The 133,611-nt window shown below is 42.6% G+C and overlaps 6 protein-coding genes across 13 annotated transcripts; 3 read left to right on the top strand and 3 right to left on the bottom strand.

Annotated features, from left to right (window-relative positions):
- The first annotated feature begins 2,366 nt into the window (after positions 1 to 2,366).
- sema4ga (sema domain, immunoglobulin domain (Ig), transmembrane domain (TM) and short cytoplasmic domain, (semaphorin) 4Ga) lies at positions 2,367 to 25,122 on the top strand. 2 transcript variants are annotated; one of them, XM_056435620.1, is made up of 16 exons: positions 2,367 to 2,475; positions 7,693 to 7,971; positions 11,521 to 11,669; positions 12,966 to 13,028; positions 13,149 to 13,247; positions 13,792 to 13,885; positions 13,974 to 14,087; positions 15,138 to 15,292; positions 16,195 to 16,370; positions 17,400 to 17,544; positions 18,298 to 18,520; positions 19,529 to 19,644; positions 19,738 to 19,892; positions 20,269 to 20,327; positions 20,788 to 23,272; positions 24,244 to 25,122. In XM_056435620.1, the coding sequence occupies exons 2-15, from the start codon at positions 7,830 to 7,832 to the stop codon at positions 21,792 to 21,794; spliced, it is 2,697 nt and encodes an 898-aa protein (XP_056291595.1). In that variant the 5' UTR covers positions 2,367 to 2,475; positions 7,693 to 7,829; the 3' UTR covers positions 21,795 to 23,272; positions 24,244 to 25,122. The 2 variants fall into 2 exon arrangements, with proteins under 2 accessions (XP_056291595.1, XP_056291594.1); XM_056435619.1 differs by lacking the exon at positions 2,367 to 2,475 and adding an exon at positions 2,485 to 2,713.
- Positions 25,123 to 44,510: 19,388 nt separating this feature from the next.
- On the top strand, positions 44,511 to 85,380 carry LOC130207005 (leucine zipper putative tumor suppressor 2 homolog). Of its 2 annotated transcripts, none has more exons than XM_056435356.1 (8): positions 44,511 to 44,764; positions 77,672 to 78,304; positions 79,347 to 80,003; positions 80,471 to 80,593; positions 80,786 to 80,932; positions 81,145 to 81,660; positions 82,058 to 82,162; positions 82,318 to 85,380. In XM_056435356.1, exons 2-8 carry the CDS (start codon positions 77,705 to 77,707, stop codon positions 82,498 to 82,500), a joined length of 2,331 nt encoding a protein of 776 aa, XP_056291331.1. In that variant the 5' UTR covers positions 44,511 to 44,764; positions 77,672 to 77,704; the 3' UTR covers positions 82,501 to 85,380. The 2 variants fall into 2 exon arrangements, with proteins under 2 accessions (XP_056291331.1, XP_056291330.1); XM_056435355.1 differs by lacking the exon at positions 44,511 to 44,764 and adding an exon at positions 63,927 to 64,139.
- Positions 85,381 to 85,882: 502 nt separating this feature from the next.
- Positions 85,883 to 106,424, bottom strand: pdzd7a (PDZ domain containing 7a). The gene is made up of 16 exons (XM_056436228.1): positions 106,232 to 106,424; positions 106,120 to 106,131; positions 105,641 to 105,769; positions 105,327 to 105,501; positions 104,692 to 104,868; positions 103,986 to 104,133; positions 98,852 to 98,912; positions 97,640 to 98,167; positions 95,413 to 95,568; positions 94,810 to 94,982; positions 92,689 to 92,780; positions 92,502 to 92,593; positions 92,275 to 92,343; positions 90,308 to 91,024; positions 89,905 to 90,005; positions 85,883 to 87,099 (listed from the first exon to the last, which is right to left on the bottom strand). Exons 1-16 carry the CDS (start codon positions 106,422 to 106,424, stop codon positions 86,923 to 86,925), a joined length of 3,000 nt encoding a protein of 999 aa, XP_056292203.1. The 3' UTR covers positions 85,883 to 86,922.
- Positions 106,425 to 110,020: 3,596 nt separating this feature from the next.
- sfxn3 (sideroflexin 3) lies at positions 110,021 to 118,292 on the top strand. Of its 3 annotated transcripts, none has more exons than XM_056435091.1 (11): positions 110,021 to 110,059; positions 111,418 to 111,590; positions 111,882 to 112,052; positions 112,980 to 113,078; positions 113,635 to 113,710; positions 113,836 to 113,921; positions 114,027 to 114,154; positions 114,297 to 114,346; positions 114,491 to 114,540; positions 114,637 to 114,684; positions 114,809 to 118,292. In XM_056435091.1, exons 2-11 carry the CDS (start codon positions 111,427 to 111,429, stop codon positions 114,903 to 114,905), a joined length of 969 nt encoding a protein of 322 aa, XP_056291066.1. In that variant the 5' UTR covers positions 110,021 to 110,059; positions 111,418 to 111,426; the 3' UTR covers positions 114,906 to 118,292. The 3 variants fall into 3 exon arrangements, with proteins under 3 accessions (XP_056291066.1, XP_056291067.1, XP_056291064.1); XM_056435092.1 differs by lacking the exon at positions 110,021 to 110,059 and adding an exon at positions 110,148 to 110,165; XM_056435089.1 differs by lacking the exon at positions 110,021 to 110,059 and having other exon boundaries at positions 111,331 to 111,590.
- An 884-nt stretch (positions 118,293 to 119,176) lies between these two features.
- On the bottom strand, positions 119,177 to 125,083 carry LOC130206868 (peroxiredoxin-like 2A). Of its 4 annotated transcripts, XM_056435094.1 has the most exons (7): positions 122,719 to 124,592; positions 122,378 to 122,627; positions 121,366 to 121,551; positions 120,822 to 120,913; positions 120,554 to 120,694; positions 120,051 to 120,215; positions 119,177 to 119,969 (listed from the first exon to the last, which is right to left on the bottom strand). In XM_056435094.1, the coding sequence occupies exons 2-7, from the start codon at positions 122,571 to 122,573 to the stop codon at positions 119,874 to 119,876; spliced, it is 876 nt and encodes a 291-aa protein (XP_056291069.1). In that variant the 5' UTR covers positions 122,574 to 122,627; positions 122,719 to 124,592; the 3' UTR covers positions 119,177 to 119,873. The 4 variants fall into 4 exon arrangements, with proteins under 4 accessions (XP_056291069.1, XP_056291070.1, XP_056291071.1 ...); XM_056435095.1 differs by lacking the exons at positions 122,378 to 122,627; positions 122,719 to 124,592 and adding an exon at positions 125,009 to 125,083; XM_056435096.1 differs by lacking the exons at positions 122,378 to 122,627; positions 122,719 to 124,592 and adding an exon at positions 124,658 to 124,955.
- Positions 125,084 to 125,221: 138 nt separating this feature from the next.
- LOC130206869 (peroxiredoxin-like 2A) lies at positions 125,222 to 126,998 on the bottom strand. Its single transcript, XM_056435097.1, has 5 exons — positions 126,870 to 126,998; positions 126,346 to 126,437; positions 126,097 to 126,237; positions 125,839 to 126,003; positions 125,222 to 125,761 (listed from the first exon to the last, which is right to left on the bottom strand). Exons 1-5 carry the CDS (start codon positions 126,907 to 126,909, stop codon positions 125,660 to 125,662), a joined length of 540 nt encoding a protein of 179 aa, XP_056291072.1. The 5' UTR covers positions 126,910 to 126,998; the 3' UTR covers positions 125,222 to 125,659.
- Between the last annotated feature and the right edge of the window lie 6,613 nt (positions 126,999 to 133,611).

Below are 133,611 nucleotides of genomic sequence, written 5' to 3'. Positions count from 1 at the left end.
ATACGCCTGATCAGGACCCCTCTGCGTCAATTAGATTAAGGCAGAAAACTACTCTGGTTTGAATTAGTTTTCGTAATATATCGGGGTTTGGGTTCAAATAAGCACGTTTTTGTCAACCTGGCCAGTTCCCCAGCTCTATAGAGCACATAAAGGAAACCTGGACACATGATGTGTAGCAGGTTCACCATCCACACCTGCAGGTTAGCAGCATGCTTACATTAGTTTACTGGCACTAAACTAAAGTCTGCAGGATCGATACTCTGGGGATCTTGAATGCCTGTAGAAAATGATATGGCAATGAATCTAGTTATTGAGATATTTTAGTATTGCACCAACAGAAAAATGTTCACCATGTTCACCATCGTATTGTTAGATCAGCTTCCTCACACAATCAATGTTTGTGTATGTGTATATATAATTTAGATATGGCTAAAACGGACTGGTGGGCTGTGTTTTGTGTGCAGATAGTTCCGTCACAATGGGAGGCAAAGGGAAACCGTTAAATCCAGTTCTAAATTATTATTCCAGAACACACTGGGAGAAAAACAGAAGTGGCGCACTCTTTGATGTAACTTCTATATCCACTGCATGTCGTCATATGAACCAACCCCTCTTTCAGGTACCCCTGTTGCCATGGTAACCAGCAAAAGTGACAGTTCTTTGTCCATAAGCTCCATTAGAGATCCTCCGTCGGGTCCCTTTGGGAGTTTTATGGGGTTAATGCAGCTGAATCTTTAAGACGCAACCTCTGTGCTGCACAAGTCCCCTGCTGTATCGCAATAAGGACTTGAGATGAAAGGCTGAACATCAACACGGCTCACTGAACATGACTCACTGCATTTATAATGTATATATATGTTTATAATGGTTTAATAAAAGTACTGATAAATACTATCTCCAAAGAAAGCCATATGTGGAATGACTGATAGCTGCTCTTTTAACCTTCATAATCAGAGCATCTCATTGATCTCTGAGCACACATTTGTCTTGTATGACCAGTGTGACGGTCTGCAGGGTTTATACACAGATACATATCTGATCTATGGTGTTCCTGTTGTCTTATGGAATATGATAATTAAAGTTCCATGTATATCTCCTCTGGGCATGTTATTGTATTGGGTTTGTGTCTCTCTGAGTATAGGAATAAGGGAAAGTGATGGATCTGGCTTTCCTCACAGACACACTCATTAAATGTTGATCCCCTGTGTACTTCACATCCACATTTACTAGGATATGAGAGCTGCTTCGCCATAAATCTCACCCAATCTAGAGATGCAAAATGTAATAGTTTACCCCAGGGTCTGGAGGAGAGGAAGGCGAGGAAACGGATTAAGACCTTAAAGTGGAATTATGTCTGCATGCCTGAATGTGAGTGATGTGTCTATTGCATAAAAATGTTTTAATACAAAAAGAAACCTACACAAAGCTACAGTGACATCCTTAGTTCAGGATATGAACAGCCATTGTCATCTGTAAACCTTTTGGAAGCATTGATCATTTGATATTGATCTTTCAAACAGGAATAACTGATTTTTGGCCAGTTGGAGACAGCTGAAACAAGTTGTGAACTCAACTCTGACATATTTATGTTGGTGAACTTAATGGCAATATGTGTTTTATTTACATGTCCAGCAGTTGCAAAGCAACATAACCATTTATCTGGAGCTTTTTACCAATTTTAAAATACCAATACAACAATAAATCATCACACGTACTAAACAATATGGTAGTATGGGTACTGGAACACAGTTAGATGTCCCAAGATGCAGTTTGTCAAATGCAGTATGCCATGAATACCATGATGTCCTCTATCTGATTGCATTTTGAAGTATACAAGTCAACATGATTTTCTGGCTATTCTGACCCACAATCCTTTGCGCAACTGATATTCAGCTGATATATAAGCACGAGGTTCAAAGTAAGTTTGAGGCGCAGAGTTGTGACAAAGTATGTTCCAATGAATAAATATGGCATGCAACAGTGTGAAATGTGCAAGAGCAGCTGCAGTATGTCATTAAAGTGGGTTTTTTTTAAGAATATGCAAACTTTTAGGCGGTTACCGATTCAATTTTAAAAGCAAGACATGTTTACTAAAATGTTAACTTGCACTTTTACTTCTTGTCAAGATAGATCAAACCAGCAGTGAATACAAATAAAGTAGCGCCCACTATCCACCGTCGTGAATAAGGGGCAGTCTGCTCGGTTAAACGACTTCCTCCAATCAGCACACCTGCTTGTGTGCAATCCCCTCTGTGAACGCCAGGTGTCAGTGTGACGCCGCCCTGCGCCGCGTCGATTGGACAGGTTGCGTCCACTTTGCCCCAGAGCCGTGCGACTGCCCTCGCGCTGGCTGGATCTCGTGATGCGTCCAGCTCCAAAACAAAGTGCCACAGCGCAGCGAAGCAGGAACTGCCTCTTTATCAAATAACGACGGGCGGCTGAGAGAGAAAAACGACTGGCATACCTGATACAGAGGTAGGTGGACGGGGTAAGAAGAAGAAAAAACCCCGAAGAAGTGGTGAGCGTCGTGGGAGGGTGGGCCACCTGTGACGGCACATGAGTGGAGAAGAGCCTCGAGGCTGCCCCTCTGTTCACACTGCGTGTGGTTCAGTGTGTGTGTGAGGGTGTTACGGCGTCTAAAGTCCACTTGGATTATCTTGAGCTCAAGGAAACGTTCATATCTGTCTGTTCGAGGAATGTGTACGTGATTCAGGTAAGACACACTTGATATTTCACAACCGCTGCTGAGTTTACCTTCATATTGTCTGCTGTGGCCACACCGTGATAGTTGCGCGGTGTGATTCTCTGTCGACGAGGTGGAATATGTTTTGTATCTCCTAAAATCGTTATGACAGTTGTACAATGGTCGTATACGAACGTGTCATATGTATAGGTTTTAACAGGCTATCTTCTCATTAAAATATAGGATAATTTATGTGTCATTGTTAGATGTTTTCTGAGGGAGTTGAGCCGATTCCGACAGGTGTATCAATGTCACCAAGCGAAGCAGGAATTGGCTTCATAAAAGAGCACAAATGGCTCATTCTCGTATTCAATGCACCCAGAGACCCATTCGTCTCCACTTCACTGCATCCCCGCGTTACAACTCACCAGGGGCTTTATTTGATGGACTGACTTTCAATCTGTGAAATGAGCAACAGGGATGTGGGCTCAGTGCAAAGTAAAGCTGCAGCCTGTGATTAATCATGTAAAACATCCTCCGATTGGAGTAAACGAGCTGTAAACACACATCGATGATGTTGGAGGTGCGTGAAGAGCATGGTCGATCTGTGGAAGATGTCCAAGCAGATGCTCTTTGCAACTGTGATGTAATCATCAGTGTGGGGGACACGCACTGAACCCACTTAGGCGGTGGAAATGCCAAGACGTAGTGGTTTGGTAAGTGGAAGGAAACGTGCCAAGATGTGCTCCTTTTATTGTCATTGTTTGGTAGATTGTGTTCTTATATTTCCTCATTGTTCAACCGGTTTTACCTGTTCAAGTGTTTGTATTTTATATCTGTTCTGGTGCTTGTGAGGACTTCAATTATTTTACCGTAGTTTTGTAATGTGCTCTATTTATTTCTATGTTCATGCAGAGTAATACACGTTGGTTCTTGTAACAACTACGTGTTTGCACTAATACGCCTCATATATATGTGTTATTCCTGTCAACATCTATTTGATCTGTCTGTGCTGCAGAGGGATTCTTTCTCCGTTGCCCTTTTCCTCCCAAAAATCGAGGGTCTAAAGCCACAGAGCATGGTATAATGTCCAGATTGGAAAACCCTTTGAACATTTAGAATTTTATATACTCTAAAATTACTCCATTCATAGACTGATTTCACTGTATGCTTCACTGTTTCCTAAATGAGGTTGATAATTATGTCTTTGAGTGTCTGAACTTCTCCCTACACCCTCAGAAACCACGAGTTTAGACTTTAGACTCTAAACCGTTGCCACATCCAGGCGGCTGTTTACTCCAGAGAGAACCAGCCTCAGTCAAACAAATGTAAACATGTCACAAATAAGCTGTGAAACGATGGTACTGAACATTTCAGTGATACGCTGACCGGACACAGTTGTGTCCCCTTTGTGCTGTTGTCAGAATAACTTTGTTTAAAGAGCTCAGTGTTCACGGAGCGAATGTACAGAGTATGAAGCTACAGTACTGCAGGGAACACATGGGGTTCAGTTCAGTTGGCTTCCTCTTGTCTGTCTGTGGAACAAGAGTTTTTTATTGCAGTTTGTCTGTCAGTTGAAACACAGCTCAATGGCTTTGACTAATCTTTTCTATTTGACACACACACACACACACACACACACACACACACAACACAGAGAGTTTCAAGTCCTCTGAGACAATAGTCTGTGGATGGAGCTGTCACCACCACAGTGCCCAAATCTCATCCATTCAGACACACTTTATTATTGCCTGATAAAATCCATCTCTGTGAATGAATGTCGTGGGACTGAGATCAGGAGCGAGACCGATTTGATGAAAGCTGGGTTGTGAGGGGTAGAGTCACTGGATTTCCTCTGGGACAGCCCTCAACATCTCTCTTTCTACATTTTCTTAAAATGTTCACTGGTATGCTCAGTGGCCAATTAACTATTGAGCGCCTCTACATTTCGGGGGTCCGGGGTACTCGGAGCACGTCATCATGACTCATCTGGATTTTGGATGAAAGAGAATCGGCATTGTCACAATTCCTGTCTCTAGGGTCTGCGCTGCTGGACTTTCAGACAGCGTTTCACCTCCTTGCTTTCTCGTTTCTCCCATTTATTCTCTCTTTTCCGTTGTGTTCTTATGAAGTATTTCCATCTGAATAGACGTCTCTTCCCCTCAGCATTATGAGACCTCATCAGTTGACTGACCGACCGGTTGACTGAAAGCATTTAGAAATGACTGTTAAAAAGCCCCTTGGTGCACCTCTTCTGCTTCGCCGGGGCTGGAGGGGGCGATTGACACACCTTTAGTGTTTGACAGCACATCCTGAAAGAGACTGTGCGGCTGAAATAATTGGTGTCCCCAAGGTATATTTTCTATCATGGGAACAAGATGGAGCTGTAAAAATTTTTTTTTTAAAGACACTAGTTAAAAAGTGGTATGTCCCAAACGGCTACATTTGAAGAAGTTTGAAAAGCAGCCTTGTTTTCACTGTTCCCAGGTCGAGGAGTTGCTTTGCACTCCTGGAGGATCACATATATTTAAAATTTTTAAAGCATTTGGCTATATTTCTTACCTTCTAACTGTTTGTTTGATTTCAGTCCAGTACATTAGAGTTATCCCTTTGGAGAGAACTAAAATACATCCTTGAAGATTTACTTGACTTCTCGATTATCTCCTCAAACTTCCTTTCTGCTAAAAGTAGGATCAGGGACGGTTTTTCAAACTCTTCCTTGCAAGTATAAATGGGGAAAGTCCAACATCCAAGAATGTATGCTGCTGAAGTGCCATTTTCTAATGCAAGGACTTGACAAGTCATGATTATTTAACGTTTTGAGTAATCTGGTGTTTTATTTGGCCATTAATCGATCATCAGTCTATTTAAATGTCCAAAGATAGTGCAAGATATCCATCAAAAGTTGTCAAAACCTAAGGTTATGTCTTCCTTGTGCTTGTTTTGTTCAGCCAGAAGTCCACAACAACAAATGTGTTTTTAATTAACCATGTAGTTGCCACTTAAACGTTATGTGCAAACAGTTTTTTAATAAGCGAGCCTTCAGTCAGAGACCTTCTTTTAAACGATACTAACAACTGTTGAACCATTAAACAAAACATTTACTTTTCCAGGATGTTCGTGTTAACTTATTGTTCTTACTGCCTTGTGTCTTTATAATTAACAACATAACTTGAGACTTCAACACTTTGCTGGCAGCGGGTCCAACAAAGATTAATAGTCTTTACTTAAGTAAGTGTATCACTGTAGTTTATTTATAGAAATAAAGAGGAATACATCAAGAGCATTATCTCACTTAGAATTTACTACTTCAGGTTTCACGTTTCACTTTCTATATATTATTGTTACAACAGGGCATACTTTTGTCCGTTTATGGACATGCGCGACTAGTTTACGACTGAAATCCTGTTAACTTCCCGTCCTGCTGATGGGAATCCGTGAACGTCTTGCCCCTCGGTGTCCTGTGGGCGTGACCAACCGTTATAAAATACCGTGTTTACAGTACGTGCGGCGTGTCCATGTGTTCCCGCATCTTTCAGTCACTACCTGCTGTTAAAATGACAGTCGGCAGAGTGTCTCTGTTCTCCACACCTGCAGCTGCATGTCGGGCCGTCACGTTATGCAACGCTCAGCCAGCTGCTGTCCTGGTGTCCTGGCCTGAGGACGGCTGGGGCCTTCTGTGCAGCCACCACAGACACGCGTGTTCAAATGGCTTCCCTTTTCTGCTCTTTGATTCTTCTCGTGTGTGTGTGTGTGTGTTGCACTGGGAGCGAGCGGACTACTAGAGTTTGTTAATGCTTGGTTCTTTGCTCCCATCAACTCCTGTTGGGCCTCATACTGACGGAAGACGGGGCGAGTAGAGAGCGGTCTTCATGGTGTCGGTGCTTGCGATGGAAGGAACCAGCAAGCTCTCCGGACATTCGGCTCTTAAGTGTGCAAGAGGCATGCTTTGTTGAAGGAAAGCTTGTGTGACTGTTTACATTTGGAACTGAGAGCATTGTAAAGGCCCAGTTCACCTCAAAGTCCTCCTACCTGTCGTGCAATCTATCAACCTCGATTGTTTTGGTGGGAGTTGCCAGACTTTTGGAAACATTCTTTCAACAATCGTTCCTCCATGAAACGGCTCACATGGCCTGTGGATTATCTTGTGTAACCGGGTCATGATTTCTGGAAGGCGACATAGCTGTTATCTTTGTAAGTGATTATTTGTTGGTGCTTTGAGTGTCCATTATATTTGAGAGAAGGCCGATATCTTTAATGGGCGATATGTCCAAGATTAATAAACTCGCACTTAAGCGATCTAAATCAATAAATGGCACTACAGGTAAAATAGAAACATTTGTATTTTTCTATTTTGGGGTGAACGGTCCCTTTTTGGTTTTTCGAAGCGAGCGGGAGAGATGCAGACGAGGCCGGTGTGCTCCATTGTACGAGTGTGTGTTGTGTACATGCACTAATCCTTGTGATTACGACACACAAAGCTCTCCTCTCCCCAACACCTCTCCCTAAAAACATGTTGTCTTGCTGAAATAACATTCCTATCATATGCTCACATGCACACACACACACACACACACACACAGATGATCATATTTCACCATCTTCCCCCTCATGCATTTGACTCCTCTCATGCACGTCTCCTGTTTGAACTGGTTCCACATCTTATTGATCACATTGGCGCTTCATCCAAGTGTTTGCTTGTGATATCGGCACGTCGCTCTGTTTGACAGTCATTGGTTGGTTTAGGATATTTGCCGTCATGTGGTTGGACTTGGCGGCAGCTGCTTGCACACTGCAACACGGAGAGCTGGCCCGTCTCGCACAGCAGCATCGATCTACAAAAGCACCCAATATTGTATTGAGCGAATGCACGTTGTGTCTCTTTGATCTCTCTGTCGACGTCCACGTTAAACTTTTCCTCTGATTTGAGTTTGACACTTTTCAGTCATTGTCGAGTGTCCATATGACTATTAACCCGACTGGTTTTGTGTGTCCCCTCTTTGTTTCAGGTTCCTTTGGATCTCTCTGCAGCACTCGAGGAGGGGCTGCCTGCCGGTGCGTGTGTCTTTGAGAGTCCTAGGGCGACTATGTTTGTGTGAGTGCCTTTGCATGTGTGTACGCCCCGGTCGGAGAGCGTGTGTGTCCCATGAGGCGCTCGGCAGAGATGCAGGGATGTTGTGCGGTGCGGCTCCTGCTGCTGTGCTGCTGTGTGTGTGCGGCAGCCAGCTACCCGTTCAGAACGCCCCTGGACCTGGATGTGACTCCACGCGTCACCGTGTTGAACAGCGGTAAGCAAGACCTCGAGCACACGGGACGGGGGAGGGGCGTCTGAAATCAGCAGATTTTTGAACAGTTTATGGTGCAACACATTCCAAACGGTCAAATTTCAACAGTCCTTATCATTGGAGGGGTCAAAGTTTGACACCGTTTTTCTTTAGCTAAAGATGACTCGTAACTCAATTATTAATGCAGGCTCTACATTCAGACCAGCAGTAACATCTTTAAATAATTAATATCTCCATTTTGAGAGACACTCTCTATTGTTTCATCTCGTCAGTCTCTAGTGTTGCAGGTGCCGTCTTCTTTCTCTTGTTTTTAGTTTCTTTATTGTCTCTCTCTCTCCGCAGAACGTTTTCTCTCAATCACATTTCTGTGCACACCAACTTGCCTCTTTTTTACACCTACCATTCTGTAAATTGTGATGATTATTTATCTACCTTGTGTGAGTGATGTAGCCTGAGGTGCCACAGAGAGTGAGGCAGATGAGTGCGGAGCATCCAGGGAGACTGTAGGGAGTTTAGAAGCTGCGTAACCATGACAACTGTTGTAGTATGGAGTAAGACGGCCATATACAGTACTCTTCTTCTCTGTGTGTATGTGTCTCCCTAAACAGTACTGTTACCTGATCCTGGACCACATTTGTTAATACACCGACGTGTGAAAGACATTTTCTCAGGTCTCCACTTTGTCTTGAAGACAATTTATTTGAAATAATTGGAGTGATGTACGTTATGGATTATTAATTTGACCAATTCACAGTTTTGAGGAGCATGAAGCTAAACTCTGTCAAAACGGAGCCAGAAGGTTGTTAAAAGCAATGAAAACGCATCTAAATCCCTCACTAAGCACACTCATTTCAACCTGTCAGGTATTTGGGGATTTATGGTCGGTGGATTTAACTCTGTTTATTCAGCACTGCCTGTCGGCTCTTCTGGATACGCTGGACCGTAAACAGGCCGGACAATTGAGTGTGAATTTCAGGCTGTCGCAGTCCGTCGCCTAGAGGTTCAGCAATCGTGTGTGCTTTTGTGTGTGTGTGTGTGTGTTTGTGTGTGTCCCTGAAAACTGTGTACTGTGCTGATCAGCTGAGGTCCCTCCAAGTGTTTGCTCAGGAAATATCATCTGGGCTTCTCTCTCTGCTTCCCTATAGACTTAATCAAACGGGCCTTCCCTCTCACGATCTTGTAAGCCGATGCAAAAATGTGCCTGCAGATATAGTTCGTAAATCTTCCTCTGCAGCGTCCCACTCTCAGAAAGGTAGTTTTCAGTTCCACGGCTCCAGCTGTCAGGCCCTGTGTCCTCATGCTCGGAGTACAATGAGGAAACATCGGCATTGTCTCTGCTATGTCTTCACTCACAACGAGGCTCTTGTATCACATGGCGAGAGCTGTTCTGAAAATCCCATCCAGGTAGTACCCTTCTTCCTCGACGCCTGATCACCAAGGAGCATTCTGGGATGGGCACCGACTGCCGATGCTGAAGTGAGCAGAGTGGGTTGTGTTTTGCAGCAGCTGATGGGAATCTTAATGACGGCTTACTTGATACCCATGCAGTCTTCAGTGTGGAAGTGGAGTGTCTGAGGAAGCAGGGAGACACTTTTCTGCTTGGCTGGATTGAGCTACTGTCGACCAGTAGGCAGAAAAAGTGGCTTGCTCTCAAGTTTCTATTACTTTTATTTGCTGTAAATACTCCACGTCAGCTATAATATGAAAACTAAAAAAGGCTATTTTTCACTGTTGTATTGTGGAGATCTTTTTGAGGTTATAACATGCCCCTGTGTCTGTTGACAGTAGTGCCATGTTTAGAACTTACATAACTCTCTGGCATCTCGGGTCTGCAGCGGGTGACCTCATGGTGTGTGTGCCGTGTGTGTGTAGCATGTGTCTTTGCTGAGTTTTCGTATGGGTGAACCTCATTACTCTCTTGTCCTGTCAAAACGGATGCATCCCAATATAACCTGGTAAACCTGGACGGGTTACACGCCCACAAAGCAATAAAACATCAAACCACAGAAACCCACATTAAGCAGAAGTGGATTTCTAAAATCTGATGTTTTGTTGGGCCTCTTTTCATTATCTTCTTATTTCTCAGAAGAGCTGTGTGGGATAAGCATAATCCCTTGGCTTTTATTGTGTCCATGGTGGGGTTTTAAATTCATCTCTGGTCAAGGCTCTATATATATATATATATTAAAATGTTTGTGAAGTTGAAACCACCAAATCCAAGGCATTAAAAAAAGAAGCTTTGCCAACCACAGCGCTCTTATGTATGGCAATGGTCCAGTAAAGAAATCCTCCTCTAGCGCCTCCATGAGGTTGATATTTGTGGTTTTGAGTGAAAACTATTGGATGCATGTTATGAAATTTGTAAAGACATTAATGTTCACTGAAGCTGAATGTTCTTTGGTTTGTCCGTTAATGTATTTGTCCTTCTTTTTTGGTCTGGCTAGGTCTCTCTTTCAAAACAGATCATCGTATTTTATTTGGCTATGAGACCGAAACCTTCACATTTTGGGGATTTTCCACCCAATATGATTTAAGTAGTGGATTATCTAAATCTTTCCCGATTCATTTTTGTCAATCGATAATTGAAAGCATTCCTACTGTCAAAAAGCAGCTATGATAAATAGATCTTGCTTTTCCCATTTAGCTTTGAGTGTGTGTTTTTCTTATTCCTGACTAAACACAATGAACTTTCAGGTCATGGAAGAAATGTTTTGTGCAGCAGTACAATCGAGTTGAATAGAATTATTTTGTATTTTTCTTGTCTAAAAAAAGAATTTGAAGTGAGTCCCTCCGAATCAAAGAGCAAGGCCTTCTCAGTGCTTTGCGCTAACGTTCTGCAATCATAAAGGGAGCAATGCAGCACAGGAGATGACTAGATTTCTGTTTCTCTTTATTCTCATGCGTCATGTTTGATTGAAAAAACGCTCCTTCTCGTGCTTTTAAAATGCCCCCGCTCTGATGGCAAGAACTCTATGCTTATGTTTCTAAAGGCATTCATGGGTTTCCAGAACGGCAGTGTGGATTCTTTTGGGTTTTTGTCCATTTTATCACATATACATCCAGTGTGTAGGTGTGCTGCATAATCTAGTAATCACTCCAGTGTTGCTATAGATTATAAATAACTACATTTCTGGAGTATTTGAGAAAATATGAGAAGGATTCTTCCTCTCTGAAAATTGTTTTATTTGTAAACTCAGTTTGTCATGGAGACAAACCATTGCAGCTGTGGACAGTGTTTGTGCTGAGATATTCCCAGATGTCAATGTGTGTCGCCATATGAATATGAATTGGGCTTCTATTTCCAATAATCAAACCTGGGATGTGGTCCTGATGTTATCAGTGGAAGCACAACAACAAAAGGAAAACTGGGTTGTGTAATACATTTAGCTCCCTCTGACTTTCAGCATGCCATTTAAAAGTTTTCAGGTTATGTATTTTGTTATGTATTTTTAAAAAGGACAGGAGAGCTGTTTTAATCAATGGATGTAGCAGAACCAGTCAGAGTGTTACAAAAGTCATGTTTATTTACTCTCCTCTCTCCTCTCCTCTCAGGTCTCCAGGGCTGCAGACGTTTCCAGTCCTCTGCAGTCAGCTACAGCACCATGTTGCTGGAGGCTGACAGTGAGCGTCTCTTCGTGGGGGCCCGGGGGGCTGTGTTTGCTCTCAATGCCTCTGACATTTCAGCCAGCTCTGCTCTCACTGTGAGTTTGTGTCTGTGTTGCTTCGTGTCGTGCACCTCGGCTGCCATATCTTTAACTCTGCCACAACTTCATTTGCACAATGCAGGAAATTTTTGAGGCAAAACTTTGTATTCCCATGTCACCCCTTGTGTGTTTTGTATTTGTGGGTCGTTGTATTACTTTTAGCACAATAATTCAGTTTTACCACAGGAGCTCATTGCTGCATATGAATGAGGAAGAAAAAAAACAGAAAACCAAACTACTGTATCTCTCACTGTGACTCTAAATAGATACAGAATGTAAATATCGTCCACACATTAGAGTATGTTGACACGGAAATTGTTTCTAATTTATACAGTTATTAGCATACTATCTATCTACTTCAATCTAGTGTTGCCAGTTTTAACTTAAAACCCCACAGACTAAGAGTTAAAGAGGCTAATTCTGATTCTAATTAATATTCCATGTCGGTGATTATGATAAGAGATGTGGCCCTTTTCCCTTTACCGTTATTCACATTAAAGTAATAGTCCTTACAATTCTCTTCACGTAAAAGCCAATTTTTGACACTGGATTTCATAAAATATTCTGCCATCAAATAAATCTGCACTCATTACATTTACATATCTGGTCTCAAATGACATGAACAAGTTATTCACAATGAACAATGCATCCATGTGTATAGACTATAGAGTAATGACATAATCCAGAGCAACAGATGGTATTTGAAGATTAAACACATTTGCTTTGATATAAGTAAAGCGACAGTGACACAAAAACAAACATCAAATCACTTTTTAATTTGTCCTTCGCTGACTGTAAAGTGTATTGTCAGCAATGTTGCTGTGATTGAGTCTGGTTCTCAAACTATCACATGCTGCAGGATAATGTCTTCAAAGTTGACCGTCACCCAGGGAAGCTGAAAATCCTCTTTTTTCCCCCTTCATGCTGCTGTCTTTGTTACCTGGTGACAAGCTGACATTAAGCTGTCATGCTAATTAGGTGAATGCACCATTGGTGTCTGTCATGAAGTATAATTGATGGTGTGCGTGCTTAACACGCCATCACAGCCATTCCTGCGTCTCCTGTTGTAAATACACCTGTTACAACCGTCTTTGTCAGTTTGAAAAGTTACAATGCTGTTCAACAACACAAGGAATTCAGATGCTGTGAGGTCAAAATTACATATTTATTAAATGTTAAAGCAAAAAATAAACTACTTATTTATCTGTATTTAAGTAAAAAATCTATGCAAGTCAGTAATGTGAAACCATCTAGTTTTGTTTGTCTTACTGAATTAAATGTGGTGTGTGATAGATTGAATGGGAAGCCTCCCCCGAGCAAAAGCTCCAGTGTCTGCTCAAGGGAAAAGACAATAAGGTAAGCATTTAGTTCTTCCTGAGTCCTTTCTTTTCATCTTTTTTGGTATTGGGTTCTCCTATATATTGCAATTCATTTCTTTACCATAACATCTTTCCCGGCTCTCTCATCCTCTTCCAGACGGAGTGTTTTAATCACATCCGCTTCCTCCAGAGGTTCAACTCGACTCATCTCTACATGTGTGGGACTCATGCCTTCAGCCCCCTATGTGCTTACATAGTATGTCAATGAAAAATAATGTTTTACATTTTATTTCTTACTATAGTAGTGACAACTATTTTGAGTAAAGTTGTTCTATAGATGTGAACATCGCTGCTGAAAAGTGATTGATCTGTCATTTTTTTTACCTGTATGACCTCTCTGTGATTCCTTATTTATGGTTTTAACTTTTTGTTTTTTTTTTTTTTTTATTACAAAAAATCCCCCTTCCTCCGGATTTTTTTACCCCATTATTCAATGTTTAAATTTGTTGTTCTTGTAGTCAACAAACAAAACAAAAAAAAGTGCCTCTCACACCTAAAAAAAAAAAAAAAATAAATAAATTTAATTTTCTGTTTTTTTTATTTGCGTCACAAATTTGAACAAAAAGTAAAATATGTTAGTATAAATATAACAGGAGGAGGAGGTGAAACAATTGAAAAAAAAATGACCCATAGGAGGGGGGAGTAATATTGATGATTGGTCAAATGACCCTAAGGCAACACAAGGGTTAAGGTGGGACTAAATGTCCATCTTCTTTACCCAAATGTTTTGTCCCGTATAGAATGAGGATACATTTGTGATGTCGTCTCAGCCTGAAGAGGGCAGAGACAAATGTCCCTACAGCCCGACGACAGGCTACACTGCTCTCATCATTGGTGAGCCCTCAGACAGGCGTCAATCGCCTCCAGAGTTTTACTAAAAGATTACAATGCTGTAGAATCTGATTCATGGGTTTTCCTCCAGACCAGCAGATGTATTCGGCTTCCCAGTACGAGTTTAGGAGCTTTCCCGATATCCGCCGCAACTCTCCGCCCCCCACACTGAAGACAGAGGATGCCCCAACACGCTGGCTGAACGGTGGGTTAATCCCCTCGAATAATAAGAGCCCCTTTGATCTTTATCAACAATACATTATTGTACTTCTGTTGATTGCTCCAATTCTTAAAGCACTACTACTTAGTTTTACATTAATAAATATATTCGTATGCCTTTGCGCTGCTGTTGTTGTTGTTGACAGATCTAATGAGACATCTCAGAAAGGTCTGGAGGGAACTTCCAAAAATGTGTCACAAGGAAAAAACTGATTAGATTCACTCTAAAACACATGTTGGATCTTAACTCAAGAATAAACTTGTGCTGAAAAATTTGACACAAATATCTAATAGGCTCAGACTTGTAATTCTAATTTAGTCCCAGTTGGTTGTTCAACACGGGTCCAGGTCTCAACAACTACTGCACGGGTTGGCATGACATTTTTTACAGACGGGGAACCAGAAAAGGTATCTTCATGTGAAGGATTGTCATGAATCTGGAACGCATTTTTGTTTCCCAGAATTCGATGATGATGATGATGATGATTCAAAGAATGTGATCCCTACATTCTTCATTTTCCGCTATCATCCGATCAAAATGTAAAGCCTCACCTTTGTATTCGGTGCTAGCAAATGTTAACATGCTAATACGCTAAGCTAAGACAGTGGACATGGTAAACATTATACCTGTTGGCATAAAATATGCTGGCATAGGTGTTCAGTTTAAAGTACAACTGTGCCTAAGCACAGCCTCACAAAGACACTAGAATGACTTTAGATGCTTGTTTGTTAATATATTCCTCAAATTGTTATGTTTTGCTGATGACGTCTTCTCTTGATTGTTTTCACCATCTGTTCTAACTGTGTTAGTGCTTGGATTATCATTCATTTTCTCTTGTTTTTTAAGTTTTGTCCCCGTATTGGTGAGTCACGTCCAGTTGAACAAGTAGAATATTACATTAACTCTATTGTTTGGGGAAACTACAATAGCCTACCTAGTTTTAGGGTATCAAAGGCAGCTGCTTTGTAAATTCCTTAATCAAGAAGGGGAAAAAAACACAGCATTAGTCGGTCCATCTTTTACTCCCCTATACAGAGGCAGACTTTGTGGGCTCGGCACTCGTGAGGGAGAGTTTGGGCAGCAGCACCGGCGATGATGATAAGATCTACTACTTCTTCACCGAGAGGAGCGAAGAGCAGACGACAACCTACAGCCACAGCAGGGTGGCACGAGTGGCTCGCATTTGTAAGGTGAGTGGAGCTTTAAAAGGGATGCAGGGTATGATTCACAACTGGGAGGGAAGTCTTGCATCAGACTAGCTGGAGTGAAGTCTTTGTTGATATAAGGGGTTGCTATAATAGATGCCCTCATCTATTGGATGGGATTTGCATACGTAGCATGGCTTCATTGTGATTAGAGGAGCGGTTTGTAGCTGATGAATGGACTTCAACGTCACTGTGGCTCCGACTGCGAAGGATAAATGACTGCAAGTGAGAGACGGACTGTTTGGCATCCTCTACTGCCTGAAATGTGAATGATTTAGCTTCATCTGCTGCCTACAAGGTGAATGATGTACATGTCCTGCTGCCCTGGAAGGAGTTAAGAATAATGAGAGCTAGCTGCTACAACACAATAACCTTGTTGTTCTCTCCTGCCGCACCTTAAAATCCAGTCTGCTCACAAGTTCTCTCCTGGAAATTGTGGCAGCATATTTATTTATTCATCTTAATCGAAATGCCCTGCAGCGGCATCTGTGACATTTGCAATTTGCCACAGGCTGTATATATTTAAAATTGTGATCAAAGAGTGATGTCAATTGCTGTATTTCCAAAATAATCGTGACCTTGAGTCAGAATGTGTCCAGAATGGTTCACTCTCCAGGTGTGCTGCAGGCTGCTGGGGCACAGAGACACACACTTTAGCACAAACCTTTATATTACAGTGGGGAGTCTCACAGTACCTCTGGGAAACCATCATCTTGTTTTTGTATTTCTTTTCAATGCCATATGTTGCACTCTTTAGTGTGTTCAGTTCCCCTTGTGTGCCACCTTGAGTCGATTGTTCAGTCTGTTTTTCATCCTTTCAGGCCTTACCTTGTATGACTCGCTCCCTTCTCTGTTTCTCATTTCTCCCTCCCCTCTTCTTCCCTCAGGGGGACCGGGGAGGCCGTTTAACTCTCCAGAAACGGTGGACGTCCTTCCTCAAGGCCAGGCTGACATGTTCTCTGCCCGAGTACGACTTCCACTTCAACATGCTGCGCAGCATGTTTGTCATGCCTGGCCTTACGCCGCAGGACACGCTCTTCTACGGCATCTTCGGCCTGGAATGGTGAGTGGGAACGGGCGTCAAGATCTCCGGCTGACGGGGACTTTGAGGATGCAAATGTGAAAGAGTGCGATAAAGATGAAAGGCAGCAATCGATACATTGAGAAAGTCGAAAGAGACGGGAGGGCTTGAGATGAAAGAGGGGAACTCTTTCATTCGAATGAAAGTTGGGTGGAAGGATTTTACTGCAGTTTGAGGAGTGAATCTTAATTAGAAACACAGATTTAAATGGACTAGAAAGTAATCAAAGAAGTTATTCTGTTTAATCCACACTGTGGTTTATTTGCAATAATGTAAAATGAACCACTAATGAAAAAAACACTGAAAAGGACAGTTTAGCATTTCTTTCGGAATAATCACAGTTAGCTAACGTGAAAGGCAAACACATTTCCTGTGTCTACTTCACAATAAAAGCCAGTTTATAGTTTGCTAGTTAAACAATTTTAATGTGAAACTGGAAGTACAACAAAATCTGTTTTTCTTTTGCAGTCATTTTAATACAGCTCCAAAAAAAGATTTCAAAGAATTTGTATGTAAATACTTTAGAATATCAACCCTATCAAAACATAGTTTAATTATTTCAGGTCATAACTTCAATGGCCCTATAAAGATAAAAAATAGTTTCAACTTTGCTATGTGGTGCATTTATTGCAAGGGTGTATCAAGCAAAAAGGTTCTGTGGTACAGAAAGTCTAAACAAACAATGATTATCTTCAGCGTTTGGTTGTTCGGATACTGCTGTGTCCTTTTGAGTGTCTCCTACTCCTACTACACCTCTCTGAAATGATTTGGTATTTCTCTTCTCCCTCCCTCCTACCTTTCTCAGATGTATGACTTCTAGGAATCCTCCTCCTATCTCTGCAAGTGCTGAATCCCCCCTCCCCCCCAGCCCCTTCCCCTCCACTCCCCTGGGCACCACTGATCTACTGTACTCCAACTGCTGTCCCTATGGCAACACTAGGTTTACTGGGAGTATTGTTTGTAGCCTGTGCTCTGGTCTTTTTCTCACTCTGTCTGTGTTGCTCTCTGTAGGAAAAACGTGAAGGCATCTGCAGTGTGTCGATTCTCTCTGTCTGAAGTCCAAGAGGCCTTTCAAGGACCCTACATGGAGAACCAGGACTCTGGCTCCAAGTGGAAGGAATACACTGGAAAGATCCCTGACCCGCGACCTGGAACGGTAAACACGCATGCACAAAGACACCCTCTCGGCCTCTTAAACTCAAGATTACGACCAGGAGAAAAGTCTCTCTCCCCTTCGGCCTCAGAGGATCCAAACAAGGAAAACGCCAACAGAGAGCAGATGAAAGTGATTAAAAGTAAAGATTACGAAGAAAAGATGTGGGAAGATGATAGAATGGACGAGGCTCAAAACGCAACCAACCAGCTTATGTCACTGAAAACTATTTCTATGCCGATTAAGTGGCTTAGTGCGGCAGTCAGGGTCATGGCATCGTTGGCAGGAGCAGACACTGATTTGTCATCTCAACACTTCGTAGGACTAAATTCTAACATTGCAATTAAATGTAACGGTCAAGGGCTTTAACTTGTGAGCGTGAAAGCCTTTTAGAGGAGTTGGCTGAAGCTAAGATGTTCCCTTAGTCACGTGCTCAGAGAGCTGAGTCGCCCGCATGTCAGCTCAAGCCGGCTGCTGAACTCGTGCAGTCTCCTTGTCGTGCGTGTGAAAAGTATAACTTCCCCCAGACAGAATCTTCCAAAGGCTCGCATTTTCTTATTGATCTTTTAATTTTCCCCTCCAGACCATCTCGTTAAGCTTCATGACATCCTCTCTGCCCTCCACCAGCCGTCTCTGTTTACAAAGAACTTTATTAAAAGCCAAAAAATGTCTCTTCTCCCTGCAGCCCCCATCCTTCCTCATGACTTGCTTCTCCCCCTCCTCTCATCGCTCTCTCTTTGACTTATTTTCCTGCAGTGTATAACTGACACACTGAGGGCCAAGGGCATCAACGTCTCCACCTCGCTGCCCGATGATGTGCTGAACTTCGTCCGGAGGCATCCTCTGATGTCCCGGCAGGTCCAACCTTCAGACAGACGACCGCTTTTGTTCAGGCGGACGACCGACTACACACACATGGCCGTCAACATGATCGAAGGCTTAGATGGACACACATACCACGTGTTGTACATGGGCACAGGTGTGTGTGAATTCACGTTGCGTATAATTGTGAAACTGTAGTTTAATATTTGGGGAATGTTGAGTGTTAAGTGAGAATATTGATTCCATTCTCATGTCTGTGAACTAAATGTAAAGCTTCAATACAGCCAGGAGACGGTTAGTTTAGATGACTACTGGAAATAGGGGGTTCTGGCAAAGGGAGCAAAATCTGGCAAAATCCCTGATGTTTTTATGAAGGATTATGTCCTGGACTATTAATTGTAACATTATTTTATTGTTTTATATATATTTGTTACATATATTTATTATGTTTTTTCACTTAATTTCACTATGATTTAAGATTATGAAACCAGGAACCTAAACCTGGTTAGAAATGGTAACCCATCAGTTCTTAGGTTATTGAATCTTTAAAACAATTGCCAAAAAATAATTATATTGTCAACATGTTCCAAGATCCAGGGCCACTTAGGATTTTTACGAGAAAGATACCTTGCAGACTAATTATCCAGAAGTCTATGAGGAAGGGAGAAGTGCTGGAACGATGGTTCGTTTAAAGCTGTATATTCCAACAACACGTCAGACTGAATGATCCATTTCTACATGAACAATCTGAGGAACACGAATATGTGCTCAAGTGGCTCTTGCAGCAACGCATTATAATTTCCCAGAGAATCAAGCCCACAAGATAAATGTGTATTGGGCAATTACATTTGGTTTGTAAAACGATTGTGTTTTATGAGTGAAGACCATGTCATGTAATCTTGGATGTCTGAAGCTTCTTGAAAACACCAATCTACTGCATTTCCACTCAAAGTTGTTAGTTATAAATACAGGCAAATAAGTGGATTGCCTATCTTAAGTATTAGTTTCAAGTGTTTGCAAATGTTTCTATAAATAAATCCAAAACAGTGATTTGTTTTGAAACTGGTTGACAGAAATGCACGTTAACTGTGTTTGTCGTACTGGCCGCTGCTGGTTGGTATGGTATTTTTTATTCTGATGTTCCGCTTCTTCGTGTGTTGCTCAGATGAAGGCTGGTTACATAAAGCTGTAGAAATCCAGGGTCAGCTTCACATTATCGAGGAGCTTCAACTGTTTGAGGAACCACAGCCTGTAATCAACCTGCTGCTGTCGGCAAAACAGGTACTGTGTTTGACCATCACGTGCACACACACACACACACATTTGAGTATTCTCTCCGTCCTACAGTATTTAAATCATCTCTGTCGCCCCCAGATGAGTGTATATGTGGGCTCTCCATCGGGCGTGGTGCAGCTTCCCCTCGCTCGCTGTCACAGATACGCCTCCTGCTACGACTGCATCTTTGCCAGAGATCCTCACTGTGCCTGGAACGGAGCCCAGTGTGTGGACGTCATGGCTCAAGCAGACAGGTGTGTGTGTGTGTGTGTGTGTGTGTGTTTTACGTTTGACTTACCTCAAGTATCACGGTGCCCTGTCAGTGTCAGCTCCCAGAACTGTTGCGTAATCACAATGCTGGCAGAAAGTTGATGCCGGCTGTGATGGTGAACAGAGCATGCAGCTGTGTACTTAAAGTGTACTTATTAAACTTGGACAGATTTGCAGACTCGGTAGAAAGCCGTTATGGAGGCAATAAATGATATGAGACAGAATATAGCAAAAAATTGGAGGAAATGGACTTCTCAATATACTTATCTACAATATTCAATTGTTTTTTTATGTTGCAGAAAGTGCCTGTTTAATCTTAACATTAAAATACGTATTGTTGTGTTTTCTCCTTCATTACAGATCCTCTTTAGTCCAGGACATCCAGCAGGGCAGCAAAGGATGTGAAAACACACAAGATGGTACACAGAAATCTTATCTGCAGCTAGGTGCTGCTGCTGTTTTAAAAAGGTTGCTTTCAACACAGTTAATGATGAAAGGGAGATTAAAAATAGAAATGTTAGGAAGGACTTAAAAGATGCACAGTTGTTTTCAGATGGCATAAAGGCCTCTTTGAAAGTTGATTACGCGCACTGCGTTATGGAAATATCCTCTTTTCCCTTCTTTAATCACATTGTCTTTGGAGCTAGTTTGATATTCAAGGCAGGAAAATTGCTTCTCACTTCACAATTTCAATCTGATAAAATGTTGCATCATCTGCCCCTTCGTTGTTCATGTCTATGGATTTGGAGTTCATGCGTCAATAACTGGACAGCCTTTGATCAAAGTTGGTGTTCAATAATTCCCATATAAAAAGAGACGGAGGCTATGTTGTGAGTTTTCCTGTAAATTCGATGCAATGTATTCATATCTGTGTTGCAGACGTTGCCGTGCGGAGCCGCTCTGTGCGGGTGGGCGACGACGTGCTGCTGCAGTGTGAGCTCAGCTCAAACCTGGCGACGCCCCTCTGGACTCTGGATGGCAGCGAGCTGCAGGGCTACGGCCTCAACTCTGGCTTCAGGACTGGCACAGACGGCCTGCTGATTATCGAGGCCCGGCGGGACCAGAGTGGGCTGTACACCTGCTTCGCTGTCGAGAACAATATCAAGGTCGCCATAGTAACCTTCAATATCACCATCCGCCTGGACCTGCCCCCTCCTCCACCTGTTGAGCCAACAGCAGACCCTTACAGTTTGTTTGTCACCCTGCTAGCCCCCACTGAGCACTCCTCTCCCGAGAGGCCACCGCCCCCGGCCCCTCTTCTCCCACACTCAGAGCTGCTCTCCCCCAGGAACATGGAGGCCATATATCTGTCCCTCATCACCATCCTCGGAGGCCTGTGTGTCGTCCTCACTGTCGTGCTCGTCTACGTGGGCTTCTGCCTGCGAGTGGGCAACAGAGGGAAGTATTCATTACGAGCTGCTGCTGCTTCAGCCTACCCGAACGGTAAGAGGCCCAACAGGAACAAAAAACATCACAGAAACTCCTCCCTCATGGAGCTGAAGACCATCTCAAGCCACTGCAACGGCAATGGCGTTTGTAATGGAGTTTCAAAGCAGCACAACGGCGACATCCAGGAGGGAGGCTTCCTCCAGATCGTCCCCGGAGAGGCTCACAGGTCACCCAATAAGGAGCTTCCTCCCCCGGCACCTCCTCTCCCACCAACTCCGCAACATCCCTCCCCAGAGTGTGACTTCCCCAACGGGTTATCGGCCACGCTGCCCAGCGTCCTGCGGAGGATGAAGGGCAACAGCTACGTGCTGCTGAGGCAGAGCGAGTCTGAAAGCACGCCGCCGCTCTGCTACTCCTTTGCCGAGGAGCTGAACAAGATGTTAGAGAAAAGGAAACGCACTCAGCTGCTGCCTCGGCCGGACGAGAGCTCTGTGTAGGGAGATGTAGCGCCCCCTGTGGTGGGAGGGCAGCTGTGTTTTTACTTGGTGCTGAAGTGCCTGTCATATGACCCTATATTCTTAATGCAATGAGAGTTTTAACTACATTCTTTGCTTTGGATTTTATTTAATTTTTACGAGTCCACATCGAGACATTCCTTCCTTTTTAACTCGTGGGCTGCTTGTTAACCTTAATTCACAAATTTCCCAACACATAACGAGGGAGTGACACATGCCAGTGGAGGATCGAGCATGAAGTGACAAGAGAGAGCAATCTACCTCACCTTTTAACTGCCCAGGAGGACGTCTGCCGTCAGTCTGGTGTCTGATCCGAGGATCAAGACACAAAACGGGACACAGACTCCAGCAAGGAGCAGAGCCCCACGGGAATATCCATGTGGAGACCTCTGCTGTGTGGAGGGCAGCGAGCCGGAGTGTGTTTGCACAGATGGCCGATGCATCTTTAAACATGTGGTTCACATATTATACATATTGAGGAAGGTGGACATGAGTAAGGGAATTTGTTGTACAATATTTTCGCATTTAATACTGACTTAATCTATGACTATTATAATAATTATAACACAACATGATGTACAGTAACTCATGGCAGCACATAAGGAAGAAAATAATGGAGAATAATGAAGAAATGGTGAACTAATCATTATTTAATATGACTATTAACCCTAATTCAGAGTTAAGTAACTTACCACATTGTCGATAATTTTTACATTGTTTTAAATAATCACTGATACTATCATTTAGTTTATTTATTAATTGATGGCAACATTGAAAATTTGCTGTTCATATTTAGTTTTAAAATGGTTAGAAATCAAGTCAATAACTTTGAATGCCACCATTGCCTGATATACAGGTACACTTTTAATGATAATAAGAGTATTTGCAAATGCAGATATGCATAACTGTAATTTACAGCTTAGGCTGAGACAACTTATCATGACTGGTTCAAGGTGGCCTCAAGGTGAGGCCTGTGAACATCACAACCCAAGGCTGCAATTCATACAGGCAAAGGTGCCCATTAAATATACATTTGCATAAACATTATTTGGGTAAATCTTGGATGTAAAATTCCTTGGATAGTCAATAATAAACAAGGAAATAATATTATTTAATCTTTCACACAATTGAACAAATATTGAATAGTGCGTATTTCACCAAGTGTTAAGACAAGCTGAAGAACACATGGCAGTATTATTGATTTTAATGTTTTAAAACACACGGTAATGAACCCTGTTATGGACGTTGATGCTGCAACCTGTCGAGAACCAGCAGGATGGAGGAGCCTTTTGATTGGCCGGTTGTCCTTATGGAGAACGCCACACCTGTCTGCTGGACCTCGTTTGACACGAGAACAATTGAGCGTCTCAGCTGAGCCTCAACCCGCTGCTGAGCCCGACATGACTCCATCGCAGAGGATGACGAGCTGTGGGGCGCAGCGTTCTCCCAAAGCATCAACGGTAAATCATTTTGATATCTTACCAACTAATCTCCGACAGGCGCGATGCCAAACAAGCACTTCAGGACTAGATCAAGGAGACGGAGCGCCCGCTCACTTCATCAGTGACACGCAGAGCCCTGGGAGCCCAGTGTTATCTCAACGCTAACGGCTTGGTGCTCCGACTGCTGGGCTGCTTATAATTTGGGGGAAAGTTCAGGTTCCGAGATGCCCACGTGAGAACATCTGCTGCAGCACCGCAAACATCTGAGAAACGCAACAACATTAAAAAGGCTCAATTTCTAGAAATGAGGGTGATGGAGGAGCTCCAGTTAAATGTGTTTAGCAGTTTACGAAAAAGAAACTAATATTTATGACATCTATTTATTCTTTTCACTTGCATCATAAGTTTATCTTCAGACTCGTTATCAACCAGCATCACGGTGTTTATGTCCTCGTGCTGCATCTCACTGCCAGAGGGCCGGCGGCTTTAAACACTCGTCTGACGGAGTGAGTTTGAGATCTTTCCCTGGAGATTTACACCCTTTGCTCCGACCCTCTGGGTCAGACCGGGGTTTCGTGTTCTGCTACAGTAAATCAAAATAGAAATGTAAAAGCGTCTGGAGTACACGCCGCCATGTGCTGCATGCAGCGCTTCATACACCCGACCAGAGACGATGATGCGGAGCACCGTGGGGTCAGGGAGTGAGATGCTGTACCTTCGGCAGGCCGCAATAAACCGAGCTTTGCAGTCAACGGCGTCATTAAGAAGCCCTCTGACCTCGTTTCAAAGCACAAGGCGTTTGGAAGATGAAGTGAACATAACGATACTCGCATAGCCTTAAAATGAGTGCAGCTGATGTAGAAATACTTTGAGCTGTGTTTGAAGAAGCCCAGGAAACGGTTCTGATGGCGTGCTTTCTTCTGAAGTAACACAACAGAGAGTCCTGGTTGGCATGTCACACTGAATATCTTCCCCCTCTCTCGTTGCAGGTGTCATGTGCACCGGTCAGTTTGAAGTCCTCCTACTTTCATTCCTGGGGATACCACCTGTCCACAGGAGTCAGACGACAAGGCCCGCTTTAAAGATGTACTTTGAATGAGCAATGAAATAAAATGCAGCTTCTTCACTGGACGGCGGAGACGGAAGAGAAAGAGGAGCTGGATGAGGGCGACGCTCCGCTTGTTCACAACTGGAATGCAAACTGTTGGCTGCAGAGTCGTCCTGAGCACCGGTCTGTTGGCCCAAACGATGACGTGGTTATGAGCGTCTTTTATTCACACTTGCTGCATGAATTATGTGTTCAACACTGCTCCCCCCCCCCCCCCTTAAAGTCAAGGAAACAACAACTCTTAATATTAATGTAAAGTGCCAAGGCCGATGCCTAAGAAGAGCTCTGTGAGCCTAATTTAAGGTACAAGAAATGGATTTTTTTTTTTTAAAGAAGTGTATTTATTTTGTAATTTTGTACATTGTGTTGAGGTTATTGTCATAGTTGCTGTTAAGGTGCCACGTGCCTTCCTGGCAAATGGGGAGAGGGGGGTCACAAGTCGCCTGTGATGAAACAAAATGTGATGATTAGAAGCAGGTAGCCAAAAGCATGCAGAGGCTGTACCAGCACCACATCATTTTTATATTTATAACCTAATATGAGGAAAACACACCAATTTACTTCTTCACTCTAACCTATTAATTGGGGATAATTTAGCTTTTCTCTCTCTGTAATGTCCAAATATTTGTTTGATCTCTTTGGCATGTTACTGCATGCTTGTGCGCACAGAAAATTATTTGATGAAACTAAACACAGAATAACCAGGCAGTATGTTCCTTCACATTTCAGTCACAAGTTAAAATAAAGATTTGTACTTCAACCTCTTCCTCTCCTCGTCATTGCTTGTTGACAGTTTGCCTTCTCGCCATGAAGCTGAGGAGGAAAGAGCGGGCTCAGAACATGCTGCTCCCACGACGAGTTCAGATCCAGCTGGAGTGTCTCAGGATAAAATCCAAACGAACAGTACCAGAGAAAATGTTCATCAGCTGTTCTAAAAGAGTAGCCGATCCTACTCGTCCACCTGAACCGTCTGAACTGATCTTTCAGAAATGCCAATCAATATATAACCCAGATTTTTTTATTTTTTTCATCACCCATATGACCTTTTCCCATGTTGCTGGGGTAGCTTGCTACACCCAGCTTTCACACCATAACTGTAATATATAACTCTATTACTGGCAGTGTGACACAACACTCATAAATAGGTCAGCTGGTCATGCTCACACAGCCAAAGGGCCGTTTTTAATTGTGCCAAGTTCCTGCAGATCGTACAGCTTGACATGCGATGAACGAACTGTCATGGCGGGTGTGTTTATGTCAACGCTGCCTCGGTTTCTAATCAACATCGAGAGCCTGCTCTGCCTCACAATTAATTTAATAAAAATGTGTGGATTTAATGAAATGCTTCCTGCTTTGATGAGACGTGTGCTGATCAACGACACATGACCGTCCTGATTCGCACGATAACTGACTTGTTAAGCGTGTGAACGTGGAGCTGCTGTAGCTCAAATGTAGACATGATCAAAAGATACATCCAATGGAGACATTTGCATCCCATTTTGTGAAGACATAGTTTTCCCAGAGGGTGCAACGTAACGATGTTTTGGTCTTGACTTCATAATGACCATAGACTTTCTAAAACTAATAGTCCCATTAGCCGTACTGGAGTGCTCGTTAAATTGCCACATATTAACATATGTATAGGCTTAAGATGCCGGTGAATAATACCAATAACGAGCATCAGCGTTTTAACAGTTTCATTGTGACGAATGCAAGTGTGAAAATGCGGAAGGTAATGTTTTGATCGCTGTGTATTTATTTATTTATTTGTATGTGTTATTCGCATAACTCAAAAAGTATTAAACCGAATCTCATGAGATTTGGTGGGATGATTGGTTATTATCCGGGGACCATTTGATTAGATTTTGGGATCGATCGGGTCAAAGGTCAAGGTCATGAAAAGGTCAACATCTTCTTCTTACCATAGCGCGGTCAATTTCTATCCAATTGGCATGCAACTAATGCCAAAATGTTCATAATTCAATGCCCAATCTTGTGATATGTGAAGGTATGCGCTCTACCGAGTGCCCGTTCTAGTTCTTAATGTAAAGCTTCACTCTAGTTCTCTGTGAATTACCGGATCATTTGACCTTTGGGCTTCTAGAAATTATTGAAATAAAACCAAATTTATTTTCTCTATCCTTTCAAGCAATACAACATAGTCCTTTCATTTCATGATACTAAGACAAAAAAATGTTTGGGGGTTATATTGAATGCACTTTAAACGTACTGCACAACAAAGAGGTGCTCTTAATTCATTGAGACAAAGTAATTGAAGTTCTGAACAGAACACTTAATCACTTTCAGCTTCGTACTACTTTGTGGTTCAGACACACAGAGAGATGTATCTCCTTGTGATATTTGTAAATGACAGGTGATAGTGAAAACTAAGGTTTCAGCTTGCAGACATCAGTCATAAATCAAGATAACCTTCAGTGAGAGAGTACAGTGAATCATAGTTCCTCTTGTTCTTCCCTTTTCTACTGATGGCTTCATCATCTCAGTTCTCCTTTGTCTTATTTCCTTCGCATTGAAAATGCGGAAGGTTATGTTTTGATCGCCGCGTATTTATTTGTATGCGTGTTATTCGCCTAACTCAAAAAGTATTAACCGAATCGCATGAAATTTGGTGGGATGATTGGTTATTATCCGGGGACCATTTGATTAGATTTTGGGATCGATCGGGTCAAAGGTCAAGGTCATGAAAAGGTCAAAATCTTCTTGAATCGCATGGAATTTGGTGGGATGATTGGTTATTATCCGGGGACCATTTGATTAGATTTTGGGATCGATCGGGTCAAAGGTCAAGGTCATGGAAAGGTCAAAATCTTCTTTTTACCATAGCACGGTAAATTTTTATCCAATTGGCATGCAACTAATGCCAAAATGTTCATAATGCAATGCCCAATCTTGTGATATGCGAAGGTATGCGCTCTACCGAGTGCCCATTCTAGTTTATTTGTGGTATAGTTCTCATTTAGACGTTGTGCATTTGTGTAAACATCTAGATTAAAAATAAACACTCATAAACGTGGGTGTAATATGTATTAGACGCACAAGTGGAACAAACCAGAAAGTGAAGTCAGTGTGACTCATTGTGATTGGCCAGAAGACAAATAGCTTTTGCATGACCGTCATCATTGTTGCGCAAAACTACTGAAGACACTCGCTGCTTTGTGATGAGGACACAACATAACCGGGCTGAATTTAATGTGTTGTTTGATTTCTAAAGGTTCCTTTGTTCCCCATTTGTGCCTGATGCGTTGCTCCCCATGTGATGTTGGAAATGTCCAAACACAGAGATGTGCATGGTTTTAGTGTTTTGAACTCAGAGGATCCTGAGCCTCAGTACAGTACAGCTAATGCTGCTGGGACAGAGTCCTCTTTAAGGATAAACAAGTCAAAGAACACCAAGTGTTGTATCCATTCAGTCTGTATATTAAAGGAAAACACTGATGGTGTTCAGAGTCCACTGTTGATGTGTGCAGTCATTGTACAGCAACATAAACAGGCCGTAATAATGTCAGTTGCTGTTTCCACTCGGTTTGTGGACGTCACCGCTGTGGAAAGCCAAGCCGTGTCTTGAGCTGACGAATGGAGGAAGTGTGTCACGCGCTGCACTTTTCTTCCCCAAAACAAACTGAGTTGCTGTTTCATGCAAACAAGCAGCTCCTCTGCCTCCTCCCAGACCGGTTGGACGCCAGAGAAGCCACGCGCCTCTGCTGTCACAGAGCACACACTCCCATATCAATCAGCCCTGCATCAGCTTCCTCAAGACCGGCTCGCTGTCTGTCTGTCACTGTTGCTTCAGACCAGACACATGCCTGTCAGAACCAGACGGCCTGGCATCTGCAGGAAAACCAGATGAACCTGCAGAGAATTTCAAGTTGTGCCCGATAACGCCTCCGGACGACGAAATAGGTTAATCCCTGCATGGGGAACCTGTAGTTCCTTATTATATATTGGTTGTGTTGTGGTGTAAGCTTAATGGACCACTCCAGGCTTTTGTTGTAGTTACCGAGTAAGCAGTCGATGTCCTCTGATTTGTTTCTCACAGAATCCAACTAAATCAATATAGGAAGCAGGCTTTTTCCAAAACAAGTGCATTGAAAGATAATCTGTAGGTTTGTGATCACGTTGTAAGAGGAGGCAATTAGAGTTGTAGCCACCAGGAACCTCCATCGACACACCCGGGTGACGCGTCACCTGGATGATCAGCTTGTCAACAGACACACAAAATTGTCAACATGGACACACCTGAATGTCTCAGGTTGTTCTGGCACTTTGACTCCACAGAGACGTTTCGATAGCAGCGCCCTGCAGTTTCACTTGATACTTTGTGAGCAACACCACTGAGACTCTCACACGTGATGTCGTTCCTCTCCTCTGCATCATGTACCAGTGAACGAGGTTCAGACAAACACAGACTGCTGCTCAGGTGTTGTGTATGGAGACGTAAAGCCGAGTCACAGTGGCTGTTCACACAGATATCCTGGAGAGGCCGAGACAAATGTCTGCTCTTTGGACTTTTTAAATATTGACAGTGTGAAAACAGCTCGGCGGGCACATCTTGCTCAGCTTGGAAGTTTGAAATGGGCCAGACAGAAGAGGGCACTCATTTTAAACTGTGCTGCGTGTCATGGCTCTTTGTTCATGATGTGTGCTTTAGTAATTACTGTGTGTGTGTGTGTGTGTGTGTGTGTGTGTGTGTGTGTGTGTGCGTTGCAGGGCCAAGGGTTTACCCTTTGGACATATGGCATTCTCTCACCTGTGGCGCCACCTAGTGATCCTCTTTTTACAATCATATCAAATGTACTTCTGCTGTTTACCACTGGAGGTCATAGACAGTCTGCTTATGGGAAATCATCCAATTGCATTCAAGTACACAGGGATAGTGTTAAAGTGTCAGCATAACATACTATTAAGTTTCCTGGCCCAACACATTTTGTCATATTTCCCTTGTATGCAGGACACACACCACATCAAACAGCTGTGGAGATAATCCAAAGGGATGTAAGTAATCTAATTGGGTTTCATATAGTATGTGCGTATTAGTATTAATAGTAAGAATATTATTACCTTCGCATTGAAAATGCCGGAAGGTTATGTTTTGATCGCCGTGTATTTATTTATTTATTTATTTGTATGCGTGTTATTCGCAAAACTCAAAAAGTATTGAACCGAATCGCATGAAATTTGGTGGGATGATTGTTTATTATCCGGGGACCAGTTGATTAGATTTTGGGATCGATCGGGTCAAAGGTCAAGGTCAAAGGTCATGAACAGGTCAAAATCTTTCGCAGAACTCAAAAAGTATTGAACCGAATCGCATGAAATTTGGTGGGATGATTGTTTATTATCCGGGGACCAGTTGATTAGATTTTGGGATCGATCGGGTCAAAGGTCAAGGTCAAAGGTCATGAACAGGTCAAATCTTCTTGAATCACATGGAATTTGGTGGGATGATTGGTTATTATCCGGGGACCATTTGATTAGATTTTGGGATCAATCGGGTCAAAGGTCAAGGTCAAGGTCATGGAAAGGTCAAAATCTTTTTTTTTTACCATAGCACGATACATTTTTGTCCAATTGGCATGCAACTAATGCCAAAATGTTCATAATTCAATGCCCAATCTTGTGATATGCGAAGGTATGCGCTCTACCGAGTGCCCATTCTAGTTATTAAATGTGTTTAAACTAGCAAAACTAAAAGTTCTAACAATGCATGAAGTCGAAGTATAAAGCAAAAAAGAATAAATAAGTGTAATTCCTCCTGAGGGAACAATAGAGTACACTCTCCACAGCGAGAACAAGAGTCAGAAAACCTTGTTTCAGATGAATTTATTTGTAATAAACATGAACCTTATATGCAGCCACAGGACTCAGTGAAGTTCACCCATGCTGCTAACTAGAGGAGAAGTTAAATTGACGGCCGCTTAACTGACCGGAAAGCTCTCTCCTTGAACAGCGCGTGTCCTCCGTACATAAATTCAATCTCACCAGCAGAATAGCAAATCAATTTAAAATTGGTATGAGTGTGGCACAAATGAGTAAGACCAGATACACATGCACACACACACACACACACACACACACACACACACACACACACACACACACACACACACACACTCACACACACACTGTCATGGGGTCCAAGCTCTTGTTTCACTGAGTGTGAAACACAATCAACAGCAGGAAGGAAAGGCAATTTCAGGCTTCAGCAGCGACAACACTTGTCTGTATTTCAGTGTCATTCTTGTTTTGTGTGGATGGAGAAGTCAGACACAGTGTGAGTGAGTGTGTCTCATTTCTGATGACTTATACCAATTCCTACCTCCTGCCATCATCTCCTTCTGCCATTAATTGGAGGTACATGTTGTCAGTGCTGTCAATACATCAATAAACTGTCAAATAATTTCACTGGAAGACACTTTGCTGCTCCCATCTATCCACCATCAACACTGATGGTGTCACGCACGCTCACATAAAAGAGTCTTTTTCTGCCATATGTGAATGAAATAAGTGTTTATTTATTGACTTGTTATTTTGTTCATATTTACTATTGGAATCTTAAAACCTAAAAAATATATATTCTGGAAATAATGTTTTTGAACTAAGAAGAAGAACTGCACACACTGCACATACTTCCATCCATGTGTTTACTTAAAAAACAACTGTTAAGGACACAGAACAGACTGCTGTTACATCACACACAGACACCAATACAGACAGCAGGGCACAGATGACATGGAGATACTGACTGTGTGTGTGTGTGTGTGTGTGTGTGTGTGTGTGTGTGTGTGTGTGTGTGTGTGTGAGAGAGAGAGAGAGAGAGAGAGATGGTGCATGATTGTCTGTAACTGAATGTGAAGGATTAGGATGTCAATGATAGGGGTAGAGTTAGTTCTAGAGTCTGGTTTATAGTTAGGGAGGGTGTGTGTGTGTGGGTGTTTGTGTGTGTGTGTGTGTGTGTGTGTGTGTATGTGTGTGTGTGTGTGTGTGTTTGTGTCCAACTGGGTCAAACCCCTCTGTTGCCTCACAGATAGTCCATTGGGAGATAAACACAGAGCGAGATGAGCTTTAATCCAGGATTGGAGCTACATCCCCGAACTCAGTTAAACACACACACACACACACACACACACACACACACACACACGGTAACACGCACAAAAGGATACACAGGCAAAAGGACACAGAACTGCATCATAAAATAATGAGGGTATTACTGCTTTGGTGATTGATTAATAGAAACAACAGTGCCAGGTGTCCAATCAGCAGGGAGCAACTAATGACTTTCTTAGTGTGTATGTATGTGTGTGTGTGTGTGTGTAAGTGTGTGTAAGTTTAAATTATCAAGTTACCTTCACTTCACACGAGTTCTGCATTGCAGCAGTTGCGTCTGCCCCGCCCCTCCCCCCCTCCGTCATCTTCATCATCAACACCTGTACAATAACTGATGATGTTGAACTGGCTCATGGGAAGAGGAGTAATGCTTTGCTAACTCCATCTTCAGGGCAGGGATCGAGGAGAACGATGCAAACAAGCAGCACATGTGCTAAAAGAAGAAGAAAAAGCTAAAAGTCACATTTCTGAGATGTGTTTCTACTTGTTACTGCAGGTTGTGTTTTCTGAAGGTGTAACAGAAGGTCGGAGAAATATTCTGGGATATTAGTGCAGCTCCGGAGCACCGGAGAGCCCTTTTCTTCTCCTTACCTGGTCACGCCAGAGTTATTAATGCGTTGCAGTTTCAAGCTTGTTATGAGCCCAGAGGTCGACCCAGCGACCTCGGTAACTACATGAGTATGTTCTTCTTACTCTCCCGGTCATACCTCCTCTCTCTCTCTTTGAGGGAAATATGAAGTACTGTGAAGATGAAATGATGTAGTCGTCCAGAGAGAGGCCTCTTGGAGCCTTCAAGTCCTTAACAGCAGATACATAGTAGTGGAGTTCAGTGGAGGACATGGGAGGAGCTGAACTAGCATGTTTTCAATTAATTCTCCTCAATTCCTTTTTTCAAAAAGCAGAGTTTAAGCTGCTAAATTCCAACAACGATTTAAAAAACCCTAAATTTTTTCAATGATTGGTGTGATTGAGGTCATTTTAGCTCAAATCATCTCCAGATGTCCTTTTGAATGGCGATGATAAATAAATAACCGAGAGCAGAAGACGGAAGACTTTTCATGTTAGTCTCTTACGTAATAATGGCACACAAACACACACACACACACACACACACACACACACACACATGTTGAGTTCATTCTCAAGCCCCTACTGTAATAACACTTTAATATTTTGCATAGTCTTCTGCCTAATAGAGCAGCCCTGACTGACCCTCGGCTGTAGAAGAAGAACAGCAGCCGTGCCGTCTCCAGCTCCTCTGGGACAAGATCCCGGTTTTTGCTTTCAGGTGGAACACAGCCAGACTAGAGCTCACTGTGGGCATACAATCAAAGAGAGACTTGGAGAGAGGTGCAGAGGGTCAGGAGGAGGACAACGGATGGAGACTCTAAAAACAGATGCCGGCCCTGTCTCTCCACATTAGTGCAGTGGACCCTCCTTCCCCTCCTTCCCCTCCTCCTCTGGCCTTTTCGCTTCCTCTCTCATGTACCTCTTACCTCCCGACATGAAAACTATTTCTCAGTCCCTCCTCACCTTTGTGATGCCACTTGTTTTGCTCACACACATCCTCAAACTCTTCTCCAGCAGTCCTGCTCTGACCTCTGATAACCCCTGACGTGCAACAACATCATGTAAAGCTATAAGCTATTCTGAGATCTCGATTGCATGTCACAGTCTTCAAGTTGAGTTCAAGGATGCTCGTCTTCGGTGTGGGATGCGAATGGCCTCGCCTCCGAGATCTGGCCCGTTTTATTGTCTCATGAATACGCCATGTAACTAATAAAGGGATTTTATGACAACATCCACATGGCAGGGCCTGAAGTTAGCTTCTCTTTTAGCCGTGCTAGTGGCTCGTCCCTCTATGATGGCAATCACAATCCACCATTTTGATCCAGACTAAAATATCTCAACAACTATCTGACGGCTTGTCATGACATTTTGTCCAGACATTCATGGTAGCTACACCAAACTTCTCCTTTCACACCACCCGGAGGTCGATTTTTTTCAGTTTTCCCGTTAAACCTCTCAAAATCTGCGAGATTAATGGGCACCAACAATTTGAAGATGTTATCCCTTTTTTCAAGAATAGAAGAAGCATAATTATACATGGTATGTATACGGTACATGGGTGTGCTGCACATGTTCAAACATTATAAACAGCTAACAAAGATCAAAACAATGTTTTTAAAGTTTGTGTTTCAGAGTCGGTTTGCAAGTGAGACTCTTTTTCTTGATGCAAGACGTACCCACGAATCACACCGCACTTTCCTTTTCCACTTGTCATACCAAACTTATTGTTCAATCACAATCCAGAAAGCGTATCTCCCAGTATGTGTATAAGTGATCCATCTAATAAAGATATCATCACTCAGACACTTTTCAAAACCATTACTTTACTCGTACTAGTAGAGAAATAATCTTGTGATTTGCGCAAGGTCAAAGGTCAGGGTATTTTAATTCCTTTCTCAGGGGAGGGGTTTGAGCCTTACTCCTTTTTTTAAGACTGTCTCCTTCCCCTGTTATTAAAACACACACACAAACACAGACACCCTCTGCACATCCTTTTACTGGGACAACAAAGAAGCCATGCATGACTCATGCTGTGTTTCTCGGAGCTCAAGGACAACGACAACATGTACGAGGAAAGGCACTATAAATGAATGTCTGCATGTGTGTGTGTGTGTGTGTGTGTGTGTTCACATTGTCACGCACACTACTGAGTGTCTGGAGACGGTCACGCTGTTTGCATCACCTTAGCCAACCCAAACATTTCCACAGCTGCTGTCTGGAGACCCCTCGTTCTGTCTCCACACAACAGAGCCTTCGTCTACAGGTGCGCTCGATTCAAGACAACGTTTTGGTGGGAGGTTAATTTCCTATCTGTGGTGTGAAGGAGCATGATGACACACACTGGAAACAAACTCCTTTCTAAGGCTACATCTTTGTGACACGGTATGGAGGTGATCTAAGAGTTGTGCAGCCACGTCCTTGACTTCTTTTGATATTAGAAACATGCTGGTTGATATCGCCACCGTGGCCGGACGCTATAAGTCACCCACCATCAACACGTCACTGTCCAACCTTAAACATGAACACAGACGCACACGTCCTGTGACTGCATTTGCAATCACGTAAAACATAAAAGTTTGGAGTTACACAATAACATTGTTGCAGCATGAAAAGCATATATTATGGATTTATAATGGGAGTGAGGTGAACTAAATGACTTTAAGGTCTGAAGACAAAACACTTGGTCATGAGTCAGACATTTTAAAGGTCAGTAAACTCTTATTCCACCAAGGTCTCTGAGGCAGAACATTATATTATTCATGCAGAGCTGATGCCAACGAACAGAAAGTTATTACAAGGGTTTCAGAATGCAAAATCACTGCCCTGCTGAGTGTTACCTCTTTTTTTTCCTTTTTTTCCAGTGTTCTCATTCATCATTTCTCATCCTCACCTGCAGGGATGGACAGTTGTCCTGCAGCCAGATTTACACCACATGACAGCGTGCTGCCTGCAGCCTTCGTCTGACGAAAATAAGCCTCTTCTCTGGGACACGTGCAGCATAATTCACTGCCACTTACTACTAACTACAAACACAGACATGCAGGCTCTCATCTGGTTCAGTACGCTTACGATGAGATTTGACAGTTTTATTTCACGGAAAAATACAAACTATATACTTTACAACAAAAAAGGTTTCCATGAGTATGAGCTGCAATTTAGAATTTTGTTAGTTGCTCTAATCATCCATGAAAAAAAGAGAATTTCAAGGAAGACGTGACCGAAGTGTATAAAAAAGTCTAAATATTTATATGTATTACCAAATATATTGTAGCAAGCGAGAACATTAGCATGTGTGTGGGTGCACAACTGAGTTCATAAGTAATGTTTTGTGTTTAAACAGGGTATAAGATTATAGTGACCATTTATCCTGAGTGTCCCTTTGTTAGTCACGTTGTTGGCGTTGACTGGGGGTTCTTTGACGCTTGTGTTGTGAAATAAATGAAATCCAAAGCGGTCCAAGTACAGTTCCAAGTGGTGGGTTTATTAACAAAATGGATGGTACCACTTGTGGGTAGAAAATAAATCAATAAATAAAGTTTCAGAGCACAAAAAAGCAGCGAGGCCTTTCCTCCAGCAACATAATTAGACAGCAAGGTCAAAAGCTGTGTGCTCCCAGTCAGCCGCACCTCCCCCAGGTCACTCTCCTATTTATTGGCCTTTTGACCTGTAGAGGGCACAAATTCTCAGAAAATAGAAATAAATACAAGCATTAAAATAACGTATAGATTATAAAGATTATAATTATTCTCAAACTATCGTTTTATGTCACATAAAGAAATGAAACCCTCAAACTTAAAAGCACTTATCCGTCTGCATGTCCACAATATGTCTTTGGCAGTTACTTTCTAGTCACATGTACTCACTGTTTCTTTCCCATGTCTATAATGTAGGATTATAATTGCTCTCCTTTGAAATGGTGGTTTAAATAATCCAGGGAGGATTGCTCTCAGCACCCCATTTTCAATTTAGCTGGGAAAATGAGCCGCTGCAACTACAACAAAAAGGAAGAAGAAGAAAATCCCTAATCTGGAGTTTGAGCAGTTTCAGCTAGAGAGTAGTTATCTTTAATCTGGCCCAAGGAGGTGCAGCCTCCCTTTATGATTTTTGAAGGGCGATGCTAGCGATGCTAATGTGCAGAGAAATCCTCGCGTGTTTATTGTAACTGACGGCTCTGACAACAAAACCGTATACTTTAGACTGCCATGCTTTACTGCTATCAGACCACACTGTACTGTAGCTACACTGTAAATGTCATCATAAGGTCAAATCATTTATGTTTAGCCAACCACAAACATGCACCATCACACTATAAAGAGGGAATGCCCAGGCACATCACGATGACTTTGGACCATATACAACATGCATTGAATGAATTGAATCACGAATGGGTTTGTATGAGACTGGACTTATTTGGCAAGGAAATACTCCTTTAATAGTCACTGTAATCAGGGATACATCATAAGCTATGCTTGCAGAATCGTTTGCAACAATATATTGTTAAATGCGAGAAAATTCTTAATTTAAAAAATATAGTTTTTTACTACAAAATGCAAAATGTTATCTGTAACTAGGAGCTAAGAGTTTTCAATAATAACTTCAGATCCCTTTTGAGCGTTGTCTCAGTACAGTGCTTTAGAAGCACAGACTGGAAAGATAAGTTAACAAAATTAATGAACACATTCAAACATTTATAGTGTAAAAACAACATGTTCCCATTGGAGTATGATGAGGAGAACAAGTCTTATTTTCATTTTCTCGCAGCAGTGTTGTGAGTTTAGATCGTCCTTCCTCAAGCATATTATGTATTAATATAGTTGTAATGATGTGTTGTCTGTATGCAGGAGTGGAGGAGAACTCTGTTGTCAGAGTTCAGCGACAGTACCAGTGTAGCAGCGGATGGATGAGCATATGGGACGGTAATTAAAATGTATGGAAGTACATCAGGATGGGGAATAAAAGGAAGATCAGAGTGGTGGCTGGCGACTGAATACATTATCTATGTGGTTATTTTTGCTGCCCAGACATACGTCTAATGAGCATGTGTAGAATAGCGATATTAAATAATCATTTTCCGTGCGTGATGTGAGTGAGTTTGTGCTGCCACAGGTCCGACTGCAGCGGCAGAAGCGAGTTATTTCATAGAATTAGTCAGAGATGGAGACACTGAGCTGTCGTTTAGCTTTAGAAGCAAAGCGATCAGAAGCTCTGAACAGACAGGAGTAGCCGAACAGAGAGGAAGCTGTTCCTCTGCCTCCACTCTGACTATAGACAAAGACTCCAACACTGGATGAGCTCATAGGCTCAGACCAGAGCTGGAATTTGAGGGAATAAAGTGTTTCATGCTACACTTCACTCTCCTAATTTGAACATTATGGAAATATGTAAATAAACCTCCACACAGTGCTAGCCGTGCAGCTCTGGAATTGGCAACCTCTAATTAGGAACATGACAGAGATGTCAGAGTACTTGAAGCATTTCTAAAGGGCCAAACCACAATTGATGTCATCATTCAAAATTCCACGTTGTTGTTTTGTATGAAAGATTCATCCTGGATGTACATTGAGCTTCATTGTTTATTGAACAGCTGAAATTCATCTACTTGGCCAACAAGGCATAAACAATTCACAAGTCATGTAACATCAAGTTTGGATGAGTAAAGGATGGGTGCATTATGTGGAAACAAAAGACAACTAACAGGCAATAATGCACTAGAGGAATCTCTACAAGCTCTTGTGATTCATTTTAGAAGCGTTGCTGGAAGCATTTTGTTATTTCTGAATCGTGCTGAGGCTGAGAGTCCACTCTGGTTCGGTATCTGGCGGTGGATGAAGACCCCGAGGGGACAGAGCATGTGTGAGTCATATGATCCAGGCTTTGGGCTTTCACACAGACAGACAGACAGACCAAAGCGGATTGGAAACTAAGGCTTGCAATGTATTATTTCTGCTGGAGCATGAGCGTGAGGAATTCTGCATTAATCTGTTTCATCATGTTTTTATGAAGCTGTGACAGCGAGCACTGTGTGATATGAGTTGTTTCTCAGAGTCCCCCCCACCAGGAGCCCCGTGCCTCTTGTCACGGTACCAGAGCTGTGAGTGTGTGCCTGACTAACACAGCATGAGGAGCATACACACCGGATCTCTAGACTAGTGCGCCTCACCATGCAGTGCTTCTAATCCAAGTCTCACTCATTGGAACTTCTCAGGTCAGTGTTTTTTTGTTAATGGGTTTTTGGTTAGATGCCTGAACTAAGGTCTGTATTTCACACAAGCGTAAGAGATTTTAACATTTTGATCCATGATAAAAAAAATACAACAGTAAATATCACTCTTGTGAATTCTGAAAGATATAAGTGTTGCTACCAAGTGGCTAACTGAGACACAGCCTCGTTGTTTATACTCTAATGCAACCGTGGAGTGGTTTGTTTTGACCCTAACGATTAGTTTTTTTATGTCTGGTGATTCACGCTTGATGTTCATTTGTGAAAATGATCGAACAAAACGTGTCAGTGTCATAAATGTGTTGCTACAGAGCTTATTTTCTGCGAGAGTCCAAAATGCAATGGAATGTTTTTTGTCAAGGGAACAAGTGGGATGCCACCTGCTGGGCTGGCCTGCAGCACTCTGTTTGTCCTTTAGTCCACGGTCGTGCTCGCGTCTCTTCGAGGCTGTAGGCTCCTCGTGCACAGCGGCGCTTTGATCTAAACACTAACATAAGCATGCTGACATGCTCGCAGGAACAATGCTGACATCTTGGTGTTCACTGAGTGTGTTAGCATGCTGACATGTGGTAATTAGCATTAAAGACAAATTACACCTGAGGCTGGTTATGGAGGTATTTGGTCAAAGACAAATTAAAATGTGGGCCTGATAATAACAATAGAGGTAAAGCTAAAGGAGTATCAATGTTATTATAATTCATCCTCTGGATAACATGAATGTGTAAAACCAAATGTGATGTCAAACCATGTGAGCCTAATAGATATGTGCTGGGATATTTTACCACAACAATAAACATGCAGGTGAAGGTCGAGTCAGGAGATCACCAACGTTATTAGAGGTTATCCTCTGTGGAGGATGTGTTTAGATATTTCAATCTGCACCAAAGAGGTGGAGGAACTGACAACTGACATTAGCATCATGGAACCACACCACCAACACTTGCTAAAAATACACGTTTTAAGCTAAAAATATGAGAAACAGTTGGATGAGCAGGACTTTTTTTTCCTGCAGCATCTTCTTCTCAGCGATTATGAAATGAACAGTATTGTCTTGTACGTACGTCACGGGCTGCCGAGGGCAAGAACTGCATTTAGAATACACACTTGAGCACACAGGGATCTACTCAAGCACACACAGACACACACACAGACACACAGACACACACACCCGCACATTCTTTGCATATTGTGTCAGAAGACAATAAACTAACTGGGCTTTTGGGATGTTGGAAAAATAAGTGATGCTCTACCCACAAACATGAAACCCACAAAATGTTTAAAAAACAAATACAAAATCTCCAGCCTCCCCGGCCTCAGGAAGTTGACTCCAAAGGGAACTCACTGGGGGAAAGGAGAGGCTGCAGCACATTTGCACGTTTCAATTCAGCTGGAAATCATATTTACGTCACGGGCTGCCAAAGCCTGAAGTTGAAATGAACCATGGAGGCGATTTAAAGGAGAAAGGGACTGAGAAAAGAAGAACTGATGGTGAATTGGGAGGGCGGAGGCTGAATGTGGCAGAGAAGTAAGAGATGAAGGGAGGTTATTGGACAGAGTGGGATTAGAAGAAGAAAAGTATCGGCGCTTGACAACCCGAAGGGAGAGGCGAGCAGGAGGAGAAACCAGGGCCAGAGGAGAGGTGGGGGTTACGGACTTGGCATTGGTGCAGGATGTGCATTGACATGTTTTACGGAGAGGAGGTCAGATGGAGTTCAGCAGTGAGAGGCCTCCTGAATATCCTCCTCTTCAGGCAGCAGGGCCAACCGCACATCAAAGACAGAAGGTGTCGTCGTGGAGACTCTGCTGTACGATAACGGTTTAAAGCTGCACTTTGTTTTAAAACTATCAAACTAGATGTTTCCACCTTCATGTTTGACCTGTTCACAATTGCATACGTTAGCGTAGAACACTAATTATACTAATACTAATTCTGCACTGCAGAAGCATCCACCTTAATGAGCTCTTTAATGCCTCGTCATAAAAGCAGCAAACAAAATCACTGGGACTTATGGCACCTTCTTGAAATAGTTGTCATTTTCCCAGTCGGGCATTTAATGGCGTCACAAGTGAGTGAACCACAGAGAGAGGAAATCAGGAGGGAAGGGGAAGACTAAACAGGGACATTACAATGAATGGCACATGGGCCAACGATCTTAATTGATATCGAGGGATTTAAATGTTTTAAAACTAAAGATTCCTTTATCTTTCTTTGACCTTTTTACACTATGGACCACATGTCCAAACAAAAAGATACACGGATTAACTGAACACATTGTAGAGTTAGTAGATAAACTGTTGGTCAGAGAGACCAAAGACAAGATGCAACTAGTAAAGCAGAAACCGTTTTTCTCCACGTGTGTGTTAATCCATCATGAATGGCCAGCCCATTACACCTGCTGGGATAACTCTGTCTGGATTAACATTACTGTGGCAGCTGCTCCTTTTGATTTAGAGGCTTTTTGCACTTAAGATCTTGTGGGAATCAGATACACACGTCCCTCGAACAAAATAGGTCATTCGGCGTTTCATAGCTTTTCTTTCATGGATGAATCAGGCATGCAGGTGGCAGCCTATTGTGGAGAGAAGAGAAGACCCCATATTGTGTTTCCAGCTTGTTAGAGTGGACAGGAGGAGATTGAACCTGAGATTATAAAGCAGAGTTGAGCCCCGAGGAGCTCACCTGTAACCAGATGGCTCCCCTGATCTGGTTGTTAAAAGGTTAATTAGCCTCATCAAGTAAATATTGTGGATGATGTTTTTTCCCATGTCAATCACCTGAGTTTTATGTGTTTAAGTAGCTTTAAACACACTTAAGCCTTTAAGCAGTGGCCTAGAGCCCCCCAAATACAGCCCATATAATGACTGTTTCATAATATGCATTATATGGTTCCACAACCGTCTAAGACAGGGGGTCCAACCCAAGGGTCCGGACCCCCAAAGGGATCCCACGATCTGTACATGCACTACAGATCTTGTGTGTTACTGAAGTCTTCCACAAGCTGCTATCTTAACATCGACAGAAATAAATCATATTTCTATGGTACTGACTATAGTCAGTCTTTGTTTTCTTTCGTTATGATATGTTTATGGTCACATTGATCATTTCGGTGTCAGTAACTTTTGAAGCTAGTGCTGCAAACTTCTTTCATTGGAAAATAGTGAGCAACACTTTCTGTGGCATCATTTTTTTTAAACGTACTCTTGCTGGTTTCTCAAATCTTACCCAAGATGTGGGCAAGCCCTGTAATATGTTCCCAACAAAACACGGTTCACTTCAATGGCAAAAAAAGAAGAAGAAAAATAAAAAGACTTGCTTTAAGATAATAAATTGACAGTGCAACCTCAAAAGATTGTTGATTTCACTCTGTTGAATATGTCATTAGGAGCCCTATATTACATCATTATCTTAGAATATATATCCACAAAAAAAGGCTCAAATTGCAAGTGTAAAAACCAACATGCACCTGTAAAAGAAAAATACATATCTACTCTATTATTCTAAATGCAAAGTATTCCATAGATCAGGGGTGCTCAATACGTCGATCGCGATCTACCAGTCGATCGCGGCGTAGTATTGATAGATCGCATGACATTACAAAAAATTGGCCCGCCACCCTGTAATTTTCTCTATAGCGCCAGATTACAGCAGAAGTAATGTAAGGTCCCTTTTCTTAAAGAGCACGTCTTTATTCTTTTATTGAACTAAACAGCCGTCTGTTATTGATCGTATCCAAACAACAGCATGTCACTTCTGTCTCGCCGTCTCGCGCGCCGCAGAGCTCCGATGCCGGCGTGTCTGCGTGCATCGGGACAGAGCAACCAAAAAAAAGTCACTTGCACCCCCAAAAAGTGTTCAAGAACACTTTTTAAATTTCTTTATGTAAGAAATTAATTCCCTTTTTGTTTCTCTTTTATCTTTTGTCCTTGGCAATTCTCATTTCTGAGAATCACCTTCCCACCCACCCGTTTTGTGATCTCACAGCAGAGCCCACCAGGGCCGGAGTGGGGCCACTTTTCAGCCCGGGAATTTCAGGCTCAAGACCAGCCCACTTTTTTCATGGTAGTGGAAATTGGATAAATGAAGCAACAGTTCAGCTCTTACTATCCTGTAGTTCTTTTATTAATACCATGGTCCAACAAATAATGTAAAGGTTAAATACAACAATAATAATCCACTTAAGATGAGAAGTTAACAAAAAATATGCATAACATTAAAAAAGGCAGAAGGGCGTGTCAGACTCAGATGAGGCAGTAGGCCAGATTTGTTGGAGTGAGACGTCATGGTCATTGTCATGGTCATGGTCATGGTCATTGTCATGGTCATTGTCATTGTCATTGTCATGGGCATGGTCATTATCATGGTCATTGTCATGGTCATTATCATTTTGCTGCATGAGTATTATATAGTGGTGATTTACTCCTTTACTACACCCACTTCTGAGCAAACAATGCATATTGGTTCATCAAGTACTGTCATATACTGCTCTTTCTTAGAATATATAACTTAAATTCATATTGTTTCCTCTGTTATCCTCTCTACCTGTCCCTGTCGTCATGGCCTCCTCATTGCAAATGTCGGGCTCATCATTTTCAGCAGGAGACTCTTATCTGCTGCTCCGAAGCTACAAAGAAAAATTAAGAGTCATATTACTGCATACTTCAATATCAATATCAATAGTATATATCAATATTTCCATAATATTTGCAAAGTCTATGGCTCGCCATATTTTGGGTGATATAAAAAGGCTAATATTTTAATTCAATTTAATATTTTGCTTGGGAATAGGTTGACAACGCTACAATGATATTAATCAAGGCTACAACGTTAGCCGAATAGTAGAGAGACAAAGGCCTAATGATTAGCAACGTTGCTTAAGGGCCGAACCAACTCGATTAGGAAGTTCTCCTCTCCCAAATTGAGTTGGTTTATCCATAATGGACTGAACCAACTCTATTATTTGGGAGGGGTGAACTTCCAACCCATGCAGAGGCTGCGGTGTCAGAATGCGGAACGTGTGTCGCCCACTTTAAGAGAAGATGGACTAACGTGACAAATGTCAACAAATACAATTCTCGACCGGCCCAGAAGTGAAGCGGCCCACCGGGAACTCTCCCGATTCTCCCGATTACCCACCCCGGGCCTGGAGCCCACCCACCCCCTTCTCCAATTCAGCCACTTCCCTGGGTGGAGGGGGGTTTCTGTGAGATTCACAGACATAACTCCTGCTGGAAGTCACTGCTAGTTACAGACTCTGGTTCGCTGCTCCGTGACGTCACTAATCACTAGCGACGTCACAGCACAGAACCAGAGTGCATACATGTCATGTGACAATGTTTCCATGGTGACTGTAACGGATCCCCGGATTTGAATCTGCGTGAGACTTACTGCTGGTGAACTTCTTTATTTTCTTTCTTTCGGCGAATACAATTGAACCAAAAATCTTTCTTAAATACCTCCACCGTAAGAGCATTAGCCTCATACGGGACCATTCAAACTATTACAACTTTATATGAAATGCGCATCCGTCCGTAACATTGAGCCGTACCGTCAAGTTTGAATTTTAACATAAAATAAAGGTGCGCTTCCTTTTAACATTCCAAAATAAAAGTCCGATTTAGCTTTAAGAGGAAGTAGATTAAAACATATACAAAATCATTAAAACAATACAATATAAAAAGGCATACATCAAAACCAACAAAGCAGATACAAAAGAAGGCAATCAACACGAAACAATACACCTTTTAAGGGTTATTTAAAGTGACAATAGCCGTTTCTCAATTCAAAGTAGGCCTACACTGAGTACAGACTTGTGTTCTTTTGGAGTCTGGTCTTGTGAGTCCAGACTCCGGAGGACGGGAGGACGGGAGGACGGTCTTTCTGCGATTGGAACAGCAGCTAACTTGATGACGTAACCACATCAGCTGTTCTTGCTCATGAGTTTACTCCAATTTTTCACTGTAAATTATTTTGTACAGTCAAACAAAATATGACAACCCTGCTTTTTCAGGGTTTGTGTGTATAGAAATAAATACATAAATATAAATATATATATATAACATAAAGTAGCTCGCATGCTGAAAAAGTGTGAGCACCCTTGCCATAGATCAACCTGCGCTGCAGAGAGTCATCGGGAGTCGCAGCCCCCCCTGGCGGGGCCCCTGCCCTTCCTTCCCGGGTCCTAAACCTTCTCGTTGCGGCCCAGCGGTCGAGCCCCTTCTGGAGCAGTCAGCCCGCCCCGCTGAGCAGCAGCCAGGCTCTGCCGGTGACGGCACCAAACACGCTCCGCCTGGACAGCAGCGGATCCACCGGACGGGTCCGTGGGAAGAGGAGCGAGACCTGCAGAAAGAGCGACACAGAGAGGAGAGAACATTGGACTCGCTGATTTCAGAAAAGTTGTTCCCGCAACGCAGAAGCGACGCGGGATACCCGCACAACACGTTCACTGCTGGAGGACACGGTGCGGTGGAGCACATCTCGCTGGAGGTGAGTAGATCACGCAGCGTGGGACAGAGATCTAGTGGGACAGTTTGTATCTATGTGATATAGTCTTTAATAAACATGGGGGTTAAGTGATGTTATTGGCTTTGTTTTAAAGCTTTCATACTCTGTTGTTATACAAATAGTTAAGATTTAAAGTAACTTAATTTATTATGTTGGCAGATTTGTGCAAAATGATCCACAAACAACGTTTGTTCATGGCCATTTATGTAAAAAGGGAGGTTAAAAATACTAAATGATGGGCTGGCTGCGTTAGAGTGCATGGCTCGGTCTACATGATTAATGGTTTATTGACATTTGACTTGACTGAGTGATTAAAATACTTGAGTGTATGCGCAGTTGAAAGCAGGGACTTGGTTTTCCCTCCAGTTTCTTGCAATGCATTCAGCTGTTTCCCACACGAACTGGTGTCTGTGCATGTGTGAAGAGAGAGAGAGAGGAACTAGAGAATAAGCTTTGCTCTGTTGTCACCATCCAGCTGTTTCAGTGAATGGGGTTGTGGCTGCCCCTTGCAACTGACACACACACATACGCACACACACACACACACACGCACGCACATACACACTCAAACAACTGCTCTTGCATATCACGTTTCGTGTTATGTTCGTTCTGCCTCTTGAAATCTGCAGCTGTTTTTGTTTAAAGACTGAAAGAAGCAGCGAGGATGAAGGAAATGCGATGAAAAGGAAAGGTCACACAGAGAGAGAGAGAGAGAGAGAGAGAGAGAGAGAGAGAGAGAGAGAGAGAGAGAGAGAGAGAGAGAGAGAGAGAGAGAGGAGGACCACTTGTTTTATGCTCTCAAGGCCCACTTTAATATATGGATTAGTTTGTAGTTGTACTGGAAACGCCCAAGGTCTTACAGGACCATAAATAATCCCTACAGGAGCAGATATAAATGCTGAAGCATGCCTGATATGCTCTCCATCTTCTTTTCATCTGTGGTGAACACCCTCGCTGCAGCTGACTGATGGGTGTGACGTCATGTTCTCACAGCTAAGACTTCAACTGAATGAAAACAGACCGACGACGACCAACACGAGGATGCATAGGCGCTGCAAACATCGATTCTTGTTCTGCTCGCACATGCACCCTCCTCTCCTGCACGGAGGTTAATTTAGCCTCACTGGGAGACCCTATATCAGCCTGCCCTTTCACCACAGCACAGGCAGGGGAGGATGGAGGACGGTGGCACACAAATGGAGAGAGAGAGAGGGGGTGGTGGGGGGGGGTGGGAGGTGATGACCAAGCTGTCAGGCGATCAGGATTGGAGGGGCTGAAGAGGCGGATGGGGGGCAGGTGGTGGAGAAGGGTGTGATGACGAGGGATCATTTTTATCACATGGCTCCTTCACAGGACAAGAAGCCCTGAGGGGGCGACATGTCAGGCGGCCGAGCGAGAACATGACCAAAGTCAAGGTTCAGGTTGCTTTTTGACATCCTGAGACAGTTTGTTTGTTCCGGTCTTTTTTCTGCCACTTCTTTCCCTTTTCAAGTTTTACATGATTATTAACTTTTTTCCTCAGCTTTCTGCTTCCTCGGTCAAATAAACCGACCTCATCTCCATTCATGTCTACATTGAGTTAACAAATATGTGTGAGTTGAAACTAGAACACAGCCAGAGGCACGATCGCAGCTGATGCACATCTGCACAGCTCTTGCTCTGAAGACGCTGAAACATTAAAGACCGCCTCCTGCTGAAATGTAGCCGCTGCTTTTGCAGCTTAATTTGCTCATTAGATAATCTCAGCCGAAAATAGCACCTGCATGTGCACACAGGGGACACATCTGTGCACCCGATAGCACTCTTACATAACAAGCTAAGGAAAACCCCACATTAAAGTGATGTATGGAGGGAACGGTCTGATCCACACCTGCGAGGCTCAATTATCAAAATGCCTCTCCAGCCATCTGGGATTGAAATGATTTTATTTTGCTGCAGCGGTGATGACAATGAGCGGTGGATGTAATTAAAAGCATGTCAGCAGTATTTAATGAGTTGCCATGCGTCATGATGTAACACAAACCAAAAGCTTCACAGAACAGCAGAAAGTCTCAGTCTCCGACTGAAAACACAACAACACCTTTTTATATCTATGGAAAATTAAACAGATTAGCACTTCAGCATAGTAGCACTTTACTACTATGGTACTTTACTTTGTTCGACTATGTTGAAATGTTACTTCCTGTTTTCTGTTTTCTTGTTGTTGTACTCTACTGTTGAGTTGAATTTATATTGTTGTAAGTCGCTTTGGATAAAAGCGTCTGCTAAATGACATGTAATGTAATGTAATGTAACATAAACTCCTCTTCATAATGCTCGTGTTAAACACCACTGTAGGTATGTTTGAGATAAACCAGGAAGTGTATGTGTTTTTCTGATATAATACTGAGCTTTCGTATGAAAAGTCGTGTGTGTGGAAGAACCGTCGACTCCTCTGGGAGAATTGTGCACTCAAGGGAGCTCAGCTAATGCGTTTTCTTGGTTTCGTCTCGCGTTTCCCTCCATGAACCACTTCACGTCTTCAGTGTGATGTCAGACAACAAGTCTGTTTGATGCGATGCTGCAGTTCCTTTTTCTCGATGCAGGCCGGGGCAGTTATGTAACTTATGTTGGTTCTGAGATGCAGTTCAGCTGTGATGCGCCTTAACGGCGGGACCGTCGTTGAGGTTTCCCTCAGACTTTCTCTCTGTCAGTCCATTAGAGCAGGACAAGAGTAAAAGCACAGCAGGGGAGAGACTGAACACACACACACACACACACACACACACACACACACACACACACAGACTCCTCTTGTACATGATACTCTAATAAGTAGCTGCCTGGGTTTGCAGTGACCTTTATTTTTCTTGCTTTTAAAGGCCCGTTCTGGAAGTGTTGCAGCAGCATCACAAATGACTTTGCGTTGATGTTCATGGTTTGATACGACAGATCGATCATCGACATGTTGATGTGTTTCATCGACTTGCATTCCAGAAATTTGACAGTGGCCAGAAATAAACAAAGCAGAGCGGAGGAGGAGACGGTTCCTCTTATGTCTGACATTGATTAGTTTGAATGATGGATCATCTCTTGCATTTAAAACGCTTTCAGACAGAGCGTATCTGTTAGAATTCCTTCTTGTCATATTGGTGTCCATGCCGTGAAAGAAGAGACACGCGGTGACCTTAGACCCAAACAGGAGGACACAAACCAGCAGTCTAGCTCATCTTGCCTCTCAGCTTTAGCTCTATTTTGAGTTTATTGGACTTGAATGGAGCTTTATTATCCACAGTGTCTAAATACTTCTACTTAATGTTGAATTCAAGCTTGTTATGAAACGGAATAAAATCAAAAATCAGTTTGAACAATGACATATTTTTTGGGCATTGTAGTAATAATACTCTCAGTCTTTGCTGGTTCTGCTGTCTGACTTTCTTTGATGGTTCACTAAATAAGCTGCATTTTATCTGTTCCTCAGTACTGAATTGTTAACTCTGACAATAGAATTATAGATTGCATAACTTTTGAAGAGGCCTGCCTGCTGCTGCAGCAAAACCATAATATAATTCCATTCCTCATTAAATATTGAAGGCTCTCTGAGTTATTAATAAATCCAATCCCAGTAATATTAGTGAATTATTACAGAACGCTAAAGGAGATGTTGTCGTCAGTGGACAGACTCCCAAACAGTAGCGTGTTGATTGTTTCCTGTAAACACAAGGATGCATAAACTGTACAGACAGCCTCTTCTGCAAATCATTTATATTGAATTAACCTTTTATTATATTTTGCTATTTGTTAGGTGAGTTGTTTCGAGTTTACACGGCTCTCTTTTAATCTTAAAAACCTTACACCGACATTTTAATTCTAAATTATTCCGGCATTATGCAGACTCATAATAATTATTAATGGTGTGATTGCACTAGAGGCCGTCACTGATGTACTGATGACAAGGACCAGGTCTGTGCAGTGCGAGCAAATATAGCAATCTGGGCCATGGATACAAAAAACAGTAAGAAAGTAAGGAGATGTGAATAGAAGAGGTTTTATTTTTAGACGGCAACACTTCAATTTAACAATATCTTTGAGTAATAAATATGTACATAACTCCTCCTTCAAGGAGGTCACAAGAGGAAAACAAATGCAATGTACCCAATACTTTGCTTTATGACTAAACACCTGCCAAGCTAACCTTCCCATCTGGTGCTAATTAGTAAATAAAGTAAATGATGGTGAACATTATGAGAGGGTTGCCCCGTCTCGGTCAGTAGTAATTAGATTCTTTGTCGACTTTTGTCCAGTAAATGTTCTTATGACTTCTTGTAACTTAGGAGCACATTTCCGATAGAACGCTAGATTTAAAGTGGTGCTTTTGTTTGAGTTGTGTGTGTGAACTCAGTTTAACAGATGAGTTGATTAAATCAACTCATTAATTAGTTGACAAAATTGTATATGTTAGTTGACTACGAATTTCTTTGGAGAGGGCGAGCCCTAAATGGTCTGTGTACATGTGCAGATCACTATCAGGAGGAGGATGGAGCTGCAGGAGCTCAACATAGAAACACATCTGCTCTGCCCGTTCCTCAGCCTCAAGGTGTGGCTGCACAGACGCTGGTGGACCACTCCTGTCATCGTCACGTTGTCTTCAGGCTCAGCCTGTCATTACCTCCTTTTGACTTTACCGACTTAAAAACAGTCAAAAGCAGCAGCCATTAAAAGCGCCATGAACTGGCTCGCCGCCTGTGTGTCATCATGTTGGTGCAGAACCCTTTTCAAGTCGATTGCATGTCAATTAAATTGCTGTTGTAATCTGATAGCTGAGATGGCAGGCGGAGAGGAGCTCTGAAAGCCTCTACAGTCTGTAGGAAGAGTCAGAATCAATGCAGAGTGGAGTAAGTCTGTGTTTAATGGACATTAAGGGGCAGAGCTCTGGCACAGATCTCATCAGAGTCACGAGTGCTGAAGTCTGCCAGCTGCTCCAAACATCCATTAGTGGGCCAATCAAATTGTGTTTTCTCAACACTCGCCTCTTCGTTCACTTTGCCCCAAAGATACAGCAGAGAAACTTCCATTACGTGCTGACATCAACACATTCTTACAATCATACGTCAAATCACAGTTTAATCAGTGCTCCTCGGCTTCAAACCATGACGCTCGACGTGAAGCTTTTGGGTCAGTATTTTACTTTTTCAAAATTCAGCTTTAGGTAACAAAACCACTGAGTTCGTACAATAGTGTAATAACTTGACTAACGACATGGAGCGAGGGACAAACACAATGGCAGTTTTAAGTTCTCATGATGTTAAAATGAAAAATCCTGTCTGTGTGCAAAGTGCGAGTTCCATCCCTGCACATGGAAACAGTTTTCATCGACCGGAGCGCTGGCCTGCCTTCCTCCCGCTCTCCTCCTGAGGAGAAGGGAAAGTGGCCTCATATGTCACAAAGCGTCACTTCACTGCTGTCAAGAAGTTGATGCATGAGGACCGAAATGGCCAGTGCTGAAACAGCAGGCCACACACACACACACCTACACACACACACACACACGTAAACACAAGATTGATGGACGAAACTAGTATTAGGTCCAGAATGGAGGCACCTTGCCCGGTAGCAGATGAGCAACTTTAGGAAGTCGGGAGACGACTTGCAGCTGCAGCAATCAAATGTTTTTATTGCTATCAATCTTGTCTCTGTGAGAAAATCCATTCAGGAGTCAAGAGACTTGTTTCTTCCTCGAGCTTGAAATCAAAGGAAGGGTCTGTCAGAGTTGAGCTCTGTCGGTAACTAACAATGCCCCTCTTCCTCACGAGAGAGAACGTCATTAATTAAGCTGTTTCTTGATTTGCTCCTATTGGAAACCTGATTTGTGCCAGCAAGGGAAGCAGCACATGAATTATTGATCCAGTTTAAAAGCTAATCGGGGTGGCTACGCTGTAAAGGAGCCTCTCAGATAGGATTCTGTCAAACAACACATTTGTCTCAAACAACTACCTCAGCAGAATTGAATCAGTGAGTTTTTCAGCATTTTGCACCGACGCACCTCTGAGCTAATAACATAAGCAACGATCGGTTGACACCCAGTTATTTGGAGATGTGTCTGATTTATAGATTAGGTTTCCTCCACCCTCTTGGCCAACTTCCTCCCCTCGGCGGATTGAAGCCATCTCAGAGGATGCGTCTGCCAGATGACCTCGGCAGAAAGCGTAGCACACGGCGGCCCTCCCCCTCCCTGCGTCAGCTGACTAAACTGTGGTCAGCTTCTCTCGTGGACAGGGAGGAGGGGGAGGCTGGGGAGTCTTAACCCTGAGAGAGTTTACATCATGACCCCAGCGTCTATCTCTGCATACTGTATCGCTTAAACTACGTCATGGATCCCTCCTATTTAATTGCTGGCAGATGCCTCCCCCCTCGTCGTCCATGCCTCCATCTCTTCCTTTCTCATACACACATGTTGAACCCTGATGTTCCCTCTTCCGGGAACCTCTGGGATGCCGTCCCAGCTGTGGTAACGTAACTCCCACCACCCTCTGGCCCGAGTCAGCCCATCACACGTGGACCGCCAGGACTCAGCTGGGCCGTTTAGCCGTCCTGCGCTTGTGAAGCATTTGGCAGGTTTTAAACACAGCCGCTTGCAGTTCATGAAGTGATGCTGCTCAGTTTCAGGGGGACTCGGGCTCACACTGACGGAGCTGAATCGTGGAGGTGTTGTCTGGCTCTGTGTCGCGGTGTCTTTGTCTGCTCTGCAGTATGCTGCAGACAATTAGTTCTGGAGGATTTTGTCCATCTGCTGAGTGAGATTTCTTGGAAACCAGAGACACAGTGCGGATAAAAAGATGAAGGACAGGGTTTGTCTTGTGGCTGATCAATAGAAAAGTGAAATCAAGTCCTCAGCATGGAATAAACTGTGCATGCGTGGATATGGTGTGCGTGTGCGTGTGCGTGTGTGTGTGTACTTCAACAATGAGTCCTCAAGCCTCCCTCGGCTTCCCTCTGCGATTTGACATTCAAAAGATCTATTGTCCAAATAAACCTTTGATATTCATATTATTATCATTAACAGGCTGGATCAGCGTGAAGCTCTCTGTGTTTGGGGTCTCGCTGTCCTCCCCTCTTGGCTCAGACTGAGGGAAGACATAAGGAGGTCAAAGTTTAGTGGAGCGTCCTGTCTGGGCAGGAGGATTGGAGGGGGGAGGTTGTGGGGGTGGGGTGGGGGGGGGGTAAACAATTTAATGCTATCGTACTTTACTTGTATATCGAGAGATTGACCGTCTGCCTTCTAGGAAAATGTTGCAGGTCATTTGGATCAGTAAACATTTATCAATGGTATATTTTTACTGTAACTGAAGGATTGGTGGCTGAATAACAACCCATGAATAAAAGAACTTGACTGGTGATTATCATTATCGGTTTATCTTTTTGCTCATCACAGCGGTTTTGTCATAAATGATCAAATGAATAACAAGAAGTGAATGCACAGAAATGCAGACGATCTGTTTATGTTTAGTGTCCTGCATAATACAATGTTTAAATAACTTATACTGTTCATATCTATTTGTAAAGAACTATAGGTTTATCTATGTTTCTTTTTGTTATGTGTTATTGTTATTTGTTTTGTTTTTACTTGAAACCACCTGAACATTTTGTTTTTTCTGACCTCCAGTTAAATTATTAAGAAATCCTCTGAGTGACTCAATTCTTATATTTGTTCTATTTTTGGGTGACAGGCATCATATTGATTAAACTCTATTTAATTCTGATTTAAACTTGAGTTTACGAAACGGAGGATTTATTTGAATGTGTGTAACAAAGCTCTGCTTAATTTCAAAATCAGACAAAGTTTAAACCTGGTTTTGGTAAACTGTGATCAGAACTAATCTTAGATTAAATGAATCCTTGTTGGTGCAGCACAGCCTCAGAGTAGTCGGCTATGCGAGTGGCTCTGTGAGGCTGTACTTGGGCACAGCGACGGTTTGAGCTAAACACTAATGTCAACATGCTCATCAGGAAACAAAAAGTACAGAAGAGGTCATTTCAAACTAGAACGACTCACATGCTACGTAATGTCTTATGTTTCCTCTTGAGATGATGCAATAAATAGCTGTAATACCTGGTACGAGGTCACTCTGCTGGCCTGGTTGACCCCTTTGAGCCACTCGACATACTGGGATGTCTGGGTTACTGTGTGGGGGACTGGCTGGGTGAGGGGTCAGACTGTCGGCTTAGAGTTGAGAAGAGAAGAGCTTGGGGCTGAAGGTCATGTGGTGAGAGCTACGCCTTTGTTTTATGGGTATTGTATCGTCACATGTGAAGACATGTTGTTTCCGTAGCTCCACTTTTACAACGGAAATGTCTGTCATTCGACAATAGAAAATAGTTCTGTAATATTTATAGTTATTGTTTGCTGAGTTTGTTAAACATGAATATGTCCCAATCCTTTTCAGTTTCTTCCTCACTGAGAGAGCTTTCAAAAAATCGGATGTAACTGTTGACGGTAAAATAAAGTGTCAGCAGACCAGGACTCGCTGCTGTGCAGAGTTGGATCTCGGCTCTTGTCTGCTGTCACGGATCAAACAGAAAAATGGAGGTGGAGTCGGAGCGGTTTGGAGAGGCAGCGGCGGCGGATACAGAGATGAACGTATGAAATGAGGCCAGTGTCATCCTGTCTCATTTACTATGCAGGGTTGGGAGGGGATTAGCCTCGCTTACATAACTGTCTCTCCCCCATCTCCCCCCTTAACTAGCCCATCTCACCCGTTTCCTCATCCCACACAATCTCTTCTGAGATCACAAGATTGGTTTTGGCCGTTTTGTTATAGGGAGTGGGGAGTCGGGGGGTTGCTGGGGGTGAATGAGATAGTCTATATATAGTTTAGCCCTGCTGCGAGGTCGCACAGCTCAGCATCCATGTCAGTCATCATGCTAGTCTCCATTAACACACACAGTAGAGAGCCTTTACACTGAGGCTGTCATGGAAATGTGTGGACATGCTGACCTTTGCCACTGAGTCAAAGGAAATTACACACACTGTGTGTGTGTGTGTGTGTGTGTGTGTGTGTGTGTGTGTGTGTGTGTGTGTGAGAGAGAGAGAGAGTTAACAGTCAAACAGTGTCTGACATAAATATGCTATGAAATGTGGGGAAATTGCAAGACAAGATGGTCTTCAGAGAGCGCTGGGTTCAGTTTAAAACACAATCAAACACAGAGAGTAGACAACAAACACACCCTGATTTGACTTCTTCATCTCGGGAATGAATTAGCTGTGCACCATCTCCCGTGTCCTTTGAGTTTGTTCCTTTTCTTCAATCACGTTTGCATATCTGTGTTGTCTTTGTAGTTTTGTCCTCTCATACACATGCAGGTGAAGGCATGAGTGAGAAACTACATCGAACGTGTGGGCTTCCCTTCTGGCTCACTTTGATGACATCAGTGTGCTCATTTTTTGTTCAGTTACGTCAATTACACAAACTCTTACCGCTCGCAATTTGTATTTATTTGTTTTTTTTTAGAGAAATATAGCTACGACCAGATTGATTTGAATTTTTAATCAGCCCACGATGGGAAACGTTGCACGGCAAGTTGTTAACTGCGAGCTGAAGGCTGCGAGAACCGGCCAGCTACTGTATAAGTTGCTGGATGATTCATGGAACAGTCTCGGGGTTGCACAGGACCTCGTTTGTTTCTGCTGTTTCTGCCCCCGGCTCACTCTGCTCCAATAACACACATACTGAGGCAGAGGACACGCATTCATGACCACTCATTGGCGCACGCATTCACAATATGTGCACATGTAGGCCCCTCCAAGCCTGCAGACAGAGAGACACTAATGTGTGTTATCAATCCCATAATGCCGTGTCGCACATATTGTAGTGGAAGAACTTCGAGGCTTGAGATAAATATTTTTTTCTTGTGGTTGTCCGTCTCAAAATAATTATTGTGCTCTCTTGCTTCATTCTCTTATTGGTTACTAGTGCATCCAAGTTGTACAGTACAACTTGGATGCAGTAAATTTCCATTTCATGGCACTTTGGACTTTGACTCAACTACATTTCCGAAGGAAATATTGGATTATTTCTGCACAACATTTATCTGAGAGCTATATTTAACTGTTCATTTTCAGATTTTGCATAAAGGAAACATATGATAAGCTCATCAAATAACTACATTGGCTTGTTTTTGGCTTATGACCCTTTACAAATAATAGTATCCACTTGGAGTCTCTTGTCACATTTCACTCCTGTCAATGAATTAAATTCTAAACTTCTACGATGGTTTCAGTTAAAAAAACAGCACAGGTTGCAAAAAAATAAATATATACAGTATATATATTTTTTCTTTTTCTTTTAAAGAATGAAAGTCAGCAGACTTCAGTACTTCTCAAACATATTAACAATGACAGCATTTTATAATATAACAGTATGACCCTAAACAGGGTCATTCTGCATAATAATTACTTTTAGTTATATTTGAGGTACATTCTGCTCTTAATAATAATATCTGTATTTTTACCTACGATAAGTAGTATTTTGAATGCAGACCTTTTACTTGTGAAGGAGTGTTTTTACATTGTTATATTATTACTTTGACCAATACAGTATTTCTTCCATCACTGGTCTTTGACCTACTTGCACCCTCAGAGGGGTTTCCATTTGGTCATGTGACAGCACAAACCACCCTGCGATGGTTACAAGATGAAACGTGACAATAAGCTTGCCTGGATGAATGATCTGCATTTTAGGTCAATGCCGGTTAAAGTGCAGCCAGATGCTAACAGACGCTTCAGTGCAGAGCTCACGTCCATCGTAACCCTGGCTCATCTTACTCTGGAAATCTGTGCACAGAGAGTGACATAATGGAAGAAAAGGTGAAGACCGAGACACATTCAATAATATGCGAGGAGACAAATGAAAGGAGATGATTCATTTCATGCAGACACACAAATTGTTACAACATTGGCAGGCTGATGAAGCTGGAAACATTTAAAAGACAAAGCATTCGTCTCTGGCAGTGCAACGCGCTATAAAAGGCAAATGAAAACCTTCCTGAACTTTATTCATTTCTTTATTTCTCCCTTCTTCCTCTTAGCAGTAAGCTTTCACTTCTCCTGTCCAGGTCTCACCGTTTCCACACAGAAGACCGCCATTCGTCACCAGCTGTCCGTGAGAATGCAACATCATCCCTTTTTGTTTCCCATAAGATTTCCAATGCAGAGGTTGCCTCCTGTGTGCTGCTGTGGTCGAGCTCCAGCTGCTGCTCTTAAGATCGGTTACAGAGATAGATTTGACCCACCGCTGCTGCCGCCACCGCAACCCCGATCCCATGTTATCTCCTCTAATCCGGCCACCGAGGAGGACGACTTGTGATCTGAGAGGAAGATTACAGGCTAGAGGGAGGAGTTAGAGGAGTGTATTGATTAGCCGGTTTGCTTCACTGAGTACTGTACACAATGAGGTCATTCTCGTCCGGCAGAGGTGGAAAGAAACATTTCCTTAAGTGCTGCATTGGATTATATACAAATTGTATTTTGAGAAAAATAAACACAAATAAAAATGTGTTTAAACATCGTGAAAGAATGATTACCCCATAAAGCTTATCGGTTTCTTGACCTTTAAATAATTGTTTGAGGCCCAAAGACATCAAACAGGGAGAGAAAAGTAAAACAAATGGAGTTCTGCTTGTGCAGCAGAACTTTATTATATTCTTTTCTCCCCCCGTTAATCATCTCACTACCCCTCAGATTTTGCTAAATCAGCTGCAACAAATAAATGCTGCTACACATTGCGTTATTAACAATGTTAGAATATAAAATGTAATGATGTAGACGTGTTCTGCAGTACTTACATTGGTAATACTGACATTATCGTAGAAGTACTTTAAGTTATGTAAAGGATCTCGTACTTTTTCTCCCACTGGTCTCTTTTTCCTCTGTACACTGATGGATGAAGATAATTAAGGAATTAATTAAAACAAAGCTGGAGGGCCCAGTTTTGTACAAGATGTATTCAAATCATTATTTCTCCTATTAATTGTTGAAACAACAGTGTTCCCCTGAGGTCTGAATATTAAGTCTGTGTATTTAATGCTTTTATAAAACACTTCATTACATTGCCAGACTTAGACAGGCTGCCCTCTAGTGAGCAGAACTGGATCTACACCGAGCCTGACCCGAGCTCCTTGAGCAAACTAACAACACTGGAGTTTAATACATACGGCGGATAGATATCAGAGCACCACGGGCCAATGCGCTTGCTATTGTTTTCCCCCCGTAACCTATAAGATGAATGGTTCTCATTAATCATGGCCATTTGTCTTCCGTTGTAAGAGTAGAAGGTCAGTGATTAAACATTGTTCTCTGTAACGTCGCCAACTCTCCTTCTCTATCTCTCTTTCCCTCCCTCGTTCAGAGGTTCAGAGGGAGAGTTGCATTTTGCTGCTGCTCTGCTTTCATGGCTCTGATGTTGTCTGCCACCAAATCCCTCCTGAATAAAAGTCAGAAATTGAAGCAGAAAATCATGTTTTATGTATGTGTGCTTACACAATGAAAGCAGGCTGGAAAGTGGGCCAAGCATCACACGGGGCATATTGTGGCAACAAAGCAGCTTTCCACTTTCTTAGAAGAAATCCGACAGCGGCAGGCGGCAATGCCAGGCTCAGAGTACCACACGAGTGTCTGCTTAATGACAGCGAAAATGGAAAGAGAGATACATATGAATTGCAACATCTGGATGCTCTATTCCTGGGAAGTCGTTCACTATTCCCAGGGACTCTATTCTGCTGTAGAAACGGTGCTGTTGACATGATTTCATAATATATATATATATATCTGGGGATTAATAATGTGACAATATACTGCCATCACTTAAATATCTCTCTGGTTATAGCAGGTTGCAACTTTCTATTGTTTTCAGCAGCAATTTATATGGTCATTCCTGTCTTGATTATTGATCATTGCTTTTGTCCATATGCCAATAAGTTGCGGAACATGCTTATCACAAGTCTGCTCGACTTCAGATTGCTTGTTCAGCAGTCCAAAACCCCCAAATATACTGATTATTGTTCAAAACTCAACACATCTGAGAAGCTGCTACCAGCTAATTTGTGCTTGAAAGAATTATTGAAACAATCATTTTCTGACGATCAATTAATTGTTTCAGATCTATATTGGATTTGTGTGTCAATGTTACAAATCATTGAGAAGATGTTGCATTTAGCAAGTTGTTATACACCAATGTGACTATTGTAATTTATGAGGGATATCATTTACTGGATTAGCCCAAAAAATAAGACAACAAGATATTCCTGTCTGGTTATTTTTTAGAGCTGAAGCGATTTGTTAGAAATATATTGAAATACATTTTTGGACAGACAAAACAAGGCATGGAAAGATATCACCTCAGACTATGTTTATTATGTTCTGACATTTTATATGCTAGACAAGAATATTATTATTTGATTATTTAAAATAATAACTGGAACATTATATTTGTGCTATATAATATAAACAATATATATATATATATATTGTAGTGATATATTGAGTTTATGTCCCTATTAGCCACCCCTAGATCAATCTAATGCCCAAAAGTCACCTTGACACAGATGTAGTCACGCCTTTCGTGTGACGGCAGCTCCTTTATCCTTCTGCCTCCTTTACTCCTCCCTCATCGGTACAGCAGTGGAACGCAGTGGAGACCTGAAGGAACCCGAGAACTATAACGATAGATTCAGAGTGAAGTCACGCAGGCTGCATAACCTTAATAACAGCCTGATAGCCTCTATAGGATAAATAATCTCTATCTAATCTGCACCCGTCGGTGCACATCAGCCACATTCAGGGGTGAAATGTCATTTCCCGATTGGAAATAGTGCATGAACTCCAAGCCCTGCAGAGATTATTACAGCTTCGCCGATCATGTCTTTTTGGCCTAGAAGTCGGCTTTATGAAAATTAAAAGAAGGGTCAGATCTTTAGGTTTGTGTGTGTGTAGGGGGGGGGGGGTTCAGTGTGTGTACCTGTTTCTAGAAGCCCTTTCTTGATTTGTAGACTCACTAGCCAAGCAACTGTACAGTAATGGCCGTCGGTCAGTCATTATTATTCCAGACTGAATTATCTCAACAACCATGCGATGGGTTGCCATTAAATTTGGCAAACACATTAATTTCATGGTTGCTAGAGAATACATATAGGGACTTTGATACCCTGACTTCTCCTGTCACACCACCATGAGGTCGATTTGTGGTTTTAAATTAAATGTACTAATATTAAAATATGGATTGCCATGAAATTTAGTCCATACATTCAAGTTCCTCTTTAGGTCGAAATCTATGATAGATTTTATTGTCACAAGGATAACCTGTATTTATTCAACACAGTGGTTCTTTCCATTTTAATCCCTATTTAGCCCTCCATATCTCTTATATTTGTGAAGTGTGTGTATATATACATTAGTGAGAAGAATTATCAATTTAAAAGGGGGTGGGACATCTGAATAAACCCCCATCATGTTATTTCACTCATTTCAGCCCCAATCCTCCCATGTGTCCCCAAGGGAAGACCGTGACCATTTGCCCTCCTGAGGCTCCCTGTTAGGACAGATTGATGGCTTTAACCCCATCAGGTGCAGATGATCAGGCTGTGTCACATCGGTGTTCACAATAAAAAAAGTGCAGGGCCATTAAATCAGGCCTCAAATGGCTGAAACACAATACTCATCTAATGGCAGGAATCCCTGATCCGGATCGCCCCTTTAACCAGTTGTACCTTCCCCTGAAGCCCAACTGACCTCCAGGTTTGTGATATTTTCTGTTGACAGACCAACATATGATTTCATGCCATGTTTGCTCCATAATAATGCTATTCGAACGTCTCTTCTTTTCTTGTTGTGACGGCTGAACAATGCACGAGGAAGCTGTGTGATGTTGTTATCCATTCATCGGATTTTCTAAGGACAACATCAAACTCCAGCGGCTGCTTTCACAACACTTTTGTGTGACTGTCCATATTCCTACATTCTTTCTGTTTATGACAATAGCTGTGAACGAGCTGCGTCAGCATCTGTTCGTGGCTCCTAAAAGCAGCTCTGAGGGTCAGGACTGACCCCGGCCCCGGGACGCGAGGGCCAAAATCAATAGTCGTCTTCTCCCTTTTGTCTTCTATCTTTAAATGAGTCAGTGAAGTTGTTTGTTCTCCATACTTTGAAGCAGGAAGCACATGCAATGACACATACAAAATGTTATATGTAAGATTAGAGTTTGTATCAAATAAATGCACAGTAATATACTTTTCATGTTAGAGTTGGGGTCATAATTAGCTGCTTGGTATTTTGGGTTGTTGTGTTCAGGGGCCGATTCCACAAAGATAAACTTTAACTATGGATTTAACTCAAAAATAAATACATAGTAACACGTAAGACATCTAAATTCATTACTTGCACACATCTGCCAAAGTCCAGATTATCTTTAGTAGATGCCTGCATTTGGAAGAAGAGAGCTGACAGGAAATGAGTAGGCAGAGAGACGAGAAAGGACATTGACCACAGGTCTCAGGACAGAACAGACGGCGATTCAGCACCTCAACCACTCAGTGCCCCTTCATTCCGGACGCGGCTGTCATCAATATTATAATGTGTGAGTCGCTCACCTCGGCATTACCATAGACTGAATATAAGAAGTGGGTATCCTCGTTTTGAAGCCTCGAGTTGGGCTTTGCCATCTTGTTTTCTTTTTGCAAACAGAAGTCACAAAAGAGGGAGGAGTTAAGTACAACCAAACTCTGACTAGGACATTTTTACGAGACCTAAAAGGTTCAAATTGACTTTCAGGAAGTGAACACTGTAAACGAAGACCGGACAATGCTGTGATAGTAACATGTGAATCACAAAGTAGTTCACAACGCACTTCAGGTTTCACACCCGGAAGTTGCTGGCTCAGCATCACAGTTTAGATGTTCGTCCTGCAACTTTACTGTTTCTACTTCTAATCCTAATGTGCACATGAACACAACTCCAAATACATGATAATGTTGCTCTGTAACTGCTGAGTGTGTAAATAAAGTCAAGTTCACCAACCTAAAAGGTCAAAGCTGTGTTTACCACTTGTTCTTGCTGCGGTCCAAGTGCCCCCAAAAGTATTGCAGGTTTATTACAATGTAAATGCTGCAAGCATTAGTGTATTTTAAATCAACAGGTCAGTTTTCTCCCTCAGGCCACAGTGCAGGAGAAGAGGCTGAGAGCGGAGCGAGGTCCTGGGATGAGCGCTCGCTGCTATTTCCCTGTTTCCCCCAGACCTTCAGGTGGAGCACGCTGGGAGACGCTCTGAGGTGAAGAACCACACACGAAAAATAAAACACCCTCTGCAGGGAAAACCCTTCTCTGACGTTGTTGACCTTCAATATTTGCTGACTCACGCATCCCCCACTCTTCCTCCGCCTCTTCTTCTCTCTCTCCCTCCCTTTTGGGGTTGTTCTTTTCCTCTCCTGTCTTTCTGGGCGCTGAGGACGTTGATCAATGGTCTTGCTTCTTTGTGTGGGCTCACTGTGGAGTGACCCGCTTTGGTCACTTTGTCACACGCACAGATGCACACACACACGTGCACACACCATGCGCACACATATACATGCACACACATTTATGGAAATGGGGGTCTTGGCCTCCATCTTTGAGGTGTCCGGTTAGGGATTGGGTTTGGAGATGGATGACAGTTTGAGTGTGTCACACAAGGGGGAAGGAAGGTTTCGAGGAGGAAGAGATGAGGGGTCAAGGGGTCAGGAATTTGTGGCTTAGCCTGTGTTGTTCGATACGGCAGCCGGGTGACAGCAATACCTCTCAGAAGTCAGAGAAGTTGTGTTAGTCCGTTTTCTGATGACACACATTTCATTTTCTGGACACACTCCCTCCTCTGCAATGCCTCCCTTTAAACTCATATGTGTCAATCGGTGTTGGATAGCTACAGCACAGTTTTGAGTTTTGTGTTTGGCTGACGAGCAGTTCCACAACAATGAGTCCAAGGCCTCACAGTAAATGGCAGAGTTTGTGAGATATGTCGGGTGATCATTATGTGTTGTCCACACGGCAGCAGCTGTCTTCCTCTCTTCTTTCCACCGTCTCCATTACAGATCTCCTGTCTGCTCGGCTCTCCGTCTTTCCTCCAGTCAAGCTCAGCCTGTCCCAGCCCAGCTGTCCCCTTCCTTCATTAGTCGCCTCACAACGACACCCACGGCCTGCCGGGGCAAGGTCACTTTCAAAAAGACTTCTACTTAGTTCCTTATTTTTGGTTAATACGTGTTTGAGACAATTTAAAGCTGCAGAAATGAATGTTTTTATGTTAAAAGCCTGCAAAGATGTATTTGTTATAGTTTTTTACACACACACAGAGACAAACAGTAACATACACACATAGTAACACAAATACCACACACACACACACACACACACAATAGACTGAAACGCTTTCTGGTGTAGTATTTTCAGCATGGAGACATGGGCCGTGTTAATGTCAGTAAAGTGCCAAGTCAGAGAACAGACGGGAACTTTCTTTTCACTTGTTACCGTGGGACCCAAAGGGAGGTGCAGGGCAGTTCTAGTAAAGAGAGAGAGAAGACACACACACACACACAAACGTACTCACTCCTACAGCATGACTCAGCCCTCCTAGTTTTCTATAGTGGCACACAAGATAAAAACCTAAAGTGGTTAACTTTGTCTGATTTGTAATGGGCTGTAAAGTCGGTATATTTACCATGTCAACCATCTTAGTTCAGTTTGTCAGCATGTTAATATCTGCTTATTAGCACTACACACACATTATTTCTGAGGTTGATGGAAATGTTAGTAGTTTTGGAAGTATTTGCAAAGTAATGGTAGCAACCTGTTAATCACAAGGTAGCCGCAGCCTAAAGCTCACCTCGCTTTATCATACCATCATTTACTGAATGAACACTATGCTGTATTAAAGAAGACTTGTAACTCGCGATTGAGACCATACACTCTTGTTTATGGTCACTATTATAAAGAATGCAAGTATAATTCCTTAATTCACCAGAGTCCTTAGCAATCATCCTCCGGGAACCGTGACTATATTTACAAACCTTCATGGAGATGTATCCACTAGTTGCGGAGATATTTTAGATTCCGATACGAGCTATGAAATAAGTTTGGCAAAAAAATTCTCTCTCTCTCTCTCTCTCTATTTTATTTTATTGCGATTTTAATTTTGTTGAGTTTTGCAACATCGGTCAGGCGAAACACAACATTTTAAGACATCAGCTTGAATTCCAGGAACTCGTGATGAGCATATTTCACTTTTTACTTGGTTCATTGGTTGACCACCCAGTTTCGAGATAAACCTGAAAGGTCACAGGATAAAAGGATAAGAAAGAAAAAACAACATTTCTGTCACACGGCGATGAAGCGTTTGAAAACCGAGGCCATAAAATATGAGCGATCACAATGTGGCTTCCTCTGATGGTGTCACATGCCCCAAATGTAGAGCAATGCATAATCAAAAGATGAATTGAGAATTAAAATAATCGCTATTACAGCATCAACACATCATTCAAAATACATGCACAACCTTTTCAATCCCTCTCCACTCATTCTGTTACCTGCTGATTAAAACTCTGCACAACAGAGCGAGTGCAGTGCAGGCACGAGATGAGCAGAAACATGTTACGAAATTTACCCCATTTGAGTGAATTGACCCCCTCCCTCCCTCTGTAGCGCCTGCAGCTCTCAATGTAGTCAATGCTGTTTGATCATTGCTGTGCTCCCCTGAATGCCCCTGTGGGTTGTTCAGCGAGCACACACACACACACACACGCTAAACACAAAGAATGGATTTTTTTTTTTAAAGAAGTTCAATCTGATGCAGGATTGTGTTGAGGCAGAATGTGTGAAAGAGAAGGGGATGGATGAAGCTCAGGCTGAAAAGAAAAAGGGGTGGAGAGAGAGAGAGAGAGAGAGGCAGAGGAGAGTAGTGTGTGTGTTGAAAGAGGGGGACGAGAGGCAGGGGGGCTGGCGGACAAAAGTGAGAGAAGGGAGGGGAGGGAGGAATGAGGAGAAGGAGGAGGGGGAGGCGGTGCTAAGGCAGACAGCAGGGAAGGAAAGCTGAGAAGAGGAACATTGGAGTGAAGTGAGAAGAGAGAGGAGGAGGAGGACAGGACAGGAAAATAAGGGGGCTTCCATTTGAAAGTCCTTGTGTCAGGATATGAGGTCCTGGCACGCTGCAGGAAGCTGGAGTGTTGTAGAGAAGAGGTAGACGACCGGGGAAACGAAGGAGGGACGGGGAGAACCTGAGCCAACAGAGACTGGAGTGACTTCTACTTTTTTTCTCCCAAGCGAGACGGAGACAAGTGGAGGCAGCGATGCCGAGCTCTCACTGGGGTGAGTGTGGAGCGAGGAAGAGAGTGTGTGGTGGTGCATGTGTCTGCATAATGAGTGTGTGAGTCTTAAACTCTCCAAACTCAGGCTCTCTTTGCCCTGCCCTTTATCCCACTTTGGCTTTGTTTACATTTTAACAGACATTTTGCCTGAGGAAACGTTGTATTCATGAGCATCTTGTTGTGAAAATAATGGGAGGGTCTGTAACAGAAAGAGTTTGAGACAAAAGTTGCATGGCCGGCCCATTCACGCGCCAACACTGGTTTTAACAGGACTGGAAACCAGTTTTGGAATGTCAGTGAAAAGTTGTTGTCTTCAAAAATCTGGAGGAACTGAGAACTAACTGGTCAAATAGGGATTGCTGGAAAACTTGGTTTCCTGTCTTTTTATCAGAGATTGAAGGCAGCTGGATGATTCAGAATCAGCTGACTTAGTTTGAAGTTAGTTTTCTCAAGTTGTGAGCTGCTCTTGACCCTGGAGTTTGTTGGACACACAGAACCACTAGCTTGGATTTGTTAAGGTGGGATGATACGTTTTAGGTGTGAGCCCAGGTTTTCTAATCCCGACCCTGAGTAATCTGCTCATTACGGAATGTCGGGGTATTGATTTGAAATTTCAGCCCTCTCGAAAAGCTGTCCCACCCTCTGGACGGTTGGCCTGGAGGAGGAAGAGGAAAGAGGAGAAGGAAGGGGTTATCCTGCACACACACACACACACACACACACACACACACACACACACACACACACACACACACATGCATACACACACACATACATTCAAAATAAGAAAGAGCATGAGGCAGGAGATAGATTTCCACCAAATCAGTCAATTAGGCTGTGTCTCAGAAGTGTGACCAATACAAAACATGTTTTTATCCAGAAGTCTCAAAGGGAATCTTGGTTTCTTTTGATGATGAAGCACTTTGGGAGACACAGGCTGCAGTTGTTTCTCTTCTGTCTTACCTACGAGTGTAATTACAAGACTCCTTGCGTGCCCTGGGCCACATTTCTCATCAACTTTGTTCTGGCCCAAGAGTGATGTGTCAGCATATGTTTTTAGTCAGGACGGTTAGAGGGCCATCCATTCACCCAGCTCTTTATAGTAGCTGGTGTTTGACCCAGTCATGTTGAGGTTTCATTTGAGAGAAGACTGTAATTACGCAGACTGGCTTTTGGCGTTTTGAAGGAGTGACGTTCCACTCGATGAACTTTGCGGCTGTAAATGAGCAGGTGACGAGACACAGACGTTGACGTGAAGTTTCACTCAACGGGAGTGAGAGTTGGGGGACACAGAAACCGAGAAGATGTGTTGCCTCATCTGCTCGGAACAAAACAAATGAAGTAAATGTGTGTCACGTGTGGCAGGTTGCATACGTAACGCTTTCCAGCTGTGTTGACTCATGCTTCCTGTGGTTGTGTGTGTGTGTGTGTGTGTGTACAGCATTAAGCAGCTCAAAATAAAAGGTAGTGAGACCTCTTTCTCTTTTGGTTTCTCATACCTTTCCACTTCTTTCCTTAGAAAGAAGATAGCCACAAATAGTCGGGTCCAGGTTGTAATCTCTCTCTCTCTCTCGCGCGCTCTCTCTCTTTTTCTCTTTCTATTCGATAGTTTATTGTAACTCATAGGAACCAAAAACCTCCGTTAAAGGATTCGAAACAGGATTTAGCTTCGATTTGACTCCCTATCCTCGGCTTCGTTGTTTTCCAGTAATCCCGTCGAGCTAAGTGTCATGCCAGGTATTTATGTCAAGCCTCGAGTTGAGAAGCACGGTGGAACTCTGAGACTGAGAGAGAGAGAGAGAGAGAGAGAGAGAGGAGAAACACAGGAAGATCGAGAGACAGCCAGACGTCGGCATGGCCTCTGTTCAGTTTGCTGAATAAGTGTTTTCCACACCAGTCTGTCCCCCCTCCCCTCCATCTTTCTCCAGTTTACATCGACACGGACAGTGCATTTGAAGACGTGTGTTCATGGGCTTCTTTGCCCCGTCGGATTTGTTCTCAGATGAGTGGAAGTGAAGTATACATTGGCACAGTTAATAGGCATTGCTGCTTATGTAAGAGCTGCTGCCTGGCTGTATTTAGTAGCAGTGTGTATGTGTGTGTGTGTGTGTGTGTGTGCATGCATGGGTGCGTGCGTGTGTGCGTGCGTGCGTGCACTGTGATTTCCCTCTCAAGCTGTGACACCTTTGCTGAGCAGATATTGTGGCCTACTTGTCCTCACTGAAGCCTGGTAGTAAGTTAACTGCCCTTCTACAATCAAGGCCCTTCCCTCCTCCTCCTCCTCTTCCTCCCTCACATTCTGGGTCACATTGTCAGTCAAAGTGTTGTTGCTTTCAGTGTGAGATAGCAGGCCCCTTCTTCTCTGCTATCTGCCCTATGTTAAACTGGAACAATGGGCTTCCACTGTTTATACAGCCAAAGCAGCAGGGGGTGAGGAAGGGAAGTTCAGAGAGGTAAAACGTTACTCTTCTCTCCACATTTGGGGCAATGAGAAATCAGAACAGACTGAGGACCTGGATTTTCCAAAATATACTCCAGTAACCGGCACGCTTAAGTCAAAATGACCTGTAGCCTACTGATGAGAGATCAGAGCTGCTCCCAATTATTGTATTACGTCCGAGTAAAAGAGTGAAGGCTGAACCGGCCACTGATCCTGACAAACAGTAGTCCACTGGCCAGACTAATCTCTGTGTCTCTACCACCGGCATTCTTGGTATTTCCAGTGTCTGCGGGCCTGACCACTGACCGCTGTTGGATAACTGTCAGTGACTGGAAAACCTCCTGGAAAATCCAACATTTGAAGCTGACCAGGAATGTCCCCTATTTTACTGATACCTCAATTTCCTCCTTTGCCAGCTGACTGTGAACCAGCACCTTTCAGCTCTCAAGTGCTGTGCACAGCAGGGATTTACTTATTTACTTATTATTTGTTGAGATAGTTCCTAATTTTACAAACGTACAGTTTAGTTGTCAAGGTAAAATATCAGAGGCTCCAAGAACTTGCTGCTCCCCGGACAATAAATTGTTTAGGCTCATCATCCTTCATGAAATCACACATTTTAATTTTGATGTAAACAAAATATTGCATGTTAATTATTTATCTTTCGAGGTGCTGGTAGGTGTGTTTTGTACACATTGGAAAGAGCAGGCTACCTGTTGCCCCTGTTCACAGCATCTATGCTAAGCTATGCTAGCCAGGTGCTGCCTGTAGCTTAATCTTTACCATTCAGTGGTATCAGCTTTCTCATCTAACTCTCGGGAAGAAAGCAAACAATAACATTGTTCTTGAACTTTGGCTTCTGGCTTCTTTTGTTTAAAAAGAGGTCTTTTTTTAATACAGTTCTGGTATGTTATTGGCAATAGTATCACAATAAATGTCAGATGATACCCTAGAGATGCTCAAACAAAAGAAGTACATTCAGTTGAGAGCTTTACTTCTAGGCATACAGTAATTTATCATGGTGAAGCTTGACGTGGGCTCAAAGCTTTGCTTTGCAATACCGTGAGAAAATATTCATGCAACTTCTTTTTCTTTAGTCAGCTATATATTATTATATTATATATTTCTCAACTCATTTCAAACAGGTCCTTTAAATATGCATGCAATTGGCACTTTTTCCCCCCAAATGACCAGAGTGTTTTCACATGGCTGTGCTGCGACTTTCATGTCATTGACGTCTACTGCATCACATTTCAATATATTACTGGCTGCTCTCTCTGTCAACCCCCACAGGGACTGTGTGTGTGTGTGTGTGTGTGTGTGTGTGTGTGTGTGTGTGATAGAGAAACAGAATCGAGTCACCCCACTTCTCCAGCGTTGGAATTGAGGCCAGATGCTTTGAGATGCTAAAGAGCCAAACTGTCTGCTGTCAGACTCACTCACTCATTCACCTTTTCACTTATTCTTTCTCTTTCTTCCTTCGGCTACTTCCTTTTTCCCTTATCCTGTCTCTCTATCTCATGTTGCCTCGTGCATGAAAAATGTGGGCCTCCGCTGCCATAGCAACACACCCAAACAGAGGGAGAAGCTAAAGTCTGTCACGGCAACAAGTCGGTTGTAAAAGAAAAGAAGGGGAAAAAAACGGACTGGGGGAGGACCTGTTGCCAATTACTCCACACGTTTCAACTTTTTAGAAACCTTTGTTCTGTGAGTTTTTTTAATACCACAGAATACCTGAACTCACACTCTTTTATTAAGCTACAATGATCATGTTACTTTGCCACAAAAGGACAATGTCTCTCTGGTTTGAGTGAAAAGAGACTTGGCAGTGAGGGCGTGGGTTAATGAGGACCGAGTAGGTTTGCACGCATTCAGCAATCTCATACACACACACACACACACACACACACACAATCACTGCAAGACCTTAAAGCCAAGCCATGTGGGAGGAGGTGACAGTGAGCGACCTCTCAGACAGACAGTCATTGTTTTGGAATGGAGGTCTATTATAACCTCAGGTCTTCTGGCAAAACATTAAAGAACTTCAACTCATTTTACAGTGGAGTCGACTGACTTCACTTCAATACCATTTTCTTGCCTGTTTGAAGTTTTATTGTAGACTTTCAGTGTGTATATACGTGACAACTACATGGGAGAGTAGATTAGGTGTTGAGTGATTGCCTCGCTGAGGTATTGTGTGTTGCTGCCTTGCCTGTACATGTGGATTTTCTTTTGTTGGCAGCCATGGAGGATTATTCGACTCACCTAGCCTGTTGATTTTCTCTCTACCTCTGTCTCTCTCGGCCTTTCTCACTCTCTCCATCCACTGGTCTCAGGATTATTCAAGGCCACAGGCTCTGTTGACCAAAGTGTAATATTTCTGCTGGTCTGAACAAGCTCTCAACTTCACACCGGACTCTTGCAAGTGAAACTCTACCAGGCAATGACTACCCATTAAAAAATAAACTCAAGAAATGGAAAGGAATTATTCTTATTTTCACTCATATTCTGATACTTTCGGGAATACCGTGCCATCCCTGATCTAACAATGTCATACTTTCCACCTGTTGCTCTACTCTTCACACTGGCTTTGCCTTCGGTTAGTCACGCTGTGGTGTTGCCGTTAAATAAGGGGCAGAAAATCTAGCTGCACACACCAGTGAGCAGGGAGTCTTAGGAGAGGGGGATGGAAAAGGAAAGAGTGACAGGCGAGCAAGAAAAGAGAGGAAAGGGATATGGGTGAAAATAGTCAGGAACAGGAAGGAGGGATGAAAGTGGAGAAAGGAGGTGGAAGACCTAAAGAAAATTATGGCAGTTTGTGAGGAGGATTTCTCCTTAAATGGTTAAAGCTGCACAAATAAATGTTTCTATATTAATAATGGACCAAATGGCTCAAAGTGACAGGGGTCGCTTGTAGTGAGAATTATTACCCAACCCTGCAGTTCCTCTTAGCTCTACTTTTGAATTATTTTTTACCTTAATGTTATAGTTTTTCTTATAGCATGTACAGTAGTTTTAATGATTTGGTTCACTGTTGATATAGCATCAATTTTAAAAAGCTCTAAAAAACCACAACTATTCACTATCCACTCAACATTTAGCATTTAGCAGACAGATATGTTGGTTGAAACCAAAACAGAGTTAAAAGGAGAGTTTGGACAAATATTTAGTGTCCACATGATTCCCAAGTGAAAGCTCATGTGGTTACTTGTAATCAAATTGATAAGGTGATAGATAATGTGTTGATGTTGTGTGTGTTAAAAAACAGAATTATTGCAGCTTTACCTGAGACAGAGATACATTTATATTAATCAAGTAATCATTTGAATTCATTGATTTCAAACATTTGCTGCTTCAGCCAGCAGACTGGAAACATTGCATTAGTTTGAATCTCCATGAACAAAACCAAGCATTAGCACAATGGCGAGCACCACACTTTTCTAGGCACCTTTATCCACGTTAGAACAACCCTAATCCTCGTCTGTTATCTTGACAATATCTGAAAGAGGCAGACGTGGCAGTAAGATGATAAAAAAGAGAAAAGTAATATGTTTGGTGTTCAGCAGAAGAGGAGATGGAAAGATATGAAATGATGTCTCTCTTTACATTGGATTTTCCTTTTAGGAGATCTCAAGGGGCTCAGACCATGGTGTCTGTGTGCCAAATAATGTCTAAACAGGATTATAGATGCCTGGTTTTCCCAAGAGCTCAGGCCTCTTTAAAGCCGGTCCTTGGGCTACCTGGTATTGGAATTCCCTTAAAGCCCCAACCGTCGTCCCCACCCAGCCGCCTTTGTGTTATTGCCGCTAAACCAACTTCTTATTCTTCTGACTTATTCTTGCTTTTCTAACTTCGTCCTCCAGCAGAGTTTCCGGAATAGCTCGGAGGCTGCATGTGATTGTGAGGGGAATAATGGGCTTCCTCTCCTGGCTAATATTGGTGTTATAAACAGATTTACCATCCCGGGATTATTTCCCCATCACAGACCCCACTTCTGGATCTTGTTAGTGAGCAACCTCTGAACCCCTTTTTTTTCACCCTGCAGTTTTGCTCTTACTCATCCCGGGCCAATTGGTGGGATGTGGAGGAAAAACTCTCACAACCACTTGGTGTATTTCCAGTTCCTGTCAGAAGCAGTGAGAATGCTTTAAAGCAGTGGTCACCAACCTTTTTGAGCCCAAGATCCCTGACCTCCGCCTTCATGACGACAAGATCTACCTATTGAGGCGTTGAGAGAAAACGACTGTCCAGACTGGACTTATGACTTTTTATTTGGCCTAATTGTCATTTTGGTCCAGCGTTCAAATTGATGTGACCAGGTACACAGAATTTAAGTGTAATATAACAAGTAAAATATTTGTTAACCGCACACAATATGAACAAGAAAAAACACATTTGCAATGAACAGCTGGATGAACTACCAATATAAATGTTGTATTTATTTACATTTCGTTGCTTCTGTACCTGGACTCTAGCAATGACAATAAATTGAATCCAATCCAATTACAGCACAACACTGACAACATGATCAGTCAGTGCAACTCATGTAAGTTCAGCTCTCATCATAATGCCATCACGTCATGTGACTCCAGTCAGAGTGATGGCTGTGACTGAACTCTGGCTGTGAGCTTGTAGTTAGTTCATAATCACAGACAGCCAGTCTGAGGCCGTCTGTCAGCTCCTGGTCTTTGATTTGGTGATTTTCTCAACTTCACTGACGAGTTTTTCGGGGCAAAATTGGTATTCATGAACGTTTTCTCATCTGGGATTGGTTCTGAACTCAGAGCGTTGGTGATTACGTTCACATCAGCTCTACAGACATCCTCAGATTTAAAGAATTTTCATAATAATAAATATGAGAATCACCATTTGTGACTCCTGCATCTGTCCCTTTTCAAATAATAGTATAAATGCAATTGCAATCACTTTCAAGTAAACCAGATTGCTCTATGGACAAGAAAAAAGCTCAATGTTGAGCTTTTGTTTTGAAGGACAACTGCAGAAAAGCCCAACTCACGGAGGTAAGACCTGGCAAGTCGCCAAGAATCTCGGCTGTCGCGCACGCGCAGGCGTAACCTGTTAATGCCTTAACGTAAACATGTACACGAAGGTACAGGCATTTCAACATATATTTATTGATGACTTAGTTTTATGTCGGTGTACTTTGAGCTTGTGTAATATGTGAAGTTATCAATAAAGGTCTTTCTGCATTTCCCCCTGCGCCCCACCTGTCGTGGTACGTTCCCTCTTTCTGGGTGCACAGCTGAGAACACGGCTGTCAGAGAACCCGTTTACAGGCGTTCATGAATCAGGCGGAGATCTTTTCTGACGTCAATCTTCCAGTCAGAAAGAAAACATTTCAGAAGACACTTCAGAAAATGTTCTAAAACAAGGAACAATGTGTTTTTGAATTTATTTTCATTTTATTTTGGAGATCGACAGGGAACGTCTCCGAGATCGACCGGTCGATCGCGATCGACGGGTTGGCGACCACTGCTTTAAAGCCATTCAGCATCATTTGATAGTTTCAGGAAGCAGTGTAAAGTGGCCCTGGGTTGACCCCTTAATAGCTGGCTGCAACACTAGTTGAGTTTATTTTTGAACAACGAATCAAATGCCTCGCTGAGAAAAACGCCTCATAAAAGACTATCGGAATGATTTCAGGCACTTGAGATGTTTTCTATTTTTAGTGACAATGTTTCTCTCTGCCCGTCTTCTGCTGTTAAAGGCAGAGGAGGATGTGTGTACGATGGAGGAATGAGTGGAGGGGTGGAACAAGGATTGTTTTACTTTCTAAGAGGAATGTAGCCAATAAGTGGAGGAGAGGAGGGCTTCAATAACTTTAAGAAACAACCAGTGAGCAACATCAGAGGAGGAAATCAGTTTTTGGGATGTGTTGCCCGAGTAGCCAGAACAAAAACAGACCCTTTGAGGTCAAAGGGGTGGGAGGGCAGCCAGACCTGCTCCCCTCCTCTCATAAAGGGGTCACAGGGTTAGCACTGAGGGGTTCGGGTTGACGGTCACACAGGGTTGTTAATTCTATTATCCCTGCCTGAGAGGTTCTTGTCAGGGCTGGGAGTGAAGAAGAGGTGGGCACGGCTGGATAATAAAAGGTGGAAGGAGGTTCTGAGGAGTGAAGAGATCACATACCACACATATCTTAATCTCCTTGAGTCATGGGTGCTCATGAAGTCTGTCTCCTTTCTTTCACTCCTCCTCACTCTCTGTCACATAGTCACAGACATGCTGTTTAGTCAATATATAGCCGGCAGGAGTTAAGCCACCCTGCTGCAGGAACATTCACAAATCATTTTTTCCCCCTCTCATTTCCCATGTAGTGCAGGATAACACACTTTTTGATCCGGCGACCACATCATTTGAAGCATACTGAGGCCCCGGGGCTGCGAGAATATAAGCTATTGTTTCACAATATTGTGCTTAAAGTTACTGTGAGGAACTTTTAACTGGTAATGAAACAGACTCAATGTAATATGAAGGTCTCTATATAACCTACATAAGTAAACAAAATCATCAGCGATTGGCTGGTTCCTATATAGTTGTTTTTAATGCTGGCTTGAAGGGAAGGGATGCCAGGGAGAACCAGACCCAGGACTGCACGTAGCACAGTCACATTCAAGGTTTTCTAAAAGGATTCTGGTGCTCGGAAACATGACCACTTCATGCCAAAATGAACACAATCAATATCAACACAAAATAGTACATGTTTAAATGTTTTTTGTTTGTTTTTTATTGTGAAATAGTTTGCAACACACATATTATATCAGAGGATTCTGCTATCTAAAATCTATTCTAAGGACAGGTTGTACTTTAACCACAAGGTATGCCGAATGTACGTGAAAGGTCATGTGATATTTGTTTGCAGGCGTGTTACTATGGACGGATTCTAAAACGGTGCTGAAACTCTCGTGCGGATGGAGATTGTTTTGGGTATTTTAAAACATATGAGTGTTACAGCAGCCACGACTCCTCATGCTCAGAGTAGGTTCTATGCAGAAGTCAAATTTAATGTATTTACCTGTATGTACATGACCATCGTGTTAAAATGTAATTCTTGTAATGTCATGACTGATGAATGATGTGGGCCCTGTTGATGCATCCAGGGTTTTTGTGTATGGAGGTTAATGTACATGTGTGTGTGCGTCTGTGTGCGTCTGTGTGTGTGTGTGTGTGTGTGTGTGTGTGCAGACATAGATGATGGATTATTCCACTAGGCCAGACAGATTTGGTCTTGGCTCCACAGACTGAGGACATGTGTCCCCTCTTGGTCCCTCCGGGAATCTAACACTGAAAATACTATCTGCAAATGAAGGACTTAATCTGCTGCCACTTATTTATGTTAATAATATGTATCCATGTTTCTCATCCTAAAAATAGTGCAACGACCAAGTGAAACGATTATTCCTTTCTTCAAAGACAATTTGATTGGCGTGTGAGCACCGTGATCATGAAACAGTGAAGCAACTGCTTTTAAAATCTTTTTAGAAGTAATACATGGTCGACTGTTCACCAGGTTCAGACAGGGACGTTCAGGAGAATCGCAGCTGCAGATGGTGATGACTGTGACTCATTCTCTCTGTGTCTGTCATCCAGAGTCTCCACTAAATCCATTCGCTTTTTCCACTTCCTGTCTCGTGAATGACATTGACAACTAGAAAATGCATTTCCTGCTGAACATGCGTTGGAATGCTAACATCTGAAAGCTTGAAGCTGAAAAATAAAAAATAAATTGCTGAAAATGTTTGAAAATAGCTGAAATATGAAATGAACAACTGAAGATGTCTGGAAATAGCTGAAAATGTCTGGAAATAGCTGAAATATTTTTTTTAAAGCTGAACATAGGTGAAAATAGCTGCCAACAGCTGAACATATCAAAAAGGGAAACTTCCTGAAAAAGTACAAAAGTAACAAAAAGTAATAAGAAAGTAATAAAGTAATAAAAAGTAAAAAGTAATGAAAAAGTAAAAAAGTAATAAAAAGTACAAAAGTAATGAAAAAGTACAAAAGTAATGAAAAAGTAATGTAATAAAAAGTACAAAAGTAATGAAAAGTTATTAAAAATTAACTAAAAGTTATTAAAAAGTTATAAAAAAGTAAAAAAGTAATAAAAATGTAATAAAGTATTAAAAGTCATTCACACTCACATTTATGGGCAATTTAGAGATCAATTAACCTGAGCATGTCTTCACGCTGCCAAGGGGAGAACATGCAACCTCCACACAGAGGGACTGCCCCGACCGGGAATTGAACCATCAGCCCTCTTGCTGTGAGGAGACAGTGCTAGCCACTACACCACCGTGCAGCCCCACCCATCTAACCTATTTAAAAAACTAATAATAAAAAGAATTCCTACGTTTTGTGTTACATCGATAAAATATAAATATGTTCATCTGTGTAATTGATTTAATTAAATGTATCAAATCAGATTTAAATGTGTCACCTCTCAGCAGGGCTTGCATCGTTTTTTTGAGTGCTGTAACTGGAAAAATATAACTGTTATTGGATCAATATCACTGTAAAGTAATACAAATTAATAAAGTTATAAAAATAAAAATAAAATAAAAATAATAATAAAAGAAAACAATTAAAACGTAATTAAAAGTAAAAAAGTAATGACAAAGTACAAAAGTAATAAAAAGTATAAAAAGAAATGAAAAAGTACAAAAGTAATGAAAATGTAATGTAATACAATTTAAAAAGTACGGAAGTCATAAAAAATTTAAAGTTATGAAAAATTATTAAAAAGTTAAAAAGTTATAAAAAGGTTTACAAGTTATACAAAATCATATAAAAGTTATCAAAAAGTTTAAAAGTTATAAAAAATTATTAAAAAGTAAAAAAGTACTAAAAAGTTATAATTTCTTTTAAAGTAATTAAAAAGTTTAAAAGATTTGAAAAGTACTAAAACGTCATACAAAGTTAGTTATAAAAAAGTTTAAAAAGTTAGAAACAATTTAAAAAGTAATAAAGTAATACAGAGGGAACTAAGTTATACAGTAGCGAGGTTCATTCTTAACTAATACGAAAAACAAATACAGCTTCTAACCAAGTAATTTAGTTGGTATGAGTCTGCATTAATCTTCACACAATTGATTTAATTAGTCATGAAACATCCATGTAATTATTACACAATAGATATCACAAGTAATCCTACAGATAAGGATAGACGAGATCGAAACACTGAGTGGATTTTCAACAAAAGCATTTGTTAAACCCTGATAAAAAAACGTGATCAAATCACCAAAATAGTAGAATCAATAGAGAGGAAAGATTCAGCCGAACGCGCCGATATGTTTGTTTGTGGGTTAAATGTGACCTGAGAAACTCTGAAGCTGGCTCTCCTCTGATATCTCTCCATTTAAAGACACACGCACGAGCACGGGGCCACACACGCGTGCAGAAGAACTGTCCGACTCCAGGTTTGAGAAACAAATGTTTTTACTTCAAAACAGACTGGTTATGAGTGAATCGACACAAGGGACAAAACACACAACAATCTGGCAGGGGACAAGGCAAAGACTGGGAGAATATATAAGAGGGGGAAACACAGGTGTGGGACATCGGGGATCAGGGAGGCGGGAGTGGCTGGGGCAGGTGACGGGAATGAAACAATCAGGAGAGGCTGAGGGCAGGTGCAGGGAATGATCAATCACTGGGGAGACAGACACAAAATTAACAGGGTGTTACATGCACGGTGGGGGGGACATTTTTTATATAAACAGCTGTTAAGTGGCTCTAGCTGATTACTTTTATGAGTGACAACATGCCTTAAATCAAGAAATAATGTGGCTTCATTGCCATAATTGTTTTTCTTTTTTAATTGTAATAAGTTTCTATCTTATATCTTGATACGGCAATTATTAAAGATGATGCCTTGAATAACCATGAATTTAATTCTTTACACCTGAGCTTTTCCTACTGTCTCGAGTCCAAATGTCTTCTGGGGGGAAAGGCAGCAGACGTTTTTGCACAGGTGTAACTGACAGCAGAAACGAGGGTCTGTTTCGTTCAAGTAAAACAATATGATCCTGAAACACAAAGATGGAATCTAACCATCATCCAACCGTCCTGTTAAGACAGTGAGAAAAAGATTTCTCTTCAATAACTCTTTTGTAGCTGTGTCCTTCTCTGCAAATATGTGGACAATAAACTAAATTCATAATCTTTACTGAATAAAATCAGCTGCTTGACAGTAATAGCTGTTAAATATGCTTGCAACATTTACTTCACTGCCCACTTAGAAATATCAGTGAGAGTGGAACACCTCGCACTCCCAGTTCAGTCTACACTCTGGTGAAATATTCTAAAGATGCTACGCTTGTCGGTGTCAGTGTACATCGTATCATGTCTTCAATCTCGATGTGTTGCTGTACAATTCAAACTGCTGAAGTTTCACTGGTTTCCACACAGTGCAGCTCTGTGAAGCAGTCTTTGCTGGGTCCTAATTCCTGCCCTGTTAGTGGATACTATTACTACAACTAATAACGGTATTTAAGTACATATCAAAACAAAGTACTTCACATACAAAACAATAAAAACACACAGCAATAATAAAATAAAATGTGTCAAAGAGCAACAAAACAGAATACAATAGTAAAAACCCATAAAACAGAAATGAGATCACAGAAGACACAATAAAGTATGCCTGGGGGCTCTTATCTCCAAAGCTCTGTCCCCCTTAGTCTTCAGAGACTGGAATAGATAGAAGACCCCTTCCCGAGGATCTCAAAGTACGAACAGCGTCAAATGGGGACAAAAGATCTGAGAAATAAGTCAGACTATTTAGTACCTTGTAAGTAATTACCTTGAAATTAATTGAAAAATATACTGAAAACCAAATACATCAAACCAGGGTGATGTGTTTGAACATATTTACTCTGGTAAAAATGGTGTACATTGTTGCATTATGAATCACTCAGAAAAGACAAAATACATTATTTTGGAGAACTTCCTTTAAATGTTAGTGGGTTAAAGGGCCATACACTTGGTTGTGACATAATTGGTTGTGACATAATTGAAAGAAAGTATTATGTTGATCTGTTTGTTTGAATACATTTTCTTATTTTCTCTCTCAGAGTGTGTGGTGGGTCTGACGCCGTCGGGGTGCCATGGCTTTGGTCCAGTCATTACCTGTGACCGTGAATGACCACCTGAATCCTGGTCTCGACGTGCAGCAGTGCCGGCCACTATCATCCCATTCCCCCTGTGGGCCCTGCAGCTCCGAGATCGCCATGGGTTCTGTCAGCAGCCTCATATCAGGCCGAACGTATCAGGAGAGACACTGCCGGGCCGCCAGCGAATTCACCGCCAAGTCACGGCGCTCCACGCCGGCCACCAGCTGCTTCCGGCTCCATGATAACAGCCTCCGCAGCGGAAGCTCCCTGGAGCAGCTGCTGGTTATCAGCAACCAAACGCTTTCCTCGGCTCAGATTCTTCCTCCGCCGCTGCCCACCAAGAAGCAGCTCCGGCCTGGTAATTCTGCTGGAGCAGGCGATGGGACGGTCGCCGGAGCAGTAGATGGTGGCACGAATGGAAACTTGGGGTTTGTGAGTGACGAGGTGCTGATTGGAGACTGTAACGACAACCTGGTCGTTGCAGCTGCAAGCCCCTGCAGCGACTCAGAGGACCAAAGGGACAACAGGACTCTGAATGGCAACATTGGAGGGCCTCCTCCCAAACTCATCCCAGTGTCCGGGCAGTTGGAGAAGGTGAGGGGAGCAGACCAATAGATTGGTCAGGCAGATAAACTTATTGCAGGTATTTCAGTGGATGTGTTGGCCCATAAGTAACAAGAACCTGCAGCACAAACAACTAAGCAAAACTAGGTTTGAGGTCATTGAAAAACAGATCTCCATGGCAAAGTTGACAAAGTTAAATAGCAACGTCAGGATCAGCCTAAAAGAAAATTCAGTAGCAGTCGAGCTACTGTATCGTATATCGGATCAAATCTGTGAGATGCAGCTGAAAGCTCCTAATGACATGAAAGTCTATATGTAAAAAAGTAATTCTTTCAAAAAATTAATTATATTAGTTTCCCCTGAAAGTATTGTTTTTGAATGTAATTCACATTCAGGGCACTCGGCTGGAATAGAAAGTAGAAACACTACCTCTCTAGTGTTCTAGCTCCTTTGAGCATGCCACTCCATAAGTGCTGGTTCTTCAAGACATTAAGTATCCTTGTGAGGACTTTTTCTCTTCTCAAATGTGAGCATGTTTCTAGCATGTGCTGATCTGTTTTACAGCTGATTACATCAGCCTAATTGGCTTTTCATTTCCATCGATCCAGAGGGAAGCTTAATAACTGGCCTTACGGCTCTGATGGATCATTCAACAGCTACTCGCCCTGCAGAAACAAAGTCAGAGCTTGCTTACATTCACTGACGTATTTAGGGAACGCTGAGGAAGATTACTAAGAAAAATGCTTTCAGAACATATGAGGAACTTTCACCCTCTGTCTTCGTCTCCCCTCTTCCTCCAATCTTCTCCCTCCTCTTTGTTTCTCTGCCCTTTAATCCCCTCCCTCTCTTGCCTGTCCCTCTATATCTTAGATGATAGGAAAATCATTAAGGAAATCGCTTAATGAAGCTCATGAATATCAATTTTAACAAATTAAACAAATCAGAGCCTAAAGGGGTGACCCGCCAGCATATCACTCACCTCTTTCTAATGAGTTGTATTCAGCCATTGCTAATAGCGCTGCTAAGCCTTCATCAACCACTAATGCTGTTTTTTATAATGATGTTCTTTCAGAACATGGAGAAAGTGCTGATCCGTCCTACAGCGTTCAAACCTGTCATTCCCAAGAATCGTCACTCTGTGCAGTACTTGTCACAACGGCCAGGGGGAAGCAGTCTGTCAGAGAGCCAGGCCAGCCTCAACCTCCTGCTGCCCCTTGGAGGGTCCAACAGCACCAGTGGCACGAATGGCATCGGCGGGAGCAGCAGTTCCGGCTCTGAAGGGAAGCGCAACTCCTACAGCGGATGTCGTAATGCTCGGGGAAGCCAGTCCTACTCCATGTCAGATTCAGGGAGGAACTCCCTCTCCAGCCTCCCTACTCACAGCAGCACAGGCTACAGTCTGGCCCCCAGTGAGGGCTCTGGGTCTGGCTCCGGGGTGCAGCTGGAGCCCGTGCCAGGCCTGGGCCGAAACACTTCAGGTCCGAGTGGGAGCCACGGCCACACAAACTCAGACAGTGGACGTTCCTCATCCAGTAAGAGCACAGGCTCGGGGTCGCTAAGCGGGCGCGGGCAGCCACTGTCCGACAGCGGGTCCTGTGGACACTCGCCGCCACTGGTGGAGGGCTACGAGGCGGTTGTGAGGGAGCTGGAGGAGAAACTGAGGGAACGAGACCTGGAGCTCCAGCAGCTCCGGGAAAATCTGGACGAGAATGAAGCGGCCATCTGCCAGGTGAGACAAACTGGCCCAACCTACAACCTTTAACCCTTGTGTTGCCTTCGGGTCATTTTGACCCGAATCAAGATTACACCCTCCTGCCGCCTTCGGGTTAATTTGACCCCATTCAATGTTTAATGTCGGTGTTCTTTCGGTAGTCAACAAACAAACATAAAGTGCCTCACACTTAAACTTGGAAAACAATATTAATTCTAATAATTTTCTGGAGGTTTTAATTGCTGGCGTCAAATTGAACCCAAAGGGTAAAATATGTTAGTAAATATAAAGGTAACAGGAGGGTGAAACATTGAATCGGGTCAAAATGACCCAAAGGCGGGGGGAGGGTAAAATATTTAATCGGGTCAAAATGACCCGAAGGCAACACAAGGGTTAAAACACCACTTAAATAACTTGATATAATAATGTAAGTACAGGTAAAACATTGACCTCCGACCTCTAACCTGTGTCTTCTGCTCTGAAAGGTTTATGAGGAGAAGCAGCGTCGCTGTGAAAGAGAGATGGAGGAGCTGAGAAAGAGCTGTGCGTCAAAGATGAAGCAGGCTTCTCAGAAGGCTCAGAGGGCGCAGCAGGTATTACAGTTACAGGTACGCTAAGTATTTAAAACGCTTTTAATACATTTACACAGAGAGAAAGAGTTTCAACTTATTTAGCTGGTCTTGTGCTTTAGTCGAGCGTCTGGATGTTCCTTCATTGAGACTGCGTTTCTTATTCAATATCAACATATCTGTTTCAGTATTGAAGGCGGTTGTAAAATGCGGATCTCTGTGTGTCGTCAGGTATTTCAACTACAGCAGGAGAAAAAGAAGCTGCAGGAGGACTTCTCCTCACTGCTGCAGGACAGAGAGATGCTGGAAAGGAGGTGTGCCACCATCCAGAGGGAGCAGACCCAGCTGGGGCCACGTCTGGAAGAGACTAAGTGGGAGGTGAGCGAGAGTCAGACACTCCAGAGGTGTTTGGGGATTAAAGCGATTAAATGTCACTCTTTGACTCTGGCAGTGGATTTTTGCTTTGAGGTTTTCCTTGAAGGAGCAAGCACACCAAAAATGTTATTTTGTAATCTTTCACAAGAGGCCATTTGTCTGTATTTTCAGCACTTCCACCTCTCTGTCTAACTGTTTTGCTCGTGACCCTCCAGGTGTGTCAGAAGTCAGGAGAGATCTCCCTCCTGAAGCAGCAGCTGAAGGAAATCCAGTCCGAGCTCAGCCAGAAGGCCGGAGACATTGTGGTGCTGAAGGCCCAGCTGAGAGAGGCCCGTTCTGAACTGCAAGCCAGCCAGGCTCGATCACGCGAGGCCGGAACGGCCGTGCGGACACGATCTCTGGAGCTAGAAGTCTGTGAGAACGAACTCCAGAGGCGCAAGAGCGAAGCTGAGCTGCTCCGGGAGAAACTGGGCCGTTTGGAAGAAGAGTCAGCCCGCCTCCGTGACACGCTTTCCAATCACAGCGGACACTCTCTACCCGGAAGTCTAATCATGAAAGGGCAATGCATGAGCCTCTCCCTCCAACAGGGTCGAGGAATGGCAGGGAGGGGCGGTCCCAGTCCATCTTTATACCGAGATGCAGAGGAGACTCATCTGGTCTGGGGAGGGGAGAGTGACGAAGCCAAGGCTCAGAGGCAGAATGCTGAAGCAGTTTTGGGATTCAGACACCAGGTACAAGGTTTCTATTCATTATTGAAACTATCACAAGAAAATATTGTGATTTTTTCTCACAAAATGTATTTCATCCTGATCCAATGTTAGATATTCTACTACAAAACTAAAATATAGTTAGTAGTTAAAAGTGTCTTGATGCTGCTTTTATGTTAATGCATCAGTGTTAATAATTGAATATTGCAATGTATGATTACAATCACAATTTTAATTTTAAACACAAAAGTACATGTTGCTGGTCATACTTCTGAACCTTTATTTATTAGAAGCTAACGATCAGCTTTACCTGAAACAGAGTATGTTTACACTGTGGTATTCGTCACTCAGGTAAAGGAAGTACATACTTCTTCCACCACTGAAACGGTTCAGTTTCTAACATTTCTTCTCATTCGCTCAGGTGGAAAGGCTGAAGGCTGAACTCATGTACGAGAGGAGGACTGGCGAGGAGCACCTGTCACGGTTTGAGGATGAGAGGAGGGTGTGGCAGGAAGAGAAGGAAAAGGTAAACAGGAGCAAGGAGAAAGGAGAAATTATAATTGTTTTCTTCATGATTGATTTTCAATCTCTGTCATTTTCATTCAATGTCAAACCCGACAAAATATCTCACTCTGATCCTGCCAACTGATTTTCTTACTTACCCTATTTCCCTCCACACAGGTAATCCGCTACCAGAAACAGCTGCAGCAGAACTACATCCAGATGTACCGCAGAAACCGGGATCTTGAGCGAGTGATGAGGGAGCTGAGTCTTGAGCTGGAGAACAGGGACATGGAGGACTATGAGGTTCACAGTGGCAGCAACGACATCCACTTTGAGGAAATCACCGCCACTGAGATCTAAACACACACACACGTAATTATCGTAATATATGCACAGAAACATGGAAACACAACACACAAAAGACTCTCTGAGAATGTTAATCAGACATTGAAGTCCAGGCCGTATACCGCACTGTCTTCAACATGTCTTTACCTGGACCACTGAGCAAGCATTCACCACTCGTCACTATCAAAAGGGAAATCTCCCAAGGGTGTGTTCTTACTTCAGTAGTCCAATAAATCCTTATAAAGTGTCCCCTCTGGCACTTAACAGGTTTCACTCCACGATAAAGCCAGCACAAAGACTTTCTTCCTTCTGTGGGAGCAAAAGCAGAGAAGAAAGTATTTCTTCCTCAGACCACGTTCAAATCAGGGTATTCAAAATAGTCGGGAACTTGAAGCAAAACAATGTAACTACATGTAGGCACAGCAGTGTGGTCAACGTGCAGTAACCCTTTTGCGATAGCACACAAGGTTAAACACCCGGCCACCAGCATGCAATGATGCAACAGGACAGCAGTCCCATCGACACCACCGCGGCTATTAATGATGACCTCATCCACCGTCCAAATAACAACAGCAACTGCACTAGTGCTCCAAGTAACTACCGAAGGGAAACTAAGACCAAACATCTGCTCTTTGTATTTCATTGTGTTCAGAGTGTCAGCATTTCATTTCATTTTAAAAAATGGTAAAAGAATAGGAATATTGTTGTTCGCATGCTCGATTTCCTCAGCAGTGTGTATTTGAATAAGAATGTATCTTCACTGTTATCACTCCAGAGCAATGCAGTAAAAAGGATCATCACAGCCAGGGAAACATGGCACCATTTTGCACAACTTTTCTGTGCAATTTAGTTTGGGGTACAACTCGTTCTTGTGGAGCAAATCATGAAACGACAACATACCAGTTTGGACATTCAAATGTGGACATCCTAATCTCTCATTTCCCAAACCACGAGGACACAGAAACCAAACATTTAAAAGACGCTGCTCATGTTTTCTAGACCATCAACGTTCAAGCCGTTGCATCTGACTAATGTGTCAACTCAGACAACACACCAAACTCTGACATAAACATGTGCATTTCACAATTATGTAGCGCTATAGGAAGCAGACCGTAGCATGGGAGATATCACCAGGATGCTGTTGGTTCTCCTCTCTCTTTCTCCTTCTGCCTTTGCCTCTATGTCTACTCTCTCTTTTCATCTCTATCTCTGCTTTTTACTACTAACTATTTTTATATCAGTCAGCAGTCGGTATCAGGAAGCTAAAAATGGAGTATATTCCTTCAGTTGGGTGGGGACGATACTGAGAGTTGAGGCATGCTTTTTCAGAGTTCCCCTTTTTTCTCCTTCATTCCCATTAGTGCTCTTTATTTAGCTTTTCACAGCCAAAAGCCAAATATCACTTTTAAAGTCTTCTTAGGTTGCCCATGACTATAATCTTCACTGACTGCTATACCGGTAGCAAGACTGGCATGCCTGCATGTCTTTGTTATATCATATTTTCGAAGATGGTGGTTCAGATAGCAGTGAGGTGGGAATGTGCACATGCAGTAGCTCCAGTGTCCTCGAGGCAAGGTGGCTGTTAAAGCCCTGAATATAAACCGAGGGGAGCATGTTAACATGGGAAGCTGTTTTTCACAGTAAAGGCAGGGCTGTGTACAACACTGAGCATGATGGGTTTCTACAGGGGGGGGAAAGTAAATGGCTTTTATTTTACAAAGAGTCTATATCAAGGAATAACAGTGAAATGGAAATCTATGTTTTGGAGATGTTGTATATTTTTCTATATATAGCACCTGGAGATATTTTGTTGTAGTACTGATATAAGTTTGAGTTTAATATACAACGTATACAAAAGAAACGTCTATATGTACATAAATATATATATATCACATACCAATATTTCAAATGATGGATCAGTTGTAAATGGAGGCGGCAGCCTAGAATAAGTGCACCTAATACTGTAATGCATGAACATATGTTTACATTTGTTATCTGTGTGACACAAACTCTCCGGTGACCAAACTTTGCAGCTGATGAACACAGTTAGGAGCTTTTATTTTAGGCTCAGTTTTGACCTGTTGTCTCTCCATTTTGATTGATCTTTCATTTATTTGTCAGTATCATAATATCGCACCGATTCATGTCTTCATCTTTGGGTTTCGCGCTTGCCGTTAGTTTGTAAAAGCACGAGAAAGGTTATTTTTCAGTGACTTCTTCGTAAAGTTGTGGTCAGAGATGATGCAAACCAAGAAAGTGTTATGTTTCTTATACTTGAAAACTCAACCCCTTCCAGTAAATGTGATCAGCAAATTTGATCAGTCTATATTTTGCATGACCTCACCACCTCCACTGTGGTTTGAGAGATTTTGTAGATTATTACAAACCTGCAACAATTTACATGAAGCCAATGGGAAGGGACTTTGATGGGAGCAAATTGTGTTTGTCCAATCATATTTAGTTTGTTAACAAGACCTAGACTGTTACTCACTCACTACAGATGAGGTTCAGATTAACACAGGAGATGCAAACCAAACTGAAATATACTGTGTGCATCCCGGACTTCTGCTTTTTCCTCACATCTCAGTTCTCTTCATCGTCAACTGTTTCTGTGTAAATACGTAAAACACTTTATAGTATAACAGAGTGACATTGTCTTTTATTTAGACAAAATATCTATTTCAAATGTAGCCACTGTGACTAGACCAAAGCAACTTAACACATTGTATTCTTTTTTGTGGCATTTTTCTCATCCTTTTGTGTGTATTTCTTTAATGTTTACTTACATTGTGTTTTCAGTAATTCATAAAGTATCTAGTTGTCATGTATATTTTTATGTGTACATTTCTTGTACAAATGACTGTTTTTAATTAAAGAACAAGTTGTCACACCTTCGACCGACAGTATTGACCATGATATCCTATTACAGAGAGTGGATCAGTCGATTGGCATTTCAGGCACCGCAAGTTGGTTTAAATCCTATTTATCAGATCGATCTCAATTAGATGAAGCCCCATTGACCACCAATGTTAATCACGGAGCTCCACAAGGTTCTGTGCTTGGACCAATTTTATTTACCATACACATGCTTCCTTTGGGCAATATTATCAGGAAACACTCCATAAACTTTTATTGTTATGCAGATGTTACTCAATTATATATATCGATCAAACCAGAGGAGACCATCCAGCTCACTAAAACTCAAGTTTTTCCTGATCTGATGTGAGGTTCTGGGACAGGGATGTCTATGTGTACAGATTGTAAACCCCTTTGAGGCAAATTTGTAATTTGTGATATTGGGCTATCCAAAATAAACTGAATTGGAATTGAATAGAACCTTTAAGTTACTGTTAATTGAACTTTTTTTTAACCTGAAACACATCAAGTGTAAGCAAAGTATACTGAATGAGTGTTTATTGCAGTTCAATCAAATACTTGGAAGCATTTTGTAAAATCTCAAAGGCATAAACATGCTCAAATTCATTTTAAAATAAAATTGCCTGTCTGAATTGAAACATTTCACCTTGAGCTTTCCAACATTCTTTCATTTATAAATGTTTGTCTCCCCCAGTGGCCATCTGCAGAAGTAAGGCACTATGCACACTCATTCCAGTCACCTTGCTACCCATATCTCATCTACCCTACTTTGATTTAAACTGTGCCACTGGCCTTCATGTCCCGCATTTCTCATTGACATGTTTTCCAACTCCTCCACATGTCTGCATAAGCTCAGGCCACAGCGTGGTGTAATTAAGCCTCTAAAGTGGCGGATTGCTCCAGAGCACAAGCACTTCTGCCAGAGAAATGCAGCACAAAAATACTGAGCAGCAATTTGTAATAATCCCCCCAGACATCCACTAAACCCAAACTATCAATTTTGACATAATACAGGGGTTTAATCTGGGTATACATCTCTGAATCTCATAACACAGGCTGGAGATTACTCCAGCCTCTGGCAGGCCTGCGGGGGACTGAGATGCTCCAACTGAAAAGAGAAGACCACTGACAAGCAGAGGTCGTGTCAAGGTTGCCTCGTGTCAAATAGTGACACAACTTTAACCAAGGAGGAGTTCATGAACCACATGATCTTATCATAAAACACATATTACGTACTTTGTGTGTAGTTAATGTGCAATATATGCGTTTCGTAAAAACAAAGGAAAAAAGTAGCAAAAGTGATCTATAACAATGTTAATCTGGATGAACAAACTGTTTCAACACGTCCACCTTTCTCTTTAACATATCTACTGTCATAACTCTGCCTTACATAGGACAAATGCCTTAGTGCACCCATTCCTCTCCACCAGAACCGAAGATGTACTCGTCCCATATCCTCTCTTCTGGAGTGAATCCTGTAGTTTATTTAATCCTGCAGGAATTGCAAGTTTTGGTGTCCTTCATGCCTGAACTGTAGTCTGACTGTGAGACACACACAAGTTAGTCTGCCGGTCTCCTGGGGCTGGTCGGGATGGTAGGGACCTTGGAGATCTTGACCAGAAAAACCATCGGGTCTTTGGCTTTGTTGCTGAATGCTCTGCGTATTACATCCACCGCGTGCTGATGAGTCACTCCCTGCAGACTCTCGTCGTCCACAGACAACAGCTCGTATCCTGCCTGCAAATGCAAACACAGGGTAAACAGCTTAACGTGTGAAACACTCTCTCTTTACAAAGAACAGGCTTCATTATTATTCATGTCATTTCCTTCCCCTTTGTATCTTTTTTTTTGAAGCAATCTGCTCCTTATGCACAGTCCCCATAAATCTGCACTGTTTGTGTCTCTTAGCGGGAACCTGATTTATGCCACAGAGAATTGGGACTCTCCCGTTAGTTTAATATATTCACACTGAAGGCCGTCACTAGTGCACATATAACGTTTCCCCTTCAGGACAAGGTTGTTGAAAAAGGAACATAAAGTGAGACAAGCACACACAAACACACACGCACACAGCTGGGACCGCTTTTCGTTGTTTCCTGCAGGATGCGAGCAGAGTGTGGCACAACGTTGGAGGCCTGAGGAGAGGAACTTCCTCTGATGTCATCGGCAATTGACGAGGATGCACCTGCCTCGTGTGCTCAACCTCAGTGAAGGTTAGCAACACACAACAGAAACACACAAGCCCTATGGCCATTGTTGTATGATCACGTATTTTCCCTTTCCCTTTCCCTTTCCAGTGATTAGACACAAAGAGATGTTTCCTCTTTATTCTGCACTTCTGCATTTGATCTATTATAGGTCAAACATATTTGTATTGGAGGCCGCTAGACTTGTGTTGCCCTGTGTTTTTGCCCAAACAAGTTTTCTTAAAGCTCATCATACAGTGTGGTGTTCACCAAAAAACCATGGAGCCTTCCCTGAAGACAGTATCAACAGTTTTAAATGCATTTAACTAAAGAGATTGCCTTTTTTTCATTTTTTAAAAGTAATTTATTTGAATTAAATAGATCCCAACCTAATCTGCCCTATCCTCTTTACAGCCATTCATGGATTGCATTTATGAGGTTCCTCTTGTCTCACCAATGGACGTCACAATCCAAAAATGGCTTCAGCATGCATGAAAGGATCAGTGAATCGTTCACAATGTAGTTTACCGAGCCAATACAAATAGATCCAACTAGAATATACAACTAGATTATTTAGCCAAGGAGAGGAGAAGTATTGGCTCTGTGTATTATCTATTGTAGTATAAATCTCTAAAGATAAGTAGACATCTATCCAAACACACAAACAAAAGTGGTGCATCTCATTGTGGAGAATACAAATTAATACTAATTCTACCAAAATCCAAATTCTCTGATGTACCTCTCTAGCCAAACCTTTGCTCGGCTCTGTCCCTGAAACAAATTGTATAATGTGGCTAAACTAACCCTTTCCACACACAAGCCTACATGGAAAAGGTATATTTACTGCGCCCTCTTACACTGCCAGTGAAATGCAGGCATATGACGCATAAGCACGTACACAGGAAAGCTTTTGTATGCACATATCCACACACAAAACAATACTGTTCACTTTACTCGAACAAAGTTCATTTTTGTGTGTTCTTGTACTTTTTTGAGTAGTTTGAAACAATTGGTAGGTCAATAACATTTTAGTAAAATATATATATATTTTTTAAAGTCAGTGATAAACTGAACATTTAAAGAAATTTAAAATAAAAGTAACTCATAAAACTGTGAGAATGGAACAGAAAAAAAGAGATCAATCAGCAGCCGGAGGGAAAAGTGGGCCGAGCTCCAGAGAGGAAACACTACGCCATCAGGAAAGGATGAATTCATGTTTGGATTCATGAGCCGAGTTCACGTAAATTAAGGAGAACAAATGGGTTATGAGTGTCATTATTGTACATCCCGGCATTGTAAAAAATCAAACAGTTGCATCAAATTAAAATAATTAATCAACCTGGCGAGCACATTAAGGGACACACACCTCCAACACACGTGACTTCTAGCGTTCACTGAGGATATTCTACCTTGAGGGAGGCGTGTGAGGACCTTTGGCTGATTGAGACTGTTAATCTCTGATGTGACATTGGTGATGATTCTGATGTTAACGTTCAGCTCAACGTACCACTGTGTCTATGTGCAGCCCCACAGACCTGTGAACTCTTAGTGTTGTTACAACATGTCTCTTAAGGTTTTTACACATTCCAATATCCGGCTTTATTTCCCACGTCTGCCATTCCTTCCACTTTGTTGTTCTGGGGGTTTTGCACACCATGTGTATTTGTATTGTGTGACTTCAGGCACTGGAGAGGAAGGTTCTTTGAATTTTAAAATCCCAGAAGATACTGGAACTATCTTTGAGACTCTAATCCGTCATTAGACTTGGATATAGCTAGCTGTTAGGAAACACACTTATTTACAAGTATCTTAATGCAAATGCTGTTTGTTAACAATGAGCTTGTGGTTAACTGTAGTGAATGAGTGTGTGTATCATGTGTGTTTAAGTGAACCAGCCCAAGATTACGGATGACTGTTAAGTTACTGTGCAGGCAGTATATTACCAATACATTAGCAGAGCCAGCGCCTGTGTATCTCATCTATAATGGAGGCGATTGGCTACTTGAGATGCCTCTCCACTATTTTTGTCTTCACTCCTCACTGCACACCTTCAACCACTCCATCATAGACATGCATACTTACAGGAACAACAACTCATAACCAGAGGACAGGGGTCCGGTTCTTACAATACACGGAAAACAGGATGGACATCAATGCGCTTTAAAACCATGGTGTTAGGAGGGAACATAAGTACATGTTTAATATGGTAAAAACATTATAATGCATTGTCATGTTCAATGCGTATACCACCCTCTGCAGTACGAAGAATGATTTTGTAATACTTTGTCATTCAGCTGACATCCATGTGTGTGAGATATTGAGGTGTCTCTTCCTGTCTCTGCCGTATTTAAGTCACCTTGAGAGCCTCATTCGTAGATGCAGCTCCTCCTGGGAAGATTTTCTCAATCTTTATCATGGGCTGGACTCTAGACTCCATACCTCCAGAGATACTTATACCTGTGAACACACAGAGATATACTACATTTATAAACTGAGGTATTGCCTGACAGTATTGTATTCAATCTAATAGTGTCGTCTTTTTTAGTTAATGAGAGCATTAACGCTTCCCTTCAGTTTAGTGATACCCTGACCTCTACTGGAGAGGTAATGGATATGGGAGGATGAATATTAAAGTGGACAGTTTACAATTGTCATTTGGCTGTTTTTACTAGTTGCTACTTTACTACTTGAACATACTGAAATCAATCGATTCAACTTAAATCAAAATGAAAAAGACACCGTTTCTTTAATGAACTCACCCAGTGATTGTTTGGCCTTAGAAATGGTCAACGTGTTGATTTCATACTCCTCAGTTGTCCGAGTTGCTCTCCTTTTCACACCATTGTGTGAATGTCCATTTAGCTGCCGACTGCTCTCTCTGCCTGTGGATGGACTCTTGTCTCTCGGGGCCTCAAGCACATCATCCAGAGGGGTTCCCCCTCGCCGCTGTGAAGGCACATGGACGCTGACCTCTGTGTAGCCCTCCTGCCTGCCATCTATTCTGTCGGGACTCAACTCCCTCCTCGCTCTCCCATGCCCGTTCCTCACAGGCGACCTCCCTCGTTCAGGAGCTGCGTCTCCTCGGTCGGACACGGACAACAAGGAGACCTCGTCGTACGGCGACGCCCTGTTCTCTCTTCTGTTTGAGGGGCGACTGGTTTGGCGCCCACATTGAGAGCCGTGAGGTGATTCTCTGAGGAGGGAGCTGTGGGTGGGTAAGGGGCTCGGGGAGCGGGAACGCACATTGGAAGAGACATAGTTGTCCACAGGTACATCCAGCAGAGGGGTGAAGGCACGAGATGGAGGCAGATGCCCTGACCGTTGGCTGGACAGACGTAATCTCTCCAGCTCCTCAATCAGCTGACATTCCCGCAGTTTGTCCTGGACTGGCTGGAGGTGGAATCCACCCCTGTAGTCTGGGCAAACATTACATCTGTAATTCAGCTTTAACTCTGCAAACAGTTTCTGTTGAACTTCTGCATACAAAAACAGTGAAGAGTTAAAAGATTACTCCACAGGTTTAGCATTGCACTCACGTTGGACAGGAAGAAAAAAGGAATCAAAAGTGTTGCATTACAACCAGAGATATTTCCTTTTTAATTCTTTTTCTTTACTTATCAAAACCTGGTGCCTATATTACCCATAATGCAATCATTTGGATCGATTATTTGGGTGCATTTTACTGGTATCAGCTAATGTAGCTTTTCGAGCCGCTGATCTCCAACGGAGATGAGTAGCGAGCTCCAGAGATCTGGTCAGCTCACGTTGTTCTATCTTCGCACCATCAGTTTTTTAATTTTCAAACTTCAGCATCAGCTAACGCTGACTCAAATGACATCCCTTGAATTTGTCAGAACAATTAAACAACGTTGTAACCTACAAGGATTACAAACTAAGTATACTGATGCCACAAATAAAATAGCTTGTTCATGCAAGGAGCTCAAGGGTGACCTTTGAACGTCAAACAGTGAGTGATTATTTAACACTACACAGTCTGAATGACAAAATATGAATTTAATTTTAATTTTAATGTGTGGACATAGATTGTGAGTAACATAACAGACAACAAGGGATAACAGAAGCATGAAGGAACAAAAGGATACATACTGTTGTAACAAGCACTCCCTGGAAAAGAACTCATGAAAAGGTCTTTGAAATGTCACTTATATAATAATTATAACTTCTTTACAAACCATCCTTTGTGAGGCGGCACATTAAACTGAAATAATAACATTGACCCAATGACCCCTAACCTTTGATTTTAGAAAGTGAGACGGCTGCAGTCTGTCCAAGTAAGACTGTATTGATTGTATCTCAATGACTGGAATGGAGAAAAGGATAAAAGCATCTCTGTATTGTTGAAGTGTCACAGTGGCCTACGAGGCTCGTCTCAGTCCTTTCTGTTGGCCACAGAGATGTAACACAAGCCTCTGCTTCAGCGCCGCAGCCACAGGACACCTGAGATATGTTGTGTGTGTGTGTGTGTGTGTGTGTGTCTGCTGGGGGTTTGAGTTTAACACTACAGATATGAGATGAGTCAGAAGAGAAGTGAGGTGAGAGAAGAAAAATAAGAGAAGGAGACAAAAGGTGAGAGGTTTAAGACCCGAGTGTATCTCGTGTTACTCTGGGATTAGAGAACATCAAGCGGACGGAAAGGGTGTCCGAAGAAAGAGGTGAGGTCTAGACAGAGAAGGGTGAGAGAAAGGAAGAGATGCAGCGAATGTACCTGGGATTGGGGTGATGAGGTGACGTCGAGGGGTTCCTCTGCGAGGGGAGCGCAGAGCTGGAGAACGAACTAAGAAGAAATAAACTGGATATATCACTGGTTCTCCATAAATTCATTTTCTATGCACAATATTACCTGCGTTATCTAATTTATATATTTATTGAGTATGTTTCAATCACACAGGAAATGTGAATGTATGTTGAGCTCTAATACATTCCTCTGCTTACCAGAGCGACTTTTGAGGATATCGTATGCCTCAAGCTCAAAGGGCATGACCATGCTGTCAAATGGACCCATCTCAGTCGTAGGTATCAACATCCTGCAGAGGATATTGATCAGCATCAGTTACATGCATACCTAAACCCAATAAATGTGTTGATATAAAAACTGATTTGTACTACATTTATATCTCACCTTATTTCTCTGAGAAGTAGCAGTTTCTCTGGTCTGTCCAAGATTGCCAAAATGGGGCGCACTAAATCCTCAATCACAATGTCGGACAAGAACTAAGAGAAAGTTTAGATTGGTACACCAATGAGAGGAGAAGAATAAGAAGAACCAACTAGTGGGGTTGGATGATATAGAAGGATTTAAATCTTGTTATTTTCTGACTTTTAAATAGGTTAAAGTTCAGTTTAAACAACTTTATAATTTACTCTCTGGATCAGGAGGGAGTTTTCCAGCTTGAAAGAAATTGTTTCATCAGAGTTGTCTCTGGACAGAAAGTGTGTGTTGCAACATGAATATGTTAAATTTGAAGGAGAGCATTTAGGAGGAAGGGGGTTTCAGCTCACTGCGAGTCATGATCTGGAATTTGTGTTTAGTTTTGTGTCTTGTTTTGAAGTCCTTGTGTCGTCTGTCTCCCTGTGATTGTCTGCCCTGGTCCTGATTGTTTCCTTCTGTGTGATTGCTGGCCCCGCCCTCAGTGTCCACCTGTGTCTCGTTCCCCGTAGTCCAATCCTCTCACCTTGCCTGTGTATGTAAACCCTGTTCGTCTCATTCGCTGTGTGGCTTCGTACTGTTTGGTCCGCGTGTTTGTCGTCCTGTTCTGGTCTGTGATTTGTGGAAATAAATATAGTTTGTGCAGTAATGTCGGCATTTGGGTCCTCTCGCTGCGACAACCCGGACTACCCATGACAGAACGAAGCCACCAATAATGGACCCAGCCTTCAGTTTCCGCTGCACAGTTCCTGCCTGGCCAGCTAACGCTCATGTTTTGCTTGAAGAGATGTGGGAGTCCCTCCGGGCCCTGCAGTCAGTGTTGGCGGTTCCTGTCCCCGATGTTCCAGTTCCAGTCCCCGGTGTTCCGTCACCGGCTCCAGTCCCCGGTGTTCCGCCGCCGGCTCCAGTCCCTGGGTTTCCGTCACCGGTTCCAGTCCCCGGTGTTCCGCCGCCGGCTCCAGCCCCCGATGTTCCAGTCCCCGGTGTTCCGCCTCCGTCCCGGTCAGTCACAGTTCCCTGTGTTCCGTCCCGTCCATCCCCGGTTCCCCGTGACCCGCCCCGTCCAGCCCCGGTTCCCAATGTCTCGTCGCCTGGTACCGGTCCCACAGAGCCCCCATCCCCAGACCCCGGTACCCCTGGGACTTCCTCTCCTGAGCCCGGTCCCCTAGCTCCCCGCTCTTGTCCTCCGGCCTGCCCTCCAGAGCGCGCCCCTTGGCCTGGTGATCGTCCTGCGGCCCGCCCCCCGGACTACTTCTGCAGCCTTGGACCCTCCTCCGGCTCCCCTCCACCCACCCTTGTGGAACGCTTGGCCGTCTGGAATTCGTCCCTTGAGGGGGGGGGTACTGTCATGATCTGGAATTTGTGTTTAGTTTTGTGTCTTGTTTTGAAATCCTTGTGTCGTCTGTCTCCCTGTGATTGTCTGCCCTGGTCCTGATTGTTTCCTTCTGTGTGATTGCTGGCCCCGCCCTCAGTGTCCACCTGTGTCTCGTTGTCCAATCCTCTCACCTTGCCTGTGTATGTAAACCCTGTTCGTCTCAATCCCAGTGTGGCTTCGTACTGTTTGGTCCGCGTGTTTGTCGTCCTGTTCTGGTCTGGTCTGTGATTTGTGGAAATAAATATAGTTTGTGCAGTAATGTCGGCATTTGGGTCCTCTCTCGCTGCGACAACCCGGACTACCCATGACACAGAGTCCCCCAACTTTACTGAAGTGTAATACTAAATTCCCTTCAACTTGTAAAAATCATCAACTGTATATTTTCATGATTGATATATGATATGTACATTTTATGTTAACGTTGTCCAAGAACACCACTGTGCAGTATCTTCCGCAAGGAGCCGATGAGGGTGAAGGGGATCAAATGACACAAGGGGATCAAATGATGGCTGATATTTGATCCTGATCATAAACAACACGCCAAATCTGTCTTTTTTCATAGCTGCTGCCAGACACATCTTTCACTGAAGGACATTCAACAATACTGCACACTTGAGCCTGAAAGTAGTTCAACAGGTTTTCATTCAAAAGAAGGAAAACAAACACAGGAGAGGGCCATTAAGGTGTTCGAGGTAGTTCTTTCAGACCGAAGAACTCACCCGCCGACAGTGTCTCATCACGGCCGCCACCTCGTCCTGGCTGAGCAGTTTCTTTGCCATGTCCTCCACATGCTGCAGGGTCTCTTGTCGGGGCAGCGGGCTGCTGTCTTTAACCCCAGCACGGGATTCTCTCAGGGAGGTCAAGAGCTGGAAGGGACGACCCCGCTCCTTATCTGTGGAATTAAAGGAAACATTTAAATAAACCAGATCTGCAGATGGCACGAGATTTCCTTACAAAATAAAGATTTCACCTCAAAAACACAGATGCCTATGCAAAATGTCCCAGTGAGGATGTTGCAAAGCAGAATAAATTCACATTTATGTCTGTCGGTTCTCGTCCCATATCACCACTGATGGCCAAAAATGAACTTCCAAAAGAGAGCGAATAGCTGTGCTATGGGATTGAACATCGCAAATGACAGAAATATGATCCAAAACAGGTTCCAGACCTCTGATTGGTGAAGAAATATCTGATTTGTTCAGTGATTCAAATGTAATATCTGTATTCAAACAAAATGGTCCAGAAAATCAGTCAAAACGTATATTCTGCTTGGTGGATTGCAGAGTATGGGCCTGAAAGAAGAAACAGAAAAGGCCTGTCACCTCTGTCGGCATTGTGAGATGGTGACTTGGAGCGACTTTTCTCTTTGCGGTCTTTCTTGAAGAACAGGTTGACAAAGGTTTTAGATCGCTGCAGGCTGGTTTTACCCTCTACAGAGCTCTTCTCTTTCTGTTGTTTCTTCTTTTTTTGTTTGTCCTCTGGAGGTAGAAAAAAAGAAGACAAAATAAATCCACCAAATGCTGTGAAACATGATGATTTGAACACATGCAAATGTATTTCAATTAATGCAAACAAGAATTTTAACAAACCAACTAAATCATAAAGAAATCTGCCTGAAAGTGTGTTGACCCATAACACCAACAGGACATTCTGCTTCTCTGTGTTTGCAGTTGAAAACATAATTCATTCGGCGTTGTACAGCTCCATGCTCAACTGTTGGGTGATACACTCACTCTGCTATGAGTACAGACTGTTCATTTCTCTTCCAGTCATCTCCTCTGTTCATTGCAGTAAATCTGCCACTGTGAAAAGTAACACAGTAATACTGATGAATTGCAGCCACGCTAACCTGAACACTCCCCTATCCTTTGAAGGCACTACAGCAAAGTGCTCCGGCTTACGTAATAAATAGCAAATCAGCCCTGAGCTTCACCCTAAGCACCCGCCAGGTCCTGGAGGAATGAATGACCTGGATAAATTGAAAAGGAAAGGCTAATAGCTCAATACCCCCGCCATGGCTTGGATGATATATTTCTCCATATGCTTGTTCATATTAATTTCTGACAGAGGTATAACAACCAAGAGTAAAGGGGTTTGATTAATCAGGAGCCTCCGTTGAACGTTGTGCTTTTGGACAAATTGTGTCAGCCATGTGGAGTCTGGATGTTCTTGTTTACTTCAGGGAGCGATAGAAATATGAGGGGTCATTAAACTGATCGATAGCCAGCAGAAAGATCTGTGAGGATTTGGGAATGGATCTCTTTACGCGGTGAATACAAGTACTGTCGCAAAAAGCTAGATGTGTTCCTAGAAAACTAATATTGATGATATTACTTCTATGATCAACAACCACAACACAAAGGACAGCCAGACCTTTAACTGATGTTGCCAACTTCAAACATGTATTGTACTGGAACTGTATGTAACACGGTGGACTCTGTGAAGAGGATGTTAGGTTACAGTGGATTTTCTGTACACTTGCACATGTAAATATGGGAGTCTTATGTCTTAAATAATGCATATAGAAAGATAAATTACACAGGAGATATTATAAGGAATATTCTGAAGAATGTATAATAGAAGTATAGAAACGTATGATCACTGTAATATATTTGTAACTGTAATGTTGATTTTGATTATGGGAGAGGTACGTTTCTCCTGAGATCGAGGCTGTTTCCTGGTAAAGCTCTTATTCTGTAAAGTCTAAAACCGGAAGCGGTGAACAGCTGCTATCTGTAGCTCTGTCTCTTTGAAATGCTGGAAGCGAGAGGGGAGCATGTCAGCGGGGCTACACGTGACAACAAGACTAATCTGGGAGCTTTAAACTCATCGATTGGTGGAAGTGAGTATTAACACTATTTGGAAGACTTTAGATCTGGCCTCTGAGGATCTGCGACAGAAACTGTCTTGAGGGCGGGCTGTGGGTTTATAATGCAAAGAGACGTCGTAACAATGGTCATATCTGTGTCCTTAAAGACAGCCAAGAATAGTATGTTTGTTTTGCTAAAATAAGCACTCTTAAAATGCACCCCTGGCTTCTAAACTTCTTTCACAAACACCGGCTCCGCTAGACTCTTAAATTAACATATTGTGACGTCTCGTATGTAATGGCACTTATGGCACGGAGACAGGATGACGTTATCAAGCGATACTTTATTGAAGCATCCACCAAAACAGACAGATAACTCTTCTTATCAGCTCAAACATTAACAACATTCACCGTTAACCCCGCCTCCCCTCGGCTCCGCCAATCACAGGCACGCCCCTCGACCAGCATGCAGGCTGCCACACCGTGATTGACGGGTTATTACTCCAACTACACAGAGCCACTTTACAGGGTCACTACAGTATCAAGGACCAGCTCCCAATGTAGATATGAAGGGCTCACTCTAAGCTCACCAAAACACAAGGATTCTTAGTTTCTGGTGATGATACACTAATGTCAATATGGTTATGAAAATCCTATTCCATTTCTGCTCATGTGCTCCGAAATCCTACACACTGACCCTTTCAGTCTATAAAACGTTCCCATGGAACCGTAGATCTCACCTGACACAGTGATGTGACTCTGGGAACGTCGGATTGGCTTCCGTGGTCGGCTCAGGTCCATCAGCGCTGCCATCTTCGGTGAGTGTTTCCTTACTTCTTGGTCCCCAGATGACAGCGTCCTCGTACGCGTCTGCCCTCCTTCTCCTGGTCCACCCATCTCCCTCGGGCCTTCCCCTTTCCCTCGTATGACTGTGTCCTTCAGCAGCAATGTGGCACCTACAGTCCGGCTAGTTTCCGTGGCGACCAGCCTGTCGGGGTACGACCCATCAATCGAGTGGTGGTCTGGTTGATTTGGGGGATAGGGGTCAGTCTGTATGGCGGTGTCAGCAGTGCGCTCTGCGCTGCTTTGACGTCGGGAGCGGTCCTCCGTGGAGATGGCGACGTCGACCATCTCGGAGCCAAAGACATGAGGAAAAAGAACCTGCGAGAGACCACTGAGGGAGCTGAGAGGGGTGCTGGAGGACAGCGAGGAGGCAGAAGAGTTGGATTCTGAACCCTGGGAGGATGGTGCAAGGCTTCCATTGGCCACTGTGGAAAACAATCCATAATTAAGATGAATAATGCCGATTAGTATGTGTGTTTTAATTTATTATTGTAAGTGTAATAAGAATTAAACTGTCCAATTGTTATATATGGGCGCAGCAAACACACACAGACACACCCTGCAAGGTTAGTGAATAAGCTTAGCAACGCTTCATTTCCTCATTTTACACAATCTGCTTTGTTTGGATCAAAGTATGTCTGCTCTCATGTTCGGTTAATCCTTTAATGTTTGAGAGACAGAACATGAACCAGGCGTTATTCACTTTCTTTCTTTTTTTAATGAAACTCCAAGATGACCCAGATGTCGGGTCGCGATTCGTTCCAGGCGACTGAGCTGCCTTTGAGTAAACTAAATTAATCCCTGACTGCGTTCAAAAATATAAACTAAAATAACAGGGAGTTTAAGTCCTATGAATATGTATAAGCGGGCTACTGTGGCCACTGTTCCACTTTTTAAATAAGATTTCCAATTATATTTAAATTAACTTTGGATACGGAAATAATGATTTAAATCCAATTACAAGGTCACATCTTCATTATTTTTTTCTATAATATTTAATTTAGTGTACAATATTATTTTCACACTACTAATCAAGCCATCATCTTTATTACAACTCATCTTAAACTAACTTCCTCTTGTAAAATCATATTTTGGAATAGTTAACATACAATTGTCGAGCCAGCCATATTCTGCCACCATCTCCTTGTATGCAGGGTATCTGCCAGCTTCCTGTTGAAGTGCAAACACACGAAATGTTCAGCAAGAATATAAACAACAAAACCATATGATAAAACATGAAATTGTTACATATCAAAATGTTTTTACACCTGATGCTCTGAGGCACAGCGGTGCTTTGAGCCAAACACTCATGTCCGCATTCTGACATGCTCACAATGACAATGTCAATGTTACGATGTGCATAAATACCAGGACCAACTCAATTAGTGGACATGCTAAAAGGAAAAGCTGAGAAGCATTCAACATTATGAATGATGCCCTCGAGCTTCCAACTATTTGGGACACCCCTATAGATTTTGTCTTATATTGACATGTTTCATATATTCTGGGTACTGATTAGGATAATTAAAAATACATATGCAACGCACTTAAAGGGGACACTGTTATCTGATTTCCGATGCCGAGGGCCACTGAACAGACGTCGCCATTTGACGTAGCAAGTGTAATGTTTACCAGGTTCACCATCTTTAACAAGCTGTCATTTACTCATGAGCACAATACACAAAGTACAGCCAGAACTTGAACAAAATAAAACTGTGTGTTGCATGAAAAGTTGTGGCGCACCAAAGTTATACAATTCATCATGAGGAGAGCGTGACTGTCTGTACCAAATTGTATGCTAATCCATCTGCTGATGCTTAATGAGACATTTCATGGAAGAGATTCGCCAAAGTAATTGGGATTTATCCTCCGGCACCATAAATGTCTCCTTCAATCCATGTTGTTGAGATACTTCTGGGAGTCACCAGAGTGTTGGTCCAACCAACAGACTGACATTTACATCCATTAAAACAAGACAAGGAATACGTTGTTAGTCAGACCGACAGGAAAACAACATAGCCTCTATTATTTCATTTTTATTTTCAGGGATTGTCTCAACAACACAGCGTAAATTCAAAGAGAAGACCTGCAGATGTATGAAGGTTACATCGACAATTGTCCACAACGGCCTTGGATGACCAGTTTAGTAACCAAAATTATCCTTACACACGATGTAACTCTGTACCCACAAATGGGTCTAATATAGGACAGAGGGAAGACATAAATGTCAGCTTTCTGTTGATTATAACCTGATCCCTGAGGGCCTTTGAATAATGAACGTCGTCCCTGGCTGTTTTTCACACGTGGAACCTGAGATCAGAGAAGTAAAATGAGCACGCAGCAATGTTAGCGAGCTGAGAGAGCGCTCAGACACACTGCACAATACACATGTGCCCATTCACACACACACACACACACACACACAATTCCTTTATATAAAAATGGCACAGGTTAAATGGCGCGGCCTTGCACACATACATGCATACACAAAGATCTCGAGGGCTGTACGCCCGCTGCCTGCTCTGCTGTATTATGTCACAGCTCTTTAAAGCACCAAATTAATTGTTATGTTCAAACCGGAGCAAACGATTAACACCACAACACTGAACCACAGATGTATAAAGGACCACGTGGGAATTAGACGTAAACCAGCATTAACTTTTCTTTTTCGGACAGTTAAGGGGAACAAGCTGTAAACACAACATTTATACATTATCAACTTATGGAGTTGATTTGGTTAACGTGTTTGTTGCTTATTTACATATCCAGCAGACATGGAGGAACATCAGCATTTATTTGGAGTTGTTTTTGTCCAAGATTCAAGATTCAAGATGTTTTATTTGTCACATACACACACAGGGTGTGCAGTGAAATGAAAGTGGCAATGCTCAGCAGGAATGTGCAAGGGCAACAAGTACACACTATTTACAATAAAAAACAACACAATATTTACAGTAAGTGTGTGTGTGTGTGTGTGCCTAAGAGGGGCAGTTGTGTGGGTCTATGTGGGGGTCCTGGTGAGGTCGGAGTTCACAGTCCTGATGGCCTGAGGAAAGAAACTCCGTCTCAGTCTCTCTGTTCTTGCAGCGTGACTACGGAGGCGCCTGCCTGACCGCAGCAGCTGAAACAGTCTGTTGTTGGGGTGGTGAGGATCCTTCATGATCCTGCCGGCTCTGGTTCTGCACCTCCTGGTGTACAAGTCCTGCAGGGTGGGGAGTGTAGTTCCAATAGTGCGTTCAGCCGAACGCACTACTCTCTGCAGAGCCTTCCTGTCCTGAGCGGAGCAGTTGCCAAACCAGGCTGTGATGCTTCCTGTCAGGACGCCCTCTACAGCTCCAGAGTAGAAGGACTGAAGGATCCTCTGGGAAACTTTAAATTTCCTCAGCTGCCTGAGGTGGTAGAGGCGCTGCCTTGCCTTTCTCACCAGAGTGTCTGTGTTCGTTGACCATGTCAGATCCTCGGTGATGTGGACTCCCAGGTATTTATACCCGCTCACCCTCTCCACAGTAGTCCCGTTAATCCCCAGTGGTGAGTACGTCCTCTGTTGTTGTACCCTCCTAAAGTCCACAATCAGCTCCTTAGTTTTGGTGACATTCATGATGAGGCTGTTGTCCCGGCACCAGAGTGACAGATCAGCAACTTCCTCCAGGTAGGCCTTCTCGCCGTTGTCGGAGATCAGGCCCACCACCACTGTGTCATCCGCAAACTTGATGATGGTGTTGGAGCTGAACCTGGCCACACAGTCATGTGTGTACAGGAGTACAGTAGGGGCTGAGGACGCAACCCTGGGGATCCTGTGTTCAGGCTGAGGGCTTTGGCGGTGTGTCTGCCCACCCTGACCACCTGTGGCCTGTCGGTCAGGAAGTCCAGGATCCAAGCACACAGAGCGGTGTACAGTCCCAGCTCAATCAGCTTGCCGGCCAGTCTGGAGGGGACTATGGTGTTGAAAGCTGAACTATAATCAATGAACAGCAGTCTCACATAGCCCCCCCTCTGGCTGTCCAGATGAGAGAGTGTGGTGTGCAGTACCTGGGAGACAGCATCATCAGTGGATCTGTTTGGGCGATAAGCAAACTGCAGCGGGTCCATGGAGGAAGGGAGGAAGGCGCAGATGTAGTCCTTTATCAGCCTCTCAAAGCATTTCATGACCACCGAGGTGAGGGCCACCGGTCGGTAGTCATTCATACATGCTGGAGAAGCATTCTTGGGCACAGGGACAATAGTGGATCTCTTGAAGCAGGCGGGGACCACGGACTCAGCCAGGAGAGGTTGAATATTGTGGTGAACACTGGAGCTAGCTGGTTAGCACAGGTCTTCAGTACTCGCCCAGATATGCCATCTGGACCTGCAGCTTTCCTGGTGTTCACCCTCAACAGAGCCCTCCTCACACTGTGCTCGGTCACAGAGTGTGTGTTCATCCCCAGCGGTAGAACTCACCTCGGCTACGCTAACGGTGTTGTTGTTAGCCGGCGAGCTAGCGCTGTTGTTGCTAGCCTCAAACCGTGCATAAAATGAGTTCAGGTCGTCCGCTAGGGATGCGTCGGCACTCACCATAGCGCGGGGTCTGCTCTGGTAGTCTGTGATAGTCCGTAGCCCCTGCCATAGGCGCCTGGTGTCGCGCTGCTCCATCTGTGATTCCACTCTGTCTCGGTACCTCCTCTTGGCCTCCTTCACCGCTCTCCTCAGTCCATAGACCGCTGCCTTGTACTCGTCCATGTTGCCGGATACAAGACCGGAGTTATAGGCAGCAGTACGGGCGTTCACAGCTTCACGGATGGATCTATCAACCCACGGCTTTTGGTTAGGAAAGACCCTAACTTTTACCGTGGGGACGATGGTGTCCGCTAGCGTTGCTATGAGGCTCATTGCTACTCAAGAACTCGCTGACGTCACTGGAACTGGATTGGATCATGTCCCAGTCGACGACACGCAGAGCATCCTGTAGCTCAGCCTCTGATTGGTCAGACCACCGCTTCACGTCCCTCGTCACTACCGCTTCCCGCGCGATCTTTTGCCGGTACTCCGGAAGCAAGAAAATGGCGGCATGGTCCGATTTGCCGAACGGAGGGAGAGAGACAGCCTTATAGCCTCTCTTGAATGGCGTATAGCAGTGGTCCAACGTTCTTTCCCCTCTGGTAGCACACGTAATGTGCTGGTGAAAGTTCGGCATGACTTTTTTTAGGTTTGCCCTATTAAAGTCCCCAGCCACCACCACAGCCGCGTCGGGATACTTGTTCTGATGCCGACATAACACATCATGTAGGTCCGATAGTGCTACGCCGGTGTCCGCTTGTGGTGGTATGTAGACGGCTGTGGTGATGACCGAGCTGAACTCCCGGGAAGGTAGAATGGACGGCATGAGATCGTCAGATGTTCCAGGTTCGGCGAGCAGGAACGAGAAAGAGTCTTAATGTCCTTGGGGTCGCACCACTTGTTGTTAGTCATGAAGCAAACCCCTCCACCCTTAGATTTACCAGACTCTTCCGTTCTGTCTGCACGGAAAACAGAGAAGGACTCGGTTGGGCATATGACTCGATCCGCACCAGCGGGTCAGCCATGTTTCCGTCAGACAAAAGATGTTACAGTCCCTCATGTCCCGTTGGAATCTGATCCTTGCCCTAACATCATCCATCTTATTTTCCAGAGACTGGACGTTAGCAAGAAGGATGCTGGGCAGAGGTGGACGGTGGGCTTGAACTCTCAGTCTGTTCCGAATTCCGCTCCGTTTCCCTCGATGTTTTCGTCGTCTCCCCGTAGTAGCGGCTCCACTGTTGTTGTTGTGGTTCGCCGCACGATCTCCGCCGCCACGCTGGATCGATGGAAAAAGTGGACAAAACCCCTTGTTTTGCGCAAAAGTTTATGTCCAAAAGTGTGCTGCGGTCGTATGCTGTTAGTGCCGATGTGTTTGTGGCAAAGAAAATATTTTAAAAAAACACAAAAACTAAAAGAGCGCACAATCTCCGGGGAGCTACCTCGACGGCGTCTGGACACAGCCGCGCCATCATGTAGTACTACTACTACTACTACTACTACTACCACTAGTATTACTAGTACTACTACTACTACAACTACTCCTACTACTAGTACTACTACCACTAGTACTACTACTACTAGTATTCTAGTACTACTACTACTACTACAACTACTCCTACTACTAGTACTACTACCACCAGATAAATGTCAGTCCAACAGTCACTCTCCTTTGAAATTTCACCTCAAGTTTATTGATAAAAAGTCTCTCACCCTGATGGTCAACATGATATGGGTGTGGCTCTTCAGGACCTCCACTGCATTGCTATGGGTGATGTCATCAAAGCTGACCCCGTTGGCTGCAAGGATTTGATCGCCCATCTTGATGCCATGCCGCTCTGCAAGTCCGCCCGGGTCTAACCTGAAGAGGAAATGTATTCAGGCATGGAGACACATACACAGATATAGACGTCGATGAAATCAAACTGTTGGGACTTACAGTGTTAGGTTATACTTGTTTTACTATATCAATTAACAGTTGTATGTCATTTTCTAAGTATTTTGACTACTTTATATGTACTAAATGTATGTGTTTTATTCACACTACAAACTCATCAAAGCAGTTTCTTAACTTTTGTTGTAATGGTGATGAAGTAAACACAATTCACCTGCCTTAACCTTCTAAGTGAGGCCTGGTTGCTTTAATTCAATAAAACAAGAACAAACAAACAACATATAACTGTGTAGCTCTTCTCAGTCGATGTTCTAGTCAAGGACATCACACGCTACATGCAAATGAGATTACGGGATGTTTAATTCCTGTGGGAAAAGTGTGTTCTATTTGCCATCCTTTCTACTTTTTGCTCAAGGATACTTCAACGGGCTGAGCTTCACTGCATGTGCACACTGCACCACCCTGGATCATGATGCTGGTGGCCTCTTCAAGAGTAAAACAAGCATTCGCTGAACATGTTCATACTTAGAAACATAAATTCCCAGTCCGAACTCTTTTCCTCCTCTAATGTTGAAGCCCAAACAGTAGTCATCTGAGGTGGTGAAGAGATGTACGATCCTGCGGAGAGCGCTGTCAGAACTGGTTTCTGACGGGGTTCGACCACTCTCCTCCACCACCATCCGCCGATGAATCAGATCCACCCTACACACACACACGGACATACGGACACATGCAAAAATGACACGTGTGCACGCCTGAAAACATTCACATAAACTGCTTTTTCTTCCTGTGCTGCAGTCAGGCCGATCAGTATTGGTTAATCAAATAGCCATAAAGGTCACAGAGGTAATCTATCCACTGCTGCCACATGAAACCAAGATACAGTATATCCCACAAGAAAGATAACCAATGTTAGCTCCAGTCAAGTCACAAGACGTCACAAAACAAGGGCCATGCAAAGGTCAAAGGTGGTACCAACAAGGCCGTTGTCTTTACAAAGCAATAGAGCAAAATACGGTGACTCAGTCACAGTTTGGTAAGGTTGTTGAACCAACTGTGAAGTGTAAATATTTAATAGTAGATTTAAAGTAAGATATTGTTTTGGCAGCTTTCTTCACATTGACACAACTATGCAGCAGCTCTCAGCTGGTTGGCCTCACCATGTGGTCTTCTCCTTGGAGTAGCGGATGCCGGGGATCTTGCCCACCCGTCTCAACACCATGCGCAGCCTGTTGTTTCCCGTCAGGAGCTTCACAGCGCTGCTCATGGTGATGCTCTCTAGACTAACCCCGTTCACCTCCACCAGCTTATCGCCCACAGTCAGCCCGGCGTGCGCTGCAGACACAGGTGAAACTCAGCATGATACACCAGAATAAATGACACATGGAAACAGAAGACCACAAGCCCAGATGTACGCTCACTGAGAAATAAGCGTGCCGTCACTGTGAGAAACATTCACTCTCCTCTTCCTGACCTGCAGAGCTGTCGTCTTCCACCTTGCTGACAAATATGCCGAGTCCATGTTCAGAGCCCCCGCGGACACTGAAACCCAGACACCCATCTGGACTCTTGGCGACTGTCACTGTGTGAATGTCCTCACTTTCTTCCCCTCCTGCAACACAGAAAACTAAGTCAGAATGTCATTCAAAAGTCATATAAAAATGAATCAATTTATCATTTGCAGAAATGATTGATAAGCAATTTCTTTGGGATAAAGAGAACTGAAAAATAAATATGTTGTCAATCCCAGAGCCAAAAGTTGAATCGGTGATTTGCTTGGTAAATGATGTACAGTTTACTATTATAGGAGCAAAACAGCAAATATTTACTTTTTAGGAATTATATTTCTTTGATGAGTGGATTAATAATTGGAAATCAAATTTGAGTGACTAAATAATTAATTGTCATATAATGTCATCTATTATCTACAATAAATTGCATTATTAATAATACCTTGACTATTCTCTAAATGTGGGCATAAGACTGACTAAACAACAGTCCTGAATACGCCTCTGCAGCCAGTGACTGTGTGTGTGAGCATAGTAATGGAGGACCGTGAGCTCACCATCAACGGGTGCATTGATGAGAATGACTCTGCCCATCGGCGACGAGGACCTGCGTCTGTGGCGGTGCTGTTTCTTCAGCATGTAGCGCGTTGTGCTGTGGGAACCCCCGGTCTGGCCTCCGCGGTTGGAGTGGGGGTGCCCCCCTCCATTTGTCATCTCCCTCCAGCCAGAGGGGTGAGAGGAGCGAGCCATGCTTTGTGTCTGGCAATTCTTCCCTTAATCATCCAGACAGCAGGATATCTGTGGTCCACTGTCAGGATGGAAAAGATGCAGCTTGGGATTTAGGGTACGCAGGTGAGGAACACAGGTGGTGGGGAACTGCACTTGTTGCTCTTACTGGTCCAAAAGGGAAGTTAATATAATACTACAATTGTTTCCCACTGCAGCAGGCAACTTAAAAAGCTCTAGGTAACATCCCTGATCATCCTTAAAACCAGTTTCAGACCATAAATAAAGCTTAACAAAAAAAACAAGCTCCAAAATAAAAAACGGGCCATAGAAAAACTCATCACCGATGTATGACATCAATTAAAAAACAATGGTAAAAAGTAGTGCTCCATGATTGAACTGTGGACCTTTCTTTGTCGGTGAAAGAAGTCGGTATAATCCTTTAGTTTAGTTTGCAGCCTCTGAATCCGTCTCCATAGAGCCCATGGTGCTTCAGCTGAGAGGCTGCCTGCCTGTCTGCAGAGAAGTCAGCGGTGCATGGTGATTCCCCTCGGGTCATGTTTAATTAAATGGATATCTGTTGTGAGGATTATATGCGGTGATGAGTAATGAATGATATGTCAGAAGTTCCAGATGGATAATAGCATCCCAAACTCTTTCTGATACAGTAGTGACGTCAGAGCTTGAATATAATTAAAAATAAAGTAGAATATATCTTTTTTCATGTCGACAGAAGAGATGTTGTCACTGAACATCACGTGTTTTTCTATTATTTAGCACCATGGACAGCGACACCACATGGCAAATAATCAAGTGACCTATAGTTTTGATGGTTAATTGTCATCTATAACTCACTGAAATGATTGACTGCTTGTTGACATTATTACGGTCAACTTGAACGCGTCTTGCTTCAGTCTAAACGTATGTCTCGTTGATCCCTTGAAACATTATGAAAACGCCTGTGAACAACATTGAGACATTGTGTTTACACTGAAGTAAACAATGAGAGCGTTACCTGCTGTGTCTGTTTTATGCCGGACGAGCTCGGACAGACGCTCACCGGTCCGCCTCGCTGACGCATAATCGGACACCTGCTGAGCAGTGACGTGCGGTGAGGTTCATGGTTGGTGAGGCACTGACTCCTTTAGTGTCAGATTTACAAATATATAAACCCAAAAGGGTAGCTTATTCAATTGGCTCCTGGTTATTTCATGTCTCATCAGCATTCTCCACACAACACACACGCGTACACACGCACATGGTACATATTACAGATACATAAAACTTACGTACTTGGCTGCAAAAAATATATATATATTTTTTTATTTTATGCAAAGTAGCGTGAATATATGTGCATAAACTTGACTCACAAGCATTATAGTCTTGTTTTGGAGTAATTTGATTATTGTGTTTTTCTGTCTGTGTGGGTGCTGTTTAGCAAAATACAAATACAAACGGACTTGACTCGCCTGGCGCCTCAGCGTAGAAGAAGCAGCAACAAGTACCCGTTGGCTCACGAGCGCCCTTTCAGTGAGGCAGAGTATTATCTGCCTCACCCTTCGCCTTTTCACTGCGGTTTTATTTCCCATCAGCAAAACTAAATATGTCACTTACAAACATTAAACTGTAATGGTTAAAGACCTTAGCCAGACTATGGATTATCAGGGCAAATAAACATATCGGCAAACATTACATTGGCGACATGCAGAGATACGGCATCCCGCACGGGCCAATTGCATGTCTCAACCCAGTTTGTGATGGATTGCGCAATCAGAGGTGAGACTCGACTCGTCGCCTCAACTCTCGTTACCTTCGCATTGAAAATGCGGAAGGTTATGTTTTGATCGCCATGTATTTATTTATTTATTTATTTATTTATTTGTATGCGTGTTATTCGCTTAAGTAAAAAAGTATTAAACCGAATCGCATGAAATTTGGTGGGATGATTGGTTATTATCCGGGGACCAGTTGATTACATTTTGGGATCGATCGGGTCAAAGGTCAAGGTCAAGGTCATGAAAAAGGTCAACATCTTCTTGAATCGCATGAAATTTGGTGGGATGATTGGTTATTATCCGAGGACCATTTGATTAGATTTTGGGATCGATCGGGTCAAAGGTCATGGTCAAGGTCATGAAAAGGTCAACATCTTTTTACCATAGCGCGGTCAATTTGTATCCAATTGGCATGCAACTAATGCCAAAATGTTCATAATTCAATGCCCAATCTTGTGATATGCGAAGGTATGCGCTCTACCGAGTGCCCATTCTAGTTTCATCCTGTGTTTGAACAGGAAATAGGCAAATTCAGCGATTTTGACTATAAAACTCATGATGACAGGTGAGGCAGAGCCTCACCTGCCTCCCCTGACCGCACGTCCCTGCTCCTGAGTATTAGTGCCACCTCAGTTGTTCTCCCGGTGACTTAGAAGTATTGTCCGAAGAGGAGGTGTAATCCTTTTAGACTCTGCTGCTGTGCAGCCATTAGCGATATATACTAATGATGATTAAGCACACTAATTGCACTTACATTACAGTGGCATTGCCTCAAGACTGTGGATGTGGAGAAAGTGATCTGTGGATCTTCCTGACTGCCTTTACTGTGCCTGGTGAGGTGGGTCAACAACCCCACCCGGTGGCCAGATGTGTTTCATCACAACTTTTATGCAGATCAGATCCCAATCTCTGAAGATATGACCAGGTCTCCATTTTGATCAATTATACATTCATGGACACACACACACACACACACGCACACGCACACATGTTATAGTTGCGACAATGTGTCCATTCAGTATTAAATTCATGATAAAACTAAACAAACTGGAGCCAAACAGGAAACCGTGATCTTGAATGTGTCTTTGTTGTAATTTTGTTTACATTTTTTGATGTGGTGGATTATTGTAAATAATCGCACAAGCAAAGGAATCATGAAGGTTGTTTTAATTAAGAAATAGGGTTTCACCATATTTCATTCATTTACATGACTTTTGCTGGACCAATTGACAACGTATATAATAATTGAAATATATTAATTATTAACACTTGCTTGAGCCCGTCAGCTATTTCTTAACCAATCATGTGCGGTCTACCTTCCACGCCCAAAGGTTTCCAACAACTCATGTCTTCCATGACAAACAACGCCCCATTGTGTCACGGCAAGGTGCTGCTTTCAAAGACCCCCACGAAGCTCGCATTTTCCTAAATCAACTTCTGTGTGACTGATTTGGCAGTGTAAAGACACAATTACAGGAAAAGTCAAAGTGGTGTGATTAATATTAGCAGAGACATGTAAACAGTGTACACACCGCTAATATGTAACGTTACTGTGATTAGGTAGCCTAATGCTAATTAGTGTTTTTTATTATTAAGAAGTTTAATGAAAGGTAGTATTATACAGTTCATATGTAACAAAACAGTATAACTTATGAACACAATATAGTATACTATTGCATGGGACACAATATATAGTACTGTATGCAAACAAGGTGAAATGAAGTTGAGCTGGTATAACGGAAATAGTCCGTATTTATTTACCTCCCTGTCATTTTCTGTGAGTCTATGTTTTACGATACTTTTAACTGTACTAGAAGGCACCATAGCTCCAGTGGCGCCGTGATATTGAGAGGTCATACATTTTCGAAAAAGAAAGCCAACCAGGTAAGTGTGATTGCTGACCGCATTAACATATTTAATGACTTCAATTAATGAAGCACACTTAGACTAAGTCAGAGTTCACCCCGCCTCAACGTTCCTCTTTCTAAAGGTAATCAAAGTGTGAGCTAGCATGTCATTTAGCTCGTAAACTACCGAGCTAACCTAACTAGCCGGTTGTTAGAGTATCAAGAGAGCACTGGAGTTGTTGTGCTGACGTGTACAGGCTGTTGTGTTGTCCCTCTTAGCGTAGTATGTTGTGTGGATTGTATTATGTCTGAATGTTCCGTTTCAGTAGTGATGTATCTAATGTGGGTGTGTTTCAACGGTACTATGAGCTGCCCAGCTAGCACGCTAGCTGAGAGGAAACAACTGAAACACCGGGCAGTGTATCGTAACACACACACACACACACACACATCTGTGACTCTAGGTGTCACGATATTTGTTCCATCAGCTCCTTGCAAGGTGAACCTAACGTTAGTGCCACATTGCAATGTGACACTAACGTTAGGTTCACATTGCAAGGCGCGAATCAAAGAAAGCTGATCTGTTGGGCTTCAGGGTTAAAGTGTATTTTCAACTCCTCACGTGTGATGATTTGTTGCCTTTTGTTGTTTTTTATTGCTATAAAGTGAACATTATTGTGTGTTGGACTGTTTGTCTGACGAAACACAATTTCAAGAAGTCACTGTGGGCTTAAGGAAAGCATATTGGACATTTTCTGAATGTTCTGACATAAATGAGTGCGATAAATCACATCGGTATTTAGTTTGTATTTGATTTTATATTATACTCACCGCCAGAACTAATACAAGATGTTTGAGATCAGACTTAAAATGATAAATTCGTTCAAAATGTCTGTCAAAACAACAGTTTTTAAGTTGACAGTGAAAACTACAGGTGGAAAGCTTGATCTGTCTCACTGTGTCCTTTGTATTTCAAAGTGTATTGAAAGTAAACCTGGTCGATGTGTCTGTAAACAGTTTGTATGCTGTTAAGTAATGGAGGTCATCGCCTCAATTCAGCTCTGAACTGTAGCCGAGCTATTAATAAAGCAGAGGTGAAGGCATAACTATCACTGCATCCAACTTTTTTAAATTTCTATTTTCACCTGATATCCTTTTAAAACATGCCAATAGAACAGAGTTTTGAAAAGGTTTCCATCGCATTTCCTTTCTTTTAATCAGATGGAAATAATATGCCAATTGAAATAATTATTTAGATTTTTAGACTAGATTTAAATATTTGTAAAAGTGAAGTATTTTAAAGTACAGTACATAACCTTGTTTGTTTCTCCATCTGATATGGTAAAACATGTAACAGAGTGTGAATACAAATTAACATGTCTGCTATTATTTAAGAAAGCCAGGATGTCTGAAGAGCTGTCCCTCAACATAAACATCAAGGAGCCGAAATGGGACCAAGGCACATTTATGGGGCGCGCCAAGCACTTCTTCATGGTCACAGATCCAAGGAATGTCCTGCTGTCCTCTGAGACTTTGGAGGAGGCCAGAGTGATCACAGAGAACTACAGGTAGAGGGGTCAGGAGATGAGAGGATGGAGTAGGATAACTAAATATCATGTTGGGGGTTGTGAGGCTTGAATGGAAGAGAACATTGATGGGGCCAGTTGTTTACACTGGAATCAGTTCAACATATTTTGTGTAAATGAATGCAAAAAGTAAGAAGGCGTATCTGGGATTTGGGAAATTCACGATTTTGTTAAATGTGTGTTCCAATATGAAAATAAGTGTGTTTGAGAGCGACTGCTGCTTTTTAAGTATTTGGAAAATATTACATCTTCCAACTGTTTTGACTTCTTCAGAGCTGGGATCGTGAAGCCTGGTCTGTCGGAGGATGAGCTCTGGAGGGCCAAGTACATCTACGACTCCGCCTTCCACCCCGACACAGGAGAGAAGATGTTTGTGATTGGCCGGATGTCCGCTCAGGTGCCGGTGAACATGTCCGTCACAGGCTGCATGCTCACCTTCTATAGGTACAGCAGAAATTTCAATACATGATTTAATGTTTTCTAAACACCGGCCTGAAAATGGCTTAATCAAAATGAAATGCAGAAAGTAGAAGAACACATGTAATACAGCATACAACACCGCATAGAAATAGAGATTTTAATCCCTGCGCAGAGTGAAAATCCTCTTAAATAATAAAAATGTCAGTCGCTGCTGCATTTGGATGAATCATTGGGCAGCTGAGAGGACAGGGAAGTCATGTGACAAGGTTGAGCTGAACCAGCAAATTAACAACAAAAAGTAATCATCTAATAGTTTGAGATATTTGTCAAGGGAAAATTACAGGCACAGAGATTCCTGAAGTGGTGAATCTCAAATGAATAAATGATCAATTAATCAATCTCCTTTAGAATTAAACAAAAAGTGGATGTCTTCTGAAATAAAATAGTCACTGTATTATTTTGTATTTAATCATGTCTCGTTCATTTAATTAACATTGATTTTTAACATTATTAGAACTGATGCATTACTTTGGGAATTTTGTCTGTTGGTCAGAAAAGGGATTTCAGTGTCACTTTTGCATGCCTCCACTGGAGGGGGACAAAGTATGACGTGTCAAACTCTGCACATGGTGAACAAACATCTCTGCTCCATTTGGTTGTGTTCACAATGCTCCACTAACGGATGGTTATTGATCTTTATCTTCCAACTTCATAAAAAACTTAACTTCTGGGTTTTATGGAATTGGTAGTTGCAGAGTAAAACAAGTGATGATCGAGGGTACATGCCGTGTGCTGAATACCACGACTGTCCCACACTTCATATTGTGTGCATTGGGGACAGTGCAGTACTTCCACGATGAACTCGTTCGCCGCAGTGCCAAACATTATATTTGTTGCTGTACTCTGTGACGTCTCACTTCCTCATACACACTGCGGTTCTCTTGTTTACAGAACCACTCCGGCTGTGGTGTTCTGGCAGTGGGTTAACCAGTCCTTCAATGCTGTCGTCAACTACACCAACCGCAGTGGCGACGCCCCCATGACCGTGAAGTAGGGAGGACTTCTCACTTCACTCTCGATCTTTCCTGTCCTCCCTCTAAACTAGTGTCTGTCAGGAGGCTGTGGAAGCTGCTGCCCTCTCCCCTTCCCTCCCAGCGGTATTACCTTCCACAGTTAAGCATGTTCAGCCCCACGTAACCATGCACTCATGCTGATGTGGGGTTTATGCTCCCGGTTGTTGTCATGCCAACCTGCATTTGCATACTTCTCTCGTACAAAAAAAAATATTCGTCAAATACTGCAGAAATGCATCAAATGCATGCGTGAATAATAAGGGGGTTGCCTTCACAATATGAAAACTCATATTCATGTGTTGCGCATGTCATTAGGAATAAATGTTCCAGTGCGGATGTTCTTGTTTTTTAAAACTTTTGCACATCCAAACATGGCATGAATTGGCAACTCTACTTTGAAATGTTCTACTTTACCGAATTGTCCGACACAGAGTTCATGTTCCGTGGTGTGAGTCATCTATTTATGATGTGCAAATGTTGGAAAGGAAGTTGGTAATTAAAGTGTGACATGCATCCACTCTGTCTCTTTGCAGTCAACTTGGTGCAGCCTACGTCAGTGCTACGACTGGAGCTGTCGTCACTGCGCTGGGTCTCAAGTCTCTCGCTTCGGTAAAGGCCGTGGTTCAATTGAACACACAGATGTAGTAAACAGATACAGACCAATGATCTGAATATCTATTCGTACACGTGTGTAGAGATTTGCTGAATGTGTTGTTGTTTCTGCATCTTCGCAGCGTCTCCCGCCGATCGCCAGCCGGTTCGTCCCCTTTGCTGCCGTCGCTGCTGCCAACTGTATCAACATTCCCTTCATGAGGCAGAGGTGAGGTCTCGTCAAAGCCGAATCGCTCTGCTTTGTTCCCTCGGGAGCTTTAAAGGAACTCTGACGGCTGCTGCTCTACATGACTTTAGTTTTTGTTTCCTCCAGGGAGTTGAAGTTCGGTATCCCTGTGATGGATGAGCATGGAAACAGGTTGGGAGAGTCGCCCAATGCTGCCAAGCAGGCCATTATGCAGGTGGTGGTGTCGAGGATCGGCATGGCAGTGCCAGCAATGGGTAATGTTGACATTATGTCTACGGTTTTCTCTTGTGGATCTGAAACTGTCTTTAAGACGCGAGAGATAAAACACTCATCCTGTTGGATGCATACTGGTGGTTAGAAATTTCACCTGATTTTTTTTCTTCTTTTTTTTTACAGCCATTCCCCCTGTTATAATGAATGCTCTGGAGAAGAAGGCTTTCATGAAGGTAAGAGGACGGCATGCATGACCGTCATACGGTTTTATTTTCATCAGTGGATTCACTTGAAGATGGTCCTGTTGCATTCCACATACATTGAATTGTTCTGGCCATGCAGACACATCTGTTGAACTTGACTTTGTCTCTCTGTAGCGGTTCCCAATTCTAAACGCACCAGTCCAGGTGGGGCTCGTCGGTTTGTGGTAAGTAAATTACACATAATGTTCTTTCTCATTGTTTACTTTCAAAGGAAAATGTGACGCTCTATAATACCTCCCCTTTCCGTCTCTTGTTTTCAGCCTGGTGTTTGCAACTCCTTTGTGCTGCGCCCTCTTCCCGCAGAAAAGGTACAAACAGACACACACACACACACACACACACTCCTTGGAGGAAAAGGTGGTCCAACTTGTCCATGTAGTGTTGTCTAACATGTTGGCAGGGTTTTAATCCTGTGTAACAATCTCTCTTTAGCTCTATGAGTGTGAGCGGGCTGGAGGAAAATCTGCAGGAGAGGATACGAGAGATCAGTCCCAACACCACCACCGTCTACTTCAACAAGGGCCTGTAGGACCAGCAACACATCTACACTCACAAGTCAAAGATACACACACAAGTCAAAGATACACTCACAAGTCAAAGATACACTCACAAGTCAAAGATACACTCACAAGTCAAAGGTACACTCACAAGTCAAAGATACACACACACAAGTCAAAGGTACACTCACAAGTCAAAGATACACACACAAGTCAAAGATACACTCACAAGTCAAAGATACACTCACAAGTCAAAGATACACTCACAAGTCAAAGATACACTCACAAGTCAAAGGTACACTCACAAGTCAAAGATACACACACACAAGTCAAAGATACACACACACAAGTCAAAGGTACACTCACAAGTCAAAGATACACACACAAGTCAAAGATACACTCACAAGTCAAAGATACACTCACATTTCAAAGATACACTCACACACATGCTATAAATGCTTGTATGTTGTCTTGTGGAAGGACAACAGCATTTATTTATGTTTTTGTTGTGTGCTACTGCATTTGTTTTTTAATTTAACTGCATGGAGCTGCTCCAAGTGTAACAGTAGAGGGTCAGGGTGTATATTGTTGAGTATTGACATGAAGGAAAAACCAATCACTTTGATAAGGAAGATCACTGACTGTTCTCTCTCTATGTTACTAGATGACACTCCTTAGAAAAGAAAAACTTGACTCCTGTTTTTTTATTATTAATGTGTCGGATGCTTTCTGTGCTCCTTTGGTCAGAACTGCCTCTCGGGAGGCAGCTCAGGAAGTTCCTGGTTTGTGTTTCACTCGACAGCATTTCATGTTGCAATTCCTGTCTAGTCAGCATTGCCGTATTAACTATTACGCAATCTAACTAAAGTATGTTGATATTATCGCTACCAGTTAATTTCCTTCTTGTAGTTTTACTGATAATCTCGGTGTGTTGATTGCGTTGAATGGTCCAACCCGTTGATGTTCTCCGTGTTAACCCCTGCAGCTTCTCGCTCTCTTCAACTCTCCTGAAGTGTACTTATGACCCTTCATATTCATAGACCAGGTGATTAGGTGCTAAGTACAATGTGACAAAGACGGGATGAAGAAATGTGACTGCAAAAGCTCACAAAGCACAGAGGTGTGTGTGTGGTTTATCAACATAAATATGTACTGTTGTTGCCATGGCAGTGTGTGTGTGTGTTTCTCAAGGCCTTTTATCTTTTGAGATCACTCTATGAACTAGTGCAGTCGCTATCTTTAGTGGCATATTCGATTGATGTTGGTGGTGCTTGTCAGGCGGAGGAATACTCGGTTGTTTCAGTTCCTTAAAGTCGGGGAGCAGGGTTCTCCTGCAACAACAAGCTGCCAATCGGTGGTTTGCGTGAGATCAGCGATGTCCCCTCGTACTCAGTGAAAGTCGCTCATGTTGCGTGACAAAGTCAAATTCCTAAATGCTTATGTCGAGGTACAGCAGTGGGTAACTGTGCACAGTCTGTGTTGTGGTTTTGTGGAAGTCGTCAGTTTGGCTGAGTTTGAGCTTTTCTGATGAAATGAATTCACATCGTCGCTAAAACACGCGGCGGTCCGGTGTGGTTCCCTAGTGCTGATTGTGTAAGTGAGGAACTATCAGCTGTAATTATCCATGTTGTCTCTCTGGATTATGCAATAATGAATATATTTTTCTTTGATATATAAATACTTTTATGATGTATTATGGAGCACATATGCATGAGGAATCTTAGGGATTTTAACGTCAAGGTGTGCCTCGGTGAGTGGATCCACCAGACGGGCCTCGTACGCATCGGGAGACGCATGTTCAGAGTTTGCTGCTCATTAGCGAGGGCACCTCTCGGGCTAATGAGCTTTCAGATGAGAGGATCGGTCCTCCAGTGGGACTTTACTCCACGATACAGTGGACACATTCACAGATGACCAGCTCCTCCATGTTTGTGCAAAGTGATGGTCAAAGAGAAACATTACCCAACAGTAAGGTTGGATCACTTAAATTCACCTCCATCAGTCATCTCAAGTTTGTGTCAGAAATGTAAAGGTCAATATTTAGCTCCTGCACAATGATCAACTGCCGTACAGGAACGCACAATAATTGTGTTTATTTGTGATACTGAAATGTGAAGGGTTCATTTCCAACGTGCTCTCCAGATCACTTTATAAACACATGCGACCCTCGAATACCGTCCTGATGCGACTCCTCACTTCCGTATGAGGATGTGGAAGTCTTTGTATTATTTATAAATGATGGATGTTATTTCGGAAACCATCTTTTCAAAGTTTTCTTTTCCATCGTCTTTGATATTTTCATTCGATCACTCAACGCCCAGATAATCGCGACTGTTTAAGTCGCTCGGCCCTTCTGGGATACGAAGACATGATCACGTGCGCTGCAGGACAGTGTTGGAGAGGGAGCACCACTAGTGTGTACCAGTATAAAACCTTTAGGACGTAGTCACCGTGTTGTTTGGGGTGTTTTCCTGCAGAAGAAACTGCACTATATAACCTTTTGTTGTGCTGCTGTAGGAGCTAGATGGATTTGTGTTGCTCTTTAAAGGGAGCTTCTGAATGTTTATATTGAAGATTGTATTTGTTTATGGTGCTGGAAGATGTTGACTGAAGTTACTGCTCATTAATAATCTATTCGATGTCTGGCAGTTCTCATTGCTCAAAACCAAGTTCCGTTAGCATTAGCTTCTGCTTTTTTCCTTTTGCTTTTTCTGCTCTTAGAATTGTGGCGTCAAGAACAAAACTGGAGGGTTTTAGTCGGCATTTAAATTAATTTGTAAACGATTATCTTAGTTTGACCGTAAAATGTTGCGCCAATAGATCTTGCCAGATAAGATGGGTATGAATTGGATTGAGGAGAAGGGTGTCGCTTTTAATGTTTTAGTTTCAGCTTTAGCGCGAGGACCTTTTTCCAAACTGTTCTCACTTATGGTTGTTTTTTTTTACAGAAAGGTTCCTCATCTTGTCAGTGTTACTCTCAACAGCACACCAACTGTTTAAAAAAACATGGCGTTGTCATTAACACATTTAATCCAGTTAAATCCAGACACACAGTTTAGTTAAAGATCACATTTTTGACATTGATTTTATTGACATTCAATAAATTACAATAATAAACTTGACCTGACATAATGCTGAGGAATTGTGGTGCCCTGATTGTGAAAATCCACCAATTTAAGAATTTTATGCTGCATAACATGAAGAAAATGTCAAATCTTTGCATAAATGGCACAAATGAAAAGACAATCTGTTATGTTTAACACACTATGAATGTTTTTGTTTGTACATACAACTCACACACGAAGCTCTGTGTTGGTGCAGTGTTTTTTCCCTCTATTGTGTACTGTGACTAGATATATTTCCTTGATGTGGAATGTATTTTACTCTATTGTAATAAAATATGTAACGTTAAAGTCCAACCATGTCTGCTTTATTTAACAATATTAAACATTGTATATTATATGTTGTAAATATCGTAGGACCATAAAATGAACTTAAGAGTGAAAAACAGTTCTGATCTGATGAGGCTTCTTCAACAAGGACGTGTCAGTCATCTGAAACAAGATGTTTCGGCCACACTAAGAAAAACCTGACTTTTATATTTAAGTCTACTAACGGCTGATAAAACAATTCATGAGTTTAGTGATTTATTGGGGATAACTAGTGTTACGAACATGTTTTGGACCCATCCTGAGTCTTACACGAGAACTTTAGAATACTCTGTTCCTGTCGCTACGATACATTCATGGGTTAAATAATGGTCAGATTTATTTCCCAGGAAAAGAATTCACGATGGCATTTTTGCTCATTTGACTAAGCTGAAAGGCTTACGGGCATCGATAAATTAGATTTTTGATAATTGATTTTTTTTAAAGAAAAGTATTTAGGGAGTGTATGTAATTACATTAGATGGATCAGTCATGGTCCGTTTGTCATGTCAGTTTTTAAAATCAGAAAACTCGCCATAATTTAAATTTAAATTTAAAGTGCACATTTGTACCATGTAAGAACTTCCACTGATATAAATGTGTGCAATACATAATACCAGACACGTAAGTTCCATGTTTGAAATGGAGGGACCTTCCAGGGTGTGGATGCTGAGAATTTGCATACCAGCATACTCATTTTGAACATCATGGTCTGGTTATCCATGCCAGCTAAAAACATTAATCTGCTTCAGCCAGCCAATCAGAATCATTCCTCGTTGGTTGGTCTGAAAAAGGGGTGCTAGCAATACAAAAACATCCATAAGAGTTGGTAGAAACATATACATGCAGATGAAATCCAACACGCAGGAGCACAGTGAAGATATGGTGATGAGGTCTTCTTTATTACTTATGTACAAGGACACACTCTCTTCCACACAAACACACACATGCGTCATTCAGGCGGAACCGACACTCCTCAACATGGCGGCAGTGGCTGAACCTGTATGTGTTTGAGCATCAAACCTGCTCCTCTCAATGCTGAGTTTGGATTCAAGTCGTCATTATCACACACACAAACACACACTGCTGCGCCATGTTGGGGGGCCATTCGGGTACCTGACATGGGGAAGCACACAAAGGGAACACACGGGAACGTTATTACAAATGTCGCACGATAAACCAGCCAATAGAATAATTAATCAATCGTGTAAGCCAGCATTTAGATTGAGTTACGTGGTTCTCTAAAATAATTAACTTAAATTAAATCGCATTTAAGTCCCTTACGACCTGTTTTTAATACCCGTCTCAAAAACACCAGCTTCTGGGTGTCTGCAGAGATATAATCAGGGACAAATCCTGAACTAAAATCGTCTGTCCTGAACCAACTGTAAATGAATGTGCAAAAGACAGAGCTATGTTGTGATGGACAGTGCAGACATAAATGTCAGATTATTTCAGTGATGGAGAGACTTTGACTGCATCTCAGCATTTCAGGTTAAGACTAAATTGATGCTTTAAACTAAATACACTACCTTTTTGATGACATTTGTTTTGGGGAAGAAAAAAAACAACTTATTTTGCTGGCACAATCTTCTTAGCAGCCTCTAAAACATCAGCAACCTGCACTTTATTGCCAAACTCCTTCTCGCGGTGTTCCAGGAGAATCCCCTGCAAAGACGACAAAGTTAAAAAACTGTTTTAGAAAACTCAATTGAGCCAAATGTCCTTGAGGAGCTACGCGACGCTGACCTGGTCTGCAGCTCCGAGGACAAACACTCCGCCCAGGACGAAGCCCTCGCCATTCATGTTGCCCTGGTAACCTGACCTCCAGGCCCGCAGGAAGTTCTGCCACACCCCGAGGCGAATGAACCCCAGAGCCCCCATCTTTCTCTTCAGCGGGCCGTAGAAGACTTTCTACAATCACACAGTTAAGTTTCAGTCAGCCTAATCAAGAGAAATGAAATAGCTTTGGGATTTATTAAACTATTGCTTTAACAGACAACATTAAAAATCTAGCTGTAAATCTATGTCACTCATTTTTATTTTGGGAATCATTTCTGTTTTTCTGGCTCGAAGATCAACAAAAGTGCAACAAAACAGGTGAGGACAGGCTGTCATCGTCAGTATGGGCTGCAGGGGTCCCAGTCCTTAAAATGTACTTACAAAAAGGAGTGAGATGGTTTTAATTGTAGTTTAGACAGAGAAAGAGTAACAGTGGCTCTGGAAGATCTCATGTTATCTACCACCCTAACCTTTTCATCGATGTAGATGTCCCCAGCGAAGTGCGGTCTGAAGTCCTGGATCTCTGTGCCGACGTTCTCCTTCACCACAGCAACCAGAGGGACCCCGAGCTCTTCCAGCTGGGCCTTCAGAGAGGACAGCTCAGAGGCCTCCTACAGAGACAGAGGGAGATGCCATCAGGGTGAATATTACTCACATATATTAAACACCTTTTTTGTGAGCCATGTGTAAAACCCTCTCATGTGTAACACTCTGTCATTCAGAAACATTTGGTATCACCTCTCTGCACAAAAGTCATCCGGGCCGCCGTACGGCCATGACCACAGCCCCGTTCTTGTCCCACAGGCTCTTTGCTTTGATGACGTTCTCATCTGCAGACAAAACAAGAAGGAATGGTTTCTAAGACAAGGCCGACGTGCCTCCGATAAAAAGAGAAAGCACAGGACTGTCATGGCTTTTACTGCCGCGTAAATTAAATCAATCTATTGTGTGGAAGATAACAGATGCTGCCTTCAAACTGAGAACAAGTGCAATGTTCACAGTCACATGAAACATCTAAATGTGAGTCTACCTTCAGCTTCGGACAAAGACCCGTACAGTGATCTAATCTGTAATACCAGCAGATTTGAGAAAGCAGCTTTTCCTTAAATCCCACACAAAACCTCATTCAGTGCACGTACAATGCATTTAAACATGCAACAGGCGAGACCACCGGAGATGGCTGATTCTCCTCATCTGGTTTTAACAGCAACGGCTGCTGTTGAGACCGACAGGCGTATTGGTGGGAGACCGAATTACACAGCCAATCAGGAAGTCCACCTACCATCTGTGGTGGAGCGCAGGTCGGCCTCTTCCAGGTTCTCCATGGATGCCTGAGCAGCTTTAGGAAGACACATATCAGTGTTGGCCAGGAGGATCCCGGCAAGCGCAGCGCCGACAGCACCCAGACCCAACGACCACATCCCCATCTCGAACATCCCCCCCTCCAGCTCGGACACGGAGGACGACACTGCAGCCACAACATGAGGAGAGATACGTGTCATGTGTTTCACACACACTCAGAATAAAAGATCAACATTCTTCTCTTCAACAATACCGCTATTGGTCGTGTTAACATTGCCTGTAGACTCGGTGACAGTTGGAGGCCGAGAGACCAACAAGACCCTGCTTGCAGATGTTGTCTTGCGTTTGAGTGTTCTGTGTACCAACAAGACTCTTATCACTTCACTCTCATGTGAAGCTCATCTGTGACCTTAAATAGCTCACAGACTTAGGGAAACAAATGGCATTCTGCTCAACATGTCGAGATAGCTCGTCTTTAGATGCTCTGTTTGCTATATTCACTGCAGCTGGTTGTTTTTAGAATGAGTCACTCTGGGGCCGCTAACTTTGTATTTATTGGGCTTTCCGTTGTTTTTATTTTGAAATCTTACAGTGTTCATTAATAATTAATCTGTTGAATATTTTCTTGATTGTTTTTGAAGATATTCAGTTTGCAGAAAATACTCACAAGTGAGAGGTAGAATAGATACTTTTTGTTGTCAATCGAAATCAATTAATTGACTTATTGGTCCAGCTACAATATTATGGACTGCTTTTTGTTATTAGTGAAGCATTTCATCTACAAAAATCATGATAATATTGAACGATGACTTTATTTTGTCTACTTTCATCACACTCTTCAGTGTCATGAAGCTCTAGACTCACTCAAGCTCAAAGTAGGTGGACAGCACAGAAACACTGTGCACAGGTCACGGCTTTTAAAGCCGTCTACAACTAAGTTTTGGTTATGTTCAGGAACAGCTGGCTGTGGAGGCAGTCAAATATGTCCTTGCCTGAAGCAGGCTTGTTTGGATCAGGACTGGCTGTGGCTCTACTCTGGTGAAACAGAGCAGTCTGGGTTCTGAGCAACTGGGTTCTGGCTGCGGTGGAGGTCTGGCTGCTCATGGCCGAGCTCCCCAGAGAGAGGGCAGAGCAGCGCAGGGACAGGCTCCACCTCAAAGCTGTCGAACACCTGGACACAGCCAGCATCGGGACCGTGGAAAAAGACTGACCCTCTGACAACAAACCACCTCAAGATTTTTGCTGAAAGACAGAAACACAGCCCTTTTCTTTTAAAGTTAAACCACTTGTGCCATTCTGCATTTGATCTGACAGACTTAAGAGATCAAATTACCTTGGGATCTTTCTTCATGAATAGATTGCATCGATAACACCGTATACCTACTGCAACGGATCCCCGTATATCATTCGGCGTGAGACTTTACTGCTGGTGAACTTCTTTATTTCCTTTCTTTCGTTGTATAAACCTGAACCAAAACTCTTGAATAAAAACCTCCTTGTCACCACCGTAAGAGCGTTAGCCTCATACGGGTCCATTAAAACTATCAAAACGTTTCATGAAATGCGCATCCGTCCGTCACATTTAGCCGTTCCGTCCAGTTTGTATATTAACATAAAATAAAGGTGCGCTTCCTTTTAACATTTCAAAATAAAAGTCAAATTTAGCTCAAAGCGGAAGTAGATTAAAACATATACAAAATCATTAAAACAATACAATATAAAAAGGCATACATCAAAACCAATAAAGCGGATACAAAATAAGGCAATCAACACAAAACAATAAACCTTTTAAGGGGTTATTTACACCTACAGTGTAACCAGTTACCAAAGTTGTATCCTGAAGAGTGTGCAATTTTAAAATAAAAAAACGATAAAAGCATAAAGTAGAAAAGGTGTGATTCTTATCTTAATAATCTTACAGGGGGATGACAGTTCTCCATTTGAAAACCAACTTCTTATATGCATCCCAAAGCTCTCGTGTGTGGTTAACATGGCACACAAAGAATTCAATTAACATTATATACAGAGAAATTCATGCACTGAGAATTAAAAATGTCCACTCATGCCGATATCAGAGAAGAGTAAAGATATTGCAAAGTAATAATGTTGTATACTAACTTGTTTCCATGTCCAAAATGCAAAGAATTTAATATTCTCCTGGGATTAAGCTCGTCCAGTTTCAAACAGTAAATAACCGAAATACATGTGTGTTCTGACACTTAAGAACAGGGAGTACAAAGGGCTGAAATAAATGATAACCGGCAGCCAATAGAGGCAGATGGCCACGCCTGCAACTCAGAGAAGAATCGAGACTCCCGAATGCATCGGAAGGGCGAGTGGTGAGAATAGCTGTCAGCACTGGCACTGCCAGTTACGAACATGACATAGTGTTGGCAAACACTTTGTACACAATTATAAAAATCTAATTAAAAAAGAGTTGCATAACATCTATATGGAGATGCATGGAAGATGCTGGGATGAAGGATCGCGTTCTAGTGTTTGAAAGGAACTGTACTGCTGTACCTTTTTAAAGGTACTTTACTCGAGTTGTTTCTTTAGATTGTTCTTCTCCACTACCACCTTACCCGAAAAAAGATTCACGCATAACATGATTGATCGGCTTCTGAAATATAATTACATAATTACCTCAACCTCAAACATATATCCATTCACATGCTGCTGACATCTTAATCCATGAGTAATAATAATCCAATTAAAAAAGAATGCACTGCACAAGGAGTACAAACAGGACTTTCCAGAACAGGTGGTAGAGAGGAGGACACTGAAGAAAACATTGTCCATATTGGATAATCTGGACCCGCCTCTCCACCTCCTCCTGCAGGGACAGCGGAGCACGTTCTCCAACAGACTGATTCAGATCCAGGAGAACCTTCCTGCTCACTGCTATTAGACTTAATAATAAATCACCTCTGGCCAGATCTCCTCAAATTGAACATCAATAAACTTTGCACCGCTGTCACTTTATACTTTAGATACACCCTAAACACTTTCATTTTTTACATTTTCATTCCCTTTAATTTTATTAAATGTAATATGCCCTGCTATGTTAAATTCCTTATTCCTGCTTGTTCTGGCTTCATTTATGATGTGATAACTTATTAAAGGTGAGTAGCTAGTACCTTCGGATGCTTTGATTTTAACTCGTAAAGGATGCAGATATGTATTTCACCTTTGACCTTTCACCCCTAAACCAGACCCCACACCTCACGCAGCTGAACCAGGAACAGTCTTTCTAAGCGTCAGATAATGACCTTCACGTGTAATCAATGACAGAACCGAGTGGCTCCACAGACGACACTTATAGTTGTAGCCGGAGAAGGACGAGATGGTGTTATTTCAGAAGTTATTCCGTGATCGGGACAGAATCAAGACAGACTCTCAGTGTCCTACAAAGCGACTGTGGTCACTGTCACGGGGAAGCTGGTGACGACAGTGACGTGCCAAACGGCCGATAAACTCGCGATGAGCTCGGCTAAACGAGTCCGCCTTTGGCTCATTGAGTCCGGGCCTGCAGCTGGCATGAGGCAGCTAACACGAGTGCACCTGTCCAGAAGCTGTCGCCTGATATCAAGTGAAAGGAATAGTTTTGTAGACGCACTCACCGAAACCAATGAATCGACAAGCAGCGCTTCTCTGAGCTGACGTTTTGTAAACAGATTTCGGCGCATGCGCACTAAACTATCCTGGTAAGCAGGCAAACTAATCGAGTAAAGATAGCTGGCCAGGAAGATTTGGCATGAATGTTTCAGGAGCAAAACAAGGTAACACAAGATATACGGACAGCTAAATACACAGATAATCGTTCTGTGAGCATGAGTGGTTTAGTGGTTTATTACATGGTAAACACGAGTTTCATCACTTCAACAGTTCTATCTCCCTCATGTCATGCCAAGTCGTGTCACGTGTTGGATCTGTGTGCGAGCATCCGAGCAGTTCTCAGCAGAGTTTAGAAACAAATCTTCATTAAAACACACAGAAGACCATCACGCAACCAGGACCAGAGCGGCAGACAGTGTGTCAGTTTAAACTGTTAAAGTGACACATTTGAACCACACACGTGTGACACTGCATAACATATCAGCACAAGGGGAATGAGACAAAAAAAAGGTTTACATTTACAAATGCAGCGTTTGTATACAGGCTATGCTCTGGTGTAGAGAACACTTATGGGTCAGGCTTAAAGAATACAGACATACTAATGGAGGCACGCTGCACACATTATTGTGTAATGCCATCATGCACATAGTTGAGGTCTATCTGGCCATGTTGTCTTGTATTGTACGGGCTGTTCTGAGTACTGCCAGCATATTCACTTTATCCCCAAACTCCTTCTCACGGTGCTCCAGTAGAATACCCTGGGGGATGAAAACACAAATTTACCACATCCAGATACACTTTTTAGAAAATATGTATTCTGTAATGTACTGGCTACCTGATCTCCAGGCCCAATGACAAAGACTCCACCTAGGACAAGTCCTTCACCTCGTAGGTTTCCCCTGAAGCCCCTCCTGTAGGCCCGCCAAAGGTTCCTCCACACGCCAATACGCAGAAACATGGAGAGAAACATCCATCTCTCTTTAGGGCCGTAGAAATTTCTCTATGAGATGAACAAAAATGGCAGTTTATTATCTTAAATTGTGTAACCCCACATGTTTTACTCAATATCTTAAAGCAGTGTGTAAAGGCGGACCTTCTGATCCACATAGACCTTCCCAGAGAAGCACTTCTTGAAGCAGTCCAGCTCCTTGCCAATGTTTTCTTTTACCACGGCAAACAGAGGGACTTCAAGGTCCTGTAGCTGGGACTTCAGAGAGGACAGCTCAGCAGCCTCCTGGAGAGGAACGGGCAGAGAGAATCAAATAGCATGAATGAAAATTAACCAGTTTGGTGACTCCATATTTCTTATTACTGATACACGTATCGTACTATGATTTCATACCTCTCTGCACAATAATCATCCAGGTCGTCGTACAACCATGATCACAGCTCCGGTCTTGTCCCACAGAGGTTTGGCCCTGTGTCGCTCATGGACTGAAAGAGACAAAGTAATAATATTATTTCTGTCTCTCCATTAGCAATAACTGAGGAAATACATACCTTCTCCCTAATTATTGATATTTGAGCCAACTTCAAATTTGTGGATTGATTTGTGTGCTGTCAAACTGTAATCTCTAGAGTTGGATTTTGACATGCTGGCATTCACCTTGGTCTAAATGGTTTATTTGTAAAGACAACAGTGGTTTGTATCAATCAATCCTAATTATGAGAAGTTCAGAGAGAACATTTAAACATTTTGTTAGTACAAATTAACTTTTCCAGCCACAGTTTCCTTGTTGAGCTGCGATAGAAGAATAGCAACACAGAGAGAGAATTTCATAATCAAAATCTGTAACTTTTTGCAGGGCAAAAGTGCAGCAAGTCTGCAAGATGATCCATTCAGCTCTTCTCCGTTTTCAGACTCACCCCCAGTTCTGTTTCCTCCAGCACTTCTAGGTTGGCCCATGCTGGTTCGGACTGGAACCAGTCTGTGACAGAGCTGATGAGCTGTGCAACAAACAGGCTCACCGCCTTTAGGACCGTGGTCACGGTCACCATGACCCTAAACTCGCTCCGCAGGTCACCTACAGCGACAACATGTTCATGCCAAAACATTCAAATACGCTTCTGGTTCAGGAGATTTGTACAGGATTTAAATGTTTTACCTTAACAGTCAGATAACTTTAGACTGGCTATTTATATCTTTATACAGCTAAACAGGTGTGTTTTTTTAATTGATGTACTAGTTGATCAACATACTTCTCTTTGTTCAGAAAGAAGGAATGCATCGCTCCATGTGAACGCTTGACACGTTCAGCATTTGATTGGATTAACAACATGCATGAATTACACACATTAACAAAAGAAAAAGACCAATATCATGGAAAAAGGTAACTTAACGTTTGTTAACGTACAATATTTTAACCAAAAGTTTAAAAAGATGATACTCACCAGCCTGTGCCTTGCTGCTAATGTGGAGGAATCTGATGTTTGCAGACAACCCCTTAAGTCGTCTCAACTCTGATCAGTCTAATCGCAGTGAAAGCCTTGATTATGTGAGCATAACGTGATAGGAATTCCTCAAAGATTGCTGTGAAACAAGGCTCATGTTGAGCTCAATGCTCAGTACCAGGCTCAGCAAGGTGCAGAGTGGAGAACCAAAGAGCAATGGCACAGCCTTTTTAAATATATTTATAATATCCAAGCTGTTCCCGTCCACTAATATAATTTAAAATTAATAACTAATAATTGTAATATGTATATATATATATTTATATATAAATATGTGTACATATATATTTAAAAAACAAATGTATATTTCTATACACATACAATTACACACACACACCACACACCACACATGCATGTGTCAGGGGAGAGCATAAATGTATCTTTTTATTTTCTCCATCTCTTTCAGGTCAGTCCCAAAGTAACTGCAGAGGTCCTGAGGTCACGCTTCAGCCCTCAGAGCTCAGATCAAGTCCGACCCCTGCAGGAGGTTAGTGGCATTGCAGACAGGACACACCGAGTATGCTCAGTGGCTAAATTCAGAGCGACAAGCTATTGTTATTAAAGCTTAATCTGACAATAGTTTTCTCAATGAATCGATTCAATAGATAGTCAGGAAATTGTGGAAAAAATGGGTATGGATCTTTCCCAAAACCTGAGGTGAAAGAGGTTATAACAAAGTTATATATATAGTATCAAATCCTCACAGCGGCTGGGTCCTACATTGTTTTAAAAAAATGTGGTTCAAGGTGAGTGTAGTGTTATTGTGAGGGGGTTGAACTTTCATTACGTCTATGACCATGTGTTGGAGTTTTATTGCTTTTTAATTACACTTTCTTTTAATAGAGTCAAGTGAAGTGAACACTTTTTCTCGCTGCTGCATAATGTGGGTGATAAAAGTGCATTCCTAGAGGGCTACTGGGTAATATTTCACTCATTGGTGGCAGCGGAGGAATGTGCTGAGGATCCAAAATGGGCTGGAATAGAAACGGCATAGGATGACACTCTACAAGCCCAGCTGCCGCACTCCCTCTGGCTGCTCTGCTTGGCCATATGGTGTGTGTGTGTGTGTGTGTGTGTGTGTATGTGTGTGTGTGCGTGTGTGTTTGTGTGTCTGTGGGGGGGGGGGGGGGGGGGGGGAGAAGGCGAAAAAGCATGTTTTTGGTGTAAACCATTTCACGTGATCTAATACATTATGGATGGCCATTGGATTTTTTAAAAAAAAACAAATTACTTGTCAAAGTCCCAATTTATTGCTTGTAATTCACCTGATATTCAACCATTTGTGATAGAAATATGCTAAAAACTGGTCGATGTAGTGCGAAACATTTCACACGTGACAACACACTGAACATCTGTCTGTATCAGTCTGATTAGACTGTTTTGTGGTCTTCTTCTCAAACACTTGCAATCATAAACAAATACAGAACCGTCTCTTTCTTGGACCAATGCTTCTCGTGTGGGGAGTGTGTGGGACCAACAGCCAATCACGGCGGAAGATTTGCACACCACCCCCTGCATGCTGTTCTCAAATTGGATGACGCATGAAAGAAGTGGAGCCAATCAGAGCAAATTGGGCAGAGGAAAGAAAGGACAGGGAGCATTAATTACTGTCCAAGTTCATTTGAGAAGAGAAATCAGATCTGTTTGAAGGCAGAAACAGATATTCATTTATTCTGTTTTCAGTGAACTTGAGTGATAATATATTGAAAAAAGTATTAAATGGCACCCGATAAGTCTGTCAACAGTTTTTAGGCCAAAATGCCAGATAAATTCAAACAGAAACCCCAAAATGAACACGACAGAATGGCCCTTATCCCAAAGATAAGGGACATTCTCCTAAAGCGGTCCAAACTAAATTGCGATTAAAACTTGCCATAAACATACAGTAAACTCATTATGCTGACAGAGAGTGGATTATCTGTGTGCATTAATGTGTAATTCCTTATGTCACAAGTTGTACGCACTCCACAATCTCTCAATTGTGCAATAACAGTCCATGCTGTCCAGATGAAACTGGTTGGAGCTCAGAGTGCAGAGCAGGAAAGGCAAACTGTGTGTCCTTGTACCGGAGGAAAGACAAACAGGTGTTAACCTCTCTCGGACGCTGCCAGGGTTCATTTATCTCATCCTGTTCGGGCAAGTTTGAGTTTCACTGACCCTCAAACCCCAAAACCCTGACCCCTGCTTTTAAATTGAAATGCAAAGGGGGTTCAATATGACACACACGTTTCATGGAGCCAATCAGTTTGAAAGAGTAGTTTCTCTCATGTGGGATTTGGGATTAGTTCAGTCACACTGTGTTATTTTTCTTGTTAATCTCAGACACCGGGGTTCAATCATTTAAATCATTAATGCATACTACATTGCTTTATCACTTTGAACTTCATCTTCTGAGGGGCCCAACGGCTCTTAAGGGCCAGGCGGATATTCATTATAAATTTCATCGAGAAGGTACGTCTTCTTCAGAACCAGTTGTAACACAGAGGGAAAGCGGTCGTGGAAATGAACTATATTACTGTTCAGTACAATTTTGTGTTACTTGTACTTTAGTATTTCCATTTTCTGCTCTTCAACCAAAATACATTTCACATGGAAATATTATTCTAATACATATATTTCATAAATTACGTTACAAGTAATTTAGCAGATTTAGATTATTAGTTCAGAATGTAATAAAGGGGAATAAATAGTTATTTATTCGTTAAGGGGGAGGGGGGGGGATCACAAGCTACCTGATATTGTCACGAGGGGGCGAGGGGCAAGAGCTAATTCCCAGAGGAACTGGACAGGACTCAGTGTGTATAACAAAAAAAAAACTTTTTACTGAGGCAAAAGGTTCCAAAAAGCAACAAAGTCCAAAAAAGGGCAGGCAGAGGATCGGCGGTCAGAACAGGGAGGTCAGGAATACACAGGGCACAAGGAGACAGAACTAAAGACAACAATACAGCAAGAAACAAGGGAAAGACTGGCACAATATATAGGGGGGAAACAGCTGTAGGACATGAGACATTAACGAGACGAGAGTGGCTGAGAGCAGGTGCAGCGAATGAAACAATCAAGGAGACAGGAGTTGCTGAGGGCAGGTGCAGGGAATGAAACAATCAAGGAGATAGAGGAGCCACAGAGAAGAAACAGAGGAGACACAGAACAGGGCGTTACATATATAATACAACGTAGTTTAAATTAGTCCTACCTTTACCAGCTGCAACATTAAAGCAATGTTCATAGCAATCCATCAATAATTATAATGTATTAATATAATATACATTATTGTCAAATGGGCCATTCAGAGTATGTCCATACTGTGGTATTGCTACTTAATTGAAGGATAACAGTACGTATTCCAGCGCTGAGGGAAGGAACATGTGGTCCCTTATTCTACTATTTCTACATCCTTGATTATTTTATGGGATGGTTGAACTTTGCGCTCACAATGTTGGTGGATTTCAGGAGGAAGACGACGGCTCTACGACCGCTGAGAGTTCTGGGAGACGATGTGGACATGGTGGAGGAGTACAGGTTCCTGGGTGTCTCCATCGACAACAGACTGAACTGGAAGGCCAACATCAACGCTGTGTACAAGAAGGGGATGAGGAGACTCTTTTTCTTGAGGAAACTTCGATCCTTTGATGTGTGCAGCAAGATGTTTCAGATGTTCTACCAGTCTGTTGGACCAGTGCTCTGTACTTCTTTTTTGACTTACTTATTTAATTTTAATTTTATTGTATATATATAATAAACATACTCGCTGCTGCTTCAAACAAATTTCCCCCTGTGGATGAATAAAGTATCTATCCATTTTTCTATCTATCTATCCATTTATCTATCTATCTATCTATATATATATATCTATATATCTATCTGTCTATCTTTCTATCTATCCATTTATCTATCTATCTATCTATATATATATATCTATATATCAATCTGTCTATCTATCTATCTATCTATATATCTATATATCTATCTGTCTATCTATCTATATCTTGATTCAGGTCTTCCATAAAAAAACACCAAAAATTATAAACTGTGTGATATATGAAGTAGATTTGCTCAATGGAGTTACAGAATGATTCAACACTTCCAATAATTCTAGTTCTAGGAAATACGGGCTAACCTTTTGTATCGTGATTGCACTGTTTTTCCGGAAAGACTGACCTTCATGGGCATGACGACTATTGCACTCTTTGTTTTTCAGTTCAGTCTTCTGTAGAAAATGGAAAAGTAAATAAGTTACACTTTGAGGGTCGCAGTATTATCTATATTATTTTCCTAATTCTCCAGAAACTATTCACCCTCTTCATGCTGACACATTGTCAACGCTCTAATAGCAGTTATCTTTCACCGTAACCAGAACAATCTTGTTTGACTTTTCCTGGTCAGTCATTAACAAATGTTGAGAGGCAGTGCACACAAACCCCGGAGAGGAGTCCGTTTTGTGTCTTGATTATTTTCATCTGCACGCACGGACTGGAGTCATGCCAAAATAAACAGAGGTGTATCATCCAGAGGTCACACACCGCCCCATCCAACTGGCGCGTGTCTCCTCTTGTATAATCTAGTTCATGTTTGTCCCATTCAACTGGCCCTGACCTCTTACCTCTGTTTTCTTGTAGCCGTATCTGTATCCCAGTTCCATACTACCTTCCAAATCTAAGCTGGTTTTAAATATGTCGAGTGTACGTTACAAAATATAGTACGAGACATTATGCAGACTAACTAAACTTCCGTTTTCTTTGAGGGACACACACGCGGAATATGTTTCCCTTAACTAGCTCTGTGTTCTTCTAAAATACTAAATTATTCAGATTTAGATAAAAAACTAATTAATACCCAGTTGTGGTTTTTCCTCCTTCTTTCAAACTATCAAACAATACACAACTTAAGCTTCTCATCTGTTTATCCCTTAATTATTTCAACATCTAATTATTTAAAATGTGCATCCAAATAGCTAACTGTGTCCATTTATCTGCTTGCCTTCTAACAAGCTTTCTCACAATATGAAATAGTGTCTCTGGGTTTAGGGTATTCGGGGATTTCCTCCCATAACAGTTATGAGCTCATATAGTCTTTGGTACTACATTTCTTTTTCAGGAGTGAAAGAATAATGGATAGAGCCGTCAGCAGCTTTAACATCATGCTCAGCATGCAGCTGCTGGTTGTACTAGGTTGGATTTGACTCTTCTGGCCCGGGGTAAGATTAGGACCTAAGTGAGAGGATTGGAGAGAAAGGGTTTGTCCCTCTGCACTTACATTACAATAAAGATATATGTGTTACACACAAGAAAAATTCTACCCAGAACTAGAGTGGCCATTTATCAAAAAACGTCCAGTTTCTATCTCCCTTTCTGCAGAGCTTGTGTACCTCATAAAAAGGTACAGTCGGTGTCGGTGTGCGGTCTTATAGTCCCGTAGTTCCTCCAGCTGTATGTTTGCCGGTGCACACGCAGTGTGTTTGTGAGCATTACTTGCACAAACAGTCCTCTCCAGTCCCCGATGTTCTACTGAAACACAGGCACAGAGAGTCACCTCAAGGACCACCAGATATCTGACTGGCACATCTTCATTATTTGATCTTCTCTCAGGAAACGGCTCGATATTTTCTGCAGTTGTGTTCAGAGATAAAAGCCTCAGGCGAGGCTCAGATGGAAAAGAGCATTTAGACAACAGGTGGATGTCTGCTCAGAATGTAATTATCAACAGGGATGCAAAGTAACTATTTACATCGTACTGTACTGAAGTACACATTTGAAATACTTTTCTACGGAAATATTCCACTTTTACTGAAAGTACCTCAAAATTGTATTTCATTAAAGTAAAGTGGTTAAAAAGTATTTCAATCATTAAGGAATAGTCTAATAGACTAATAGACTAATTGATGAATTGTCTAATTGTTGTCATTTATTTTGTGTGTCCTTACTAATTAAATGTGTGTAAATAGGAGTAATTGCATTTTTTTTTTTGTCAACTACCTTTATCTCTCTCCCTCTGTCCATAGGCGGCCCTGTACTGGCCGAGTGCCAGCAGACAAAGCAATCCCACTGGGTTGAGGGGGAGGGGAAGCCCCTAATTAAGATGTCCCTGCTCCCACTCACACGCCTTCCACTTTAAAGCAGATATGTCAAACCTGGTGAGGATAATAAACATACACTGAAGC

The sequence above is a fragment of the Pseudoliparis swirei genome, chromosome 17, assembly GCF_029220125.1.
Source record: "Pseudoliparis swirei isolate HS2019 ecotype Mariana Trench chromosome 17, NWPU_hadal_v1, whole genome shotgun sequence".
Lineage (NCBI taxonomy): Eukaryota > Metazoa > Chordata > Actinopteri > Perciformes > Liparidae > Pseudoliparis > Pseudoliparis swirei.
The sequence above is the reverse complement of the archived record's forward strand: the minus strand, read 5'-3'. Positions and strand labels throughout refer to the sequence as shown.

Excerpts from the sequence above, each read along its gene's own strand:
- LOC130207005 (XM_056435356.1), top strand. The coding sequence starts at position 77,705 with ATGGCTTTGGTCCAGTCATTACCTGTGACCGTGAATGACCACCTGAAT. Across the intron at positions 80,004-80,470 it reads ATGAAGCGGCCATCTGCCAG|GTTTATGAGGAGAAGCAGCG; the intron begins GTGAGACAAACT and ends CTGCTCTGAAAG. Across the intron at positions 80,594-80,785 it reads AGCAGGTATTACAGTTACAG|GTATTTCAACTACAGCAGGA; the intron begins GTACGCTAAGTA and ends GTGTGTCGTCAG.
- pdzd7a (XM_056436228.1), bottom strand. The coding sequence starts at position 106,424 with ATGGCTCGCTCCTCTCACCCCTCTGGCTGGAGGGAGATGACAAATGGA. Across the intron at positions 94,983-95,412 it reads ATCTCACAATGCCGACAGAG|ATAAGGAGCGGGGTCGTCCC; the intron begins GTGACAGGCCTT and ends TTAATTCCACAG. Across the intron at positions 87,100-89,904 it reads CTACGAATGAGGCTCTCAAG|GCAGGATACGAGCTGTTGTC; the intron begins GTGACTTAAATA and ends TTGCATTTGCAG.
- sfxn3 (XM_056435089.1), top strand. The coding sequence starts at position 111,361 with ATGGTAAAACATGTAACAGAGTGTGAATACAAATTAACATGTCTGCTA. Across the intron at positions 112,053-112,979 it reads TGCATGCTCACCTTCTATAG|AACCACTCCGGCTGTGGTGT; the intron begins GTACAGCAGAAA and ends TCTTGTTTACAG. Across the intron at positions 113,922-114,026 it reads ATTCCCTTCATGAGGCAGAG|GGAGTTGAAGTTCGGTATCC; the intron begins GTGAGGTCTCGT and ends TGTTTCCTCCAG.
- sema4ga (XM_056435620.1), top strand. The coding sequence starts at position 7,830 with ATGAGGCGCTCGGCAGAGATGCAGGGATGTTGTGCGGTGCGGCTCCTG. Across the intron at positions 14,088-15,137 it reads CCCAACACGCTGGCTGAACG|AGGCAGACTTTGTGGGCTCG; the intron begins GTGGGTTAATCC and ends TCCCCTATACAG. Across the intron at positions 16,371-17,399 it reads GGCATCTTCGGCCTGGAATG|GAAAAACGTGAAGGCATCTG; the intron begins GTGAGTGGGAAC and ends TGCTCTCTGTAG.